This window comes from Hypomesus transpacificus, chromosome 3, assembly GCF_021917145.1.
Source record: "Hypomesus transpacificus isolate Combined female chromosome 3, fHypTra1, whole genome shotgun sequence".
Lineage (NCBI taxonomy): Eukaryota > Metazoa > Chordata > Actinopteri > Osmeriformes > Osmeridae > Hypomesus > Hypomesus transpacificus.
In genome coordinates this window covers 8897988-9042166 of record NC_061062.1, presented here as the reverse complement: position 1 = coordinate 9042166, position 144179 = coordinate 8897988, and the positions used below count along the sequence as shown (strand labels likewise).

At 42.1% G+C, this 144179-nt stretch overlaps 4 protein-coding genes across 7 annotated transcripts; 3 read left to right on the top strand and 1 right to left on the bottom strand.

The window, feature by feature from the left end:
• Positions 1–45091: 45091 nt before the first annotated feature.
• alk (ALK receptor tyrosine kinase) lies at positions 45092–100858 on the top strand. The gene is made up of 25 exons (XM_047044776.1): positions 45092–45836; positions 56639–56770; positions 60004–60138; positions 60484–60575; positions 61971–62143; positions 63254–63345; positions 70551–70670; positions 75909–76074; positions 77299–77446; positions 79534–79644; positions 80224–80365; positions 81606–81776; positions 83385–83483; positions 83758–83913; positions 84666–84779; positions 86311–86497; positions 86798–86888; positions 87016–87080; positions 87262–87391; positions 88128–88225; positions 90383–90475; positions 95588–95689; positions 95765–95899; positions 96865–96955; positions 97306–100858. The coding sequence occupies exons 1-25, from the start codon at positions 45449–45451 to the stop codon at positions 98410–98412; spliced, it is 4338 nt and encodes a 1445-aa protein (XP_046900732.1). The 5' UTR covers positions 45092–45448; the 3' UTR covers positions 98413–100858.
• A 396-nt stretch (positions 100859–101254) lies between these two features.
• LOC124484091 (CAP-Gly domain-containing linker protein 4-like) lies at positions 101255–128327 on the bottom strand. 4 transcript variants are annotated; one of them, XM_047044836.1, is made up of 16 exons: positions 128216–128327; positions 127057–127081; positions 126126–126269; positions 124831–124970; positions 124047–124140; positions 123750–123911; positions 123244–123362; positions 117633–117881; positions 116209–116344; positions 115383–115508; positions 110635–110817; positions 110112–110246; positions 107519–107642; positions 104738–104802; positions 104491–104566; positions 101255–103965 (listed from the first exon to the last, which is right to left on the bottom strand). In XM_047044836.1, exons 3-16 carry the CDS (start codon positions 126253–126255, stop codon positions 103575–103577), a joined length of 2130 nt encoding a protein of 709 aa, XP_046900792.1. In that variant the 5' UTR covers positions 126256–126269; positions 127057–127081; positions 128216–128327; the 3' UTR covers positions 101255–103574. The 4 variants fall into 4 exon arrangements, with proteins under 4 accessions (XP_046900792.1, XP_046900783.1, XP_046900774.1 ...); XM_047044827.1 differs by lacking the exon at positions 127057–127081; XM_047044818.1 differs by lacking the exon at positions 128216–128327 and having other exon boundaries at positions 123244–123359; positions 127057–127197.
• A 639-nt stretch (positions 128328–128966) lies between these two features.
• Positions 128967–133727, top strand: LOC124489183 (G-protein coupled receptor family C group 6 member A). The gene is made up of 7 exons (XM_047051872.1): positions 128967–128993; positions 129151–129260; positions 129698–129986; positions 130142–131005; positions 131100–131312; positions 132259–132352; positions 132507–133727. Exons 1-7 carry the CDS (start codon positions 128967–128969, stop codon positions 133640–133642), a joined length of 2733 nt encoding a protein of 910 aa, XP_046907828.1. The 3' UTR covers positions 133643–133727.
• Positions 133728–137457: 3730 nt separating this feature from the next.
• Positions 137458–142303, top strand: pcare1 (photoreceptor cilium actin regulator 1). Its single transcript, XM_047051861.1, has 2 exons — positions 137458–140843; positions 142180–142303. The coding sequence occupies exons 1-2, from the start codon at positions 137458–137460 to the stop codon at positions 142301–142303; spliced, it is 3510 nt and encodes a 1169-aa protein (XP_046907817.1).
• The last annotated feature ends 1876 nt before the right edge of the window (positions 142304–144179 follow it).

Sequence of the window (144179 nt, the reverse complement as noted above, 5' to 3'; positions counted from 1 at the left end):
AAATGTAGTCCAAACTCCAGCTCAGATTAAATATGATCTGCAGAGATAGATTTCCCATCCTCTTCTTGGGATGATCACAGATATCTGACCCAACAGATGGAGAGTCAGACGGGATGACTCTTCTGTTTTGGCTGGGCCCTCGCCTCGACGCAGCCCCGATGCCCTCACTCCAGCTCTGTAGTACTTTGTTGTTGTAGACGTGGCTTTTGTCTCAGCTCCACAAGGATTGAGGCTGATCAAAGCACCCAGCTGTCAGTCATAGAAACTCAAATACAGACCAAATCAAACAAACAGGTGCTCCTCATTCGGCTGAGTGACTCTGAATAACAGGATGTGCTACACCATTGCCAAATTAGCATGACTGGCAGGGGGCTTTTCAGTTAATGTAATATCGTTGCCAAATGAGGAGAGCAACAGGAGGAAAGATAGACAAATTAATATGGCGTTATATAGGTAAACTCCCTGGGACATTCACTTGTGGCTCTTCCGATACATTGCCTCCACATTTGGTGTAAACTGATGGTTTATTCCTTAGCAGCTTCCAGCAGGCATGGCAGTTCTTTAAAAGATGGTTTTGTAAGGTTCTATAATGCTTCCCAGACTAAAATAAGTGATCCAGGGCCTCTGTCTCTGGTGCTGGCCCTGCAGTCTCACAAACAAATTGAAGCTTTTCGATACTACAGATGGATTGTCATTGTCTTATGTACAATGCAAGGACACGATTAACACAACAGAAAACCAGCAAACTACTGTATGTCACAGCCTCGAGTCCATAAAATGTCACCGAGATTTGGAGTCATCATCTTTGCTTTCAGGGTTCATAAAGCTTTTGGAGGTCTCGTACATAGATTTACTGCACGCTGATGATATACAATAATCTGCAACTTCAGAAATGTCTGAAGTCATGAATAAAACCCTGCTCATTCTTTGGGAAAAAGCATTGTCTCTTGTAAGAGGATTGGGGAGAATACATTTAGGCCAAGATTGTTTCTTCTTCCCCAGGAGCCTTGAAGTGGGATTATGCATTGCTATAATGCCATAGACTCCAACAGTTGGACTGATTTGGTATGCTGTCAATGAGAGCTTTAGTCGATTTGAATCTGTTGAATCTGTGTTGATAAAACTGTGGAAATGTTTACACAGTATCTTGTTGTGATAGTTTGGGAATGTGACAACACAAATGCACTTTTTTGGAGGGGCTGATTCCCTATCACTATTACGCTAACTACCTCTGATTACGCTTCCGAGCTAACTGGGAAATTGCTCTCAACAAAGTTTGTTGTATTAAATGTGTCAACACATAGACTTACAAGTGTTTGTATGTTAAACAAGTATTAGATTCAGTAATACGGTCTAAAGCCAACAGGTACATGTTTGACGGTAAGTGTTGTGTGACTAAATCTGTCATTTTTTATCTGAGAAAAATATAGCAGCTAGAAAAGAAACGTTTCAACATGGTGTAAAAACTATGTTTTTAAAGATAATTTGCCCTGCCTATGATTGAATCTGACATCTGTTAGAAGCAAATCTGTACACGGTGTGTTACGGAACAAAGCTGCATTAGAGTAACACAAAAGCATGCGAGTGAAAGCTTTTTTTTGAGCCACAGAAATACTTTCCAACTACTTAATAAAAAAATACTTTCATGAAAAAGATAAGTTGTCCTTATACCCTGTGCACAATCAAATCTGTTCAACCAATGCAGTTAGTTTGAAATGAACGGAAACATATTTTCTGATGTAAGGCTTAGGGGTGGAATACTATTATCCAAAATAGCTGATTGTATGCCAATGTCAAGTTCTTTGCCACGAGGATCAAGGGAGAAATTCACAAATGGAATTCTGGTGTAGACTTTGTTGTTCTACTGTCAAATCTGTGACCTGCCGATAATTGTAGAGTGCAGGTATTTCTGCAGCTCTGCACAAAGGAGAATACAGAACAATAAGTTTTCTCTTTGGTTTTAGATCTTTTTTGGGGGTTGCGTTTGAAAGCTTTGTATCAAATCCCTTCTGCTTGTAGAGAAAGGGGGTGGGCAAGCAAAGCCTTGAAACCTTTTAGAAGCCTTTTGAGGCTCTCTTTGCCAAATTGTCTGGAGTTTCAGTGCATTATGGACCACACGAGATGGGAAGGAGTACCTAAATGAGGCTTAACTGGAATGTTGCGCTTCCTACAAAGAAGACCTCCAAATTCAGTGTCATCTCGTGGCCTTCTGCGAGCTAGACACACCTCGGGGAAAGATTAATGGAAGTTTTCTTAAAAAGTTGCAGGAAAGGGCTTGTGTGTTCCATTTGCAGAGGATTATAATTGAATGTGTGGAAGAAATTGCGATTTCCTGTGTGCTTTCATTATTCACTAATCAATAGAACTAGTCATTGGATACTAGTTAGTATGTTCTCATGTAAGCTTGCTATTAATAAGAGTAGATTGTGTCTGTGTGTCAGGGTTAATGGATGTTCATGATCAGGAAGTACTGGCTAAACGTCCTTGTCATGACTACAAGGAGAGCTCCAACTATGATCTCTCTAGTCTGAGTGGTCATGTGTTGGGAGCTGTGAATCTCTTTCTCTGAGACTGTTGCAACGTCATTACTGCCTGACTGTCACTATCTGTGTTTACATTCTTGTGCCCTATAAAAGATGGTCCTCCGGCCTTCAGAGCGGAGAGAGACATGATTGAGACCTAAGCCTGGTGTTGTGTTGTCATTTTATTGTCAGAGGTCTGGTTTTCTCTCCCAATCTGCAGATTGATAAATATTTATTAAAATCCAGAACTCAACTAAACTTAGTCACTCCATTTATGAAGAGATGGAAAAAACACTTTTTTCATCAACTGCCTCTGATGCTAATAGCTAAGAAGGAACATCATATATTGTTCTCAGTTAGACTGTTCATAGTAAGTAGTCAGGCGAGAAGTCGGAGAGACTGGAGAAATACAATTTTGTGTGCTTGATCTAATTGTATTTGTCAAAAGCACTTGTCAAAATGCTTGTCACCCTTGGTTTGTGACCAAGCTGCCACTGTTGGGTTACGTAGCCGTCTAATGGGTAACACGCCGGGCATTTCACATTTTTTGGAGCCCCCTCTGGTGTGTTTAGGTGGATTCCGCAGTCTGCCACAGAGTAGAACGCACAGGTTATGGGAGAGCGGTGCATTAGAATAGTGCTGCTCTTCTTCCCAAATGGCCTTTTCATCAACTATTTTTTTCCTTAAACCACAATTCGAATAAAGATCATCAATCAAGTAGTTTGAATCGTCAATTGAGTATTCAAATATGTAGTATATTCATATATAGAGCACAATTACAATGTATATTGTAAGGGTCAGAATTGTGCAAATGCTCAGATTGTTGGCAGTGTCGCCAACTCTCTCTTGGAAGTCGCTTTGGATAAAAGCGTCTGCTAAATGCATAAATGTAAATGTCGCTCATGTCTGCTGTACTAATGTACTCGGGCTCAGCACATGATACTTTTATTTGATAGAATTCTCAGCTTTCTGTCTTTGGACGGACGGGTGGTGGGACAGAGAACTACAATACAGTTATCAATAATCCTGTGCTTCTTTTGTGGAATGCATTGTATTGCCATGAGCAGTGAATGCCACTTGGCTTGTACAAAGGAGTACAAAAGAGACATTGCAGAACTGTATGCAATGTGATGGACAGTTAGATGAGGTGGTGGCAAATGACTGTGTCATTTCACCCACAACACAGGAAAATGAGAACCATTTTGGCCAAAATGCTGTTTCCAATGTGTTAAATGAATGCTAATAGAAGTCATTTGCAGAATAGCTGTTATGCAAATGACGTGAAAAAAAATCTTAGCATAAAAAGTCAATCGTAAAATGGATTTTAAGATTCATTCCTCCCCGGATGCATCACAGGAGATATTAGTGCTGGCCAGAGGCTGTGTATATGGCACATATGGCATGGGTCAAACCCAGCTGGCTGAACTACTCCAGCCGAGACCGTAGAGCCTATGGGACATTACTATCTATTATTAAATACATCTCATTTGATCTAAAGTATATTACTTATTCAGGCAAATTAATTGCATCTAACTATAATCCAGGAATATCTTGTGTCTGTCTGTGGGTCTGAAGATCAAGCCTGTTATATCTACATTCATAGATTTTTCCCACAGGTGCTCTGGAAGCTTGTTTTACCCCCTGTTCCACTCTTTTTTAGGTTAGCATTAACCTAGTCTGGTAGCTGGTTGTGAAGTACAGTACCATAGTTTTGGAGTGACGTTTTGCTTGTTAGAGAAGTAGTTTGATACATTATGAGAACAAAGAAGCTGTAAGAAGTTTAAATGTTCCCTAGGAAAGAAAAAAAGAAAAAGAATAGGCAACTCTTATTGTAAAAACAAAAGTCAAATATCATGACAGCTTTATCAGATCTATGAAACCAGGAGCAGAGGAAGTTCCTTGCTTCATCATCACCTCAGCGGCACATAAACAAACAATAATGTCATATTAAATCCTTGTTGGATATCCTCACACAATAATGAAAAACACCACAACAGGATTATATCTTCCCTGGAGCTTGTTCTCTTCTTTTTTTTCTCACAGTTTTCTTTCTTTAGCCTGTTTCAGTGCATTGAAATAAGTTTTCTCATTGAACACAGTCTTTGTAGATTTTACAAATCCCAATGAGTCTGTGTAAGATATGAGGACACATCTTAAAACTTAAAGATTATGTTATGTGACAGGAATATATGCGGGGGTGTAGTACTTATGTAGGAGTTAGGTGTAGGTCGAATGAAACTCCACCTCCTTGGGCTAACCAGGATTCAAACCCACAATGTAGTGTGCACAATGAGCAGGAACAATGCCTAATCACAGTGAAACACCCAAAACGGATGCATGATGCACCTCGGTTTTAAGCAAGTGACAATTGAAAAAACGAGAAAGCGGATAACATTGACTTCCTCGCTTTTTTCTCTCTCTCACAGGTCAATTCCTGTGGGTGAATGGCTCTGCGTTCGGGGGCCCCTGGGTGCTGAGTCCCTGGCTGTGGGGGGATGGCCGGGGCCCCTGTGGCCTGGACATGGCTGTGTTCCTCCACCCTCGTCAGAGTGGCCGCTATACTGTGTGGCTCATTGAGAGGGACAAACCCCCACTGGCCCTCCTCTCCACTGATACCCTTCCACGTATCACCGGGTGAGTAATCTTCCTGTTCTGAACTGTTACTGGGCTTTCAAGTGATGCTGCATTGGCTGCGTGTGGCAATGGTGTGACTACTTGTTGACAAAATCCTGTCAAGTTGAATGCGTTTTGCAACAGCTACCAAGATGACCTCATGCAATCCAAGATGTCCCGAAAGGTGGAATAAACATGGGAAAGCACAGCGAGACAAATAACAAGGTCAATAGAGACAGTCATATGCTACACAGTGCTACTCAAACCTTTCTTGAATGCTACATTTCTGACTTCTTTACTTCTTTATGCATCACTACAGATTGTTGAGGTGAAGCAGTGTGTGTGTGTGTCTGTGTGTGTGTTCAGCCTTGTATGCTGGCAGGCCAGGAAGGCACATCATAACATTGACTGAACAAACTGAATATATTTCACTTTCCTGTGCATTGTTGACAACTAAGGCAAATGTTGGGTCAGGCTTGTCTAGCTGCACGACCCAATTAAGGCTAGGATTAAACTAGGAGAACTTCTCATAGCAGGTCTCATAGCACTCCAAATCTATCATAACGAGAAATCACTGGATAAAAGACAAATGTTGTGATGATCATTGTGAGTTTCTCCAAACTCTGAACGCAGATCCCATCATAATTGTGTGAATGACAGAGACATACAATATGTGGACTATTTAATTGTTTAGGAGTATGTTATGCGTTTCACTGCTGTGTCTGCATCAATTTTGAACTGTATTATGGTATACTGTATTATATGTACTCATTATCTTTGCTGTAGGTCGCAGACTTGTGTTCAAGGTCATAAATAAAGGGAGAAGCGTTCCTTTGTGTACAATGCAGACATGTTTCATCTTGCTTTTATGCATAGTCTCCTAAGACCCTGGCAACCTGTGAATGTCAAGCTTTGTGCAGCTTATTTTTTCTGTCTTTGTGTGCGCGTGCAGGCGTGTGCGCAGGCATGCAGGTCTGTGTGTGTGTGCCGCTGTGTAAGATTCACTACTCACTGTTTTGTGTGTCCAGATGCACCCCAGAGACAAGGCTGTAACATGTGTGACGGATTAGAGTGCACATTCACACTCTCATTTCTAGTCCGTGGTAGCCATCCGCCCACACAATATCACTCCTCCGAGCCAGCACCAACCCAGCCATTTCCAGTCTTCTTCTCTCTGGGTAAAACTGATCATGAAAATATTGGAGAAATAAAAGTAATCTACCTATGGACATCAGACAGTCAAAACCAGACGGGCAACTGATTATTTTTCCTGTGTCCTCTTTTGTTGGGATACCGAAACCAAACACTGAAATTCTGAAAATCTTTTAGAACTGGTTATTGATATACTAGTGTCTTGAACACTTCATAGGCAATCATGCCACGTGTATGTGTATGCTTGTATATAAATATTTTAGAAGTAATCCATCCATTAGATTGATGGATTACTTCTTTGTAGATTGATTGATATGGGGTTGAGCTGATATTAAATTACTTTCATATAAGCTCCACAGCCTGAATTTAGTTGACTCTTTCCTTGATATTTTGAATCAAACACCCCATAAATCAGCCCTTGAGATCAGTGTGCAAGTTAATGGGGGTTTGACCCCCCTAATAAAGACTTGGACCCCCCAAAAGAAGTAAAAACAACAGGCCGGGGGGTCAAAGTAATATTTATGATTACAGGTAAGCACGATATATAAATGTATCGTGCTTATCTGTAATCGTAAATATTACTTTGCGCCCTGGAGAAGAAGGTGACCCCCCGATTGTCATTGTATAATTCGCACTCTGCTTGAGATCAAATCTCTAGTCCTGTTATTGGAAATCCATTCATCACATTAGGGAATATGGAGAGATTTCTTTCAAAACCATCTTTTTCCAGCACCCTAATGCTCTGGCGGTAGTTTTTGGTGCCAAGCTGATAGCTGGCATTGAGGAGCTAGGTGTGAAAGAAGTTTTGGGCCTATATGTACAATGAATGTGTTTCAGGAAGAAGCTTGATACAATGTATGTTATTTCAACTCCATTTGGTAGAGATACCACCTGTAGTTTTATAACACCTAACTAGGAGACATGAAGTCTAAGAGACATGAAGTCTGGGTGACCTGATGGGGTTCTTGTCACCTGGGGGGAAGAGACAGTTGGTCTGAAGAAAATGTGGATTCAACTGTATTGTTCTAAGGATTTAACCAATGACAGAAGAGAATTGGTATAGCTTCAGGTCTGTAGGATGGACCAATGGCTTTTGAGAACTGTTGTATCTATAAAATGGTCTGTTGAAGAATGTTCTGGGGGGGTTCAGGGCCATCAGCTGAGTAGTGCTGGTGGGCTGGATTCTCCCGGTTCCATTCTAGAATGCTAGATGGAGCTGTATGGAATTGTCTTTGTGTTATTGTCTTATGTTTGTGTGCTGATGATGTTATGTTGGTAACGTTATTATGCTTAAACGGACGTCAAATAAACATTAACTCTATACTTCACCCAACTTCAGCTTGAACAATTGATTGTCTGCAAAAACTACCACGACATAGGGTAGTCCTGTCTTTCAAAGCACTTCCAGGTCATACTGTGCATGTCGGCATGATAAGAGTCACAGTCAGGGTTGAGAAAGGTAGAGGGAAAGGAGGAAAGAGCAGGGAGAAGACATTGAAAGAGACATAGAGAAACAAGGATACCAAGTCTTCTGGGAGATGGCACTGCAGTGGTTCTGTAATGGTAATAAAAAGGTCTGTGTGTGATTGTGTGTGTGTGTGTGTGTGTGTGTGTGTGTGATTTTACAATACCTAACTGCTGGAGGAAATTGTACCATTGTAGTGGTTTTAAATAGATGGGAAAGTGTGTGTGTGTGCCCAGGATGTGTGTTATCCAACTACAGTACACCATTCTTTGCATATGTGTGCAATGGGAATCTCACAGTACACCACAGGGTGTGTCAACAGGACTGAACGGAATGAGTTATGCCTTGTAATGGTGGAAGCAAAAATCCCAGACATGACCCAGGTAATGCATCCTTGCTTAATAAAAGGACTCTTTTCTCAATTGTTCTTTCCCTTTTTTCCACCTATTTTATGTATCTCAAAAGGGACTAAATTACCCAATTTAAGGGTCAAAGGTAGGACCGCAATTTATTATATCCTAACATGTCTCGGGCAATAGGGCTTTTAAAGATTTGAAGAAGCGTTTAAACTCTTTTAGATCTGGAGCCAAGATCAAACCAAAACAACTAACTTTTTCAGCTCAAGTCAAATGTATTTCTCTCTATATTTCACTCTCTTACTCTGTCTTTCTTTGTCTCAATTTCTTTCTCTCGCATCTTGTCTTGACATGGCCTACGCCCACACAGATTCTTAATCAGTGGACACCTTCAGTAAAGCAGGGACACAGGATTCTTTCTCTCTCTCATACTATCTCAATTGTTCTCAGATAATTTTTGAATCAGAATCAGAATGGGTTTTAATCACCATGAAAGTTAGCGGAAAGGTGCATACATTCAACATATAGGAGTAAATCTTAAATAAATAAACAAGTCTAACTCTATTATGCAAGGTGCAGAGTCCAATTACTTAACTAATACTAACTAACACTAAGGGGACAGGTATGTAAAATAAACTAAATATAAAGTATAAAATAGCTATAATGTACACTGTAAATACAAAAATACTAATACAAATAGGGTACTTAGTGCAAAAATGACATGGGTGCAAAGATGGCATGAGTGCAATATATGGCAAATATTTAAAGTCTTAAAGTCTGTGGTTTTAAAGACTGTGTGAGCCCTTGGCCTTGTTGAAGGCCAAGGGCCTAAACTCTCTGACACACACCCACACAAACACAAGCACACACAACATACACAAGTTCAATCTGTCAAACTAGTGGAAAAGCAATGGGAGTCAGTTAACATCACATACATTGCCGTATTGCAATTTTCCATAGCATACAAAATAAATGCATTTCACAGTAAAAGAGAGAAAAAAAGTGCTCTGAAGGAAACCAAATAGCTTCATTTATTTCATTAAAGATGGTCATAAACCTTCAAGGAAGGTTTGCAGTAGTGCAAAACATTGTAGTGTCATAAAATGCTGATGAATGCTTGATGCTGCCTCAACATGAAATCAACAGCATAGTGTTGCAGTAGATCAGTACATTATAGCACGCTGTGGCCACTCAGCCTCGGACGGGATCAGAAGAATGACAGATTTGTACATTTGGTTTTGTATATTTGTATACTCAAATATAATAAACACAAAACTACAAGTGTTAATAATGTCCTAATAGCTCTAAATTAAGTATTTCCAACCAAGAATGTGTTCCCCATTCTAAAGTAAGATATGCATTAGTTATCAGGCCTTATCAAGGTCTAATAACTATTCTTGTTGTCTTGTTGTCCTTATAAAGCCCATACCGTGAAATGCATATTCATTATATATCATATTAATTCATGTTTAACAATGTCTTTACTTATTATCAATAACCAGTAATAATGAGGTTAGTGTGGAAAAACCTGTAGTTAGTACGTTTACATTTAGTCATTTAGCAGACGCTCTTATCCAGAGGGACTTACAGTAAGTACAGGGACATTCTTCCTGAGGCAAGTAAGGTGAAGTGCCTTTCCCAAGGACACAACATAATTTGGGACGGCTGGGAATCGAACTGGCAACTTTCAGAGTAATAGCCCGATTCCCTAACCGCTATGGTCATGCATAATGTCATTAATAAGTGGTAACTATTGACTAATAAAGTGTCAAGTTGATACTAATATGCATGCTAATAAGCAATTAGTAAAGGGTGAATATGTGTACCTTCATAGAAAGTGTTACCTAAATATTAATAAACATTAAACAGATCATATTTAACCATTATCTCTTTTGTACTCAAATAATAATGTTTTATGTCATCTGGGAGTACATAAATTCATGTAACTGCATTTGTAGCAAGGTTGTACTATAGGATCAAATCCACTATGCAATTGTGGATTTCCCGATGTTTCACTATTATGCTAGTGTCATGATATCATGACGCCCATGTGGAAAAGTTAGACAGAGAGACAAACAGAATACATTGGCTAGTTATTCATGAGGCATCTTGTACTTCGTCCCACTTTCAGAGCTTTCCTTTCAGTTCAGCTCCTGAATGAAAATGTCACTGTTGGATACAATTTATGGAAGTTTGCATTTCCTTCAATTTGGTTCTAGTTACGTGTGCTGTGGTTTACAGTAGGTATTATATTTGACTTTTTGTGTGCAATCATAGCCTCTACATTAAGCTACAGAAGGCTACTCCTCTTAGCCTGGTCCCCCTTTCTTTGTATGAAAGCTAGCGGCTCCAAAGGAGTGTCAGAGCAGGTCATTCATCCTTGGCCTGCCCACAAGTATCCTCCATTTCCCCATTTAGTTGGTGCCAGAGCTGACCTCCAGGACCAACGAAGTGAGACTGATGCGGTGTCCGGAGCCCTGGACGGCAGGATCTGGGATGTCGGCCAGGAACCATCAGCTCTCTTTGCCTGGCATATTTGGAAGGGAGGAAGGAAGGAGACTTTCAGAAATATCCATTTTGCTTTGCCTTTGGCCACACATTCTACTCAGAGGACAGTGCTTGTTTGCCACAATTTAAATGGTCTCAGTGTGCCAGTGCACAACTGAATTAATGCCAAGTTGTTTTTGCCTATAAAAAACTAAGGTTTAAGTCAGTTGTCATGTCCATCCCAAAATTCTGATAGCATCCCATCAGACCTGCTGATCCAGCAAACGGAGAATGCAAGGAGTCAAGGAAGCTGGAAAAGTCTTGAAGTTTAATTCCCATATTTGATGAACTCATCAACAATAAGCTGTGTATGCAGTTTACGTTCAAACTGCAGGGGGGGGGGGAGAGAGTCAGCCCCGTCAAACAAAGAAATATTGCATTTTGGGTGTTTTGTCAGGCCTCTTGCATTTATTATGTGAAATGTGTTTGAAGTTTTACATCGCCAACCGCCATGACAACTCTACCCCCGGCTGCCAAGACTGGCTCCCTATTTTGTTTAGTTGTTTCATATGGAAATTGGATTTCCATACCATCCCCCATAGCGAACGCTGCAGCCATCATTTGCTTTCGGGGGTAGGCTACATTACACAATGCAGCATGGACATACCTTTCTTCTCTGCTCATCTGCCTCTATCATACATGTGTGTTTGCCATGAAGCAGAAATGTTGTGATTGTGTACACAATAAATTATATATTACAAATATATAATAATCAAAGCAACAATACCAGCTATTGGGTTTTCAGTAGCAGTTTATGTATTTTGCTGGGTAATTTGTAAAATGTAGAAGTGTTACAATTTATACACTGGTGGACCTAATCTCAGGGCACAGCAGATTGGAAGATGAATACAGGGGATTTTCTGAGCGGTAGTGGAGATTATTATGGTTGCAAGCGTTGAGAGGTAGGCAAGGAAATTCAGGGTGGCATTGGCAAATGGCAGTAGCCAGGATAGGCGAGTTTAACGGGTGTGGAGCTGTATCTTTTGTTACATTTTATTTATATTGGGCAACCACAAAGACTGTGGCTCGAGATACCGCAAAGACTGTGGCTTGAATTCAAAAGGCTTGAGCAACATAGGTTCTGGACTGCTCTGCAAAAGGTCTGAGATTGTTCTGGAAAGGCCTCAAAGACTGCGGCCTGTGTTAAGAAGAGTTTTATTACTTATAATATTGTTTTTATAGATGTTATGTAAAACAATTTGAGCTGCATTTCTTGTGTGAAATTTGCGAAATAAAGTCTCATTATTATTATTATCTTAGCCAGAGCCATGGTTACGGTGCGGCAGGGCCATGGTTGCGGTGTGGCAGGTCCATGGTTATGGTGTGGCAGGACTATGGTTACGGTGTGGCAGGACTATGGTGACGGTGTGGCAGGGCCATGGTTACGGTGTGGCAGGTCCATGGTTACGGTGTGGCAGGGCTATGGTTACGGAGTAGGTGGGCCATGGTTACGGTGTGGCAGGACATGGTTAAGGTGTGGCAGAAACACTGGAGCAATGAAAGATGATCCAGCAGATAGGCATAGTAATCCTGAGACAAAGGAAACAACAATAAGAATAAACAGACATGAGGGAAATTCTGGAAAGTACATGGAACACTAGACACTTACGCAATCTACACAATATTGTTGGTTATGGTTGATAACTTCTGCTAAAGTAGAAGCAACAATCTGGCTTGTATTCTTCTGCTGTTGGGTAGATGACGGAAGGCAGGTGAGCTGGTTGGAGACAAGGAGCAGGTGTGTTTGGGGAGCCGGGAACCAAGCGAGAGAGAGGAACAGACACGACCCATGCCTCAAAAACACAAACACACGTACACACCTACACACACAAACATGAAAAAAAAACTCGTTGACTGCATATCTCTCGGCAACTTCACAGCATAGCATACAACAGTCTGCCTTTTTCCTCTAAGCCAGACTGAATAATAAAGAAGGTCTGCTAGATGGACTTCCTTCTTGTTCTCACACTGTTATGAAACCACCCCCCTCCCTTCCTTATATATTTGTCAGTTTTATCTCTCTCATCTTACCATCTTTATGTTAGTTTTTCAATCGTTCCCCCTTTTTTATCTGATGTTAAGATGAGATTTCCATGGTCAGCTATGTTTGGCAAATGTCTTGTTTGTGTGTGACAGCATCAAGCGGCAAGCAATCAAGACACAGAACGCCTTTAACCTCTCTAGTGTTACATTCAGTTTTCTTTTCAGAGGTTTTCTGTTGTGCTTTATTGTCACAACACTGGGTTAGTCAGAAGCAGTACTTCTTAGTGTTGAGTAAAGGAGTTGCCAATATGCCAAAGGAAAATGATGTTTGTTCACATATCAGATAATGTGCAAACATTAATGTGCATCCACTCCTCAATTGTTGGAGTTGTTGGTTTCCCTCCACTTTTACTCTCCACCATGAAGTACACATCTGAGATGTATTGTCAATGAATCAATTGGCCTAATATCACGATCATTTAGGCTACCATTCACACACTGTCTTCAAGTGCACACACATGCAAGTGCACACGCACGCACACACACGCACACACACATAGTCACTTCTGGCGGGTTGCCACTGCACAGATGTCCCAAGCACCATCCTGCGAATATGTAAGCCCCTCAGCCTGATCAAACATATTGCACACTACAACCTGTGACGAGGATGGGGACATTTCTGCTGTTTTCTCTCCCTCCCCACCCCCCCACGCCCCAATTCCCCATACCTCTTGACTTTTCAAATTACATTAATCCACTTCAAGCAAGTCTGGTGCTCCAATCCTAGAGTTCTCCTCGGTTAAGAGGAAAGGAGGAGAGAGGCTCCAGGGGATGTTTGACTGACCAGACCCCCCCCCCTTTCCCTCCACTGCTGCTTGGCAAACACCTCCTTCTTGCAGCTGTTTAGGTGGACTACTCGTCCCATGTTTGTTGGCGTACTCCAGATCTGTAATTAACTTCTCTCAGCTGCTCTCTAATCGACGTTACCATCTGGTGGAATGGCACCTGGATCACTTGGGGCCCACCGAGGGCTGTCGTTACGGGTCGTACTTCTGGGTCTTCCTGAGGCAAGAGGCCACTCTTCAAATCATGAGTTATCTATAGGCAAATCCCCATCCTTTGGACATCCCTGTCATCACACTGTTCATTATGTACGGTTGGTGACGTCTGCCCAGGCAAATATAGTTGTGCTCATGAAACGTTCTGTCACGCTGTTGGTTCTTGGAAGCTTACGGTTGAGTCTTATTTAGCAGATTAAGAAAATAGTTAATCCATGTTGGTGTGTTTATTGCTAATGTCCTATTGTGTGTGTTTGCACTTCAGTAATACTACTATTACTGCTACTACTACAACCAATACTTCTACTATTACTAGCCTAATAATAGGGGGGAAAAGACAGTTTTAATACTACTGATGACCTTTCATCACAAAATCAGTTTGTTTTGTTTTTTTGGCTATGTAATTCTTAATTATAGTTAATCTCAAGTAATGTATATTCCTTAATAAGTGAGCCTTGCAATAAAGGCAGAATTTGTGAACTTTGGAATTTTGAGTTTGAAAGAATTCAAACCAAAATATCCCACCCCTCCCTTCAAAGCCACTCCCTCAAAACACATGAATGCGCTGTCTGACTATTAGGTAGGTAAACAGGCAAGTAGGTCTTGTTTATTACACTCCTGCGACGCCGACAGATATCGGAATTCTTCTGTCAAACCTTAGATTTATTGGTTGCTATCAGGATGTGATGTTTTTCAGAAAACTTTACAAAAAGTACATCTCAACAATACTGACCCTGACTTTAACTGCACTTAAACTTTCACAAATTAATGTGTTAATTAGTGTTCAAATATTACCAGAAGACGATTGAGTAAGTCTCTTCTTGCAAGCAATATTGTCCAATGTTTTTCTTTATCTGAGTTTTACAGATTTACTGCCAAGACAGCAAAGTCATTTTATAAATACATGCCAGAAGTTTGTTTGATACAGTCTAGAAAAATAGCCCATTTGTAGTTTGTCTTCATATCCTCAGTCTTCCAACAGCGTCCTTAATGATTCCCTGCGGAGATCAATTGATACAATGTGCTCTGTCTTGTTTGCCAACTGTGTTCGTGTAAAAAAAAAAAAAGAAAAAAAAAAATGAAAGAATGAGAATTGGCAACATTTTCATTGTTATTCTCTAGGTCTACTTTTTTGCTGGAAGGGAAACAGATGGCGGGTTGGACTTTTTCCTTCAAGGCTTACTTTTCCATACGTTTCTGCTACTCGATGCACTCACACATGTTCCCCAGGCCTCAGGTAGTGTCTTCCTCTACATCACTGACATTTCAGTGACAATTGACTTAATAATGTGCTTTTCTTTGAGTGCAAAGTTGTTTAGACATTTTCCAAACGGACTCGTGGCAAAGGTGGCATCCTATGACGGTTCCACATTTAAAGTCACTGAGCTCTCCAGTGCGACCTACGGTACTGACAATATTTGTCCATGGTGATTTCATGGCTTTGTGCTGGATGTTATGGACTTGTGAGCAATGTGGCTGAACTCAATAAGCATTTCAAACTCACAAAAAAGAACTGGCACTGATGGTCATCTTTCAGCAAGAGTGTACTGTAGATGTTTTGGTGTATATGTAGGTGGCTCGGAAAATGCTTCATGGACAAACTGATCCTGATGTTTTTAAAGTCTGTATGGTCGTAAACAGTGTTTGTCAATGTAACTTTTAAATGCCTTTCTTGCCCAAGTCTCCCTTCAAAAATAGGCGATAACAGTGGGATTTTATCTGGTTAGATGAAAGTTAAACACATTAAATCGGTGTATCTCCACCCCTTGTACCATGATGCTTCAGATGTTACTGTTTGGTGCAGAGATGATGAGCTGCTTTTGTTGGATGGTGTGACAGCCAACTCTGTATTAGCTGCTCCCCTTCTGCGCCAGTGTCTTCGCAGGCACACAAAGAGAGCACATATGGGCCTGACAGAACTCCCTCAAGTATGTCACGAGGCTAAAAACTCTCACTAATGAAAAGGCCCCAGTAACCAAAGCCTTGAAGTGTGGGAATCCCTCTGAGGTTATTATGGTCCGCTATCTGTCTGAGCAAGAAGAAGGAGGAGGAGAGAGGAAAAGACTTGAGCGAGAGAGAGGAAAAATAGGGGCAGATTGCATTAAAACTAATTTGGTTACAGTGTCTTCTGCCTCAGATAGGAGTTGGAAAGCTGCCGAGAACTGTCAAATGTCGTTATCTTCAGTGGAGCTTTTGCTCCCACCCTTTCACCAGGCTTCCTTCTTAACGAAGCATTGTTTTTTACTGCTCCGTCATCTCAAGAGGCTTGCCGGGCAAATTACATCAGATCCCACATCATCTCCGATCGAGAAGATGCATCGAGACAATGGAACCATGCCGGTCTGTAGGCAGCTGCAGTCCTGATCAAAAGCGACAGGTTCATGTCCTTTTGGGAGCGACCGTCTTTATCGGACGTGCCTGGCTCACGTGGTGCGTGGCTTGGTTGCGTAAAAATAGGTCTTTTTGAAGGAGAGGACTAAACCTCAGACTCGTAAACTGATATGTTGCTGTGCATGAAAAATGCTAATTCACTATTACAGCTACAGCTGGTTTCTCCTCAGTCACATCTGACTAAACATCATGGTCTTGCCAATAGTACTGAACGGCCCATACTCCATTCAGATTGGGTTATTTTATTGAAACCAAATGTCTTTCCAAGTATTAGCAGTGAACATGGATCAATTAAGATACTTTTAGCAACCTTCCACCACCAGGAAACATCTATATGATGACAATGATTATCATCTCAGCCTGACAATTTTGTATTTTAGAGTAAAAAAATGTATATGCCAGTTTTGTAATAGTCGGTAATAACATGGAAGATCCTTCTCTGCCCTTCATTGTTTGTCTCAACTGATCAAGTTATCGAGGGACTATTTTCGGGGAGTTATTGATTAAATCTATAAGGCCTCTATACATTCAAAGTTTGTTTTCTCCTAAAGATTAATACCTACACATAATACTAAAGATGCAGCAGCCCACTGAGTTGTTATTGTCTTAAGAATATATATTTGTATATTTGCGTTGCTTTCAAAGACACTTTTTTCCTCAAACCTGATTTGAGATATATGTATATTGATTAATCACACTGTAGAATACCCCTCTTGGAATGATGTGCATGGCTCAATTTCAGTAGTTTGGCACATCCTTACAGTTTAGGTCTCTTTTGTTAAAGATACCATCTGATACATTTGTTTTTGGACTGGTTTTGACCCAACCCATAATCGACCCATGATTCCTTGACATTAAAGCTTTGCTGTGACCAGTTTACCCGTTAAACGCTATAGAAACATAAATACAACCTTGTGAGACTGTTTCTCAAGCTTTTTACTATACGTTTACATAGTTATGTATCCTTCAAGGAAGTTATGTGAGTTATTCAGTAAGACAATTTGACCACAGTGTTTATTTATTTATTTATTAAATGTAACTGCACTGGGCGGCCTATCAGTCTGCTGTGAGTGTGCAGATGAATGTGAGCGAATATTATTAAATATATTTGAACCCCACAGCCGCTGACAGATGAACTCATGGAAATGATGCAAATTATGTGGGAGATCAGAGGACGAAAAGAAGTCTGTTCCCCATTCCCCTTTTTTGGAGTAAATAATTCTATTTGATTAAGAACTGCTTTAAAAAGAACCTTCAAAGTTCAGCATCTTGTTTCTGATGGCTTAGACCGAATATTTCATGTCTTCCTTGAGTAGTTTAGCAGTCTTCTGCACCGTTTCGGTTTCTTATTTGAACATGTCTTGACAATTGCTTTCTTGATGCTTCGGGAACACACACAATGCACACATACATACGCACTCACAAATGCTCCCAAATGCACACAAACCTTCACTGATGCATACGCACACTGATTGTTACACACATGCACACTGTCGCTCTCTTGGACCTTTTCCTGTGCTTCTTAGAAAACAGATTACTGAGTCGTACTTATAGAAACATTCCTCTTTTATGTTTCACGCTGAAAAGTCAAAGGGAATTATAATCATAAAACACTGCAGTAGAAATGATGGGATAAAAAAAATCAAAGGAAGAAAAAAGAATTGTGGACAATGCCCTGCTCGTGTACAATCCCTTTTTTGCTGTATTTTAACTTTCATGAAATGGGGAAACAAGATGCTCTAAAGTAACATGGCATTGCTATGGAGCTTGTGTTTAGCCCTTATTAGTAACACACTGTGATTTGTTAATCTTTATTTGACAAAATCTTAACTAGATTTTTTTTCACACAGTTAACAAAAAGTTTTTGTTGTAGACTAATTGTTGTCTTGTTACCATCGATTTATTGCACCAACTGGTTTGTAAAACACACTCAATACTGTAGTATTTTGAGTTGCTTCCCTCTCACCATCTTTTGTCCTGCCTCTGACTATGAGTCACACTTGGAATATTGATTGCATTCCAACCTGTATGCTGCAGTGCTGGCAGACCTTCTTTGCATGGCTGTACAGTATCAGCATTGAAGCTATCCTTCAAAAACTAGGCCAAAAGAAACCTATCGCTCCACATGTATTTTCCTCAGTCTCTTTTTCTGACAGCCATTATCTAAAATTTCTTCCTTCACTTGTTTTTATCTCTCCACCTCTTGTCATCATCCAGGCATTTGTGCATACATTTTTGAATTCTTGATACAGCATTTTGCTTCACTCTTGAAATAATTTTACATAATAATAACACTTTCTTTTTTTTCTCTCTCTCTCTGATCAAGTGTCACAACCCCTGGGCTCCCTACTTTTCTTCTTTCTTCTTCTCTGTCTCTGTCTCTGTCTCTCACTCTCTCTCTCTCTCTCTCTCTCTCTCTCTCTCTCTCTCTCTCTCTCTCTCTCTCTCTCTCTCTCTCTCTCTCTCTCTCTCTCTCTTTCTCTCTCTCTCTTTCTCTCTTTACCTTTCTCTCTCTACCTCTCTCTCTCTACCTCTCTCTACCTCTCTCTCTATGTCTCTCTGTCTCTCTCTCTCTCCACCTCTCTTTCTCCCTCTCCACCTCTCTTTCTTTTTTCTCTGGTTTCTATCAGCCATGCCACCTTAGCAGGCGAATAAGGTCGCTCTTTGGTTAATGTGGTGCATGCTTACTTTAATTTGTTTTACTGTTTGCCATCACCGGAAGGATGCAATAGGACACAAATTACTCGAGGAGTCCAATTTAAATGAATTATTCTCTCTCGATATACTACATGTGTTTAATTAGAAATGGTTATTGATAGGAACTCCTTGTTTTGAAAGCTTTCCAGGAAGTATGTTATGCTTTTATAAGAACCGTAGGCTAGAATGTGATGCTTGAATATTTTATTACCGTAAATGAAACAGGTTGAAATTACTACGAAAAGATACGTATTTTTCTGTTTGTTACTTATTACAGCAAGTGGATTCTGTTTTGCAATGAACCCCCCCGGGCAAATCAGGATGTTTCTAGTTAAATAATATTGGATGGCATGGGGAAAGAGGAATGCAGTATTACAAATGCTGTCACACTGGCATTGTGGTCTTTGAATTAGCAGGATTTTGTGTTGAATCTGCAGTTTCATAAGCAAATATGGCACAGTTTTCTCCAGCCCTCCTTCATCTAACACAAGTATCAACTACAATATATACTTAGTTGCACATGAACACATCCTCACCTGTATATGTTCAGGAATATGTACACTTTGTGTTCAAACAGTGCAGTACACACTCTACACACAGAGCAGTACCTACATTAATGTACCGTTACATACATACATCTTATATATTTCATAGATATTTTATATGTTATACTCATTGCTAAATTCATGACCACTTGCTGCAGTACAAGCAGTGCAAGCTGAAGGTATGCCATTGCCTCCACTTTTAAATACTTCAGTGCAGCCCTGACATATATGACATCACATTATACCAGTCGCTACATGCCAGAACTGTCACCTGTCAGCGAAATTCCTTGAGAAGCTGTATTCAACATTTCACTTTCGAGTCACACACACATTCAGTACAACCCTGCTGTCCCCCAGCCCCAGTGTGGGTGTCAGTGCTGATAATGGACTAAAGGGGTTGTGAGGAGACACAAGTCTGTTTGGCGGGTGAAGCCGTTCAAAGGAAGTACCAAAGGACGTGATGCAACCTAGTGCCATACCATCACATCATATGGGCTTTGATGACTCCACTGCTTCAATATAACAAATAATATGGTGCTCGTATGATTGTTCGTTTTAGCGAATGTCTGCTATCAAGGTGATAGCTGTGTACACATGTGTTGAATTGCATCAGAAGGACCACAGGGTGAACCTGAAGATCAAGCTCTTCTGTAATGGAAACATACATTTAATCATTTAAAACAACAGGGAGGGTCTGCCCATTGGTGTTGACGGCATGTTTGGGGGGCCTCTCACGCGGTTCCTTGATGACAACCTGGATTTCGAGAAACATATTGCTCATGTGTTGCAGAACTGGTGTTCTGTACGTAACATAGAGGATCTGTCCATTTGTGACAGAGTGCTCCACCCCGCTGCTCGTCCAGGTCACAGTACTCTCCCATATTTATCACTGCAACTCCCTCTTTGCTGGCCCACTGGCACATACGCCCAGTGCAGATTGTCTGGAATGCAGCCGCTCATCTAATCTACACGCTACCCAAGGACTCACACACAACTACCCTGCTGAGATCGCTTCACTGGGTGCTGGGTGCCACAAGGACCAGACACAAAGCTCTGTCACTTGTTTTTTTCCTGCCGCCAACAGGACGGCCCCTCATGCTTCCAGGACATCATCCAGCTCTATGTACTGACTTTGGCACTTCCCTCTGCAGCATTGGGCCGTCTTACAAAGCCCGGCACAAAGAAAGAACAGTGGTTTGATTAAGGTTGAATTAGTCAAATCTGCTTATGGCATTATACAGTACAATGCCATCGTATATTTTAGAAAAATAACCTTATACTTTGTACCAACTCTTGTAGAAAAAGTAAGCGTGCAAAATCAGAAGTTGGAAATACTGGGACATCAAAGTGTACAACCTCTCAATGATACGTACAGATGGCAAAATCTTTATTTGTTGCTCTTGTCCAGTAGCAAATCTTAACATGGAATCTTCCATGTCCACAGCGATCTTTTAATAGATTGTCCTTCGACAAAAGTTTGATTTTCTTTCTCCAAAAGTGTTAATGCCAGGAGGCTGTGTTACCTTGCACACCATTATGCCATTATGTCAGTACAAGATTATGTCCCTCAAATGTGATCTCATACTGCATGTTAGAAGTTTTCAATGTTATTACCTGGTGACAATTATTATAAACTTTGAGATTCAAAGACAGAGTCCACTGGGGTGCATCATAGAAGAATCATGCAGAAATGGGATACACTCACGTGCAGGAAGTGTTGACACTGGGAAAACTCACAGGCATGTGGAAGGGCCCATCGCATTGAAACGGGTACTGAACTGCCAGCTGTTTAGGTGGCCATTTAGATGAAAAAAAGAAAGAAATGTAGGCTCCCCTTGTAGGATGTTTCACCAGTAGTGTGATCACCAGTGGACATATGTGCCAAATTGCATGCTTTTGTGAAGTCCTTTAGGTAACTTAGAGTCAATTGCCAACTGTTTAGGTGGCCATTTTGGTTTTCTGCAATTCCTGTTTAAGGTTTTTTGTGAACCTTTTCCAGGATGTTTTGGGGTTACCGAAGGGACATGTGTGCCTTTTGCCATGCTTTTATGAAGATCTTTTGGTGCCTGAGTCAACAGCCAAATGTTTTGGCGGCTACATTTCTTCAATTCCAGGCTGATATTTTTTGGGACAACTCTTGTAGGATGTTTTAGAATCACCCAAGGGACATATATGTATCACATTTCATGCTTCTATCCCCGCATACATTTTGTTTTTATTTCCAATTATTCAATTCCCTTGACTGCAGTACTTTCCGGAAGTCCGCAATGTTGACATAGGTATAACCATAATTTGTACTATAATTATACTTGCATAACAACAAAGCCAAAAAAGTGTTGTTTTTCTGACTTGGGGGCAGTTAATGTCATCGTCTTTAAATCAAATCAAAATGTATTTGTATAGCCCTTTTTACAAGCAATTTCACAGTGGGCTTCACATATGCCCCTAGAACTGGCCCTCAACCAACCTAAACCCTCAAGGAAGACAAGGAAAGACTCCCAGAAAAATTCACTAGAGGAGAACATTTTTTAGAAACCTTGGGAGGAGCAATTTTACCTATCCCTTGTAATCTAAAATGTTTCAATTGTTGATCTTCAGCTGAATTTGAGTTTATATTCTGACTGCTGTCCTCAACCAATAGGTCCAACTTCATTTTGTAATTACCACAAACAAACGCTGTCCCGTAAGTAACACGGTGAATGGCGAACATCATCATTGACTTCTTATTTCTTGTTCTGCTTTTGAAAATAGTGGAGTGCCTTTTTTCCTTTCACAAAGGGAACAGAGCAACTAAAAGGACATTCAGATTTGCATTTGTACCTTTTTATATTCTCTGCATGCGTTCCTTCTCTGCAAAATTGTTCCCCCCCATGATAATATGGGTAGTGAGGTGGAATCATGTGTCCCTTATTCCTTTGGTTCTCTGTTCTCTTCCAAATCCTACTAACATCTCCTCTCGAAACACCCTGCCGCCCCTCCACCACATCTATATTTCTCTGCGTCTTTCGTCTCATTTCTATTTTTTATTCTATATTCCTTCTGCTTTACCCAACCCACTCTCATTACATCCTGTGCAACACAGTTCAGCTCTTTTTGATGTTTACATTACTTTGTCATTCTCGCTTAATCTTTTTTTTTTCTTTCTGGGAAACAGCTGCTTTTACCAGCTCTGCCAAATTAGATGAATCGCATTATGTAAGGGGAGATGAAACATAAGGAATTTATGAATAAAAGAAAGGGGCTGCAGTAAAAAAAGAAAAAAAGTGGAGGGAAATTTTGATGAAAGTAAATTAAGCCTTCATACGTATGAAAAGGAAGGTGCAGAATAATGATACACGCTTGCGTGTAAGACGTACATTTTGTAAATGTAACGATCCTATATAATGAGTCACCCCCTACAGTAGAACCTAAGAAGATGCTAGAAGGTGAGAATAATTATAGCTCCTGAATGTGTTCTGTGTGTGCGTGTGCTTGGTTTGTGTGGGCACTGTTACGTTGACGGTGATAAGAGAAATACAGAAGATTATTTATTTCTGAAACTCAGAAAGTTAGGTTTATTTAAACAATTATAGATGACAATATTGAAGTTTATTTTACCAGTAACAGTTTTTCTTAATAGAATAACAGTGAAAGTGAATAAATTAGTAAGAGAGAGTTTGAAAGGTTTTATATAGGCCTACTGTTGAAAGATAATACTGGACACAAGTTGAAGTGAGACCACAAGGAGTTTGTAATCTTTCTGATTCAGAACCTCAAAAATGAAATAAGATACACTCCAGCAATGCTTTGGTGTCATAATGTGATTCTGTAGCCAACTATGCCTGACTTTAAATGCTAAATTGGTCAAACTGGAGAAACAAAAAAAACAAATATTCAGAATATGTTGTTTTGTAAGTGTAAAATGGATTGATTGCTAATAAAGTAGGCTAGGCCATGCAAATAATGAAACAATGTGTAGGTCTCATTTAAAATTCCAACTTAATTTCAAGCGCTTTCTACTTTTTCACTGTTGTAATGGTAAAAAATAATGTGACAATTATTTATCACAACTCCACTCATTGTGTTTCAGCAAATTTTGTTCAACAGAGCGCTGTGTGGGTTTGGTGTTTAGTGCTGAGCCAGCTCCTTTGGCAAACTGCATATATTCTTCAACAGAGAGAGTTTCAAAACAAGTACATAACCCCTGTTCTGTTAACACCATCTGGGTATAAATCAACATAGTCTGTCTGGGCCGTTCATGGCGGGCTCCTTTCGCTTTCTGTCTGTCGCACTGGAATAAACAGATCTGAAAATACGGCTTTGTTTCGACCATGGGGTCTGGACAGGATTATGTTGATTGAAAGCAGCAGGAGTTTACAAATCACAGAAAGGTGCCGGCTCTCACATAAGATAAATTAACCTTTCGAAAGCTTCTGACGTGAGATGACTATTGCCGTAAATGCTGTTTTTTGTCAAGCCTATCTTTTTTGGCAGGCCAGATTAGATTAGCTGGCTTGTGTAATTCCTCTGACTGAGACCTTTTTCTAGAGAAGGGGCCCCATCATCAGCAATCTACCAACACACCTGGCACCTTTCTCCTCATTAGGAGTTGGCAGAAGCCAATACGCAAACGCCTCAACCAGAGCTTCTGGCACAAGGACTAACCCCCTCCTCTTGTCCTCCAACATCCCTTTTTAGCACCAACCTGATGAACTGAGTTACCTTTTGCCACTTGTTAAGGTCCAGATGTCGTGTCTGTTTCCCCTCATCAGCTAGAGCCCTGGGATCCCTTGTGGGTGAATCATTCCCTTACCTCTTGTAATCCAATCACAAGCTCCTCCAGCATCCCGGGACTCTGCTGTCTTGACTCATCCTGCGTCTGTGCACGCTTCCTCCTCATCCAGCAACGCTCGCATGTCTACGCTACCGAGACCCTTAAATGTCAGGCCTGATGAAATGACCTCATTGGAAGCCATTAATGGGTGAAATCCTAACGGCCGTTCCCCAACCTGCCTGCCTGCGAGGACCATCCAGGCCCACACGTTCTGTCCATCCTGAAATCAACTCTGACCTCTCCTTTCCTCTCTGTCGTTCTCTAGTCTTAGGAGGTACAGGCTGTGTTTACAGGAGTTGTTGCCTTCTATCCTCCCTCGCTACCCAGAGGTCCCCCGGAGGGCTTCATGTGTTTTCTTCCCCGCCCCCTCTCTTTGTCTTTGCCTTGTGTGTTTATTCAGTGGTACCACCAACCAGCTGCGCCTGTCCTCAGCATGACACCGAGCATCTGGAGGGTTCCCTTGGCGACTGGTATGGGGCACTCGTCAAACACTTTTGTGAAGCTTGCTCAGCATTTAGGCAACACAGCCTTGACGGGTTCCCCCGAGGTGAAGGCAGTTCAAGACTTGGTTAAAATCAAAAAGGTCACTCTGCCAGAAACTGCTACACTTACTAAATACCTTCAAACTAACCCTTACTTCCCGCGTGGCTTCCCTTATCAGATAACGGTTCAGTCAAGCATTATCTGTTCATGGGGTACAAAAAGGAGGACGCTTTCAGTAGAAACCTCCAAGACACATTCCAGGACCAAGTTGATAAATGACTAAACTCCTATGACTTTCGACACAGCTATTTGAGAGTGATGATCAGGAAGTGCCTGCTGCCCTTCCTCATGGAGGCAATCCAAAGCTTTGGGGCTCCAGTCCCCCGGTGCAGACCTAAAAAGAGCTGTCTGTTTGCCCATATTATGCCCCAATCCCCCAGATCCTCACATTGATTGCGTTTTACACATTCCGCAGCAGGTTGGAACGTGTGTGTATGTGCCCACTGGCACTCATCCCTAACTGTCATGTAAACATACAGGTTATAAGCATAAAGCCTAGTGCAAATCGGACTTAAGATCCCCAATCTGTCAGCTGTGAATCAGTACTAAGTCTGATTCAATTGAGCCTTCCGAATATCCAATTTGCATATTCATAAGTGATCAGAGCACTCCTCTTCTTGTCCATAAATGTTTTCGTAATTACCTCACAACTTAGTTAAGGAACAAAAATGTGTGCCCTGCTTCAAATTTGTCATGTTGTTTTACTGTTTTTTTTTGTCATAGGGGTTGCATTTTATCTTTGGCTCCTGTTTTAGAAAAACAAGACATGCGTCTAGACAAGATATTTCATAAACTAGGTCATAATGTAGTCCATATACCAAAGCAAGGACTCATCCTCAGTTGCCATTTAGCTGTTGCTTCAACGTTTTTGTACCATATCTCTTCATCTGATCTCTGTCGCAGAATTTGAATTGCAGAATTGCAGAGTTTCTGGCCTTATTCATGCCAGTTCCTACAAAAAAGAACCCATAATTGGTATGTCAATATGTAAAGCATGTATTAAAATCTTTGAAAACACAAATCCATGCAGTATTAACATGAAGTTAAGAAAAAGCCTGACAAAAATATGTATTTTAATGAATTTACATGAAATTGACTTTGATGTTTTCCACCTTCAAACACGCATGTACATATGTACTGTTGTGGAAAAACACACTGTTGTAATTATGAGGATGGGTAATGATTATGGATTTAATGATTGAAAATGAACCTTTTAATCTCCTTTTTTACTTTAATGTGTTATACTACTGAAAACAAGATGCAAAGCTGTTAACTGATTAGCATTTCCACTAATGTGTAGAAGATATTAAACCCAAAGTGCAAATCTGGGTAATTAGGGGCTGGGTGCGAGAGAAGGCTATGTGTGTAGGCCTCCTCCATAGAAAACTACAAGGTCCAGCTGTAATGAGGCAAATTTACAGCCCTATACCCAGGAACCTATTGCGGTCGGCAGTCAAGGTCGGAGCAGGCCTAAATTTTTTTTGAAGAATCTTCTATGCATCTGTAATCTGAAGCCACTAGGGTGAGAGACCAATAGTGTGGGAAATGCATAATGCATCTGTCACGAACAATATTGTACCAATAGAAATTACAGAAGTGATAAGGTTTGTTGGAATCATTCTGTTGCCTTGGATTCTAAAAAATACTTTGCATCAAACTCTGCTGAAGTTCCAGAGCTGTTTCAATCTTTGAGAATTTGACCAAAAAACTTAGTACACATTCTTCCACTTCAGTACAGCCGTGGCCAAAAGTATTGGGAGCGACATACATTTTGTGTTTGCAAAGCTTGCTGGGCCTTGCCATAAAATGACTGCTAACATAATTTCAGTAAGTCATATCATCAGCACAGGGGAAAGTGTGAACTAGCCAGGTGAAATCACTATCATTCTGATTGGATTTTAAGAGCAGATTGACTGCTGTAAAATACATTAACATTCTGTCATTTAGCAGACGCTCTTATCCAGAGCGACTTACAGTAAGTACAGGGACATTACCCCCGAGGCAAGAAGGGTGAAGTGCCCTGCCCAAGGACACAACGTCATTTGGCATGGCAGGGAATTGATCCACCAACCTTCTGATTACTAGCCCAACTCCCTCACCGCTCAGCTATCTGACTCGCTATAATAGGGGACTATTTGCATAATTGAAAAATGTGGCCACCAAAAAGCTATACAAAATATTAAATGTGCCTTATTATATTCCAGTATTCTATAGAAACATATGAAAACATTTTCCTCAAATACTGAACCAGCAAACTTACACAACATTTGTCATTGCCAAGACTTATGGCCACGACTGTAGTATATACTGTAGCTTTCCAAGTTCTGAGCACACGCTTCATGTTCTGTACCATTGAACTATTGTTTTCAGGTGAAAGGAGAATGCAATCTGAAGCTAGATGCAACTGAAGTGCTGTCCGAGTTTGGATAGTCTGGCGTGGTTTCCAGAGCAGCTTAGTCTTTTTGAAGGAGTTTGCCTCCTTTAAACATGTGGGCAGGAGCAAGAACAAGTACGCATGGAAATTTTACTTTTAAGGGAGACTTTGATCTGTTGACTTATTGACTTTCTTGTCCTCAATCCTCTTTCTGGTCATTTCTATGCTGGTCATGTTTTCCTACACGTACCAGCCAGATTGGGCTCTACGCTTGTAGACGTGTTTTGACCGTAAAATATTATGGCAGACAGTGTGAACGATGTGGAATTGAAGTTCCAGGGATTACCTTTAATTTTCTGCACATTAAGGCGGTATTGGGTCCATGTAATCCAAGCCACTACGGGGTTGAGGTGAGGATCTGCTCTCTCCTCACTCCCTACCATCTGGGTTCTAAGCTGTCTTAGAAGCATACTTTAATTATACCACTAATTAGGTAAATATCCAGTCCCCCATCACAGTTGGAGGTTTAGTAATGTAAAGGACGATGAAAAAACAATATTTGGCCACCGTCCATAAAACACAATTAACTTCCGACCGTCAAATTCTAGCTCGTTGTCATGGACACACTAATTAGCTTATCCCAGAGTTGGTTCAAAATCTTCCTGAATTTACTTTTTAGTTCTTGACTTTGGTCATGCTGTGCAGCTTCCTGAGCCGGTCGCTACTCTGTAAATACAAAACCTAAATCAAACCTGGTTTGTTGCAAATCTGCTTTGTTCATGAACAGTACAACTCTCCACAAACATCTCCACCATCAGTAATGGATTCATTGCAGTATGTAATGGCTGTGTACATGTAATATTTAAATCCAATTACTTCAGCACACGCACATTGGTTATATTAGTTATTTCACAAGGTTATATTAGTTATTTCACAATAGGGAAGAAGAATAGTGTTTCAAAACATTTCATACATTATTTTATTATTATCATTCCTAGAGTATAGATTTAATTCTCTGTCCATTCTGTACTAATCTAAATCATTACTGTTTACTTATGTATTTACTTATTCATGGAGTTGCTTACTTATTAATGAAAACACCTGTGGCAGACTGAGGTAAAAAGATAGATTACTGCCCCTATTATCGCAGGAAACCAATATCAGGTGGATCTGACAGGGATTCTTAAAATATACTTTTGTTCTTCCTTGATGATGTTTTTCTTTGTGATTTAACATGCTGCAGCCCATCTCTATCGAAATGACTGGCCCATTAAAAGGCTCAAAGGGAGGCTAGAACGCAACTCTTGAGAAAGCAATTAACACAATTAGGAAGTTAAGTGCTTAGGCATTGCAAAATTCAGATGACACTGTCCTCCCTTTGATAACTTAGGTCTGGCCCTCATCCAACAACAGTAAGGGATTTCAAACATTGTCTGACCTTGTTTGAAACGAGTGACCCAATCAATGGAAAGGATTCTCACCCCAAATGAAGATGCCATTTTTATATTTAACCTGTTACTAAATTCCATTAAACCTTAGTTGAGTGTTTTGTCTGGTTCCCTTTGAGATCTTTTTAGATACTTTTATCACATTTGCTTGTTTTCCCACCATTTCCAGTCCATTTAATAGTTGCCAAGATAAGCTTTAACATGTCCATGCCCTCTATGATACACACTAAAAGGCAGGTCAGTGGTCCCAAAATGATTACACAACAGTTATGAGCTTTTTGTAAAGTGTGGTGTCATCTGAGGGATTTAATTTACTGCTTTTGTCAACGTGAAATGTGTGTAAATTGAGAAAATACCAGGAACATCATCATCTGAAAAGGATTAAGAGACAAAATGTACTGAAGCTATCATATTGTACTTGCACCCAAATTTAGATTTTTTGGGGAAAAACTAATTTGTGAAATGCTGGGCCTCAATTTAACCAATGTAGTATACAATTGTCTAATGAATGATCAGCGACACATCTGAAGTCTTTTCAAATTCACAAAGATGAAGTTGGCATTTATTAGAAATGGAAAATCCAGACATCCTTTGTTGCCCTATAAAATGTGGATTGGAGGATGCCGTGGTTTGACTTTGATGGAGGCAACTGTCTTTGTATATGTCTGAGTATGGGATCACGGTGTGCGACCGATCGATAATGCTGTAACGAAATTCAGAAATAAGAACTTTGGTTTATTCAGCAATCTGACAATTGTTCATTAACCTGTCAGACCCTATATTGTATGGCTTCTCTGCACAGGGGCTTACTTTCCATAGTAATTAGGCAAACCTGGAGTTATTCGAGATGCAGTAAATGTCAGGCTGCCATTTTGGAACTTAAACATCGATTCATGTCGGTTTACCTACCTCCGTCTGTAGTGAGACCTGCCTGCCATTTGCTGAGATTACACCAATTGCCATTCATAACATTTAAGCTCATCTTGATGTTCCAGGTACCCTCTGCCTAAAGCCTCTTTCTGATATGCCAGGTGAAGTGCAGGCGGGTAATACCTGCCACATCACCTTTCAAGCTCAAATGTCCTCTGTGTGGACGAGTAACGTTTGGTGAGATCAACTCCTTCGTTGACTCACCAACCCTAGCCTGTGCACCTCTCAAGACACCGAGTGACGCGTGGCAAGAAGGGGCTGCCAGCGGGGTGACAGGCTCTCTTGCCAATCTTGGCCCTAGAGAGGAAGGATTGTCATGGGGGATAGGGGGAATGAGGAAGGGGAGTGGAAGTGGTGGGTGTTGATTGATTGCAAGGCTGATGTAGCTGGCGACTGGATTACAACTCCTGCTGCCACCGCATTGAATCCTGGGGAACGTAATAACATCCATAGAGAGATGTAGAGGGAGGGGAGAGGGGAGTAAGAGGGGTGATGCGAGCATAAGATAGAGGACGTAGAAAGGGTGTGTGGGGTTCACAGAAGAAACTAAGGGGAGAGGTGGACTGTTTTACACTGAGTGGAGAACGTGATAGGCATGATTGGTGTGGCTTACAGCACTGTTTAGTGGAAGAGTAAATGTAGATTTATACAAAACCATAAGTATGAGGAGAATTTGGGAGGTAAGGAATGTCCCTAGTCCCATTTGGACAAAAGTGCTAACTTTCACATTTAACTTCGATGAGGTAGTTGTTGTTAGGTGTTACATTTCATGACAGTCATGACATCATAAATGTTAATTTCTGGTTAAGGCTTTATCATCATTCTTACTCCTAAAATTCAGAATGCTGTAAATAAATATTGAGATGAGTACACATGTCTACAAATTTCATGATATTAATCCAATTAAATGAATCTCACCAAGGCTTTATATTTGTAGTGACTCAGATATGTATGACACACAGCAAAGACACAGCTACTATTGAGTGGGACAATTTGGTCCATTGCCAGGGAATGGATTTAGACCCCAAAAAGATTAAGTTTTGTACAGATTATTTTTACTCAATAGTAATCCATACTTGAAGATTGTTGGTTGATGTTTACAGGCATGATTGGAAGAGTGTTTGGACCTTCAAGCAATGTTCCTGGCATCTTACGCTATGTCTTATACCATTAAGTAGAATTGATGATTTAGCTTTGGGTGCTAACCTTTCACTAGCTATTGGCTAGTAATTAAAAAAGGAGGGTGTGCTGTAGGTAATTTCACGCATCATGGATGTGATGTTACATGAAAATTCTTTCATAGAAAAATATCTTTCCCAAAAGCCTGTTCATTTACTTGAACATGTGGCTGGACTAAGCTTTGTGTTACCACACAGTACAGAATTATAGCTGAGCTAAATTTCACACACCAAAAGAGAAAGAAAAGGATATGTTTTGATTGTAAAATGACTAGACTGAGGGTTATTTTCATCAAGTTCCTGTCCAAAATGAAGATTGAATTTATTTTTGAACATGGTTGGATGCGTTTTGTGTGTTCCGTGTACATTTAGGCTGGGTTGATTGATATCTTATAATTGTGGAAAAATGTATGTCAGTGTAGTTTTTTATCATTCATTTAAGCCATACATTAGTGAGCCAGACCTAATGTTAATCCGATTAGGATAATAACAATGTACAATTTGATTATTTTCTTCAAAAAGGAAAAAAACAACATTATTGTCTTCTTTTAAACAAATTAGTGTCAGAAATAATGTATTTAATACTTGAAAAACATTGACCTCAAGTATATGCCGTATGCCAATGAATACATTTAGCAACTAGTATAGACTCGCTTCTAAATAACTGGAGATAATCTGGTTTATGCTGTTGAGGGGGATCCATCATTCACTTGAACAGTAGGGTCAAATGTGACAAGAGCCTTTCTTATTGGCTGGGCCAATATCTAATAGTGTAGACACACGTGCGCATGGAAGTGCACACACTGTGTTTACAGAACTATGCGTGCACACACAAAGGTAGGCACATACATGCATTCACACAGACAGGTGCATGCTGGTTCCCACCACACTAACACCCAGTCTTACTGGCTGAAATATCTGCTCACTGGTCCACTTTTGACATGTAATCTAGAGCCTACAGCAGAGTAGAAAGAGCCCATTATAAATCTTCTCTGGGGCCGAGAGTGTTTTATAGGTTTCAGTTGGACACCAAAGCTATGCCTGGGCGGCTCCTGCTCTGCTTCTACTAGTCTGGTTGAATAGTAAAACCAGATACAATGAAAGCATGGTACTTAAGATGCACGGACATTATCTCTAAGGATAATACATGGAGGCTTTTTTGTGCATCCCCTAACTTCATAATTTCGTCGTAATAATCGTGACATGTGACCTGCACACGAGTTTCTGGCAGTCAAAAGACTCACAGCCGTGTGAATGTTAATGGCTGTGTGCACTGTGCCGTATGATATGGTTATTTTGCAGTATGGTATGTATGGTATGGTAATACAGACAATTCCTTGATTCTGAAGACCAAAACACTGTAAGAACTATGTATTTCTGCTCAATTTTTGTTGTTGTTGCTGTACTTTCTACATGCACTATTTGTATGTTGCTTTCGATAAAAGAGTCTGCTGAATGAATTAAATGAAAAAAGGAGAAAAAACACTTTACATTAAGTTGATGTCAACCGTAAAGTGACTTTCTGCTACACATTTTTTTTATCTCTTATACAAGAACCTTTTCTACAAAACATAAGGAAGCATTGAATCAATTGACTTATCTTCTTCTGGTTGTGGAACAACAGGTTTTGGTCTGCAAAATATTCCTACTACTTGTTAACACTCAGATTGAGGACACGTTCCTCTGCAATGCTACACTTTGTCAGACGTGTCAGTCACTCTGGCCCAGTTTTATTGAGTTAGAATGAAACTGCTGTCATTACATTTCAAAGAGCGATAAAGGCAGAGAGGCACACTGCTTGATGTATCCAGTTGAGGAGTTATACATGTTTGGCTATTTTAGACGCATTTCATGTCATACATGGCTGGAACTGTGCTCCTTAATCTAGCCTAGGCTTGTGTACTTTTTGTTTGTACCCCGCCCCCACACTCAGAATCTTGGAGTTATGATTAGCTTGTTTTATAATCTTCTGTCGATTATTAATGCAAAAAACATTCTGTACTTAAACATATGCCTTTAACTATTTAGCCCAGACAAGCAGCCCGTCCAATCATTTCATTTGGTTTGAATGCCGTCTGATCGTTAAGGTTGGTCTGAATGTAATGATTGATTGTATTTATTATGGTCCTGTGACACTTTATTTAATTTTAATGTCAAACAATTATATTTATTGTTTTATTATCAGGATGTGAAGTTTATGTTAGAAAATATGTCAAAAATGTGTCTCAACAACATTACCTATCCTGCCGTTGGTACCATGAGGGAGATTCCTAAATCGCCTCCAACGCACAATGAATTGTTATTGGCTGGGTTTAGGAGCATTCTAAGAGCGTTCTAGAGCGTTCTTAAAACGCTCCTAAGAAGCTCTGAGCGTTAAGAGCTTCTTAACGAATCTGGGAAACCCGGCCAATTCAGTGGCGGTTCTAGACAGATTTTACTGGGGGGGCCAAGGGGGTGCCATTGTTTAATCAGGGGGGCACATTAAAAACAAACAAATTGTATTTAAACATTAAATACTTTAATTTTGCTTTACATTAAAATCATACAAACGGCTCTGGCTCTCCCTCTTTCAGCTCTCTCAATACCTTGATATGTTTCTCTAACTTTTGTATTTACTGGGGCAAAAAAGGCTGCAATGTCCCTTCCTCATTTCATGATGACTACTAGAAGAAGAAAAACACTTTTTTTTTTCCCCCAGTCAGCTCAGGGGGGCCACAGGGGGGGCCAGGGCTGGTTTCATAAAGGTCTTAACTGCTTATGAAGATGACTCTCAAGTGCTACCAAAATATAAACGTACTCTAGTTCAATCCAAGAAAACACACACACACACACACAGCCTACTAGGTTTTGTGTATGAAGGGCAAGTTGGTAATATAAAAAAATGTATGCCTAAAAACATTGAATCTATCAATTCCTTCTCATAGGCAAATATGGTAAATCTGAGTGGAACCAATTAAGAATTGCTTTTGGGCAAGGTTTTTTGTAAATACCAAATGTGTCTTCTGGGGACATTACAGCCACGCTTGTGTGAGGAAAAGAAGAGATTAAAATCCATGTGGAGGATGATAATATGATAAAACCCAAGGCATTATTTTTGCTTTTTTAGAAATCTGTGAATATAGTACACACAGGGAACTTCAATATGCCCCTGGAAAGTTCAGAAAAGTCAAAGTTTGCCTTTGACCTAATGACATAATGCACAATACAAATATATGGTCAAAAGAAATGCAAATTGTAAGTGGCACATACTGTAACACAGTACTAGCTACGGCATTCATACCTTGTGCATTAGTCCAGGTAGCTTCCAGTACCTCAACCAACATCAACCACTGTGTGAATATATCATCAGATAGCAATGTTGTACATCTTAGCCGTAAACCCTATTGAGCTTCACAGCATCACATTCAGGTATCACCATTCTGTGCCATTATGTATGATTAAATTCAAGCTTTTCTACCAGACATCCAGCTCCCTTGTGTTTAAGTGTTACTATTTACACATGCAAAAATAATTGCTTTCATGAGCTCTCCAAATAAATACTTTATAACTATTTCCTTAATAATTGGGAAATAAATTTCTGGAAACATATTTCTGGCTTCAGATGAAAAAATAAAGCATATCTTGGAGAGCATGGAGTGTTATTGCAAAAGTCAACCTCAACTCCCACTAATCACTAAAGCTGTCATTTGGCTGAACAATTTCCTTTTGGCGGTCTCAAGCATGAGGTTGCAAAGTAATTGAATTTGAAGGGTAATTCAAGTTTTACAAAGTGCAAGCAGTTGTCATGTGAACAGCCCCCCCCCCCACAACTTCCACCCCATCCCCTTTGCCTTTCATCTTTGTAATTTCATTGCACTCTAGGACACAGTAACAAGGTTTTCATCACTGAAATGAGACATCAGAGGTTCTAAGTATCACATTTTCATCATATGCCATGTAAAATAAATCAAAAGCCTTGATTAATTTGTCTTTGCAATAAAATTTGCCGTTGTGAGAGGAGAACACAATGAAGGATGGTTCGTGGTCGGAAGGCATTTGAACTCTGGATGCATAACTCTGTGTGTGTTGTGATAAGCACTGAGTGTACCAGGGTGAACCGCACACAGTTAATGAGATGGAACGCAAACCAGACTAATGATTTATTTTGCGAAAATAGGCTTAACATGAATAAAAAAAAATCACATAAATGTTACGGGAGGGCTTCATCTGTCCCTCCACCAGCTAGTTGTGCCATTTTGTGTTTGTAAAATGTTTTCACATATATTTCAGCTCTGGAAAAAAAATAAGAGCCCACTGCACGTTTTTCTTTCCTTTCCAAATAATTAAATAAGTAATGTTTTGAGTGAGGGTTCAACTTACAGTGGCCTCATTGAACCTTTCTGCTCCTCACTCAAAATGTTCTTTCTCAAAGTTTTTGGAAAGGAAATTAAAAGGTTTATTGGTGTCATCTCAATTGTATAATGACTGCATGATATTGAAACCCTAACCCTCTATATAAACCCTCCCTCCTGCCCAGATTGGGAAGTTGAGCGAACAACCTAATTCAAATTCAGACATCCAAGCTTACTTTCAAATGTTAGCGTCAAATAATCAAATAGAGCAAAATGGTGTGTGAGAAGGACAATTCAAAAAGTACATTTAATAACATTTACAAGGTGTAGTTACTGCTGGGCACCATTATGGTTAAGCTACCAGAAGTGGGCTCGTCTAATTAACTGTGGATGGATATGGATGCCACAAGAAATTAATGTTCAAGTGTCAATGATTGTTAAGGAAACATGCCTTTTTGGATTTCATAAATAACTGTATAGACTCTACCACTCTACCACCTGGGCCTACATATTTGAATCTTTAGATTAGAATTTTGCATCTTCACATATTTTATAAGTATTATTTATCAAAAATATATATTTCAGCAAGGCAATTACAAAGCTAGCTGGCAGTGGTGAATGTCCCTGGTGATCTTCAGTAAATTAATTAAGTACTTTGGACGAGAATCTTGTTCAGACATATTAAATTGTAAGTATAATTTTTTCTGGGTTTCCGTAAAGATAATTCAAAAAAACATAATGGAATTGTTGCTACAACACAAGACACAATATCAGCAGGGAAATAGAAGAATAAACTGACCGTGTCTATCATAGTCCAATCCTCTTTTTTGGAGCTCGGTGAATCATTTTACAAATTTATGAAAGAAAACATATTTAGGAATCTTGGATAAAGTCAGGGCTCAAAACTATAAATTGATGATCTATCTCACTCTATCTCATATTAAAGTTATCAGTACTGTGCCATGGGAATATTGACTGAAGGAGACTGGAGATTCCACATTAATACACAGGTTCAGCGGTTTTGTGAAAACCACGGTATAATTGTAGACAATAGCATCAGTACTCCCTGTTCTGACTCAGTGAATCAGACTCACTGTAATTGTGAGGAACAGTATCTGCTCCAACATCCCCCTGTTGGTTGTTTTGTCAAATTTCACCCACAAAAATACAATTTGGGAAGCAAAGCAGCTATTACGAAAAACTGTTAACGCATTGACCCAAGTCACTGTTTGTCATCAAAAGAATAGACTGCCTATTTGATTTCCTCCTTGCAGACACACACACACATATTCAGATTTCTACAGGCCACATCACATGCATGGTTTATGCCATTTCCCATTGTGATTACAGTGGTTTTTCATCATCACAAAACCATTATGGGATTAAAAGAGTCTGATTGCAGAATGCTAATCACTGAATAATACAAAGGGCCGCACGTAAGCATGGAGGGGGGGGAATTAGATCAAACCCCGTCAAGGGATAACATGAAGGGGAACAGTGATGGAGAAAACAGTGAGTGAGAAATGGAGAGAACCTGTGGAGAACTCACGAGAAAAGAAGAGATCCAGACTGAAATAGTGGGAGATATAAAGACTACCATGGTGAGAGGGAGGAGGGAGTGAAAAAATGAAAGGGTAGACAGAGATAACAGGGTTGGGGGGGATGACTGACCAAACAGGGTGGATGAGAGAGTAACACAGAAATGAGTGTGGAGAGGGAGTGATGTATTAAGGGAGGAATTGAGTCATAGCCATGGACAAACAATGTAAATTACAGGGACCATTAGCATAGTGATTATCTGAAGTAAGCACTGCCTTTCAATTCAGCCTTTACATCACCACAGTTTCACTAACATCAATCATACAACCCTTTATTTGTCAAAGCACTGCTGTGTCTGGTCTGAGTTATGTCCCAAAATATTTTTTTAAGCTACATTTTAGTCATTTAGCTCTCATCCAGAGCGTCTGACAGTAAGTAGGTACAGGGACATTCTCCCTGAGGCAAATAGGGTGAAGTGCCTTGCCCAAGGAAAAACGTAATTTGTCACGGCCAAGAATCGAACCGGCAACCTTCCGATTAATAGGCCGACTTCCTAACCACTCAGCCATCTGAAAATGATATATCTTTTAAGACTATTGATTTTTTTGTGGAGCCAGGCGTGTCCTCCCTGTCAATTCTGCTTTTCAATGTCCCTAGGTTTTTGGGTTAAGAAAAGGCTGCGCAATGCTGTTAGGCTTCAACTTAGCACATCATTATGTAATGTGTTTTGTTACACAACTGTTTGCTGACATTTCAATTGGGAATGTGCTTGTGCTACAAAAGAGACAATTTGGGGGATAGGGGAAGGGTGTAAAAGTGATGTGCTTGTAGTGTAAATATCCTACGTTGATGAGAGCTTAGCAAAGTGCAACCCTTTTTGTTGTTCTACACATAATACTAAAACTTGCCTCAACCACACACGTGAAATGTCAAACCGTAACACTACCAGAAAAATTGCAAAAAAATTGGTTCCATTTTGGCTCTGATCACAACACTTATAGTGGAATAGGATGGCAAATGATCGAGGAGAGGAAATAGACATCCGGTAACAAATTGACAATCGTTCCTGTCTATCTGTGCCCTCTCTTAAGACCCTGGATGGCAGTAAAAATTGTTGGACCGGTTACAGCTTTCCCTTTCAGTCCTCCTATATGTTTCAACAACACGCTCATACACTCGTATTTAATATGTTTATTTACACATTAGGATTATAATGCATGTGATTTAGTTGATGTTTAGTTGATTGGATGCTGTTCAACTGGTCTAATCACTCCAGATCAAAACCCAGGTTGCCGAAAGGCATGTAGCCAGTACTGCCAGGTTACACTGTTCTATTCTGATGCTTAAGATCTGGTGGACCTTTGTCATTGTTACTTCCATGCACTGAGTCAGTGCACTGACAGTGACCAGGTTTATACACCCAATGACATGAACTGTTAGGATGATTGATCTGCTGGCTAGTTCTTTTGTGTGTACAGTATAAAATCAAGTCAATCTGGGAAGCGTTGTAGACAAATTGTGTACCTGATTCAAACAAATGGTGTGTGTTTGTAATCCTTCGCATATCAAGTGTCAGTATGTGTTCATGGTGTATTTTTAATGGTGTGACCTATTGTGTTCTACACCTTGTGGACATGCATATCAGAAGGATGTCCATGGAAATCCCGAGACCCTATAAACAACCAGGGTTCCCTCTTCACCCCACATCCCATTGCAGACTGGCTGTTTGACAATAGGGTTACTGAACTGTCAAACTGCAAAGTAATTACAGCTCTAACGTTATTAGCACTTGCCACTGTAATGCTGGCCAGATTAGCCCAGAGTCGCAGACTCAAAATATCACCACCGTTGTTGCCAGCAAGGTGGCCCGCCGCGTCACCACTGTACCCTGTCAGCTTTCACTTTCCTTAACATTTGGCAGGTGGCCGCAGATCGCCTGCACAAGGAGCTGATGAATTTTATTCACTTAGGAAGCCCAACTGAATAAGACAGGCACACATACAAGGACACACAGATAAAGGCGGAATGACGACGCCCGCACTCTAGAGCCCAGCCTTTACTTATCTTCCTCTGCAGTGAGACATCTCTCCTCATCTGCAGGGAGACACACTCAGTTCATGACAGCTGACGGTTTATTAGTGTCACCAGTGTTTTAGTTTTTCACATCCAACGGCTCCGTTGTCAATGTATGCAGTCATAGATTCAATTTGCGAAAACTTTTTGCATCTTATATTTATCAACTTAGACATCGCTCAATTTGGAATTCTGGGCAGACGCATTGAGAACTGTTGGTTCGAAAGATAATTGTACACAAATAGCACAATCACCACCGTTGTATTAACATACACAGACAGGTGACCTGTGTCAAAATAGTTGGTAACACAGTAATGGTGCATAAATAAACGTTCATTAATGTTTTAACTAATGCATGAATAATCTAGCCTGACATTGTCATACTCATAATTCTAGTCAGAATATGAGTCTGAAAACCCTCCGTTGGGCTGTGACAATGTGGCGTGTGTCAACCGAGCTCGTAAAACAGATGCCTCTTCGCTCAATTGGATAGACCTACAACCAATCAGAGCAACGTAATATGTTGTTTGTTGAAAACAAATTCAACCCAAGCGCTCTTTGGTGACATTGTTGATAACGTTACTGTTGATCATCTGTCCATCATCGTATAAAGCCCGCCCTGACAATTTAATTGGTCCGAACAGCTCCTGTTCGGATATAGTTTTTCCGCAATCGAGCCCCTCCAGACCCAACTTCCCGACCAAATTTTTTTGTGGGCGGGGATAAGTTGGGCTGGCAGCCAGGCTATGAATAATCATAAGTTAATGCATAACTCAGAAGGAACTTAGCCATGCATTGATGTTCAATTGATGTTGTTTCTGCGCATGATGTGTTAAGTTTGTAAAAGGGTTGACTTGTTAGGGCAAGGAGGTAGCTCACAAGAAGCTAGCTCACAGGAAGTTGAGACCCCTTATCTCACCAGGACTTATCTCTCGCTTTCATTTTGAGCCACAGTTTTGTGACAAAGCTTCACCCCCGTGATTGAAATTGAAAAGCAGGTGCTCAAGGTTTGAGAGGGACCAGCACATGGGAGAGTGTTTCTGTCTAACACTGCAGTGGAAGTGAAGTTGTAGGGGTAGCTTTGAATGTTTTAAGGACATGTAAAATTGTCTCACCAACTGGGATTTACTGGTAGCATAGACTTGTGATGAAAATTAAAGTTGCACACATGTCCTGCTTTGCTCTTTCTTTTCTCTCAGTCGATTTCTTCTTTCTTTCCCTCATTTCCACTCTTTCTTTCAGTTAGTTTGATGGTTCTTTGTGGCTCCCTTTCATCTTCTGCTAAATTACACAATGAAATATCTGTGGGGTTATGTTTAGTTTGGTTTCCTCCCTCGTACAGCAATTTGCATAGCACATAAAGGAGGAACACTCTTTTTGTGACTGAAAACATAATTATCCTAAACTTTTGGTCAACACACCCTTCACTATTCACAATTTTTCTTTAGAAAATGAAGGTTCACTGTGTGTTTGAAATCAGCCAATGTCGATATCCTAATAGACCAAAAGGAAAACAATCCCAAACCATTGTACAAAATAACTATCAATTGGTCAGTTTTAACATACAAAATTTTGTTTCAACCAAACAGTATTTTGTAACCTTTATGTATTTGCCAAAATCCAGATTGTGTGGGTATACAGTTATGACAATGTTAAATGTAGTTGTCTCATCGAGATCTAAGATGTACAACTTGTGCCCTTTCTTTGAACCTAACATAATCCCAACAAACACATATCCCTGAGTGTGTTTAAAAAACTGAGATGAGGTGTAGAACAACATACCTCCCCCCACCTCCAACAGATAACATTCAAATGTGCCCCACTTCATTTTGAGGAAGTAGTTTTCATTCGGCTGTTCATGTCACATCAGTCGATCTTATCAACCGATTTCTTCGCATATCGGGCCCCACTTGTTGTGCAGTGCGCAATTTGACTGTCAAAATCAATGTGGCTTAAATAGATACCCTGATCCTGTAATCTCCAAAGCCACAATCTCTCTCTCACCAAACACACATACCACTATCATCCCCACAGCCTCATTTTCAATCGATTTCATCTCCCCCCGTATAAAAAAAGTCCCTTCGATGTTAACCACCTACCAAGTTCTTATGATCGAAGCCCGCTTGCCTTCTCTAAGGGCAAAAATGCCATTACCATGTAAAACTGTTTTTCTAGACCCGTTGGTTCCCTTCCCTATCTTCTGCTTTATTGGTATTCAATTCTACTCATGTGGTGAACTCCTGGTTTGCTTGTAAAGCCTACCCTTAAGTTGATGTTGTTGAGTGAGAGGTTTGCTGTGGTTTTGTTACAGCCATGGGATTTTAAACATGATCTGGACTCAAATACGAATACTGTGACATTTATAAAGCTACCTGCAGTCCATTCAGAAGGGAATGGTATTAAGTGATAGAAAAGCTTATTGACTTGGAAAAGTTAAGTATGCCTGAAGATAAACAAATAAGTTTGTATGTATTCTATTCTCCTGATATGTGATTAAAAGTAACGTCACCAACAATACCTACATATGACAGTTCATCTGTATCGTCTTAGCCAGTACAGTTGCAACTAAAATTAGACATTAGTCGTTCATATTTGGTTCAGATAACCCTGACAAGACACAATAAGAAAATGTTTGTGGAACTGTACATTATTTTCTTGCAAATGCTGATACGATTTGGATGGGGAGCAATTGTTTGTAAATAATGAATCATGCTGTCACTTAATTTGGCCAAGGGAATATGTTTCTCACAGAGGACAAAGTTCACTTATTAACAGTGGCGTATAACTGCAAGGGGACAAACCAGGGAAAAGTGTCATTCACTCCCACACAAGTAAACACACACACACCATAAGCACAAGCACACAAGCATACAAACTTAGTGGAAACAGCTCGATGACAGGTCCATCATTATGGTTTGTTGACTGAATGAAACATGACTATCTTAGTAGTCGCCAAGAGGGCTTCACAGGCTCAGTCTGTCATGCTACACCCTCATGCTGTGTAATTGTGTGTTTGTGTGACTGTGTAGATGTTTATCTGTGAATACATGTATATGTCTGTGCAACCATTCTGTTTGCACACGTTCTCTTGCATGGTCATGCCCCCAGTATCTAGAGCTACGTGCATTTAAGTTGAACATTAATGGAGGCTCCTAAATTACAATAATAAGGATTAATAATATGAATTATTAATACCATTAATAGATAGACCTTAGATGTAAGTGGTGTACAAACCTATTTGGAAACATTTTAATTACACAAAAACAGCATAATCGAGTTATTTAAGCCTTTAACCATCCAATGGATGGGTCATTGGATAATGGAAACCAGAGCCTGCAAAACAAATAAGCCCAATATGGTTATGACCACAACAACCAAATAATGACCAGGAATGGGCCTGCATTTGCCAAGACAGAGCACACATAAGCATCAATTAATAGAATAATGAAAAACTCATGATTAATTGACAGTGACATTAGTTTCAGGCGTGCTGTCAGTTTTTGTTTTGTAGCGGTGAGTGTACAGTACACAGTACAATGTTTTTGTGCTGGTCAGTGTTTGAAAGGTACAATCATATAGTTTTTTTGACATTGATAATCTGTGATGTCTTTTATTATTTATTATTTCATTATCTGAATATACTGAGATATTTTAACTAGATCCAGTGCTCTCTTCTTATTGCTTACTGTTGTTGTTTTGTTTGTCAAATAATGCGATGGTTAAGAAAAATACTACATTGTGGCCCAATTGATTATACCTTTACAGCCAACCAACAACCCATTGACAATTATAGAGCTTATAGGACGGTTTCAATGAGAAATATTATCATCCGTGATCTGATTTTAAGTGTATAAAAAAGCTAATTTAACTTGCTCATTTGTATTTTCTTGTGGTTTATTAATTTATAACAAGGGCCTTGCATGACACAATGATAATAAGATTTAGTTTGATTCATCTACTCCTTCTGTTCTGTTGGCGTTAGTTTAAAGAGGACATTCAAATCATTAAATAATTCCTATGTTGCTAGATGAAGATGTGGCTTGTGAATGGACAATGTGCTTAAAAGCAATTGTATATTGATTGTGTTAATTGCAAAGGATTACATTTATGTACTATTCAATGAACTTGTGCCTGTGCAAGGCCACACAATACTTTTGATAGTGAACATTTTACAAATGTATTTTGACCTTGTCAGACTTTCCTCATATCCAATGAGATATTGTGCAAGATATATGCAATTGTATGGTACTGTACATTACTCACTGTCACACACTACATTCATTACAATGTGCCATTTGGTTGTCTGTTACTTCAAAAACAAATCAAATGAATGAGTTTGGAGGGTGAATCAGTGATAAGAGAAGAACAACAAGGAGAAGAAAAATATGCTCTCAACTTCGGTCACTCACTGTATTGGTTAGGAATACCAATGAATGACAGAAATATATTTGTGTATGCCTCAATACAAGTACCGTGTAAAAATGTGCTCTTGAAAGTTTGTTGAAAGAACTAGGGTGGTCTGTACAAATAAGCCTTCCTAAGCTGCAGTAGCGCTGGTTAGAGAAAAGGACAGTGGAGATACTGGGAACAGTGGAATGAATCAAAAATATAACCACCTGACTTTTCTGGTTGTGTGTGCCTGTGAGAAGGAAAAGGGGCGTGTCCTTCGCAGGTATAGAGGGGGAGATGTGGTGTATGTATAGGGAGCGCACCAGGACTTCATCCACACGGTACGTTGTAGTCCCAACGTGGATGCAGCAGATATTAGCATGTGTGCATTTGTTTCTCTTTTTTTTTCTTTTTTTTACCAAGGAGTTACTTTTGACAGTTATCTTGGGGCCACATCCCAGATAACCATCTAGAAGCCACAGCTCCTTTGTTTTTCCTCTTCCTGATCTTTTAATGGTTCATCAGCACTGCAAAGGTTGCAATAATATCCGTGACGGCCTCTTCAAAAGACCCCACTCACCTTTTCCCCCTATCTGATTTACATCAGATGTTCTTTTAAACTCGATACAAATCAGCACGTGAAACTTAAATGGATCATGTCGGCCGTGTTTCCACCCGCGTGCACACACGCATGCATGACAGCGCACGCACACACACAAGACAAAGAAATATGCATTTATAGCATTTGTGAGAACTAAAAACATTGTCCATAGGATGTTCTTAGAATATATATGTAGCCGGTGTGTGGTGAAACTAACTCCTCAAGTATGTAATAGGCCACCGGCGTCAATGATTTGCTAGCTTTTTGTTGGCGTAGTTGGTAGTGGTGGCGCTTTGAAAGTCAGAGGTGGTAAGTTCGACTCCTGGTCGGAGCGGGCAGTGCCTCTGACGGAATTTGCAAGACCACGTCTGTTACATATACAAATAGCAAGTAGCTGCAAATAGATCTGGTGATATGCTATGGATTACTATACTGAACTCTACTCATGTTCAAATCTTCTCTAGTCTTGAAACTGTGCTTTATGTGAGAGGAAGATTGGCCTTGTTTAAGTTTTTTTTCAAATCTTCTTTTCATGGTATTTCAAGGAATCATAATTTTGCCATGTATATAATGGATATAATATAGAGCTGGGGATGTTGGGATTTTTTCTTCAAATTGTATTGCTATGGAAACAGCTTGGCTACATGTATTAAGGTTCAAATCAATGCATATTCAATTGTTCTCAACTCCAACCAACACCCAATGAATATGTTCCCCATCAAACAGGCTTTGCCAACAAATAGCAAAGTAACAAGACTATCATCACTAGCGTTTGTGACACTGGCTGTTCTTACACAACTGCAAATCAAGTCACCTGCAATATTACAAAGACATGAAATGCTGTATGTGGAGTGGTTCAGTAAAATTGTTAGACCAACTAAAACTCTCTGCCTAAGTTACAATGGCGCTACCGCGTAAGGCTAGACTTAGGTTGGTTCAACTTCAAAAGTACATTTGTTGTAAACAACTTATTTTGTAAAAAAAAAAACTGGGATTAAATACAAGTCACTTGAGAGATGCACTTTAAAATCAGTATTAGTATATCCATATAATTAATTTGATTATACAGGTGGTAAAAATAAGCAAAAACACTGCTGTTAAGCTTGGTTTGATTAACATTTGAATAATTTGGTATGATTATCCATAAGAAGGGTTCAAATGTGTTTGAATTCCAAGAAGTTAATTTGTTGAATAAGAGTGATCACGTTTTATGCTAACGACAGTCTGGTCTTTTAAAACAAGTTTTTGTTGCGCAACAGCAGATGGTTATACTGAGAAATAGCTGTGCTGGCTTAATGGGATGCATCTCGTAGAATATTGGGCAAACATTAAAGTAGCTTGTTGTTCCTATCTGATATACTAGGTTGAGAAAAGACCACACATGTAATATATAATGAAGTAAACAACATTAAGACTTACATGAGTGGATGGGATGAATGGGCGGGGCCTGGAGGGCAAGAGAGGAGGAGGAAGTGAAAGAGAGTGAGAGAGCGAGAGAGAGAGCGAGAGAGAGCGAGAGAGCGAGAGGGAGAGAGAGGGAGAGAGAGAGATAGAGAATCCATTGGTCGGTTGCCAGGAGCCAAACTGAAATCAGCATGATTTGCTTAATAAAATTAGGGATTATGGTCCACAAAGGCAGGAGGTGGTTTAGGGGAAGGCATTCGTCTACGGACTAGCCAGCCAGTCCTTAGTCAGTCACTTCCACATAGGAGCTGGGCCTGATGTGTAGAGGAGGTGCTCACACCTTCCTTGACCACACACACGTACACTGCTGGCTCAATTTGCACCTCTCACGCTAAGCTTAGAGTACAGTCCACACCACCTGTCGGCTAATTCTAGAGAGACACGGCCTGCGAGACCCTATCACGTTCAAGGGGAAGAGCAAATACAAGGAGCGGGAATGCAGCACGAGACAAAGCAAGATGTAGGGAACCAATGTAAAATGCAGGAAGAGGAGTTGGACAGAGGTCCCCATGAGAGCACTGAGGGACCTCCGCTTGCCTCTGCTTCACAAAGCATGGAGCACCAGGAGGAGGAAGAAGGCCTTCCAGCTCGGACCCCCTATCCGTACAGTGAGGGACTGTGCCACTCTGGGCGTCTCATTCTAGCTCTGATCATGCTGCTCCTGTGTCTCCTTGGCAGCTGGGCAGTGGTCCACCTGACCCTGGGGATCCACGGCGGAACGCCGTTCCGAATCTCGGCCAGCTATGACCAGCACAATGACCAGAATGCAGATGCCACTAGGACCGCTACCATTGAACCAAGCTTCACCACGAACTGCACTGTGGGTAAGTGAGCACTCAATCTGATGGTGACTCTTGTGTTGTTTGTCTGTGTGTGTGGGCGTGTGTGAGAGAAAGAGAGTGAGGGTTTGAAGTTGGGATTGTTGTGAATTTCATGTGACTTGGCCAACTGTGTTGATTTCATGGAAAATAATGTATTTCATTTTTGTACACATGTTTTCAGTTGAGTCACATCTAAAAGGCTGATTTTGGAGAAATAACTTTATATATTTGTCCAAGATTTGATAGTGGAACAAATTGTACGTTTTTGAATGTCTAACAGTATCATTGGGTCAAGTATGTTGTTCTTCTAACTTCACACATGAAAAATCTGAGGAAAGTTGGTAGCAGCTGTGGAAACACTTTATTAAAAGGTTAGAGGATTTTGTATGCAGAAATGTTACTAAACTGAAAAATGTACAGCAGCATTTTACGATTTAAACTTGATAACCGTCTGTTGAAATGAAATACTTGGATTGCGTGCCACCAAGATAGTATCCGTCTGAAGCTCAAGATCCGAGCAGAAATTGAATTAATACCTCTGATTCAATTTCCTCTGAGTTTGTGGTAGAAACGTAGGGAATCATTTCCAAGACATGTTGAGGACATGTATAGAAAAAAGAATGTAGATCAAACTTATTTCATGAAGTGATAGACCCAGAGGTTTGATCATTACTCGATAGTCAGATCAGAATAATATTTTGTGCAGAAGCATGAGATCCATTATAGTTAACTTGAGAATATTGTTGTACCACTGATTGGAAAATGTACATTCATGTATTCGTTATACATTAGTTTCCATAATAAGTTTCTAACTTTAAGAACAATGAAACCAAAAATCCTACATTAATCCAATGTCTAAATTTGGAGCCATGACTAGACTTCAGTTCAGTCTATGTCAAAAGGTTTGTTACAAGCAACCTAATAAACAAACAATATTTTAAAAAGCAAGAGTAGTTGTTATTTAATATTCACCCCATAAATAATCAATATAATGTTAATACAGTGTTACACAGCATTTTCGATTGAATGGAGCAGTACGAAATAATTTATTTGTATGATTATCAAGCTTCCGCATCCAAAAGAGTAGCTCAGTACTTTAGCCTTTGTATATCATCCTAACATGGTGAAACATTGAGATATGTATTGAGATGTTATTGTAAGAACAATTATTTTTTCTATACACTGAACCAAGTACCATCAAAATCCCCAAAGAAACTACAAAATGAGGACAAAAAAGTAGTTTGAGTGTCATACAGATGTTAGACTGAGACAACGTTGCCATGGAGACTCTTTGCTTTTGTAAGTCATAGATGAATACCATCACCTTTTATCTAGTTTCACTTTGTTGTTTTGATGCTCAATATGAAATGTCTCTCTTTCCAAAGAATGTAATTGCTCCTGAAGGTTTCTTTTTGAAGCAAAAGAAAGAAAGATAGCACAGTAAAGTACATTATTGAGAACCCCTCCCCCCCACCACACACACACACACACATACACTGCTTTTACAGCAGCCGAATGTTCAAGTACAACGTTCAGTTCAGGTTAACAAGGAACACCCTTTGCCTCTGAAAACTAAAATGTTGAGGCTCTAATTATTCAATTGGATAGCAGAGGTGTTTCTTGTGTTGGTTTGGGTTCAGATCAGAGAATGGTCAAAGTGCCTTGCAATCAGCTACACCTAACTTAATCCATTGGGTTAGCATAATTGAATGACCAGGCATGCAAACATGTAAACACACTCACTGATGTGAGGGAAAGTCAGAGCGGTATCTTCTGTTTCATTTCTTTATTTTGGGTCACAGAATTCTAACTGCAATGGTACAGTGCCTTCAACCTAACAGTACAGACATGCAACTTCAATCACAGACACAACTGCATACACCAGAAATATAAACCACCTCTTGGTCCCTATCTCTCTATTTCTCTCACTCTCTCACATGCATACAATATACACTCACGAATACAAACACACTCTAATACTGATGTGTCTACAAATTGAGACTAAAGTTATACCACTCACACTCACCCCCTGCACTTTATAAACACACGCACACACAAATACACACCCCAACGACTTTATATAACAGTACCTATTATAAGGCTAAGAACAGACCTGACTGCTGTTGCTCATGCAAATACAGGATGAGACAGACTTGAATTGTTCTAATGTCATCTGACTAGATGTTTTTGCCCCCAAGGCCAACCAATCACTTGTTGGTTGAGGAAACGGACACACATGTACTGTTCTATTCTGAAGCACCACCTAGTACACTGAGTACCCACCCTCAGACAAACACACAGATTTAATGCCAACCTGTCTCTACAAACCTCCTCGTTGTACATGCAGATTTTCAGAAAAGGCAATGGTTCACAGTGTCTTTCCTTCGCACATGCATATAAAGATACACACAAACACACGCACACTTCTGTCCCTAGAGCACCTGTCACAAGGAGGGGCTCACATTACCTGCAGCAGAGCTGTGTTGTTCGATAAGGCAGGGACTCTCAAACTCAATCACTCCGAGAGATTGTTTGTTTGCCTTATTTGTTCCAGTCTCTGCTCTGGTAATGAGTTAATTAGTGGCATTAATTATCCTTATTTCCAAACCAAGAGAGGTTTCAGCTCATCGTTGTATTTGTGTTTGATTTGGGTCCAATGTCTTTTTTATTTCATTGGTTACATCACAAAGATACCCCTCACATTACGTTTATTGACTTGATGAAATATTGATGTTTTTGGCAGGGACGTAGGTTTCATTATACATGGGTGGGACATGTCCCATCCACTTTTTGAAAACGGCAAATCTACCCCGTCCCCCCGTCTCACAGACACACACAATTTTATGAAGAAAATAATATTTAAAGGCCAGATCCTCAGTTATTTTAAGAAATCTGCCCCACCCACATTTGAAAATGAACCTATGCCCTGAGAACTTCAACGTTGTATGCATGTGACATTTGTTGTAAGTATTTTGCCTATTGCGTGTATCGTAGGGAATTATTTTGAGCGCAGAACAAATCCACTATAACGAGAGAAAACAAGAGGAAGAACATTTCTCATCTGATCTTATCCACCCAATAGTCTTTTAGGTTTTAGCCAAATAAACTGCTGTGTTGAGTATAACTTAATGATTTTTGAAGCTCTTCCGGCATGTTAACACGCCAATAAGAAAGTGATCATATTTTATTTTTATTCGATCCAAACATTTTGAGGGCCTCTGGCAAAATTCATTCCTGATCAACTATACTCAAAATGAAAAAAAAAATGTTCCCCGCTAGCAATCTGCTGGGCCTGTGTGAGTTTGACTCAGTCCATACTTTGCATGCAACGGTCTTTTCTGTTTTTGTGGTGCTTCCTTGCTTTCCAGAACACTTATTACTTAAGCCAGTGAGTTGAATCAGAATCAGAATGGGATTCATTCGCCTAAAAAGTTTGCACGGACAAGGAATTTACTTTGGCAGGAAGGTGCATACAATAAACATATAAGAACCTACAATTTAAATATGTGGACTATCTATACTAAGGGTACATAGGGTACATAAACTAGCAGTACTAAGTAGAATTAGAATTAAATCAAATGTACAATAAAATAAAATATAAGTTGTCATAAAATAAAATATAAGTTACCACATACAATATAAAAATACAAAAAATAAAAATATTACAAAAAATACTAATGTACAAGATACAATGGAGAGGCATATGGCCCAACTCAGTGACAGGCTGTTGGAACAAATTGAGGAGAATGCCCTTTATATTTTTGACTATACTCTTCCACTAATTTACTTATCTGTCAAGGGGCCAACAAGCAATCTTATTTATTCCCGGAAAAGTTGCAGTGAAGTGTATCTGCCTTCAAATCAATGTGTCTTTGACAACTCTGAATGTTGTGGTTGTCATCTTTCTAATAACCAAAACCAGGTCCTTTTGCCAAAATGTTCCCCAAAAAGTGTTCACATACCACTGTAACAAGAGACTCAAATCTCAATTATCCAACTCAAACTCTACAGTAGAAAAACATCCCTGGAATGTGCAGACCAAGACACAGTATCGCTTAATATCATCAAACATTTTCCCACTTTATTACCACCCTGTTGCATAGTACCTAACTCGAATGAGCTTGTTGACAAATCAGTCACAATCTCAAGGGGAAATTAATTGTATATAAAATATTTAGACTACAATGGGTAGGAGCAGAGTATTCCTACGCCTTTAAGACAGTAGGAATAGAGAATAGAGACAGCTTTTCCACTGTTAGCATGCTCTAATTTCTAACTTTCTTGGAGTTGTATTGTGAGTCCTTCGAGTTTTCCTCATGTTGCTCTGTACTTTTAGCAGCAGGACTCAATACTGACGAGGAAGCAGGAGAGGCCTCTGGTGGGAATTCATTCCATGACTTTCGGTTCCCTGGCCCATTTCCCTAACCATTACGCCATGCTAGCATGAGTCCCTAATGGGGCGTTACTGCAAGTCTATAGTCAGTGATTAGGTACACAGTGGCGTGAGGGTGTCGCTGGGCCCATCAATCATTCCACACTCCAGAGTGCCTGGATGTGAAATGAGTTTGGAGAGAGGGTTGGTGGAGTGGACAGGGAAGCAGTTATATGGGGATGGATGGAAGCGACTGCGGTTAAGAAATCCTGACATACAGTGCATTGTTAATACAGGTACAGGCATATGTTTGGCCATGAAGGTGTGATTTGCCAAACTTTGTTGCCAACTGTATGTTAGTCTGCATTGGCTGAAATTGTAGGAGGTACAATACATCAGCCACTGGATTAGAATGGACACTCACAGACCTCCTTCTACACTCACAGACCCCTGCCTACACATGTTAATGTTGATTTTGTCATGTTATGTTGATGGTAAAAATCATTATTTACTATACTGCCATGAACAGTGAGTACACACACAATTTGTCTTTGTTTATTATTTCACAAGCAGATATTGACTGTCGAAGTGTGTTCATCCGCCAAATAATGGATTGCGACACTGAGATAAAGTGAAGTATAAAATTGTAACTAGGGGTGACAGGCATGGTATTTGTAGAATCTAATGACCAATGAAAGATCTAACTAGGATTTATGGTCAGGAATGTATCACTATTCTCTGTCATGGGCCCTCTGAATGCTACTGTAGATCAATTGGCTATACCCCGACACTTAAAACATACATCAATAAATGAATCACATAACACAAATCAGTACGTCTCACGTCTAAAGTGTTACGTTCTCTCTGTTTAGTCCAAGGACAAGTTTGAGAGAGAAAAACTGGAAGCATGAATCAGCCCTGGCTAAAGTAAGCACTACAATTGTAACCGTATAAAACACTCCCCCCTCATGCAGTATATTCAACTTCCCTTAGCTTCGTTTTCTAATATCTCTTAGATTTTGGCTCTTAGGGGTTCATCCAAACAGCCCAATAAAACAGTTGCCTTCTTTTACCAGTACAAACAAGTTCCCCATTTGAAGGGATGCAAGCAGTCGTTTTATTTTATGATACTGAGGAAATCTTAAATGGCCTTGGGCAGAGATGGGGAGAGTGAGCATTCATACCAGACGGCAAAGCCAAATAGAGCAGATGTGTAGTTTAACACAGTGTTGGGGAGAGGTGTGATTTATGAACTAAATGGAGCGTCGATAGAAGCCTTAACCTTGGGCTCAGTGTTTTTTCAATGAAGTACTACAGGTACTGAAGTACTACATCTGAAACTGTTTCTTTGCATCTACGTGATAATATTTTAGGCTTTTCTTATATTTATCACCACTTTTTAGACTAATTGGATAATAGCAAATTTTGACTTAAGTCTTGCATGTTTAGTTTATAACAGGGGCAACACCAGGAATTTTGTGCCCCATAAAAAAAAAAAAACTATTTTCTATTTTTGGGGGCCCCTGTCACACAAGGATACGAGCACATCATGTCAATGTTATCTAATTTATCTTAAATTAATATAGAAATCCATTACTTTCCAAATACAATCATTACAATAATTTGATATGTGCTTTCATCACCTCCAGCACATGATTTGTATTCATTTTTTATAACAACCCATTTTTTTGTGGGAAATCTTGCAGAATCTTGCAGTCTGATGATTTCATTTGAAACAGAGCTCCTCCGCAACCCAACCAAAGAAGAAGCTACATCAAGGAAGTGGGTTGGGCGGAGGAATCAAAGCAACTCTTTGTAGCGCAAAGGATTTTACAAAGACACACAGCCCGCCCTTCACACTTCCACCACTCTGGGACCACTTTGATGTTGAGCCATTCCGAACAATTTGGTAGCTACCATCTCCCAACTTCATCCTCTTACTACTGTCATCCACACTCAACATTACAGAACAAGGATTGTGTTCAGCCTCTCAAGTCTGTATGCACAGACACACACACACATTATGAAGTTTGAAATATTTGCTGCCCAATAGGCAGTCGTCAGCTACAGCAGGATGTTTTGGGCAATAACACTTTCCAAGGTGAGAAAAGTCTGGTTGTTCACAGAGCCACTGCCCTTGGTATGGTCCCATATCGTTAGATGTGCTTTATATTTCTCTCAACGTGTACACTGTCCAGTGTATGAATCCAGACATGCATTATGCATGTGAGCATTTTGTTTATTTTATGAACAGGACATATGGTGGACACGATGAGAATGAAAAAGTCTGGGCAAAACTGAGATAACAGAAATCTTTTGAGCATACTACGTCATCACTTTGCACTTTTAAACCACAAGTTATTCAATGGTGTAAATTAGCCTTCTTTACTTTTTATTTTTTTTCACACAATTAATTGTTATAACAATCAGCAACGCCTCATTTCATGCAATGTATAACTGTTTTGCAAAAGAGAATTATTTTTTTCCATAACACACCAATCTCGCGCCTGCACCGCCCTCTCCAACGGAAGAGCCTGACAGAGAATGATAGTGATTGGGTGCCACTCTGACCAATCGAGCGTGGCTCAGCACAGTTAATTGAATTCTTGAGTGAACGCCTCCTGTCCTGTTGAGTGTCCTGAGGGAACCAAGGCAGCATCCATTTCAGGGATTTTGCTGTCAGTAAATCTCGCCATTCAGCCGCAGCCTTGCTTGCCAGATAGCGCCTCACACCCTTGTGACTGTGAGATGACCCCTTTCCACCACCCCCAAATTCTCTATGTGGAATAGTCCTGTCCCGTATGATGGAAGCTGAAGACAAACCAGGTGCAAGCAACAAGAATGGAGACACATGCTGTGGGTAACACAAAGATTCTGCATCTGCAATAAGACGGATGGATGGATGAATGGTTCAGTGTAAAAAGATCTACATTAAATGTACAATATATAATCTACATACACCTCTATTTATGTGATCCTTTAATATTATTACAGTCACAATAAAGAATGATCGTTATTTCAGAAAATATATTTTGTTGATATAGGTGATAGATATCTCACTGGCGGTTCACTTATTCTTAGGTCAATTCTGAAAAAATAAATGAGAATTAGAGTGATTGGGGAATACTTCATCAATTAAATTTACAGAGGATTCAGACTCAGTTCATCTGGAACAAGGTTGACGGAAGTTGATACATTTATGCACAGTTTTGGAATATTATTTATGTACAATAAACACAAATCCATTGATTGCCTTAGACTTCAACTGTTACAATCTCATGACACTCAGGTGAATGTTGTGCTAGACGACAAAAAACATTACTCATGAGGTTCCGACATGATTTCTATGGCCTCAGACAGTTTGAAGTGTCAACCTGAACTGCAACAAAGAGCGATCTGTTGCTCTGTATTCAAATCAACAAGTAGGAAGTACAGTTGTATGTAAATTGATCTCATGATGTTTAATCAATGGGTTGCTAGTTCTGTTGTAAACATTGTTTTTTGGTATTATTGTGCAGTGTGGAGAAGCGATAATGGAATCTCCGGAAATAAGAATACATAAGACAAGAGGAAAAGGTTCCAGATCATTGGGGTCAAAGCACATTGTGTTCCCACAACAAGTACATCAAGTAATCTGAGCATCTCTGTCAAACTGAACACACTCATTGTTGTTCTAGCGCTGTATTTGTATAAAACCATATTTTGTTTGATGCATTGGTAAGCGTACTATAATGATTCCAATAGCAAGCTTTTAGGCTTATGTTTTTGGGGAAAAGGGATTTGTGTTTAGTCTGAAAGGGAAAAAATATCTGAGTGGAAACAGGAATCACAATTGGCTTGAATTACCACTTTGTTGTATTTTGACTCATCCCAAAGAACAATAACTGCTGTGTGCTCACACTAACACAATACTAACTGCCTCCGCTGCGTGTCGGACGGTTCACACCTCTGCATCGTCCATTACTTTATGATAATGGAAACTTTGTTGAGCATTAATCCTTAATTTAAAGTGTTTCGTATAACAGTAATAAATAAATACTGCTTAACCAATACATTTACACACACTCAAGAAATGCACCATGAGGTTAAATCAATGCTACAGCAGCCTCTTACCATCCCCTCCATCATCCATCACAACAATCCTTTACAATTATGTTGGCCTGTCCTGGAGGCCATTGTAGGTATTACATTAATTTAGGCAGAATTAGTAACAAGTATTACTGGCCAGGGGGCCACAGCACTGTGGACGTAACATACATCAATCCCTGTTAAACTAAACTTTGCCTGGCCACCGTGGATAACAAACTCTGACTCCATCCATTAACACTTTTGTTTTGTACACAATAACCAGTCTTAATCTCTGCAAATCTGTACAAAGAAAAAGCACTTTGAATGACTCTAACAAATTGTTAGAGATGTATTTTGACTCTATTCTATCAAACAAGGCTGGGAAATGGGGAGCATTGATCACCATGGTGATGGTGTCTTGATCTAATGCGTTTTACTCTATAAAAGCGTGTTCTAATCCTGTCAGTCATTGCATGGGTCTGGTGACTGTGAATGTATGAAAAATGAATGCATCTAAAAAAGATTGATGAAACAATGATGTTAGTCCTCAACATGCAAAGAGTCCCTTGTTAAAATGTTTCACTATATTATGACAAGTGTGGTGGCAAAATGTGCAGGCCAACTGTGAATATACAAATATAAAACAATTACATAATAAATGCTTTTGGCACAAGTCACTCATATGGAGTTGCATTGTGCTGACAAATGGTATACAATAGGCCATGGCCTACTTGTTGATGTGAAACTTAAACTCCTTTTAGCATTAGCATTTCTAATGGGAAGTATGGGGCCTATTTAATCTGCAGATAGAACTTTGCAGTGCAAAGTATATAGCAGTAAATTTGCTATATATTTCCATTCACACTACAAAGCTAATCAGCTGGGTAGTTTTGAATGCAATGGCTATAATCTCCCATACTTTCCTCTAGCAAATCAGCTAATGCTTAGCAATCCAAGCTAAAGTCCAATAATTATTTGCATCCTACACTCCCACGATGTGCAAAAACAAGCTACATGTTTAAACCCTTGGAGTGTACTGTACATGTATGTATACTTTGTTGTATAAGCTATACTAGATACAAGGATAACATGATTGATACATTACAGGCTTCATGAAACATTGTGGGTGGGAGTGACCGGATTCAATTCTGGCCTGGGCCTTTTACCGATTCTCTCTGCCATTCTTGTCACTGTCTCACTATCTTTGTCAAATAAATGAAGGCCAAAATAATATATCTTCTCTACCATCTCTACCATTATAGATGCTGTTGTTGCTCAACATTAATTCAGTCAGGCCGAAGGTAGTTCTTCATGACATAATTTTTTATAGAGCAATGCGATACATATTTTGTTTAGACAGTGATTCTACTCAGGCTAGACTCCAGAAGGAATCGGATGGGAGGGTATTTGGTTTCCACAAGGGGACATTGTGTACATAGAAACTGTTCTATCTAAAAAGCTCAAAACACTACAGAATCAAACTCCCAAAACCAATAACTCAACAGACAAGCCGCCTTATACAAATCAAGTGCAAACAACAGGACACGTACTTCTCAGAGATAGTATCAACTTTTTCGCTCCTCTTGTTTTAGGAAATTGGAAGAATATGATCTCCATCTGTTGGACTGGATTTTTTTCTCTTTCTCACAATCAGCTTTAATGACAAAGTTGCAGCAAGTGTAATTCATATATTTTTTATAACATCCCCTGTCTTTTGTTATTTGCATAGATATTCACATTTCCCTTGGTACATCTCAATGTTCCTCCGAGGCGATGATATCGGGTGACATCATGAGTTTTATCACCAATCTGATCCCACTGTGCCACCTGAATCTAGGCCATTGTTTGCCACCTCATGTTCCTTGTACAACTATTGTGTTATGTGCCATATGCAAAACTAGGCCAATTATGTAGTTGTGGCTCAGTTGATTTATGATGAGTTGGAGTAGACACGATTAGAGATTATTCTTGTGTTATCCTTTGTCACAGGCTGTTTTGAAAAATGTGGACAACTCCTACCATTTATATTAAGATACCAATGTGCTACTGTCTATTTAAATACTCTGCTTGGACATCATATTTGGTGCTCTCTTGTGGTGAGCATTTAGTTATCCATATGTATAACGAAATGGGATGATTTGGTGGCTCTGATTAATATCAATAGTCATGTCTCTAATTTGTGATGACGGGCCATAGTTTTGGATTAGGTTATAGGCTCATGATCAAAATTCATTGTTTTCTTTAGGTGAACGGATCACCATGGGATTTGTGATTTCAGTCACCGCAGTCCTCTAAGTGTCGATCTCTCTTTCTTTTTCTCTCTTTCTCTTTCTTTCTCCATCTCTCTCACCCTTTCCCTCTGCAGATTCCTCCCCAAATGCAACTATCGCACTGCAGGGCCAGTACCAATGCCACCAGGGACAGGAGATCCCCCTGGGCCGACTGTGCGACTTCAGGACGGACTGCCCACATGGCGATGATGAGGGGGACGTGTGTCGTGAGTACACCTTCCCACTGGATTCCAAACTCAAGCTTGGGGCTGGAGCACTGAGTGTAGGGCCTCAGACAGACAGACAGACAGACAGACAGAGTGTAGGGCCTCAGACAGACAGACAGAGTGTAGGGCCTCAGACAGACAGAGTGTAGGACCTCAGACAGACAGACAGACAGACAGACAGACAGACAGACAGACAGACAGACAGACAGACAGACAGACAGACAGACAGACAGACAGACAGACAGACAGACAGACAGAGTGTAGGGCCTCAGACAGACAGAGTGTAGGGCCTCAGACAGACACAGTGTAGGGCCTCAGACAGACAGACAGACAGACAGAGTGTAGGGCCTGAGACAGACAGAGTGTAGGGCCTCAGACAGCAGGCAAACATCAAATAGGTCAACCGTAGTTCTTCCTTAATGAAGCAGTCGTACCGTCGCCCAGTCGTGCGTGACATCATCCCGCCTGAACTTTCTTTACAGAGCCACTCTGGAAGCACCACGGAGCACATCCCACATCCCACGCCACAATGCTCGGCTAACATTTCTCACCCTTGACAAACTCCTGTGGTTGTTATTTTTCTCCCTATTGCACTGCTTTCTGTGTTTATCTCTCTCTCTGTGTCAGTGCACATATATTTTGTAGAGGCTGCAGGAAACAAAAGATGAAGTGTATTACACATCTTATTTTGCAACCCTTAGGTCTGTGTGCCTGTCTGTGTGCCTGTCTGTGTTCCTGTCTCTGTGCCTGTCTGTGTGCCTGTCTGTGTGCCTGTCTGTGTTCCTGTCTGTGTGCCTGTCTGTGTGCCTGTCTCTGTGCCTGTCTGTGTGTCTGTCTGTGTGCCTGACTGTGCGTCTGTCTGTGTGCCTGACTGTCTGTCCTTCTGAGATTTCTGTCTGCCAGCTCAAATTGCTATTTAAATTAATTCCAGACACGATTGTGACATTCATCCATGTGTGCATGTAAAGCAGAGAACAATGACAACAAAAGAGGACAATGTTATACCTGTTATTCAGTTTTTCCTACTGTAGGCCACTTACTAAAATGATGGCTTCTCTATTGTGTTTCTACTTTTGGTTTGTTAACCACAGAGTCCAAGCGAGTAGCTAACAAGAGGGTGAAAATCCCAGCATAATTACTTTTTGCGGGAAATGCTAATTGCCCCCCCCCCTGTAACCCAGGAGAATATCCGCCAGTGGAATGCTAGATGTAAATGCGCAGGTACCTAAGAGAGAAACAATGTCATGGCAGTAATTCTGGATCAGGATTTATAACATGATAGAACACAGGTATATACAGAATCACCTGGGGTTGCTTTGTCTTTTGTTGCACATACTGTGCAAACTGTAACTTTGATTAAAGTTCTAAAGTTGATCTAAAGCATAGGATAAGAAAGTAATCCTGTTGGAATTCCAAAAATAAATCCCTGTAAAGCTTTTTTCCCCCGATAAAGATAGACTCCATCTGAATTGCCTCTGTTACATAGTAACAGATCAATATATTACTGTTACATAGTATCATATCAATATATTTGAGGTTTGTATAACATTTAAAAAAATTCCATCCACTTCATAAACATTGAAAAATGTTGGATTATTAACTCTCTGTCACATTACTTGTATTTTTATACAATTTTTATACGCATCTGAGGGTACATTAAAACATGCGATGTCCCGTTCTTCTACTGAACATTCATTTCATCATCGATTGGATGATGATGATGAGGGGCTCCTCCTCAATCTGTAATCTTAGTTTTAGCACAAATGGATTACTGTTATCCCTTTCAATCACACGTACCATTAATCCATGTTCTTAACATTCCTCCAGACTCTCTTTTCCTACCTCTCTCCCTCTCTCTCTCCTTCTTCACCTCATCCCACTGTTACTTTTCAAGTCGCTACAACCCATGCTTGTTCTGTTCGTTCAATAGTGTCCCAGCCACCCCTACCCTGGGGCGTGTTCAGACTCCCTTCCTCCCAAAACACATTGCTTACTCTCGGTACTACCCCATGCTGTATGATCCCGACACGATTCATCTGTCTCTCAAATCTATTCAGGTACCATGTGAGCCTTGTTAAGCATAAAGGATCACTGTGAACTAAACAGCTGAAAAATCAAGAATCTAGTTCAGCGTGTGTCAATCAAAAGTCTGACAGTAAGTGGGGCGATGGGTTTTCCCACATCCCTCGATTCCTCATTTTCCATCACCCTCAATACCCCCAAATTGAGTGTATTAGTGTAGAGCCTCTGAGATTCCTCATGACATTCCTTTTATACTCCTTACAGCAGGGCTAATGATTGTCAGGATTGCCCCCCCCCCCTTTTAATCTCTACCACACACAAACATATAGTACACACATGCAGCCACATGCAATCACACACAGTACTGTGCTCCATGGTACCAATTTAGAGTCTGGAAAGGCCACATGGATCAATAGAAAGCCAAGTTAAACATCCAATACCATTTGAGACCATTGACCACTAATTGTCAGGGAAAGAGAACACGAAAATATGCATCCTTCTCAGAGCTGCACACAGTCATGCAGCAGCACAAGGCCACAATAATGTGCCCCTAGTGTTGTTGTGAGCTTTCTTAGTGCCCTGTTTGGGTTGCAGTGGACACAGAAAGATGTCTTGGTCAAGATGTATAGGTATGATGCAGCTTTAACTTAGTTAGAGCCCCGATCCACAGCTGTACCTCCCTCTTTTCTCCATTTCTCGTCTCATGTTCCCTCTTTTTTGCTCCTCAGTCTCTTGTCTTTTTCTCTGTCATTTCAGGCCAAAGGTTTTCCCTTTTTCTTCATCTCTCTGAAGAATGAAGCCAGACAAAAACACAGCTGCTTCCATCTTGCCCTCTCTGCCTCATTCTCCCAGTCATTCCTTTCTTCATTCACCTGTGTCCGATACAGAATTTCTCTCCATTTTCCGCTGTCCATTAAATAGTTTGCTTATTCCTCCCGTCATCTGACCGTTCTTTTGCTATGGCTCTCTGCTCATCATGTCATCTTCTTTTGTGGTCCCCCTCTATGTTCAGGTCCCCCGACCACTACCCTCATCTCTCAATGCCTCCCTCCCTCCCTCCCTTCCTCACTGTTCCCCTCAGGCTGTCACCTGTTAAGGTTCTGTCTGGTTTTCACCTCTTCTCCTACACCAAATGCATGCATGCTTGCATGCTTGTACGTTGGCATACATCTTTGTCTCTAACTTGTCTTTTTTTCTTGGCCAATTCTCAGGTCAATTTCTCAATGGCACCCACTGCTCTTTCAAAGACGGCGAGTGTGGCTGGCAGGCGGTGACGGCCAAAGGTCCCTACTGGAGACGGCTCCATAACCTTCCCAAGGCAGCCAGGCCCAGCTGTACATCATCAGGTGGCCCATTCAGTGCTCAGTAGATTGAGACTTTTCGGAGGATATTGGATTTGGATATTGGAGGATTTTTTGTGATAAATCCATTTTACCATCATATGATGTAATCGATATACAGTAGAGTTAGCTTCCCAAAGTGTGATTGTGCAAGCCAAGGGCAAAAAGGGTAGTACCCCTTGACTAATTGCTCTATTAAGGATTGATGAGACTCCATCTGGACAAACTAGCATGGCCATGGAGAGCATTTTCAGACATATTGAAACAATATTTTGTGTAAATCTAAGAATTGACATCATAGAATATGAGTCTGTAACTGAACAGTGGTATATGGGCTTAACCTTGAAACAGGTGCTACGTTTAGTGTTGATGGAGGGCAGCAGGGGGTGGCGTTGCTGCGAAGCCCCCTTTTCCCCCCTCCCCTCAGGAACTCCCCATGTAAGGTGAGAGCATTTAAAACACACGCAAGCATAAACGTATGTATGTACCACAAATGTGTGCATCCACTCACAAACACGGACACACACATACACACACAAACACACATATCCAAGTGATGCCTGCACAAAGATAACACACTTTCAAAAGCATGCATAGAAGTAGATGTGGACATAAATGCTCATATAAGCTCTGACTGTTATGTTCAAGATCCAGGGGTTTGTTTGGAGCAAAGCTTGGAGGATAATAAAGCCCTATCACACAAATGGAACACCATCTTTTCAGTAAAGGGAAATAATGATGGTCTAGACACACTGCATTGGAAGAACGAGTATTGTAACATGAAAGGGGGTACTAAAGAGATTAGGTTTACAGTTTCAGTGTCTTTAAAAAAAGTAATCTTTGAAAACCAAATTATTTCAAAAACTGCCTTTAACCTTGCAAGAACTGGTTAAGGTCTCAGTCTGGTTTAACTCCAACTGGAGCAAAGCTTACAAAACAAAGTGTTCAACTCCTGCTCTCACAGATTATATCTCCTGAAGCAAGAGGCTGGCATCTGTCAAACCAATATTGACAATATGACTGACATATTAATTATTCACGGTTCTCTAGTTGAGGATCTATGTTTGTGGGGTTCGTGTGAATTGAATAAAAACTAGGATGTTAACAGCAATCACTTGATTTGTAAGCTATGGCCAAAGGGCAAGTTTGACAATGTGGCCTCTACATATCACTTGACATTGTGCCCTCCGACCAAGCTGTTCAACTGGCACTTCTGAAATAAAAAAAGCAGGTCTTAGCCAAAGGTGGGGAATGAGAGAAAGAGTGTTGGAGAAAAACAGAGAGACAAGGAGAGGGGGGAAAGGTGAGGACCGCTGTCACTGACTGACAAGCTGAAATAGTCTGAGCAGAGACCCCTTCTAGGTTTAAAATGGAACTTGAAAAGCATTGCTCTGGGCATCGCTGTAGTCCAGAAGTCTAGACCTGGCGGTGTTCTGGCATGGGTCCAAAGATTAACCATGATTCCAGATTAGCACTTCTCCTAACAGCAACCCTGAGTTGTCCAATCAAGCTAATCTGCCTCAGGACAGATTCGGCTTGGGTGTTAGCAGCAGGTCCTGCTCTTTTGGATGTTATTCTTAGCATTCACAGTGGAACATTGTAGCTCTGCAAAATGCCATAATGTGAACATATTTAAAGTCGGTGTTAAAGTACTGTTAATGATAATTTCACGGTTTTGTTTATGTCAGTAATAACAAGACGCATCTGCCATTGGGTGTGTATTGCTTACCAAACTATACTTATGGTAATAATCGATTTGCTTGATCAATTCAAATCAAGTTGAAATCAAGTTTTATCATTTCAAAAATACTTGTAAAACTGTGTGATATCCCCAACAGGTGCAGTTCTCAGTGTGTTTCGGAGGGCCCCCAAAAGGGGCGCTGTCTCTTTGGCTTGTAAAGAACAGCACAGGTCCAGAGGAGCAGTGCAGGCTGTGGCCATTGTTCAGCGAGCCCAAAATGGAAAGAGGCTGGAGACTCGTCACTGTCCCTCTCTATGGACTTGCAGACTGGTAAATGACACGCCAAATCCCATGTTTACCAACTGACAGGCTGTCAATTACACCCAATTTTGACCTTGTTCTGATAAGATCCTGCAACAAGGGCAGGCTGATGCTTAAGGCCACTTTTCTTTTTTTGTAGGCTGCTTCACAGCAAAATAAAATTGAGCGAGCTCATTTGAATTTAAATGTGCTCCTTCAGAAAAACACTAGAATAGTCAGGTCCACAGGTTATGGACATACAACGTTTCTGTTCCCAACTCGTCCAGATATAAACCATTCTAGTATGCTGCATATTCCATTGCAAACTAACTCAGAGCATTCTACGCTGCACTCTTAATGAATCCCGTAGGGGTTTAGGCCATGTTCTATACTGAAAAAATATATAAAATGGCCTTTTCTTGTTTCTTGAGGAAGGGTAGAAAATCAATCCACTCCTCTTTTTCCTAGCAATTAGTTATGGCAGTTGATTTTTCTGTGTTGCCAGATGAAGCTCAAAAAGTTAAGAAAAAATGTAAAAGGATATCTTGTTTGATCTCTGTTTGCCTGATCTGCCTGCTTTATTGTTGAAGCCTTGATAATCAGGCTCCCCTGAGAGCGATTCCATTTTTATTCCCAGGTTTATGGAGTCGGTCCTTCTCCTCACGCTAATTAAAAAGCCACTTCCTTTATGCCTATGATTGACTTGTAATGAAAAGTCTAACCTCAAAGTCTAACCTTCTTCAGGCCTCGGAAATGTAGGCCAAGTCAGAGGGGAAGTGAGCTTCGTGGATAAAGAGGGAACCCAGAGGTGCATTCAGTTAAATGATGTTGCTTCTTCTCACTTGTCGTCATTCACTGTCCTGAATTGTTGAGATTTGAACTAGGAGGAGCCATGCGTGCTAGTTAGACTAATAACAGCGATTGTATAGATATACTGTACACGCTGTCTCTTCTATTTAAGTACTGTAAGTCATTTTAGATACGTAGTAGTTGTAGTAAGGCCGACACAGACGGCCTTACTGCAACTACTATTATATATCATGTACAGAATATCTCCTCATTGACAGTTTGTGTGATAACAATACTGGTCCATAGTTAGATGGAGACTGGTCATGGACATTATGTTCTGTCCATCCACAGGTTCTGGCTCCAGTTCAGCATTGATGGGCCAGGTCAAGGATCATCTATCTCGGTGGACAACATCTCTTTCAGTATGGACTGTTTTCTAGCCTGTAAGTATTGCATCAACACTCCCACCAACAATGCACTTGACTTCACTTGAGGTTGCTATAAATTATTGTAAAACCTTTTTGATAATGTATCATTTCTAGGGGCTTTATTTTTCTCTGTAGGCTTTGTGTTTATTTTTCAGTTCAACATGGATTTGTTGCAATGGTATTGAATATCAAACCAAACAAAATGGTTTGGAAAGACTATATCATTATTGGAGTTTTCTGTTATAATTATATATATGTGTGTCTTCACCACAAACACGGCTCTGATTCAAAGTAAATACTTAATATCTCCTTGTCAGCACTGAGAAGAATCTCTCCATATACAGCATGTGATTTGGTCAAATTGTTAGATTACGCTTCCATACTTTACTGTACAGTTTCTTGTTGTAAAACATGACCTTTGACATTAAATGAGTTTTCCGTCATGGTAAATGATAAATGGTGGTCTAACATCTGTTGTTGACAAAGACATGATAATGGCAGAGGTGCTATTGCTCCCTCTCTGATGTAGCAGCTGTGTGATTGGAATAGCGATGCCTCGAGAGGCCTGTAGCCATTGTTTCTCAAGGATGGACAGGAGTTTTAGTCATTAAAGCAAATTGCTGGGATTGAACAGATTCAAACCTTTTACTGGTGGAACCAAAATGCTCTTTGAAAGCCAAATCTCGTCCTTAAGTACGACTGATTTTCTTTCCCCATTTACTTCCCTCATTTGATTCAGCACTCTGTGAGATTAGCGGTGGGTGAAATATTAAACTGGTCTCTGATGCAGCAGAAATCAGACTTGGATGATCATTCGATGGTGTTGGATTATTACTTTAGTTTTAATGCAGACATGGACCTATAATTCATTTCCCACTCACAATAGAGTATGTTAACATGCCTTCATTCAAATGTACACTCACAGCTCAAGATGCATGTTCTCTACCAATTTAAACATATTTTACAAGCTGGGATGCTTCAAATAATGCACCTTCTATAATGTCAGTGGTATAAATGACTCCATTCACAATTTTCTCTCACCGTAAATCACTTAAAAATGGTTCTAGCCAACTGCAAAATTAATAAAAGCTGTGCATACAGGCTCTGACACCGTTGCAATTATCCTGTGGCAACACAGCTATCTTTTTTTTCAATTTATGTGATTTTCGAGGAAATATTTGTCCTCAAATCTGTATTTCATGTCCCCCGGAGTACTGCATCAATATAGCAGTGTGGTGCAGTCTATCCTGGACATTCCCTCCAGATAGCATGTCTTTTTAATCTGTCTAGCTATTCATTACAAAACCTACACTTGATGCATTCACATGTGACTGGATATCAATCAGGCAGAGGGTTAGCAGGGGAATGCTAATGTGAGCACTTGGTAACACTTTCAAGAGTGATCAGCATGTGTGATTAGCATGATGGGTCCCTCAAAATTATGATGCGACCCATAAGATGTTTAAGCGGGGCAACATAGCCTACCCCAAGCACATTACATAGCGTATCATGCCCCCCCCCCACCCCGCTTTATCATCGTAAATGTCTTTCCCCTTTTCCAACTGCGTCTCCATTCTGCTTGTTGTACTGTTCAACGAGGGGATGGTCTTTTTGTACTGGGTCCATGACACTCACATCGTCCTTCTACTGGAGCTGTGTTCTTGGAGATGACTGGCTGTGTATATGCTATACCTCCTTTTACTCTTAGCCAGTGTTGTGAGAGCATGAAATCATGTGGGTGACTTTATAGGATCTTAGTGAGCGTTTTCTCTTCCTGTCCAGCCTATTCAGGGAACTGCGATGCGAGTGATGCCTCGAACAGCCACATTTTATGGCAGTACAGTACCAGCTGCCACAGGCCTCTGTAGAGGACCCCCGATAAAACACTCAGATCATGGCTCCACTGTAGCCACTGCATAACATGACTTGATCATCGGTGCAATGTCTCTCGGAAGGATAGCTAGTGCCAAAGATACCATTTGGAGGGGAATAATTGGATTTGGCAGGCTGAAAGGCAATATAAAAAGCTGATTGCTCCAAAGAGCACAACCAAAGGTGTTTCTTTGCATTTGTTTTGATACATGCCATCCTCTCACCTCTGTAAAATCCACTGTGTCTCTATGTTATATAGACAGGAGGTGGGTCATCAAAAGTTTGCTGGTTCGACCTTTATTTTCAACCTGAATGAATTAAGCTTGAACAAGTCCCTTGAGACTAAGCCCTCCCTGGTGCATAACTGTGTCAAAGTATTAATGACTGGATGTTAGCTTGCTCACAGCATGATCGGCATCTTCTCATGCAACAGAGTTTAACTCGACACAACGGAATCTTTGTGTACCTAACCTGTACACATTCAAGCTTCCAGATACAAAAAAGGACTACATTGGGACTTACAGCTGTTTCAATGCAGACAGAGTACGGTACCTTTCGTTACATTGAAGTACGGTATGTTATGGGACTCTACGTTGGTCTGCTGTAATGTTTAAAAATATATATTTTCCTTTCACCTGCAATTTGGTTATTGGCTGTGTTGTAACAGTATTAAACAATGGTAGCCAGTTTGAATATTCAGATTATTAGATAAGTGTGTGCTCTAAAATCCAAACTGGTCAAACATTAAGGAAGAATCAGTATATTAAATAAAACACTTGATGCAATGTTATAACATTCTTCAGAGTTTTGTACACACACGTGTTTGCATGATGAGTGAGAGGTTGTTAGGCCAAGAGGGTTATGATAGGGACTCAGAGTGTTGGGAAACAAGCCTAAGCCCAAGCAGCCTCTGGTGGGTTTGATCCAGGTCGACCGGCCACTAACTAACACTGACAACAGAGCTGGCCATTGTCCTAGACTGCTGCTCCCTCTACTCCAGAGTAAGCCAACTGAGATCCTCACTTGCAGCTGTGGAATACCAATGTCTCTGTCCAAGTTCACCTTTCTAATGCCCCTGTGCAGGGATTCAGTAGCTCATCAGTGAGTTTGTTTGTGTTTTTGAAAGTCACTACTTTTTTTCTGTGAATGTTGCACTAATTGGCAATAATTGCATAGAACTGGATGTACTGGTGTTGGGCCAAGTGAATACAATACTATATGATTGTTATTATTATGCAAATACTATTATATTATAATGTGTACATAGTATATTATATATTATAGAATATATAAGATATCTAACCATCTAGCTGTACAAATCTACAATATGATGGTTCAACATCAGGGGCAGAGCTACACTCTCACCACAGAGGGGGCATTCTCAATGGGCTCTTATGGTCGGGTCATCCTAAAATCCAAAACTTTTAATTGTGCATATGCCTACACAAGAATTGTCAGTAAACGCTTTGACTAATCAACATGTAGATACAATTCATCCATCCATCCATCTACTTCCGCTTATCTGGGGCCAGGTTGCGGAGGCAGCAGGCTAAGCAGGGTATTCCAGACCTTCCCTCTCCCCAGCAACGCATTCCAGTTCCTCCTGGGGGATCCCAAGGCATACCAAGGCCAGATGAGTAAAACTTCCCGTAAAACCTCCCGGAGGAAGGTGCCTGTTACGCACGCCTCCCGAAAGAGGGAACGCAACGCCCCGCTGCGCACAAGAACCCTAGGACTGGACAAATTGAGATATGGGGTCGTGGTGCGAAACAAGGGAAAACAAGGCCAATAGTTTAACAGTATTTTTTATCACTGTGAAATAAACATGAAGGGTAAAAGGGGCTGGGCACGACCAAAACAAAAAAAGCTAAACAATAATCTCTATCCCGACCTTATCACAGTAATCCCCTAACTAGCACCGTCATTCTGGCAATTTACCCAAAATACAGGGGTTGGTCGGCCCAGGTCTTACCTAGTGTATATAGACAATAAGGTTATGCTGCGGGTAGTGTAAGCCCCGGGGCCTCTTGCCTAAAGCACATGGCTTTCCCCTTTCCCCCTGGGAACAAAAGCAGAAGGTCGTTATCCCAAATAATAATGAACAATGTTACCACAGATACAAGAGGCATCCTTGTCAGATGCCTGAACCCCCTCAACTCGCTCCTTTCGATGCAAAGGAGCAGAGACTCTCCTCCAAGCTCCCTCCACATGTCTGAGCTCCTCACCCTGTCTCTAGGCCTGAACCGAACCAACCTACGACGGAATCTCATTTTGGCTGTTTTTATCCACTACCTCGCTCTTTCGGTTAGTCCCAGAAGCTCTTGACCATAGGGGAGGGTGGTAACGTAGATCGACTGGTAATCGAAAGCTTCGTCTTTCGGCTCTGCTCCCTCTCCGGACCACAACGGTCCGGAGTCATCACAATTGTCTGAGTATTTTTCACAAATTATTAAAAGTTGCTCGGCGGGCCCTTGCTTAGCGTGGGGCCTGGGGCGGTTTGCCCCTGCGGTAGCTCCGCTGCTATTCAACATGCCTTCACTTTTAGGTACTGATTCATGCAGTACCTTCAAATCAATTATTCATTTGACACCCTTTTCATACAATACATATTAAAGCAACTACCCCCAAAAAATCATATAAATGAATACAAACTGCCTTCTGTAAATCTTCATTTTGGGGGACACACTATATCAAGGATCTCGAGATGTGGGGAGGTTTATCATATTTTTGGGAAGAGTTTTAGGCTAGAGGATGATCTACATATTTTCCTTTCCATCAGCGTTTAGACAAACAAACTCTAATGCCGATATATTCTGTGGCCTGACCTTTGCCTCAGTTAAAAGTAAAACTTTTTTTTTTTTTTTTAAGTACAACAGGTAAGAAAAATTTGGTTTTGTCTCCCAAAAGGTTTACTCTTGCCCACTCATGCATGCCCACATTTTAAGTAGAACAATAACTCATTCTTTCTTGACTCAGGGTCCAAATCATGCTCCAGCAATTGCTTTTTACGAGACCTTTCCCAAAAGGCATTGAGAACACTTTCAAAAGTGATGTTTGCACTGTTAAGCTGGCAGTAAGTCAGCTAGACAGACAAAATGGATGCCACAACTCGACACACGTACATTTCTCAGGCCTAAAAGAGCTTGAAGCTTTACACCGTTCATAGTCCTAGAAATCCACTGCCATTTTGTTGTAATGGACGGCAACACTTCAGCCTTGGGGATAGGGGAAGGAGAGTGTGTGTTTTTAGGAAAATGATTAAATAGATGAAGATGAAAGGTAGCCTTTTTGTCAGCGTCCCACAATCACTTTGGAATGAGGCACGAGGGGGACTGGATGATCTGTCTCTTCAGCGAGCTGGCAAGTGACACAAGGCAGGTCCTCATGTGGCCTGTCATCATAATTAAGAAACATGTAGTCAGCGCACAACTTGATTTTTAGGATGCGCAATTCCAGAGAACAGGCCCCATTGCTCTTCGGAATGAATAGTTAGGTATCTGGAGAAATGGACGTTCAGAAATTGTTCTGTATTGTATTTTCAAAAGACTTTGGATGCATCTAGTGGCACTGTGATTTTTCATTTGGTTTCTCTACTTTAGCCTTTAGAACTGTGGCTACTTTAGCCACAGTTCACTGTGAAATAATAAACTTTGCTACCTCTTGAGCTATGCTAAATTGTTTCCATAAGCACATTTGAAATTATGGACAATGTGGCATTTGGAGGTTTTGATGACATTAGACGGAATATGATCACATCGACAAATCATACAGCTGCCTTTATGCATATCTGCTAAACGTTTACGAGATGCGGAGAGGCTGATTATTAGTGACATTTAACCTACAATTTTTTATATTTATTTGAACATGCTTTATTTGAATATGGCAACACAAAACCTTGTTCTACCATATTTCTATGATGGAATCAGTGACTCCTGCCCTAACAACCAATCACTCTGGGCATAGTTAGTAAGCTTTTTGACATAATCCATAGCAACAAGGTCAACCTTTCTCTTAGCTTAAGATTTCTCCCCATGCTTTAGTAAAAGTTGGTCTCAGCAGCTTTGTGAATTGACTTTAGGAAAAAACTCTTAGCAAAGAACTTTAACTGATATTTGGAAGCACTCTTAAGTGGTAAGAAAACATGTTTTAGCACTTAAACACTTTGTGAAATACTCAGAGCACTAGGACTGACATGCTCATTATTTTAAAGTTTTTCCTAAATCAGCAACTTAGGAGCTACTATTAGCCTTAAAACGTTTTTTGAATACGGCCCCTGATGCCTTTTGAGTTTTTGTAAACCTGGAACCAGTAAAGCAGTGTCTTGAAGACCAAATCAGCATTTTTCTTCAATCCACGGTTTCCTGGTGTGACTTTCCAGGTTCTTCCACAAGCCATAATCAGCTCTAGTGATTATGACAGTTTCAACTTTGCTCTGGCCAGACTTGTCACTGTTGATTGCCTAACACTGGCCAATCAGAGGCTGTGATTTATTTTTCAACCAAAAAGAAGGACAACCAATTCTGGACAGCAAATACGTTGAACCCATGTTCTACACTTTGTCCTCAAATGTTGTTGATGTTGTGATGACTGGCATAAGAAATAAGATGCAAACAAATAAACACTGACACCAATTATTGGATTAGTAGTACGCACTTTGGGGATGGAAGGTAATGTTTTGGTATGCAGAATATATTTTACTTTATAAAGCGCATGTGAAAACCATCAATTCACTCATGCTCTGTTGGATGGTGTTTAATGACTTATTTTTCATCTTCTTTAATTTATTTGTTCCTTCCAGACTTTGTTTCATAAATCAATGTGTGCTTGCACATGCTTCTAAATGGCTCTTAAACAACTGTCTAATAGTTCCTTATCATCATAGACAGACTCTTCTAAATCATATTGCACAATCTGTGCCAAGCTTCCTACAATTCAGTTCAGTAATACCCAATCAACCGTACTTTTACCTGGGAGATTTAATTTGGACTTGGAAGTTGATAGTGAAAAGATCAAGGGACTTGCAAGCTTATGATCTTAGACCTCGGGGTAGGGTGAGGTGATTTGTCCAAAGGCGTGATTGGGCTGAGCTATGGCCTAAAAGCCCCAGATCCAATGTGCTTACCTACCTAGGGATGGGGATGTAGTGGAGGTGGTGGATTTTCCTTCATCTAACTCAATTGGTCTTGAGGAAAGAGTGCCCCCAACTGGGCAACTGTAATGCGTCCTCAGAAGGGGTCGATGCAAACCTTCAATAAGCTCATCCCAGATAACCTTCAACTGCATGAAAGGGCTGAGGGTAAGAACTGATTATCTCTGAATGTCTCCGTTTTCTCTTTTTCTTCCCTCAGCAAATGGTGAATCTCCACCGACTGTAACCAGCAGCACCACATTACAACACAAGCCAACCAATCAGAACATCAAGACGACCACCCCATCCAATAGAAATTCACGTCTCCCAAAAGACGACTGTAAGTTGAATCCAACCTTGTCTGTGTCAATAATGAATTGATTGCCATTGGTTTGCTAAAAAATGACTTTTGTCTGTGTTCTTCTTGAGTATATCTCTCTTTCCTGCTCTTTCACAGTATGTACACACACACACACACATACACACACATGATCTTACCTATCTCTTCCATATTCTCAAACATACCGTACACTCAAAGCATACCCACAGACACAAACACGGGTCTCTGCCTCTCTTACCCACAAAAATACACATTCACACTGGTTGCTCTCCCATCCATACTTTATAGGCATACACATGCACCCCAAGGCACACTGTACAGCGACACATTCATGATTCACACTTTGTCCACGCATGCTTTGAGAAACGTGCTTGTGTAGCCTCCACTAACAAAGTCAGTGTGCCCCCTACTGGTGATTTCCATCCACCGAAGGCTGATCTGATTCTGAGGTAAATGAAGCAGCACAGGCAGTTTTGAAGTCCTATACACTTGAATTTGTCTCGAGAGAATGTCACTGAAGCCAGTTTAACAAAGTTGACATTTTCCACCTTGAAAATCTTAGAGCTGAGGTGGAAACCGAGGAGGATAGCTCTGAGCCTGTGCTCTGTGATCAAATCACAAGCTTGGACTGTCGAAATATAAAATCACAGTGTCTCTTATTCATGGTTGGGTGTATGCTAGTCTGAATTGGCATACCTTTGTGAAGTAACTATCTTTTTGCCTTAAGAAATGCTAACACCCATCACCTTTAGTTCGGGGTCCAATTTATCTCAAATCAAATACATCTTTGAATACAAATGTGAAATTTGGCACAATGTTACAGCTATAAGTGTAGAAAACAACCAAATAGTCATAAACAACATCTGTTTAGTTTTTTTTTTTTTACTCTTGAGCGTCCCCCAAAGATAAGCCATAAACCTATGAATGCCAATGAGCCTATTTGATAACTAAGTACTAAGGAGGTAGTGGTTCTGTAATATTACCATGAACACATCTACACTGCCCAATGGAAATGTGTGAATATATACTATTATTTCATTCAACAAATACAAATATGTGTCAAGTCTTCTCTTTTCAACATCCATACAATCCAAACTTACCGGTAGACTGATTCGAAAGAAAATTTGACAAAAAGGAGCTGGTCTTAGTCCAACCTCTACTCACATGTATTGATGCAGCCCTAAACATTATCTTGGGTCATAAGACCATAGGTGTTTGTGACAGCTATAGTGAAATCCTCAAACAAAAATGTTTGGGGGTTTGGGCATTTTAGGAACCCATGTACTTAGACTAATGTTTTATATATTTTTCTTAGGTTTGAATATGATTTAAGATGCTTTTGACCCTAGGACATTAAGAGGGTTATATTATATACTATACTTTGTGCAAACATCATTTTTGGTGCCGATATTAGGGATTTTAAGGCATTAAAGGACACACCAGGTAGGCGCAAGCAAACACTAAACATACTTGAAAATGTTTCAATTGCTATGTGCAGATAAATAATATATTTACAAGACGCATCTTTTCAACCATCGACCAGTGTTCCCGCACTCTGAATTGCTGAGTAATTCCATCAGTATGTTATTTAGTCTCCGACCTGCCAGCCAGCAGCATTTATGACACTCGTCCTCTATTATGGCAGAGCAAATCCATTTAGAAAGATGTGGGGTGTGCCTTTCAATTGTGGCTGGTTAGCCACAACTCCTTCATTCTGAGATGTAATCTTACCGTTGTTTTCATCCCCACACTGGGTTGTCTCTGTGTCAGAGACTGGATTTTTAAATACATGTTTTAGATTTTTTAGATCAACCCAGGAATTCCAACATTTCCCAGAACACCATGACTACTCAAGCGAGATCAAGCACCTCAGAGTGTAACCCACGAGGGGTCCCTTATGGATATTTCTCTACCAGCTAGCTCTTTTCTGTGCCGATTTGTCTCCCCCTGCCATTTTTTAAACCCACAGTTACTCCATAGACAAAGCTTCACTACACACAAAGTGAAATTAAACGGAACCCTCCGAGGGAAAGTCCACAGTAGTTGACATTTGCTCTGCGTCATCCCCTCCACCCCCACCACGACCCCAAACCCCAACACTACCACCACCCCCAACACTACCCTCACCCCCAACACTACCACCACCCCCAACACTACCCTCACCCCCACCATTACCCTCACCCCCACCACTACTCTCACTCTCACCTTCACCCCCACCACCAGCTTTACCTTCACCACTACCCTCATCACCACCTCACCCCCACTGCACCCCTGGCTCCTGTGTCAAAGTGATGGTTTGACTGCAGGGCCGGGCCGAGAGTTTGATTGGATAAGGGTTTCAGTTCAGTGGGTTTGTCACTCTGAGGCCGGTCTTCCTATTTTTCAACATGCTCAATGGTTGGCTTCTCGGAACATCAGCTCTCTTGCCCTTTCCCCATCCTTGTCTTCACCCCCAATGACAGAGCTACCTCCACCACACACACTCACCGCCCCCCACCATCTACCCTTCTACTGCCCAGGAATCCGTCAATTCTAGCTTTCGCCTTTCTCTTCTCTTCCACTTGGAATAGTGTCCGTCACACTCGACTCTCTCACCTTTTAATTCTATCACATCCTTCCATTTGGTCCACTTTCCTCTCTCACCCCGATACTGTCACACCTTGTCCACCTCTCTCTTTTTCTGTCCTTCCAACTCTCTTTCTCTCTGCTCTACTTCCCAATCCTTTTCCCCTGTTTCTCCCCCAGATTCGACAGCCCATCTATAATGGGGTTGGTGGAGGGAGTGGGGGGGCATTCTTTCCGCTTGGTGCTAAGTCATCTTTTCTTTGAGGAGGGAATCAGTGGCACTTTGTTGAAAGTCATCTTCACTTTCATGCCATCATTACTTCTCCTGGGAAAAGGACTCGTCGCTAACCTCAAAATGAGCCAAGTTTATCGGAGAAGTGAGGAAGAGGACATTGTAGGAAGTAGTGAGGACCAAGATTTGTATTTTCTTCCTTCGCTTTCCTTTCCTTCCTTTGCTTTCCTTTCCTTCCTTTGCTTTCCTTTCCTTGGCTTAGACTTCCTAGTAGCATTTCTCAAACATGCCTTCTTGTAATGGTTGCTGGAAGTTTGTTTGCCTTGGCACACAATTCTCAGCATGTTTTACTCTAACCCAGAGTGAGGACAATTTTACCTATCTTCAGTATCTACTGAAAGGGAAATATGCATTTGATTACTATAGTAATTGGACTGTGGGAGTTTTTATTAAATATGTAAAATAATAATTAAAAAACAATGTATACATTGATTTATTGCCATAGGCAATATATTGTAATTGGGACAGCCATCCCTTGGCAGATATGCAGACTCCCCACAGTAAACAAATTGTATCAACTCAACTCACCTTGTCTATTTAAATGAAATGTGTTTTTGTTGTGAATTTTGAAATCCCCAAACTACTTAGCCATAACAAAGTAACAGTTCGTAATTAAATAATGTATTCTTAATGGCATTGATAGGATAGGTTTTCATTCAAATGTGACACATTTCAGAGCTACTTAAGTATCATCTCAAAGCTTTGGGGCTTAATTAGCTGTCAAACATAATTGTATAAAAAAAAAAAGGAAGTCAGGAAACACAATTAGTTTTTGGTATCTCAATTGACTTCTAAAGGGATGTATTTTATATTTCAAGGTGTGTTTATGTGTGCATGTTCAACTAAAGGATGCTGATTTGTGTGTCTGCTCCGTCCAATAACGCCACAACTGTACCCACGGAAAGCACTTTTTAAGAAGAAAACAGATTGCTAGTGCCTTGCCGGACCAACATTGTTTGGTCTGTTTTGTGCCAGCAACAAAGTTGAGGCCCATTAAACAAGGCGGACTGTTGTGTGTTTTTAGAGAAACTATTGCAGTGCCCATGTGCAGCTCATGAGCTCCATCGTGAGTGCAGCATCACATGGCCCAAAAGTGTCCGTCTCTTCAGGAACAGTGTGACTATTGAGTCATACTACATTATAGACCTGTGACTGTCATCAGAACATAATATATGTCACAGTAGGAAAGCATACTATTATGTGAATGGATAAAAAGATGGAATACATGAACAGATAATAAGGCAATAACAGATTTGCTAATTGTGGTAAACAGAAGGGTTAACGCGTTGAACACTTTTTCATGTATTTGTTGCAAATGGCATGCAAACAACTTCACAGGCAGCACTGCATGTCCCTGGGTCTTGGAATACACATGGTACATTTCAATGCACTCAAGACAATAGTGCCAGACACATACACACACTGATTCCTGCCTTTATAGTTAGATGACAGAGGAAGAGAGAGGGTTGGTTGTTGTCTATTGTCCAACAAAAGTCCAAACAGATCAATACAGAACTCTCTTCCCTGCTCTACTTTATAGAGATCCATTTGACTGTATATTCCCAACAACCTTTACAGGGTCTGCCATCGACAAGTCTGCCCCCGACAGTATATCATTAAAGTTACGTTGGGTTTACATTTATGACTTGACTCTAAGTCAGATTGGTACACAGAAAATAAACAGGTTTGGAACCCGAAATACGACCAGGGAATAGAAAATCATTCCAACGATGCTTAGAGTTTTATAACTGACAGAAGGATAGAGGCATGTGACACCTTGTCTTCTCTCTGGTTCCCCTGGATCTCGAAATCAAGAGCCCTTTGGGTTGACAGGAGTCAGGTGGCTGAGCGGTAAGGGATTCGGGCTAATAATCAGAAGGTTGCTGGTTCGATTCCTGGCTGTGCCAAATGACGTTGTGTCCTTGGGCAAAGCACTTCACCCTACTTGCCTCGGGGGAATGTCCCTATACTTACTGCAAGTTGCTCTGGATAAGAGCGTTTGCTAAATGACTAAATGTAAGTCCAGCCAAGTTCTTCTGACACAACCAATCATGCTAATCACACCTCAAATAACTCGTATTAGCACTCACATGGGATCACATGTCAAATGAGGAGACGTGTTTGTCACCTGGATATCCGTTGCTGATGCAGGTGCTTGTTTCGAGCCTACTAGCTCACATTCTAGATAATAGTCCCTGTGCTTAACAATGAACATACTTTGAGGAGTGTATTTTAGTGGTTCATGAGACAGAAAATGACATGTATATTTTCATCGTTTAGATAGAGTTTACTTTATAACAAGGTATGTGAAATGAATTGGAATGGGATACACGTGTTATTTGCTTTGTCAATTTGTCTTGTTTTTTGCTTTGTTGTTACAGCCACCAAATGGACATTCCACACTTGCGGCGCAGCAGGACCAGAGGGGCCAACGCCAACCCAGTGCAATAGCTCATATAGAAACAGCAACGTCAATGTCAGCGTGGGAACCAGGGGGCCATTCAAAGGCATCCAGGTTTGGAGGGTACCAGAAACAAGCACATACAGGTAAAGACCACAAGATCAAGAACTATATTACTCTTGTAAAATTCAGGTGTTGATGGATGGTTGTCTCGGAGTAAAATCATCAAATATCTATTTGCTACTGGACTGTGGCAACATCAACATCCTTTGATCATTTTGAATTGTAGTCTGAAACTCAGTGCTTCGAAATATGGTGCACATGCAGATGCACCTTGACATCTTTTTTGTTGTTGAAATGGATTGTCAATCATAGGATCTTTAATCAAGCCATCTGCAAATTAACTTCATATGAAACTGCACAACACCAGCTGTCTCGTTGCTGGAAATAGTGTTGCCTAGCAAGATTCACATCAAGGATTATTGATTTGTATTTATTTAGACTCGTTTGGCATGGGGAAAGAAAGTCATACATATTCATCTGGTAATTGTATATTATATATTCAGATTGTACACATGTACATACACATTACTTGATCCTGTGTGTGCATGCACATCTCCCTTACCAATCCTTCATCTGAAGTGAAAAGTGCTAACAACACTCTCATACAGCAACACAGTAATTACAAGGAGTCTGCCAGTAGATAGTCCATGGACGGATGCACATGCACAGTGTGGAGTCGTAAGCTATTGAAATGGCGATTGAGTAAGTGAGTGAATAAAGTGGTGAGTGAGTGAGTTAGTGAGTAATTTCAAAGCACAGAACCCCTAGTCCAGCAGTCGGCTAATGGATGGACCCAAACAGACAGGAAGGTGCGCCAATGCATCCTGACCAGACACACAGTTGAATAAGTTCATAAAGCTAAACAAGGAAATATCTTTTATTATCCAATTTATTTGTTCAAATTATTTTTATTTCAAATATAATTTAAATTTTTCTTAGGTGTCTATAATGTGACTAATACTGCTAATGTAAAAACGTGACCAATTATGTAATACAATTGCCTCACTTATATTGTAATAATGTTGTAACCAATAATATAATACCTTATTTAATGATTACATTTTCAGGTGGGTAATCTTTTGGAAATGTAAATTGTGAAGGTATACAAAATTAATAATACTGTTAGCGTCATGTTAGTCTACTGAAAATAAAAACCTTTGACACAGATTGAACGGATCATCCATTTGACTTGAGTGCTCTCATGAGTTTAGCTGCACGATGTGTGTGTGTAAATGTCAACTTCTGTATTTAAATGTGTAGTATTTGTTTCTGTGTGTGTTTGTATGCATTTTTACATTTACTAATAGGATCACAGCCTATGGTGCCGCAGGCGGGCGCAGTGTGATGGCTGTGACCAGGTCACATGGTGTGTACATCATAGGGGACTTCCTGTTTCAGAAGGGTGAGCTGCTTCATATCCTGGTCGGCCAACACGGGGAAGACGCATGTCCCAACGTGAGTTGATGCCTATTGGTTATTTTCCCTTTAAAGTGCACAGATCTGGGTCATTTACTATTTGACAACACTGTCAAATACTTAGGTACACTTGATTTATCTCACCCATTGCAAAAACACTAGATCAATACCAAATGTGCCAACTGTTTGGCTCATCAAACACACCTCCATTACTTTTCAATACATTCAAGTAATTGATGTGTCATTAACCCAGTTCTCTGAATAACATTTTGTTACCTTGTGGTTCTGTGTAGAATTACTAGAATACATGTAGAATTAGCCTACTTAGTCTTTTGTATGTGTCACTTTGCCTTATCTCATTAAATCTTGTCTTTTCGAGTCCTTTTATCTAATAAATAGACCATCAAGAACATTATGCAAAATTGACTTTTGGATAACTTTATGGGCCTAAAGGACGCACTGTTGCTTTTTCACTACTTTTTCCTTTGGTATTAGCACAAATCAAAGCTAACATTCAGTATGGTATGGCAATGCAGGCATTCAGAGTAACAGGTTCATGCTGAGAACATGCACGGATTCCAGTTGCATCTCTGACTCATTCAAAGCACCGGAGGAGACAACGTTTGTTTTAAATATCGGATCACCTAAAAACTTTTATTTTACATTGGAATGTATAAATAGCTTTTTGCCCTTTGTCTGAGAAGACCAAAACATTACATTGTAGCTATCTCAGCTCACATCTTCTGCACAAAAGATGTATGTGTGAATGTCTTATTCTTGTTGTCTTGAACAGACTGACTTGGGCATCGAATAACAATTCGACCTTGAGGGTATATTATCCAGGAGACTAAATGCAAAAGGTTTTTCTGGCCTTGGCAGCATTTCAAATCATGTCCTGTGATAGAAGTCTTGTTCTAAACGAAAGTGTGAGCCATCAAGAATACACAGTAAGGATGGCAGGGAGAGGAGAGAGACATGTTTCAAGAGGAACTGAGGTCATTTAGGGTCTCACCTCATTTCACATCAGCGTGGATAATAGTGGACCACAAACTCTTCAAAGGCTTGGAAAGTGATTTGTTCTGGAGGGGGCTGTGTTTCTCGCCTGTTCTTTTGTAATGAGAAATAATAGCTTCTTAAATGTGTGCGGGCAAACACAAGAGTGCATGCCCTTTCGCACTGACACACACACCCGCAAAGACATTCAATCTCCCTTTCACTCACCCACACACTTACACAATATCCTGTATATCTACTGTGTGTGTGGACTAGAGGAGAAATCAAGGATCGCTTATGTGCTCATGTCAAAATCACAAGCAGCTACCGCATTATTATTTGGTCATGTATGCTATGCTATTAATCTTTCACATATTGTATTCTTACTGTAATTATCTCCTTCTCTGCCAGCCTATAATAACGAACACCTGTTGGCTGTATGTTATGTTTGTTTATGTGTATTCACTGCATACACCATCCTCTGACCATGCCTTAGAGACTTTGTGAAGACCACTGTGTATCTGAATTGGTCCTTTTCACTTCGAGGTGTTTGTTAAACTCTTTCTCTCCAATCAGCTGGTTGTCTATACTTATTAACCCAGAATATCGAAGAATTTAAACTAAGTCACACTGTTCTAGTGGCAAAGGCCCAAACCTGCTCCCACAGCACTTCCACACACAGTGTAGCATATTGTCTTCACTGTGTACCCGTGAGCGACACCCCAGTGAGATGACAGGGAAAAGAGAGGGAGGGAGTGAAGGCCGCGTAATTCTGTGTGAAATTGAGCTTGGGCAATTCAAATTCCCCCCGGGGTCCATGCCAAGGTTAAAGTCCACTGCCCTCTCTTCACCATCTGTCAATCAAATTACCATAGTGCCTCCCCCTCTTCCAGCTGGCTGCTGTAGTGCAGGGCCAACTGATTTAAAAAGAGGAGACACTTGAGGGAGCGGACTTGACTCATGACAGCTTACCTGTCATCCTCCGAGTTGTGTCCTCAGCTCTTAGTTTCAATATCTCAAAGTCAATAATGACCCCGCCGCCGAAAGGTATGGACGAAATGCACAGTCTGAATGGTTCAGGTCTTTGGGTGTGGTCAGCTTGACTCGGTGACTCTCATTGTTTCCATTGGCAGTCTAACGGGATGCTCAACAAGATCTGCACGGAGCAGAGTGGCCCGACGGACAACAAGACTCAAGTGAAAGGGGGCGGAGGAGGAGGAGGCGGAGCCACCTACGTCTTCAAGGTAAAGAACGGAGGGGTTGGCTGGGTCTTCTCATTGTGAACCGCTCGTGTTTGGATTGTTTTCATTTGTTGGAATGAAAGAAAAAATATATACATACGCTAATTAGAAATGTATGATGAGATAAGGAAGCTTTGTTATTTGGCACTGGTAGACTCTTTGCCTCAGTCTCATCTTCTATCACACAATCCGGAAAATCAACGCCACACAAAAATGTGCCTTAGAAGAGACATCAGTACCAGTCTTTATCATCTGTGTAATTGCGATTGGTTCACATCAATGTACGTCTTTCGTTCTGTGTAACAATAGGCTCAGGTAGCAGACGTAGCACTGGTATTCTCAAAAGGACTCTAATTAAAACGACTTCATGCAGCCAAGTGATTAGCCAAAAGGTAGAAACAAAGTTAAATCCCAATTTTAACAGGATAGTAGAATGTTGTTGTTTGTATTCCTGCTAAGAGAGTCATCGTGGGCAGTCAAAACTGGGCAGTTCTGAGGAGAAGAAACAGTCTCAACGCGTGAGACCCAACAATGTATTCAAGGGCACATCTCACTCAAAACAAAACATCACCATTATTACAGGTGGAGAAGGGAGTCCATATCCCTCTGATCATTGCAGCAGGAGGTGGGGGCCGCGGGTACAGTAGCCAATCGGGTAGCCAGGAGGAGCTCATAGACACTGACCCCGCTGTGCAAGGGCGGAATGGAAAGTCTGGTGCATCAGGTTTGTTTGGTTTTCATACTGAATGAATAAATACTGTTTACCAGCATGTTTGGCATTAACGGGTATTCGTTTAGTGTGTGCGAGTGAGTATATGTCTTTTGGGCATTGCATGTCTACATACACACAAATACATGTGTTCCTAGTGCTTTCTGGTTGAAATCTAAGATCCTTCTGGCTGAAAGGGCGAGCTCTCCCACTCTCTGCTATCACTGCAACAGGAAAGTTAATAATGACTCCTCTCAGGGTTGCAACCCTGAACCATCTTGTAATTACAGACTAGATATGCATTGATGGAGATAACTATGGACAAAATATGCTTTGGTGAAGATACAGTATATGGGGTAGAAGGTGCTGACTCTGCACCCAGTAAGTATTGCATCAACTTTCTACGTCAAGAAGGGTACATGAATATCTTGAGGAAGTAGGTGCTCCAATAATATTTTTTTAATAAGTAAACCCGATAATGGAGTTCCATGCAAATCCAGGCTCTTTAGCATTCAGCTGGTGTTCCAAGGGAGACGACTCTTCTTACTTGTAAACATTTCATGTGTCCTTGAGGTTTTGAGTAAGAGCCAGAGCTCGCTATGCATGTGTTTATCCTCCTTTTACCAGCTGAAGATCATTGTGTATCAATATGAACAGATGCACAACTATTTGCACTACATACAGGATATCTGTTTGACTCTGTTGACTAAACAAGGAGTTGTCTGATGTGTAGGGTGTGTTGTTATTTATTTCTGCCAGAGAACAGCATTTATTATTCAATTGTTTGGAGATGATGCAGTCCTGCTGAACATGAACTAGCTTTAGAGTGCCCTACATTTACTCAGAGGGGAACCTGGCAAGTATGAAAAATGAAGTATGTCTGGTGTGATTGGAACCAGAGTGGATTTACTTGTTTGTGTGTGTCTGGGGTGTGTGGCTTTGGGAGACAACAAAGGGCATGAGTGGTAAGGAAGGTACAACTTGGAGTCTCTTTTTAACTGGTGTAAACAGTGAAGCATGGAGCAGTTGCGCAACACTGTCTCACTCCGTTTTGTCCTCTTTGGTGATTTGTACGTGTGTGTGACTGCATCTGTTGTTTTGGTCCTTGTTTTGTTATTGCAGTCAGTAGACTTTCCATTTATTATGGATCACGTATAGTGAAGCATATTCAATCTCCCACGTAAGGATGTCTGCCATGTGCCCGCAATGTGGAATGAGAAGAGCCTAAGTAAGTGTGTGTGTGTCTCTCTCTTAGGTGGAGGTGGAGGCTGGAACGACAGCACCCCTGGGAGCCCGGGCGGGAGGCCCCTGGTGCTGGGCGGCCAGGGAGGGCAGCCGTGTCAGACGTTCAGCTGGCAAACCAGGGGTGGTTTTGGAGGTGGCGGGGGGGCCTGCATGTCTGGTGGAGGCGGGGGTGGATACAGAGGTGCGTCAAGGATTCATTATGATCCATAACATGACTACCAACTAATTAGTGGAAATGATCACAATTTTTAAAAGTACTACTAATTACTATGAGCTAATTAGCTTATTAGCTCATTTGTGGATTCATGCTCAATACATGGCCGAAAATATGTGGACTGTTTAATTTACAGGTCATTTTTTTGCCCTTTTGCTGCTTTATTGTCTTCCACTTTTCTTCCGGGAAGGATGTTGTTACACTCGAGATTTGTTTCGATTCAGTCAAGAGCGTTTGTCATGTCAAGCTATTAAGCCAGACTCACAGTGGGTGTCCAAATTCATGAGATTAGGGCTTGAAGTTGTTTGAAAGCTCGAAATAATTCTAAATTGATCTCCACAAACCATGTCTGTAGGGAAGGACCTTATTGGGGGAATCATCATGGGGAAACAGTAAAGAACCGTCTGCAAAACTGTTGACTCAAAGTTAGAAGCATGGAACCTTCCACAATTGCTTTCAGAGGCTGTGCCTTTGAGATTACATATTATTGGGAAAAGTAAACCCTACCTGCACAAATAATTACTCTTCCATCAAACTTTGGCATCTGCACAATTCAGTCAGGTAGGTAGGATTCCATTGACATCAGTCAAACCCAGATTTCTTCACAGTCTGATCGTCACTCCAAAAGAAAATGTTCTGTCTGCTGCAAAGTCTAACAATGTGATGCTCGACAGCCGACGCTTGGCTTGGGTGCGTCTGCTTGGCCATGGAAACCCGTTCTGCCAAAGAGCATTTAATTTTTCTGACCTCGCTTTCAGAGGCATATTGGAACTTGGTGTTTGCAACTGAGGACAGACTGTGTTTACATGCTGAGCTTTTTTTGCTCTTAAGACTTTTCCCCTGCACAAAAGCAAACATACCGGTGACTTGTGTACAAGGGTAGAAACCGTCTTGATGGAAAAGTGTCACCCAATTTGACGTACCACATTGAAAGTCACTGAGCATTTCAGTATAGTACACTGTTGGCAGAGTTTATTTCAGAATAAGCATGTCTGGGTGCTTGATTGATCTAATGGCCAGCAGTGGATGTTTAAAAGGCAGTCAACGAAGCCATGTATTTCTTCCATCTCCATTCAGACATACAGAATAAGACGACTTGGCAACACTTTACATCAATGTTACATACAACTACCATTTAACTGCATTGTAATACCTTTAGAAAAAGCATTGTAGGTACATAGGAATTAATATGCAAACTGTGCAGTGTTAAGCCTTATTAGCAATTACAAATACATTCCAATACTCAGTATGGGAATTCAAGATTGTTCAATCAAAACAAAATCAACGTTAAAATACACTTACTCCTGGAAATCCCAACCTCCCCCAAGCCAAGTTTCACTTGTGTAATGTTAATTACGCAAGCAGTTCCTATGTCACAACAGTATAATGTTGTCACTATGGGTATTGCTATGTAGTTACATGGTGGTTAATGTGACCTTATTGTGAAGTTTTGCAGACTACTTCTTTGTATCTCTACTATGTGGCCAATGGTATCCAGTACCAATCATTCCTGGGGAGCTTTTCAAAAAATCTTCTTAATTTAATGACGTTTAATCTATTGGTTCTTGTGTCCAGGGGGCAACAGCAGTGAAGCCAATAATCCAAAACAGGATGGGGAGGACGGCTCGTCCTTCATCAGTCCAGACGGGGAGATGTTTATGGATCCCCTTAAAGGTAGTTGAGTCACACAGTGGAGAAAGCTAGGGAGTGTTCCTGTTTGCTGGCATTACCCCAGACACATTTAATAGTTTTAATGCTTTACTTTAGTAGTTCAGTCTGTACTGTGGATTTCTGATACCATCCTCACAGAAAGACAGAAGGCAGTCATTCCGTCAATAATAATGCAGATGCCTCTTTGCTACTCTCTCATCTTTCACTCATTCATTCACACTCACTTACTCACCCACTCCTGATTGTGTGAGCATGTATGTGCGTGTGTTGATTCCAGGTATGGAAGGTAATGGTGAAGTGATCATCAGCCAGGTGCAGAACTGCAGCCACTGTGAGATGAACGAGTGTCATCGCACAGAGGAGGGGACCGTGTGCTACTGTGACGAGGACCTCGTCTTGGACTCCGACGGAGTGTCGTGCATCAACCACACCGGTTAGAGGAAACCTCGTACACGCATACACCCATTCACACTTATACAAACTTACACACGCAGATAGATACACTCACACACGGAGACGGACAGGCATTCGCAGAAACACACAAACAATGACAAAGAAAATGACCGCACGAACATGTAACACGCACAGAAACACACCTATCCACCAATGTTTGCATTTGACCTTACACAATGGAAGCTCAATTTATAGGCTTTAGCTCATCAGATATGTATATTAATTTGGATGAATTAGCCAGTGCCTGTAATATATTTGAATTGTTAATGAAGTGGTAATTAATCATTTCTCAAGTAATTAAGCTGTATAGCCGATGTAATATATTGAATTATCTTGTTTCAATGAGATTGTTAATGAAGTGCAATTATGATCCATCTTCAGGAAAACCGGTAACAATGGGTGTGAGGGCAAATAAGCTGAGGGCAAATAATATACGAGTATGTCTTAATAGTTCAAATGGTCTGATCGTCCCTTTCCTGCAACTACAGTTTTGTCACACATAGGGGACATTATTAAGACTGTTTGACTCAATCATCCAACATCTTTAGATCAGGTGAGAGAGGGGAACAGAAAAGGAAGCCTGCAGAAGTCTATCAAGATGCAACCGCTGTCTCCATCTCTCTGTTGTCCTGGTGTCGAATCAATCGCATTGATTAAAACAAAGGTCACTGCCACAAGGAATTTCTGGTACTCTGGGTTGCCAGGTTGTGTAATCAACCCCCTCTTTTACAGAGGTGTCTGTCCTGTCACCACAGCCCTCGCTGTCCCACCTGGCTCTGGGGTTGTCCATCGGTACCTCAGCCCTCATCGCCGCCCTGCTGCTGGCTGTGTCCGGGGTGATGATTAGTGAGTTGCGATACACAGAATGCACACGCAGACACAAACACAAACACTCTTACTACAATGACTTTGATCCACATCCCAGGCATCAAACGCAGGCTGACAGGATGTCTGCACACAGCCATAACAAGCTCCAAAACACACTTTTCAAATGATGAAGCACAACTGTGTATACGGTAATGAAACACTCGGGAGGTTGATGATACTGTGGCTAAAGACAGACTGATGCTTGATTGTAATTGGCCTGCGGATGTCTGGCTTCTGTTTGAGACAGTGCCGGACTGAGAGCCATCATGCCCAGACACATGCACTTCTAACACACACACAAACACACACACCCAAATGTGAACACAGATGGCAGCCTCCCTCAGTGGAATGTTTGTGCGTAATGTACCACAGATTGTGTGACTAAGGGCAACCATACCTCAACACACATCCGTGCATATGCCCAGGCATACAAAATCAGCATGCACACATGCTGTACAACACAGCCTCAAAACCATTCGCCAGCGGATGTTTGTGATGTGTGTGCGTGTACGCATGAGAGGGCATGACTGAACGCTATCACCACCAGACGGATGCACTCATTGAGCCATCAAGCCGCCCGCTCCATCATCACATGATTTACTAGCGATGGAATCTATACCAGTGTCGCCGTGATGAACAAACAGTGCTAATGATGGATAGCTGGTTAAGCTTAGGGTGACAGAGCTCATCAATTAGCTGGCACATTCAGCAATGAATTGCTGCTTAGACGCAAACACGCACTGTACACATAAACATTCCCCTCCTCAAGTAGTGTGTGTACAGAATGAGCCAGGGCCTCTCTTATGTGAGTGCGTGTGTGCTTATTGCGTTTTGTGTGCATCATGTTTGTGTCAGATATGGAGATGAAGAGAGTGTGCTTATGTTCAGTACAGACACAGCAACAAGCCTGAGACATGGACTCAAGATAAGTTGCAAGCCAACATGGACTCATGACTACTTGACTTCTAACTCTTGATAAAAAGACTTATGAACAATTCAAGTACTAGTATAACATGTTTTTATTGGACTATCATTAAATATAATAGAAACTTCGAACTTTTTTGATTTTTCATGGCGTTTGGTCAGTTACCTACCAACATAAAAGAAAGCTTTGAAATGTATGTGTTTGTTGCACCATTTGTTTTAATGCAAATCACTCTTCAGAGCAGCTCTGCAACACAACAGTGGGCCAGCCTTACATTATTACTGCATATAAGGTTGCATAATATGGCAGTAGCAGCAAATGGTTCTGTATGCTGTTTATAACACTTGCATCCAACAATAAGAAAATTCTGACAGAACTTAATCTAAATTCATCCAAAAATTGAAAACATACTCTCACCGGTCAGTTACCCTATATAGTTTGCAAACAAATGGTGTTAATTGAGAGTTATTCATGTTTGTTTGAAAGATAAAACAATCTTAGGTAAGGTTTCAATTCTGCAACTACTGAACGTCTCTCTGGGTAGAAAAATAAATAAAGGTATCTATTTTCTACTCGTCTTTTCAGTGTACAGACGCAAACACACGGAGTTGCAGTCTATTCAGCTGGAGCTGCAAAGCCCAGACTGTAAACTGAGCAAGCTAAGGGCCTCAACCATCATGACCGACTACAACCCCAACTACTGCTTTGCTGGCAAGACTGCCTCAGTCAATGACCTGAAGGAGGTGCCACGGCGCAATATCTCTCTCACCAGGTAATGGGAAATGTGTGTGTTTGCGTGTGTGTCTGAAAGGGAAAAGTGCGTTGGTGTCTGGCTTCGGTAGTGTTTGTTTTGGGGTACAAAAGCCTAAAGGTGGTTGAATCCCTGAGTAGAGTTGTAGAAAAGAAGTGGGCGATAACTAAAGGTGTGATGTATGCTGCAGGCAAGAATACAGCAGAAACATTGAAGAAACCTCCAAAAATGGAGGCCATATTCCCCCCCAAAAGTGGTTTAATGCTGTTTCCGTGCTGTGTAAAAGTGTTAAAAGTGTGTGTGTGCGCTTACATTGCACAGGGGCCTGGGGCATGGGGCATTTGGAGAGGTATACGAAGGGTTGGCAGTTGGGATTCCTGGAGAGCCCAGTCCCATGCAAGTAGCCGTCAAGGTGAATGGGACAAATATACTGTGTTGTACAGGCCGATTAGGCATCTGTCAGACTGATCAGATGGAAGTCAATGTACTTGGGATCTCTTACATGTGGCTATGTTCTCTCCTGCTCATCCATGTTATAGACTCTTCCTGAAGTGTGCTCAGAGCAGGATGAACTAGACTTCCTAATGGAGGCTCTCATCATTAGGTAAGAGCCACACAAACTTGATTAGACGTCCACGGGCAGTGGAAACTTACTAATTTCCACACTAACACACATAATGAACAAGCTCATGCATTTAGAGGGAAATGAAAAAGATACATCTTCTCATTCTTCTTTTCCATTTTGTCCTCTTCTCTTCATCCATACTTCATCTAACACTCTCTAGTAAGTTCAGCCACCAGAACATAGTATGCTGCATAGGTGTGAGTCTGCAGGCCCTGCCTCGCTTCATCCTCCTGGAGCTCATGGCTGGAGGAGATCTCAAAAGTTTCCTGAGAGAGACCAGGCCCAGACTGGTAAGCACCAAAAGAAGCTCTTTCTCGGGGTGGGCAGTCAGAGGAATCTTTAGGTTGTTTGAAGCTAATTGAGTTGAGCTGCCTACAGTTAGGCCAATGTGGAATGTCTTTTTGCAGTCCTGCCTTTCTGTGCGTCTGGCTTCCAAGTCAGGCTATGCTTCACACTGGAGGGTGTCTGTGAGGGTGCGCTGCGACGCGGATGTCGGAGCTGATCGCGGCTGATTGCGGCCCCTTTAGTCAATGGTGCAGTGCACACCAGACGCACAGCGGCGCTTTCCAAACTAATGTCCCAGACTAACGCTAAGATTCTGAATGGTTATTATACGTTTAGTGTATGCACCTGCCTACCACAGTCAATTCCTTGCTTGTGTACATTTACTTGGTGATTCAATTCAATTCAGAATCTGATTAAAACACTGAGTGCAGACTCCCGATTGTATTTCGGTTGTATTAAGATTTCACATCATGGACCATGAGAGGTTCATCCTAGAAGTTGTATGACACCACAAATAGCACACACATTTGTATTTTGCGAACTTGCCAATATAGCTGCCTTGCAGAGGTGCTCTTCTGAAATGCTGTGAAGACAGCTAAACCTGGTTGCGTCGCAGCCGTAACACGTCCGGTGTGAATAGGGTGTTACTGTCTTCCATTCAACTGCATGCCCACTAACATGTTGGTTTGTCTTGGACACTCACTTTTTCCTGTCTTTCCTTTTTATTTCTCTCTCTCTCAGGAGCACCCATCCAGTCTCTCCATGGTGGACCTTCTCAATGTGACCAGAGACATAGCTAGGGGCTGCCAGTACCTGGAGGAAAACCAGTTCATACACAGGTACCCCACACACACACACACACACACACAGCTCTGTACATTGTGTACACACACAGGCATGTGCAGAGACAGCATCCAAAATCAACAGATGGGGGTCCAAATCTCTTAACCAGAGGACTGAAAAAAGGAGAGCAAATAAGGAGCAGATGGAACCGACGGCTTACCTGTTCTCCTCTGCCAGTTACTTTGGCATTTGCCGTCTTCACTTCACCTGAGATAGAAAGTTTGTCCATACCTCCCTAATCATGTCTGCCCAAACCTCCAGCCATGGGAATAGTACAGTGACAAACTAGCCCAATTAAAACATTTACCCAACATCTGCAAAAAAAATCATCAATCTTCCAAATTGTGTTTAAGTAAAAACACACATATACCTGCACTGTCACAGACACACACATGCACAACTCGCACCAAACCTCACAGACTTGGAAGAAGAAACCTTTATTAATCATGTGAGGGTGTGGCAAAACACACACACATGCTCAAGTGTTCACCGGTTATAATTTTTTTCTGCATTTTCAATGAAAGCATTGAAAATAAATATTTTTCCAAAAATATTTGAATTCAAAATGCAGAGGGAAAATGTCATGGGTGGATTCTGTTACCCCCCCTCCTAGGGGCAGCCAGGAGCAGTAATCGGCCGTATCAAGGCAGCTGGGGGCCAAGTCCACGTGCTCACCACATGCATGGCCAGGGACTTGGGGGCAGGAGAGCAATCTTTTCTGCATATTTTCATATCAAAATGACTAAATAAAATGACTAAATAAAATTATATATATCGGGGTTCATTGTGGAGGAAATCCTTTTGGGCACTGGAAGAACATGCAAACTCCACACCGAAAGGCCAGATAGATAGCCCACCTGATCACCAAACACTGCCCCAAGTGAGAACTCCACCCTGGACCTTCCTGTCGTGAAGTGACAGTGCTAAGCACTGTGCCACCTTTACCAGTGTTCTGTACATTCCTGTTACTGTATGTCACCCCTGTCCCCCACCACCACTTGAGACATTTTCAGGGGGGCACCATTCTGTTACAGTAATGTAATTATTCCGCTGTATTTGACAGTGATTAGCAAGTATAATATTGCTGTGACTTTTGGAGTTGAAATCCAGCCAGCACCCCAAACAGGCAATTTTCAGCTCACCCTCACATTCTTTTGGAGTGTAAGGATGCATACAGCACACATATTTATGGCACACCACAGTGAACATACCACTAGAGGCATTGTTGGTGTTCTTATATTTTCATAAGAAGTGATTAAGACGCTGGAAAGACCATTTATTGTTTGCCTGCACTTATAACAGTAAGCCTTTAATCCTTAGCGGTGTGCTCAATTTCGTAAAAGTGGGTGACAAATGCACTCATGCTGGGATGCGTAGAAGCTATCAGCTGTTTGTTTTTCTCTGTTGAGATATTTAGTGACTTTGCAGCTTTTTTGTTGACAACAATTATTAAACCTTTCAGAAAATAGCAATACCCATACATATGTCATGATATATAGTGTGATTAAGGGAACATGGCCTCTGTGTCACCTCATATTTATACCCCTGTGAAACAGGAAGTCGTGTATTACTGCTTGACGGTTCCTAAACACTCTGATCAACTTTGAAAAAGTAATTTGTTCATAATAATTTGTTAGGGTGCCAATAATTCTTGATGAGCAATAATGCATTTACTTTATTTAAAGATAGGATTGTTCTTGTGAACTATGAACATGAAATTAAGCTACTTCCCAAAAAGGTGAATTATTTTACAACTCTTTTTACTGATCTTTTAAATGGAGATCTTCATTAAGTTGTTCTCTTACCTTAAAACTAGACTCAATCCCTGTCTGGGAAACTGGCCCATAGAGTCTATGAGACTAACAGAGGATTCAATCTAGTAGCTAACCCTAACCCTATATAGATCAACAATAAACAAATTGAACTTTAAAATAATGCTACTGAAACAAAAGGATAGGGAGTTAACTGTATGGAAAATTGTTTGCTAAAGGACACTGTACACTATAAAGAAAACTATGGCCTGATTTATTGAGTACTAGCCAGAGTGTAATTTATCTTTGGTTTATGAAAAATATTTACTGTATGCTCAGGGATGTGGATAATCCACTCTACTACTACTGAATCAACAGCATAATGGCTCTGCTTCTCTCCAGGGACATTGCAGCTCGAAACTGCCTCTTGACCTGCAAAGGACCTGGGAGAGTGGCCAAGATTGGAGACTTTGGGATGGCCAGGGACATTTACAGGTAAGGTCTCAACACAACAACAAATCTGCAAGTGCATAACTTGTAGTACTTACAGTACTAGTGTAGAGTCAGGCTCACTTTGTGTCAGTTAACCACCCAACCCGTTTCCATTCTAAATGTCTCCTAACCCAAGTTTCTGAAGGGCCTCCATTTTAGTTGCATGCACCATACAGTAAAGGATTGGGCAAGTATCCATCATGCCAAGCTCCAAGTTATCCATGTGTGCACGAAACAGTGCTTTGGACCAATCAGCACCCTCTGAGGAACTATTGGCAGCTACAGGCATTGTTGAAGTTAGACCTTGATAGACAGATGGTTCATCCAATCACCCCCCAATTTCTTTTAAAAGACCCTGCCCTTTTTCAATCAGTTTCTATGAACGATTTCCCAGATGATTATGTGTAACAAACCGTTTTGCGAGTCAGATTACCATACAATATCAGATATTCTTTCTTGTATGTTTTGAGACGTGCACTCCTTTTTATATCATCTCCTGTTGCACATCATGCTTTTTTCTAAGAGAGGAAGATAGAGTTTGAGTGAGTTAGAGAAGCATGGGTGATGAGGACAGAAAGGAACATTATTCAAATGGCCAGGCCCAACAGCGAAACGTCTAAAACATTTAAAAACAAGACTGTTACAAAAGTCTCAGACAACTTTCAGTCATATTAACATGGTGGCAGATAATCCTGGCAATATATTCACTGGTGAGAGGAAAAGGAAGTTGTTTGCCATGCAACTCCTTAGGGATGACTTTTAGGATAGCTGGCTCTAATTGCAGCTGAAGATTTATCAGGTGCCCCGCTGAGTGTTCTTGGTGCCTAAAATTTGTTTATTAGGGGAATCTTGTAATCTGACGTGCACTAGCCGGAATGTCAGTTCTTTTTTTCCTGGGAGATGTCGGTTTGAGTTTGGTCACTGGGGAGTTGAGTGACAAGGTAGGGAGATGACAAGCTCAGTGTCTGAATCTTACCCCTAGAAGCAAGGGACTACACACATACACTCACACAATAATGTATGCTGGAAAACAAGCAGGCGAATGTATGATAAACGTACACTTGTCATCCAGACACACACTAATACACAAGCCCAATAACCGGGGCAGCTGAGGCTCAGGGGGTAGAGAGGGTAGAGAGGGTCGTCTGTTAATCGCAAGGTTGGCGGTTCGATCCCCGACTCCTCCCAGGCCATGTGCCGAAGTATCCTTGAGCAAGACTCTGAACCCCAAGTTGTCCCGATGGGCAGGCCGGCACCTTGTATGGCAGCTCCGCTGCCGTTGGTATGTGTGAGAGTGAGTATGAATGGGTGAATGAGAGGCAAACATTGTAAAGCGCTTTGAGTGCCGCTAAAGTAGAAAACGCGCTGTATAAATGCAGTCCATTTACAAGCAGATTCTTGACTGTAAGAAAGCCCCTGACACCCTTTGAGGTCACTGTCACCGATATGTGAGCGATGACACACACACAGTACTTGACTCACGTACTTTCTGTCTTCATGGGTTATTTTACGTCACCTTCGACCTCTTTATTTCCATCTCCTGTTGTCGGCCTCGTATTCCTCCTCCTATCTCTTTCATTTCTGTCCTCATCACCCATGCCTCTCTAACTCACTACCTCAAACTCCAACTTAATCTCTTGGTCTCACCCACACACTTTCACACATCAGAATGAATGATTTGGCATTCCTGTACCCACCTTAAACCAACTTCATCTCTTGCACATGAGCTACTGCAAGTTAGCATACCAAGGTGCATTACCTTAAAAAACCTTGCGAATGGTACGAGTGGCTGTAGTAACGACGCCTGGTACTTCATTCTCCTGCAGTGTCCAGTGGGATACCATGATAAGCCTCCTACAAGTACATACAATTTGCCATTGCCGCTGTAGCCCTTCTGGCCTGACGGTACATGTCTGCTGCTTCAGGAGACCTCCTGGGCCAACCAAGTCCGGAAGGCCTCCTTCAGCTTGACAGCTTCCTTCACTGCTAGTATCCACCGGCGGGTCCTTAGGTTGCCGTGGCGACAGGCATCAGTAACCGTCTGACCACAGCTCCTGCCAGCTGCCATTACCACAAAATTAGTTCTTATGTTATGAACACATGAACTGTAAGGACAATATTACCACATGCTTCAGTATATAAGCAGAGTCTCCAAAGGCCGTGTCTCGAAATATCTCACAGCCACGTCGAATCAAAAATTTGTCGTAAAAATTCTGGGCTCGCCAGCAAAAGCTGTAATGTAAAATATGTCCTTTTTATAGGCCTTTTGTCTTCAAACAGATCTCATCACACAGTCTGTTAAACAGTTTATGTGTGCTGTGTGATTGTCTGATTATGTATGTGCCAATCCAGAGGCTCACCTTTGTGTCTTCAGAGTGGCTCATAGAGGGATGTGTGTGTGTGTTTGTGTATTGTACGTGCATGTCTTGCTGATCCATGGGGCTCATCAGGTCAGGTCAGTTCAGTTCAGTCACCTTTATTTTCATTCAATTTCACTTAACAGTAAGATGAAACCGAAATGTGGTTTTGGTAGCCTCAGGGTAGTGCAGGGATGTGCTTACATAAATAGGTATATACACTATGTCTCAAAACTATGTCTAAAATATATATTACATATATTACAGCCAGTTATACAGTACCAGTCAAACGTTTGACTGATACTGTATGTATTAAGCTATGTATACAAACGCTAGTAAAATTATGTCTAAAAATGCAAACTAATTATATTTATATTACACAGTCCAGTGAAGTAGTCCTGTAAGGGTGTGTGAGGGGGGATTATTATTTTAAGTTCAGCATTCGTATGGCTTGTGGGATAAAGCTGTTGAAGAACCTAGATGTTCTGCATCAAAGGCTGCGGAACCTCTTTCCAGAGTTGGTATTGTGAGCCCTGGTCAGACAGCGTTTCTTTGCAATATCCTGGATGGGAGGAAGCGAGGACCAGATGATTTTCTCCGCTGTCCTCACCACCCTCTGCAGGGACTTCCAGTCAGAGGCACAGAAAACTCCATACCAAAAAGAAATGCAGTTGGTTAGTATGCTCTCTAGCACCTCTGTAGAAGATGGTGAGAACTGGAGAGGGGAGGAGTGCTCCCTTCATTGGTCGCTGAAAGTGCATGCGCTGCTGAGCTTTCTTTACAAGAGCTCCGGTGTGATGGGACCAGGTCAGAGTGTCTGTTATCTGTACCCACAGGAACTTGCTGCTTCTGACTCTCTCTACTGCTGTGTCGTTGACGAGGAGTGGTGTATGACTGGGCTGGCTCCTCCTGAAGGCAACGATGATCTCTTTAGTTTTGTCAACGTTCAGAGACTAGATTGTTGGTTTCACACCAGACCATCTGATGTCTCACCTCCTCTCTGTAGGCCGTGTCGTTGTCATCACGGACTCAGGACACGGCCCTGAGGAGAGCCAGTGCTCAGGGAGATGACATTGCAGAAGTTATTAACCACCCGCACAGACTGGGGTCTGTTGGTGAGGAAGTCAATCAGCCAGTTACATAGAGGGGTGCTGAAACCAAGGGGGGCCGGTTTGCTCACCAGATGCTGTGGGATGATGGTATTGAACGCTGAGCTGAAGTCCAGGAGCAACATACACACATGTGAGTTCCTCCCTTTCAGGTGTTCTAAGCTCAGGTGGAGTGCAGAGGCAATGGCATCCTCTGTAGAGCGGTTAGGCTGGTAAGGAAACTGGTATGGGTCAAATGTGTGTGTGTGTGTGGGGGGGGGGTCTGGAGACAATGTGGTCCTTTACCAGCCTCTCAAAGCACTTCATCATAATGGGGGTGCTACTGGGCGGTAATCATTGAGGGAGGAGATTTTCGTTTTTTTTAGGCACTGGTATGATTGTAGCAGTCTTAAAACATGATGGTACCACAGCCTGGATCAGCGAGGTGTTGAAGATGTCCATGAGAACCCCGGACAGTTGGTCGGCACATTCCTTGAGCAACCGTCCTGGTATGTCGTCGGGGCCCGCTGCTTTCCGAACGTTCACTCTCCTCAAGGTTCTTCGGACAGTGGCTGCTCATCGGGCCGAGGGATAGATTTTCGTGGTGGTGTTGAGTGCTTTAAACCTTCCAAAGTGGTTATTTAGTTTGTTGAGGAAGTTGATGTTGTTGTCATAGGGTAGCTTTATAGTCTGTGATGACTTGGATACCCTGCCACATTTGTCTGGTGTTCGTGGGGTCATGGAAGAGGCCCTGCACTTTCTGACCATGGACACGCTTTGCAACTCTAATGGAACGCTTCAGGTTGGCTCTACCACTACCTTGTCACCAGACTAAAAAGTGCCATTCCGTGCTTTGAGCGTTACATGTACCTCCCTGGTCATCCAGGGTTGTCTGTCTCCACGGTTGTCTCCTTGGTGTGGATTGACCAGGGGAAAGATGATGAATCAGGCAGAGGCAGTTATCAGCAGGCTGTCCGACAGCGCGTCGCACATCAGATTACAACCTATTACAGATTACAGCCTAGCATGAGAGTATGACTAGTTTAAACCCATTCTTTCCAGAGAGGAATCTCGTTCTTCTCTCTTCAAGATAAGGATATTTTTTTAAATATTTTTTTCAGAAAGCCGCTTGTTTTGGTCTACTTTGACAGGATCAGCGTTCTAATCGTCCAACAACAGTTTTAGATCGACCCGCAGTTTAAATTGATAAATAGGACTGATGGAGCCATGGGTTTGAGGGCTGTTTCCATGGCAATGCTGCTGTGAACTCCGGCCTTGCATTCATTCATATTTGTTGGTATGTGCGTGTGTGGAGGGCTTGAGGTGGGGGTATCCTCAATTATTTGTGCTGTCTCTCTCCTCATTTCATTCTCTTTGCCATTTTATCAACTCATCGCCTCGTCTCTGCTCGCTGCATCTCTTAATCTTCCATTCTCTTTCGCTCACGGTGCCTCATAAAAAGGAATATATACTGCAGTTGCAATCTGCCATGATATCAGTATACTGTCTTCAAGCGTTAACTTGCCACCTGTCGGAGCTTTGCACTGAGCTAATACTGTACAATGGTGAGAGAGTTTGGTCTACACACTATGCAAACCTGATTAATAAAAAAAAGCCAAAAAGTACATAACACACAATATGTGTGTGTGTGGGTGTGTGTGTGTCTGCAGAGCCAGCTACTACAGGAAGGGTGGACGTGCCATGCTGCCTGTGAAGTGGATGCCACCTGAAGCTTTTATGGAAGGCATTTTCACATCCAAAACGGACACGTGGTGAGTGGTTTGCTGCGTAGTGAGCTCCCCCCCCTCATACATCTCTGGAAACTAAAGTCCCTCTCTTTCTCCCAGGTCATTTGGTGTTCTGCTGTGGGAGATATTCTCGCTGGGTTATATGCCCTACCCCAGCCGCAGCAACCAGGAAGTGTTGGAGTTTGTCACCAATGGTGGTAGGATGGATCCTCCCAAAAACTGCCCTGGACCTGTGTAAGTTAAATATAATATTTGCTTATAGCCAAGTGTGTCTAGACATTAGACTGTATAATGCATTCTATATTCTACATTCTTCAGACACGTTTGTCTGTTTAATAATGTATTAAATTATGTGTAATTTATTAATTCATTAAGCTTTTTTTAAGCTTTGTTTTTTAGCTTAAACAAGACTGGTAAGGCATGACATCGCCACTGTCTGTTTTTAAGCTTGTGAATGAAATCCCTGTACAGTACTATGCGCTCCATCAAAGAGGAAAACCCATGCATTGCCCCTATAGATTGGGTAAATGTGTTGTTTGTATGCAGAACACATTGCTGTTGTTATGCAGAAAAAAATAATGAAGCATATAGGATGCTATCATGCATACACAAACACACTCACACCCTATAGCTTCAACCCATGAATAGTACACACATTTAACTCTGTGCTCTAATAATCTACTAGTCCCTATGTCTTCTAACGTAGCCAGGTCATTCTTAAATATCACCCCCTCAAATCCCAGGTCAGTTTTCCTTTTTGTGATCAAATGTTCATATGAAAGGAATAAAAACAACAAATACAGCCCCCATGCAGTTCCATCAAGCTGAACAACAGCTTCGCAACAGGAGTGTTGTATTAGCCAAGCAGAAAGCTACAAGCCCAACAATTCAGCCAAGCAATTAAGAACAAGCTTGATTTGATAACGTCTCAATGGGTTGTCTCCAGATTTAATACTATAGCAAAGCAACCTCTCAAAGGTAATCACTCAAACTGGCGGTTCATGTGGCATTTAAATCAGTCACCGATGTATGTAGAATAAATATGAAAAGACGTAGACAGCTTTTTGATGAAGTGCTTGAGTGGGTCTGTGTCTGGCAAGGCCTTACGAGAAATATCCTTTTGATTGGCTGTTTGCATTTGTGCAAGGGGTAAAGGGAGGGATATTTTCATTAGTTGTCCTTGTATGTTTGTCTCCCAGATACCGAATAATGACTCAGAGTTGGCAGCATCAACCTGAAGACAGGCCCAACTTCTCCACCATCTTGGAGAGGATTGACTACTGCTTACAGGTAGAGTGCTCAGTGTGGCATGTTTGTATATACCTCGCCATGTTTTTACTCACAAATTGCGAAACAAATACGCCTGAAGTGGACGCAAAAGCATTAGTACATGAGGCCCTCTGTGTCTATATTCACTCACTGGGTGTAATAGCCATTGTCAGTATACACATTATCTAGAAACATATAATTTACACTTGCTATATGGGTCAGATATGAAATAAAAACTACTTTCAAAAAGAACATATTGTTATTATATTATAAATTAATTTATATTAGGAATAAATATTCATATTTATGTGTTAAGCATATCTTGGAAATTTAAAGTTGAAATGACCAGAGATATATTACGTTCTGAACAGGATCCTGATGTGGTAAATGTCCCATTGCCTGTGGAGTATGGCCCTGTACCTGAGGAGGAGGAGCGTGTGCCCATGCGGCCTGAGGACCCCAAAGCCCCCTCACTTTTAGTGTCCGCGCAAATGCCCGATAGGGATGGACCCACGCCTCTCCCCTCTTACCCCTCCGAGGACACCCGGAGACCTGGCGAACCTCTCCCCCAGCCCAGCCAGCTCGCAGAACCCAAGCCCCCAGCCCTGGCCCAACCCCAGTCCTACTCTCACCCACACCCACACCCACAAACATCCACCACTGCCACAGTAACCTCCACGGCAGCTTCGAAGATCCCCAGCCAACCTGGCCCAGAGGGAGGCCACGTCAACCTGGCCTTCAGCACCCAGGGTCAACCCCCAGAGAAGGAGAGCCACAACGGGAAGCCCACCAACCTGTGGAACCCCACCTACGGCTCATGGTTCATCCAGCAGCAGCAGAGGAAGCAGCAGCAGCAGAAGCAGGGCGGGGTTGGTGGAGGAGGAGTACCAGCGGTGGGAGGGCTCAGCGGTGGCAGGGTTCCCGGAGAGGGGCAGGAGTACGTGGGGAGGACGGTGGCAGAGGCAGCGGGGGCCCTGGGGCTCCAGCACCAGCACAAGCAGTTCCAGCACCAATTCCAGCTGCAGCACCATCAGCTTCAGCAGCAGTTGCTCCACCAGCAGCAGCAGCAGCAGCAGCAGCAGGGTCTCTGCCGTCCGCTCTTACCTCCACCCCCGCCCCCTTCAGTCGCCTCCAACGCTGACCCCTCCCCGCTGGTTCTCGATTCAGCCGCCCTACCACCGGTCCCTCTCTACAGACTACGCCGATTCCCATGTGGGAACATAGGCTATGGATACCAGGAGCAAGGCCTGCCCCTGGAGCCTTCCCACAGTGGCCCCAACCCCCCTCCTCCCCCTCCCCCGCCAGCCCCTGCCACCTCCTCCTCCTTAGGCTCTGCCCAGAGAGGGGTGCTGCCCACCTCTGTTTCTTTAAGCCGATCGGTTGTTTCTGAGGACAGCCGCCCGCTGCTGGTTACCATGGGAACGGTGCAGGATTCCAGGCTACCAAGAATGGAAGGGCACAACGCCACTGTGCTTTAGCCATTCCGGATCCATACGTATCCACTCTGAGACTGTGTTGAGAAACACTTGAGGAAAAATATGTTAAACACTGTGTCAGGAGAGTTCTAAACATTTGGACTCCCCTACTATCTACAGTACCAAGTTGCATTGTTTCTTCCACAGATGGAAGCAAACCATTTGTTACCTGGCCAAAGGGATATTGTAAGTCCTGTAGAACCCAATGAAAAGCTTGGCAAAAAAAACTGTAATCTACTAAAGGATACTGGAAGCAAGTTTATAATACATCGGCTGGCTAATTGTTGTTTAACGGAAGATATGTATTTTTTTCTACGCTCGATGTAACCAACAGACTGAAATATGGGGCTTGGGAATTTCTTCAAGTAGTTCAGAACGACTGGTTGAAAACATTCCATTTAGTAGCAGCAGTGTTTATTTGCGGATTAGCTATTGTGTGGCTTTACTTGTCAAAGCGGTCATTTATTTGGGAGGCACGTGTGGAACATAGTTGATTTTGCATAAAACAGCAGTTTTCAGACACTCTTTGGACAGCAGTATGACTATAGCTTTGTTGACGTTTTACTGACTTTGTTTCCATATTTTGCATCACAAAATGCTTCTGTTCTTTTTTTGTGAATCAAAACCTTGGTAAAGGACTATCAGAATCAATTTTGTAAGTAAACTTTTAAATCGGAAATGTGATTAAAGGAAAAAAAAAGTGTTTATTGATGTTTGCTTGCCTGCTTGTTCATTTATTTATTCATTTGTTTATTTATTATTTGAAAGAGGCTTTGTAAATTAATAATAGATGTGCTTTTAAAACCAACCAAATGTTCATTTTGCAAATATGTGAGCATTTTTTGTCTCTGAAACTGTTCCCCCCGTCTTGTCAACCTAAATTAAACTTGATGAACAATCAACAATATAGGCTAGACTGGGTGGTGAACCTGATGGCTGAAATTGTTTTAATAGTTTATGCTGAAGTTGAGCGGTTAGGGAATTGAGCTATTAATCAGAAGGTTGCCGGTTCGATTCGCGGCCGCGTCAAAATTAAGTTGTGTCCTTGGGCAAGGCACTTCAGCCTTCTTGCCTCGGGGGGAGTCCCTGTACTTACTGTAAGTTGCTCTGGATAAGAGTGTCTGCTAAATGACTAAATGTACATGTAAGTTTGGCAATGTATTTGTCATTATGGTTGGGCAAACTGTGCAGATCAGTCACACAGAAACATGCCTATTTACATCTATTTTATTGTGACAAAATAACTCAAACTTAAAAAAAAGAATATATATATATAGTAACACTGCACTTCAGTCAAGAAGCAACGCCCTGTCGATACATGAAACATCAACTGTTAACCGTTATGATAATGAACTGCACAAATGTGAAGCCTACGGGCTTGGGAGTTGAGATTTGTACCTTCTGAAAGAGGTACAGTAGCCAGTAGTGTTAGAAGGAGGCGCTACTGTGTGTTTTTCATGAATGGATAGATGGGGAGTTACTGTGAGGCACATTTGGAGAATACTGCAAACTAAACATATACTGTAATTCAATGCCCTTTTTAGAAATGATTAGTTCATGGACTCTTAGGTAATTGAAAGCGCTCTTTTACATTAAGAAGTTTGGGCATTTCGGCTGTGGGGCTTTTTTCAGTAACTCTTTCTTAATTCCTTACTTGTAAAAATGTAATCCAATTTCATGTCCCTCCTCCTGATCCATCTCCTTTATTGGACATCGGTGAATAGGTCTTTACCCCAAACTGCTATTTTAAAATACTCAATGTTAATACATTTGAAAATTTTATATTTTCTATTTGAGAGACTGTTGTAGAATATTAAGTATTCTTGAGTGAAACATTTGAATACAAATTGCTTGTGGTCTACAAATGAAACTAAGAACTATTTTGTGAGGTTCTTAATCCAGCTGTCATGAACCATTTTCACACATTTATGTGCAGAGCATCTATACATGTATGTGGTAAATGTCTGCTTTTATTTAAGGACATTTGTGGTTTTGAGTAAATTAAGTTGCAAACTTAAAAAGTTGTTCACAATGGCCTAAAACTGACCAGACAAAAAAGACAAAAAGTGTTTCTAGTAAATGTATTTGTCAATTTTCTCTACTCAACTTGAACCTAAAGCAGTAATAGGCGATAAGTTATGAAGTAAAATTTTTATTCTTAAGATCTGATATGAGATTGTAGTTTCAGTATCACGCCTGATGCAATAGGAAGATATACTCTCACTTCAACTGTGGGTTCGAGAGAGTGACATGCTACTGTCCTTGCCTGCATCGTTGTGTTGGCATATTCTGTGTTTTTTTTTGCTCACTGTCCTTGAGTAAAGAATTTAAAAGAAATACCTGCACCTGTAAAATGTTGTAATTATGAAGTATTGTACTATGACTCTGGTAAAAGCTGTAAATTTGCCCTTCAGATGACATTTGCCAAAATGAATAAATTGCTATATAATAACGTTTGCGTGTTTATCACACTGGAAGGCATTGGGCTACATATGGCCCTCCTTTAGAATGAACATGTGTTGCATTGGACAGGCCGTGACATTTTGATACTTTACTCTGAAATCTGGGCTTCCAGTTTCCGTTCAAAATAAGACATAAGTAGTGGCGCAAACAAAGCTTGCCACTACTTAACGTTGCTCAATATTCCTCAACATTGCTAATACCCTTTGGATTGAATTTGGCCCCAAGGCGTCATTTGTATTTGTACAGTGAAGTGCAACAATTTCAAACAACTCTATACTAGCTTGTTTTTGTCCCCTAAGAAATCTCCCTCTGAACAACTATAATACTGAACAATAGTAAAGGGATGTTGAACACCCACAAAAACGAAGAGAAAAACATGAAAGAAATTAGAATAGAGTCTTTATTCATTATGTAGTTTATAAATACTCTTTTGAACTACGCGCAAGTATTCCATACTGACACCCTCTCATTTTACACACAATTCCATATGAACATATCAAAACTCAACACTGAAATGTACACAGGGTTCCTGCAGGTTTCAGTAAGTCATAAGGGCAATTACACTGTCTTGTAGAAAATAACGTTGCAGGAAACCTCTGTGGCTCAGTGGGTAAGCATGTGTACCATTGAGTCTACTGCCAAACCTGTGGTGTAGTGGGTTGAGAACAAGGGCCTACACCACAACAACCTAGGTTCAAAACCAGCACAGAGCATAGTGCCAAACACATCCGTGGGCCCAGATCCCTGTAACTGCAGCACACTCCCCGACTGTTCAGATCCCCTCTCCCAACTGTCTTTCCAGGTATTTAGTATCAACCTGCAGTTGGAGTGTCAGAAAACCAGAAGAAAGCAGGGCTCCCCTGTTAGCTCACTGGGTTAGTCTGCATGCTCTTTCAGACATGCTGGGGCAGTACCGCAACAGCCTGGGTTTAAATCCAAATTTTAAATAGTTTATTTTAACTTAAAAGTTACATTGTGGTCCTGTGAGATGTGGGACTTCACCTTCACATAATTTTATACATATCGTCTCTCTCCTTTCCACCAAACGCTTGTTAATCTCAGGAAGATTCTCTTTAGTTTAGTTTGGTTAAAAACAGAGTGGGAATTATGCAATGATAATCGGGGGTTCAGAATCGGGGGTAAAGTTCAGACTTTTTAAGTCCCCGCGGGAATCCTGGTACAGTACCAGGGGCAAATAACTTGTCCTACCCAGCTTTCCAGTGCAACTTGAGATCACTTGTACTGCACAAGAGATCAGCTATTGGATGTGTATCATATCGAATATGGAGACTGCTCATGATGACATCACAGGTATGGCCATCTTAGAAATACCTGTCACAGGAGTGACCATAAATAATGTCACGGCACTGACTGCTACAGAAATTGGTTTCTGAGATGGTCCACAGAAAGTGATCGATTTTACGTTTAGAACCTTCGGTTTTTCATCTCAACACCTCTGGCCGGATAATTCAAACAACCTTGGGCCTGGCTACCTGCCTTTCAATTGCAGTATTGATCAATGGTACATGGGATTGGCTATTCAGCTTGAGTTTCTGGACGACTGTTGTGGTCTATCCCCTCTGATTGGCTGGCATATGCAGGTTTTGTTGAATAGGGTGTTACACATACCCCCCCACACATATCTGATCAACTCCTTGTTTTTCAGTGACTTACCCAGACAGAAGTTAAAAGAAAATGTGTGGTGTTTAGGCGGGCTGCCATGCGCTTTCTTAAGTAAACACACTTTCATCGTTTTTAATAGACCGTTGTAAACGATAGTAAATAGACAATGTGGTTAGCCAGTATTGCTAGCAGATTTAAACGATAATTGATGTTTTGATATAACTAATCGCTATCATGTTGTATTACATCTCGGGTACCATGGCACAGCAGGCATCATGGTACAGCAGCTCAATCTACCTACGCCCCGGTAAAAGATTCTGACAAACATGCATCAGGGCACAATTTTACAGTATAGCACCAGCATGTTTATTTATTTATTTTTGGAAGTCACTAAATGTACAAGTATGATGAGCCAAAGCATGTATTTTTGCTGAGGGACCAAAGTGCTTCATCAGTGACCAAAAACTCGCCTCATAAAAGCAAATCGACTTCAATCATCTGAACTAAAGTGCTCACTGGGTAAGTAATCTTGGTTCAGTGAGAAAGTAAGACCTAATAAGCTCAGGGAACTGTGAGAATAGTAGATGTGTATCATCTCCTCCACTTCTCCATCTCTAGGAAAATACAGTGCATCTGACCGACATCAGAGCACACTTTGTACAGTAGTGCAGTTTATTTAGTGTCTTACAAAGACTTGATAAAAATAGTTTCGTTCCTGCCCTGCCAAAACAAGATATTGTCAGCGAACAATCAAAGTGCTTCTTCTGCTTCAAAACTATGATCGAAGCCAAATCTAGAGGCCTAAATGATTAATTCAAGTGCACACGTCAATGAGAACAGTTAAAACTAGAACAAAAGGAGTGAAAAAGAGTCGATGTGTAGTTAGTGTAGGCTGTAAGCACATCAACTTAACTGAATCGTATTGTAAAGTCACAACTCTCAAGTCTATCAAGTCTCTAGATGGGAAAGTATCTATTAGGACATTACAGAAATGCAAAAAAACAAAAAAAGACAAAAAACCTGCTTTCCAACAACCTTCCATCCACCCTGTATCCGATCTGCCTGAAGGGCCGTGGCTTTCAGCTGTTCTCGTCCACCAGACGCGCCCCGTTGATGCCGCGGTAGGTCACCCGGCTGGGCCGCACGAGGACCCCGTGCCCGGGCCGGCAGCTGAAGTAGCGTCGCCCTCCCACCGAGCCGTCGTTCTTCCCCTTGGAGCTCCTCAGCTCCAGGCCCAGCCACAGGCCCGGGGCAAAGTCGGCTGCGCCCAGGTAACGGATGAGTGCCATCTCGTTGGCGCTGGTCAGCAGGACCTGCATACCGAGGTGGAGGCGGACGCCGCTATCGGAGCCCGTGGAGGAGCCGGTGGTGGAGAAGGCGGCACTGCCGGAGCCCTTGATGCTCCCCACAGCGCCCCAGCTGCCACCACTCAGGGGGCTCCAACGCCGACGGTGGGGTTTGGACAATGTCCTGGGAGGGGGGAGAACACACGGTGAGCTCGAGAATGAGAGAGACAAGAAAAATCTGTGTACAAGATACAGAGACTGGAATGGAAAAGTACAATTGAAACTGAGTAGAAATGTGAACAAAATGGCAGTGGGCAGGAGAAGACACGAAGAAAAAAAAGTCACGAGAATGTATGTGGGGTTTGTGAAGCAAGAGAGAGCGAGGACCGAGAGATAGGGTGGCAGAAAATGTTTTGAATGAGAGAGAAAATGAGACTGAACAAGCACAGGAAAAGAGTATGGGGGGGGGGGTCTTGGGGAAGGGGGGTACCTATCTTGGACTCCTTTCATCATCATTAAACCACTATCATGTGTTGGCAACTCTCCAAAATGATTATTTTGCTGACTAATACCGCTGGTTCTTATCAGTATTGATTTTACCTCCAGCCTAGGGATTAGGACAAAGCTGAAAAGTATTGGGTAGGAGATGTGCGAGGAGGGATGTGAAGAATAATAATGAGGGGGAAAAAGTGAAAGGAGCGGAGGGCACCTGTTTACAGGGTTCTTCCTGTGCGGCTCCTTCTGTGTGGCAATTGCTGACGACGTGCTGAAACTGCGACGGATCCCTGAGAGACAGGAAGACAAATGTTGAGGTAAAATCCAAAATAAACCCACCAATGAGGGGTGTTGACACGCAAGAAACAGATAACAGACACCTAGAACTGAGCCCTTTCACACAGTTTCAGGCAACGACATACCCTATCCCATGGATTGTTTTTTTTTCAACTTCAACTCACCGGTGAAGGGCTTGTTGAGCCGAGAAGAAGACAGCTCAGACAGGCAGTCAACAGAACCATGGATTCTGTGTGTGAGACATGAGAAAAGAAACGTTACAGCGCATCAAAGTCTTTTAGCCTACAAGACACGGTGTGTGCAGCAACACTCTCTCACAAAAATATGAAAATGGCCCGTGGAAAAGCCCAAAGACTTGGTCAAGAGTCAAAAGTTGGGGTTAATCCAATTTCACCTGCAGATTGTTCATCATTCCGAATGAATACAAATGTCGCTTTGGAAATAGAGAGGAGGGTCTCATTTAAGAAGGCATTTTCTCCTCCAATTAACTGACTGATTGGCAACGTATTTCCAGAACTTCTCAGGCAAAGTGAATTGAAATGGAGTTGAACCTGACCCAGAACTGAAAGGCACTCCTTCCTTTCCCGTGAACTTACTGTGGGTGAAAAAGGGTATTACATTTATAAATAAAAATGTATAAAAAAAATAAAAAAGGGAAAGAGTGAAGTAAAAAAACACTGCAACGGCCCTGCTTAAAGTACCTGTCCAGCATGGATGTTTGTCTAAGCTGCTGTGTGCCTGTGATAATGGTTTGAGCTTCGGAAGCCATTACGATGGAGGCAGACGAGTTTAGAAAAATTAGGACCAAAAACCCATATCCTTGTTTGCAAGAAGGGGGGTAGCATTGGGGGGAGTAAAACAACAAGTGGTGGGTGGGTGCTAGAGGAGGCAGCAGAGGGAGAAAAAACCCAAACTGAAAAGTATAATACAATGTGCCAAGCTGTTTGTTTTCTTGATGGGTCCTGATAGCTGTTGACAACTGCAGAGAAGAGGGAGAGTATATGGCTGGAAAAAGCCTCTCTGCTTCGTAGAAAGTGGTGTGTGTGTGTGAGGGAGAGAGATAGAGAGAGAGAGCATTCATTCATTAGGGAGAGGATTGCTTGGCACAGCCTACTTCTTGGCCCCTGGGTTAATTAGAAAAAAGCAAGAGGGATGGGAGAGAGAAAAATGAAGGCCAGTCCTTCATCCGTCTCCTCTTATCACAGAGCAAATGGGGTGGAGGGGGGAGACAAGATGGAAGGACAGGGCAGTTTGGCGAGCCTACGTTGTTCTTGGATGTTCGACATTATCATAAATAAATATGCTACTGGCTTGTCACTGGCCCTACTCTTACCAGGAGGCAAGCATGCTTATGAAGTTTCTCAGGTGGAGGGTTGTGTTATAGACCCTCGCTGCTCCCAGTACTCCCAGCCTCTGCTTGTTGTAAATGGTGAAAAACATCACAACAACAAAACTCTCTCCCCAGTCCGCCTTGACTCCTGTTCTTCCTCGCTAGCTGGTGAATATTAATGCTACCATCTACTTTCCCATATCTCAAGGATTAAGAGATATCTACTAATAAGCCTTTCCGCAGCTTTGCACCACTGTCGAGTCAACACTTTGTTCACGTGATGCCATGAGGAATGAACCCCTCTGATCTATCGGAATTAGAAAATATGTTTTGTAGAATAGACCGATAACAGCACGTGGGCAGGCTGGAAACGCATCCAACCATTGTATCTTTTCAGTTTAAAAGACACTGTTTATGATGCACAGGTGCATCACAAAACCAACTCCCTTCTCTGACACGGGGAAAGTGACATAATGCAACACGTGAATGGGTGCACATTTAAGTAACCTTGGAACTCTCTTTGACTGTTTAACAAAGTTTAGAATGAGTCTGTAGGGGCTGCGGTATCCCAGTGTAGGAGGAAGGGCCCAGACAGGAGGTGGTGGAGGAAGGGCCCAGAGCAGGAGGTGGTGGAGGAAGGGCCCAGAGCAGGGGGTGGTGGAGGAAGGGCCCAGACAGGAGGTGGTGGAGGAAGGACCCGGAGCAGGAGGTGGTGGAGCAAGGGCCCAGACAGGAGGTGGTGGAGGAAGGGCCCAGAGCAGGGGGTGGTGGAGGAAGGGCCCAGACAGGAGGTGGTGGAGGAAGGGCCCAGACAGGAGGTGGTGGAGGAAGGACCCAGACAGGAGGTGGTGGAGGAAGGGCCCAGACAGGAGGTGGTGGAGGAAGGGCCCAGACAGGAGGTGGTGGAGCAAGGGCCCAGAGCAGGAGGTGGTGGAGGAAGGGCCCAGAGCAGGAGGTGGTGGAGGAGGAGCCTGGGTGAGGTAATCAACAGCGAGTATTTCCACCTGCTGACCCTTGCCACATGGTCACTGCCCAGCTACAGCCAATCAGATGGTAATGGAACTCCCCATAAGGATCAACAGCTCATTCTTCTGGGGAGAGGGAACTAGGAGGTTGGAAGATTGGATGGCAGAGGTTGTTGAAAAGGAGGAAACCTGCACTATAGAGAAAGCCAGAGAAAGCCAGCTTCCAGAACGGAGGTACTGGAGCACACAGACCATGTTTAATCCTCTCTCCGTCTGTCTCTCTCCCCTATCTCTCCCCCCTACCACCACCCCCTCAGATCTGGAAAGCTTTTTTCTTAATTACATTCTCTTTTTTTGTCCCGCTTTTCAAAATAAAAGGTTTGGTTTCATTTTGTGTCCCTGCAAGGCTGCCTTTCCGGTGGTCTGTTCCATCTGGCACTCCTTCCCCCTCCTACCCCAGGCGTGACACAGGGAAAAGTGGTGGAAACCACCATGTGCACTTCATTTCCAAACATGGCTCCATCCTGTCTGCATATTCTCTCTCCATTGGCAAGTGACATACAATGCAAGTTTTTGTATTTTTTCATTTTATATTGCTAGTTCAAATGAAAAATCAGCATGCTAGCTCCCCTTGGGAAGCCTATACCCACCTCTGTACACGTGAGGGAGGAGCGAAGACGCCGTGCTTGGGCGGGCAGGTGAAGTAGCACACACCTCCAACCGAGCCGTCATTCTTCCCGCTGGGCTTGTCCAGCTCGACCCCCAGCCAGAACCCTGAGGGTCGGGAGGATGGACAGATGGACAGATGGGAGGATGGACAGACAGTCAAAATCTGTCCGGAGTGCAAAAAATATATATCTGGCCGGGAGTGCAGTGTGGATGGGAGGCCATGGGTCGCCTCAAATCTGCTAAATCTGTTTTCAGTTGCTCTTCTACATTTCTACGGAAGCCCTGAAGGGCAAATTGAATATTGAAGAGCGAAAACAAAAGTGATCTGTATGTCGTTCAAATGTGTCGTTCTGATGATGTTTCACATTTGGACTGAGGGTTTGAACGTTTCGTTTGAACAAGATAATAAGTTGTCCTAGCGACTTTGTTAATTATTGAAAAAAAAGAAATGTACCCATGCAAACTAGTTTTTAATTGTAAGTGTCAAATGTTCAAACAAGCTGTTCAATACATTTCAAGTTTGCCTCACTCCGTCCAATTAATTTCAGCATTGTGGTTTACAAGTGCATGCGTGTGTGAACAGAGCGAGGCAAAACATTGATAATGTAATCGGAGCGCATTTTAGGACATTTAAACAATACTGCCTCATTCTGCTCCAGCCTACTTTAATTGGCTCACATGCAACCCAGCCTCTCCCATGTAGACAGTTGTAAGTCTAACTGACAAGTAGCTGAAAAGTAGCTTGTATGAGGGAATTTCTTTGGGTTATTTTCAGCAAACAAAGTAATTAAAACCACTTTCAACACGGTGAAGCTAAATAAGTGCTTGTTCAAATTATATATTCAGTCGCCCGAATATGATGATGAATTGTCCAAACGTATACACTCCTAACACGTTTGAACAACTTACAAGTCACTTCATATTTTTTGTTATTAAAATGTTTTTCCCCCAAATTACCGCTTACCAAATAAGAGTAACAACATTGCATGGAACATGCTACAGCGTACACCATCTCCTTGGCGCTTTGGAACTGTCACATACAACAATTCCATTCAGTTTCACTTCATAGACCATCTTACCATCCGTCTGTATGGAACTGTATGGCTGCTATGCAACTACAGCCAGTTATGTAGACAACATAAATATACAAAATAAAGAAATCCATGCCTTCCCCTGAATATAAGATGTGATATTCTCAAAGACACAGTTACTGGAAAGACGGAACGTTTACAATGAAAGCGATTATTTTTTACTATGGTTTTCACCTTGAAAATGACAACATGTTTGAGATTTTTTTTTCCCCTGCGGTTATTCAATGGCTTTTCAGAGGACAGCTGGGCTTGAGGATCCTAACAGAAGAGCCACAATGTGAAGCTGAAGCAAGCTTAGCTTAGAAGACGCGTGTGAAATGCACGGTCTCTCTCTCTCTCTCCCATGGTGAGCAAAGTGCACGCACTGAATATTAAGAATGATGTATTCGTTTAGCAGATGCTTCCATCCAAAGTGACATACACCACAGGGAATATTTGACCCTGAGACCTCTTGACCTGCAGTCCAAATGCTCTAATCACAAATGCAATACCCTCCCCCCCTGACTGGAAGACACACACAACTCAAAGGGCACACAAGAAGTCCAGAATGCGTTAGTACTCAAATCACTCGAGTCCTGCTTTGACTGGGATTACTCATTGATAGTGCCCAGAGTATAACAAGGGGACAAAGCTCATTGAAAGCATGGGAAAAAGTGGTGAATGATTCCCAATGGGTTGCTCATTTATGAACACTAACACTATACACACGTTCATGGGTCTGTGCTTCAGATGAAGGAGCATATTGAGCATGCACATCGAACCGAAAGTCTCAGGGTCAATGGAGCTTTCAAGTCCAACCTTTAATCTCTCAAACCCTGCTGCCAAGTTTGCTTAACCTTAAGTGGCCATAATGTACTTCTGTTGGACCTTTGTTCAGTTAAACACATTGAACGTGACTCGCGAACTGATAATACCCCATGCCTTTTAAGTGCAACATCATCGGGTAAAGCCTTTAACTTCAATGAAGTGTTTACATTTACATTACATTTAGTCATTTAGCAGACGCTCTTATCCAGAGCGACTTACAGTAAGTACAGGGACATTCCCCCCGAGGCAAGTAGGGTGAAGTGCCTTGCCCAAGGACACAACGTCATCTGGCACGGTGGGGAATCGATCCGGCAACCTTCTGATTACTAGCCCGATTCCCTAACCGCTCAGCCACCTGACTCCCCTGTTTGGTGTTTAGATGTGAACTCTTTGATTTTGACTATACATGCGAGCGTGCAAGCTCAGTCTGACGCGCCGAACGTATATACGCCACACTTGATAACAATTGTTAGTATTTTGTGTCTATATGAAAAATAACTTAACACACATAAAAAGAAACATTGTACCTTTCGTAACATTGCACCATCTGTCCCCACACTCAGTACTAACAATTACACACTGAACACGGCACGTTATAATGAATGAGGCCTTGGACATGCCCTAAGAAGGGTTAGGGTTCCTGTTTAGGTCCCTTTGTGCCAGGGGCTTCACTCACCAGGAGCGAAGCTGGTCTTGCCGTAGAATCGGACCACGCCGGTCCTCTGGCCCACCACCAGCACACGCTCCCCCAGACGCACCTCGGGACCCTCGCACACAGAGCTGCCGGCTGAGGGGGTCCGGCTCCGCGACACTGGGACAGGGAAGAGGCAAGCAGGGGTTTTACTCTTTTAAGCTCCATAAAACTTTCATCTAACCGAACGTGCCATTCAATCAGATTACTTTTTCCACCTACACTGGTTCCTTATTATCTACAGTGTATCGTTTAGAATGTAAATGTCACTGGTCGATATTGCTGCGGTTTAATGTGGCTTGTTGAAGTTAATTACTTTCTATTCCAACAGTGTTAGCAACTTCAGACTACGTAGGTGGTCTTGCCTTCAGATTATGACAGTTGCTGTGCAGCGGAGGCAGAAGAGAAAGCGGAATAGATGAGCTGATTGCCGACTAATTTAAGATGCTTACCATGAAGCACGCGTGTGACTGAAAGCAGCTAAGTGATTGGGACGGAGCCGTCGTACCTAGGAAGGTGGTGCCAGGGGCCAGGGGAAGCGGAGGAGGGGTGACCGTGGAGCTGGGTGGGAGCCGTTCCCTCCGCTGCCTTGCGGGGGGTCTTTGCCGCGGCGCCGGACAAGGACGCGTGCCGTGGCCGTGCCGCGAGTCAAGCGAGGAGGAGGAGGAGGACAGGGAGCGGGAGAGAGCACCTGAAGGGAAAACATTTTTGTTGGGGGGAGTCAGCCAATACATTGCTACACAATCGGAGGGAAAAATGCAATAAAATCTCTAAGTATGGATCAAGACCTCGAGGGGTTGTGTCTGAAATCCGTCAGACACTAACTATGGATCACACACTGCAGCCACTTTTGGAAGTAGAGACAGAGGGGGGGGGGGGATTTTCTGTTTTCTACAGCAGTGGACCTCTCAGGCCCAGACACAGGAGCAGACTGCAGCATGCGCTCGCCATCGTGACACTCCTCCAAACACCCCCATGAGCTCAGTCCTTCAGCAGACTCGTGCTGACACTCATGGTGGCTGGTGCGCACTCAGGAGAGGGAGTGGACTGCTACAGCACACTGCTGTCCCCAACGTGGCTCGTCTGAACCCCTGACTTGAAGGAACGAGCTGGGGAGACGGGGGGACGTGCTGTGTTATCGGTTTGGATCTTAAAGAGTCTATTTGAAGACAAGACCTCATTAGGCTTTGACTTTCAGACCTTCAAAGTCCAGAAGTTCCATAATTGCTTGACTAAGAGAGGGTAATTGATTAAAATTCGAGGCAAAATGATTTCATGAGTGGTGAATGATTTTTTGAGTTAAACACACATACAGTATATGGATGTAGACACATCCTTAATAAGTATCATAATTATAATGGGAGACCAGCAGATGTTTTGGGTGTATTGGGTGGCAGCTGCTGATTCTGATTCTAAATAAAGTGAAATGGATCCGATTTTATTAAAGTGCTAACTGAAATGCTGCGGTGAAACTTACTGTGGTGCCACTAGGAAGTTACTTTGCTAGCTTTCCTCTCAAAACTTAGATAACTTAGGTAACCAACATAGGCAAACCAGTATACCAAATCCCATTGTCCAAACATGCCTTTAAATGGAACATATCAACATTATAAGATGCAGGTAGCTCAGACAAGCTTAGTCCAGACATTGGTTCCTTGAGCACCTCATCCCATCACCATTGTCAGCATTCAAATTGGATTGAAACCCAGTTAGCCATAACTGCAGTTCCTGTCGCGGCCTCAGGGGGGTTGTGAGTGCCGTCCACCAAAACTGCACAGCAATTATTATTTTTTATGGAAATGAACTAATATATAACATTGAAAGAAAGGACGTCAATGCAGACAAGAGAAAAGCCAAAACCAAAACTCAAATGAAATAAACGCCAAAATGTGGGAGGCGATGGGGGAGAATGACGTGGGAGAAAACCATTCAGAGATGGAGAGGAGGTCAAACGAAAGGGTGCCGTGACATCGCAGCACAATTGGGGGGGAGGTGGGGAGGGAGTAAGAGCAGTGTACTGTCTGGACTGTCGGTGCGAGTCTGCTCTGAGTCACAATGCCCTTGTGGAGGTCCAATCAAGGTGCAGACAAAAAAGCTGCTCCCACGCTGGAACCCGAGAGCCTCCCAGGGCTGATGGCGGATCGTTATTAACCGACACACAGAAACAAATAAACCGCATAGCCTCGCTGGTCTCAACTGGCTTCACAGGCCTAGCAATCAAAGGGAGGCAGAAAAGCGTATGTTTTTCTGGAAAACTAATTGATTAAATAAATTAATTGGTCTTGGTCCGCAATTCTCACAGCAAAAGAGGCCTCTGTGACCAGGTAACTATTCATGCGGAACTTTTGTCATTATTCTGGCACACAGGCAATCGCTAAATCAATACCTTTCAAAGTAAACGACTGAATCATTCAACGTACTGGCCTCAACAAGATTTGACAAATAATGCACCATTTATTTCATTGCATTTTAAACTTTGTTTATGCAACTTAATCAAACGTTTAGAATCATGATTGTGTCACTTTATTTGACTGAACACATTTGGAGTTTATGACGTGAACGTAAAGCATTACGACCCCCAATCTTATGTCACTATCTTTGAATTACCAAAATTGAGTCAATGACTTTGTGTCACTACATTATTGCACATTGTGAGACAGAAAATATTTAGGTAATCGGAAGAAAATATTTTGGTCATGAGCATGTCATGACACCTGCCATTGACACGTTTTAACATGCACTGACCCTTTTTGTCAAGGACAAAGTGCTTTAAATGTGCTTGTAACGTGTTATGAAGACCTTTTTCAACTAAAGTGTTACCAGCATTTATTTTTTGCAAAGGATATTCAAATTTTATACAATATTAACATTACCATAAATAATTTAAATATATAATTTACTTTTTATCACAAAAAAGGTGTAATGTAAACAAGAAAACACTGTTCAATTTTATTTATTTATTTTCATCCCCAGAATTTCTCAAATATTCAAGGGACAACAGATGAATACTTGCAATGTTTGACATATCAGTGTTAATCAGCATTGGGTTCTACCAAGATAAGTTTTATGAGCAATGTGGCAGAGCCTACTGTGTCTGCCCAAAGCTCAGACAGTCAGACAATAAATTCGAAACAGCAGTAAAACTAATCTGCCAGACAAGCAGCAAGAAAATTACAGTAGCCTCATTTGTATGCCATTAAGAACATTATCATATAACACCCCAAAGAAGAGCTGACCCATTTAAAATCCTGAAGTCAAATTGGGTTGATTATTGATTGCCGTTTTATTTCCCCTTTCGATGACTCAGGGGTAAATACTTTTCCTTGCTTTTGAACTCGGAGGAAAAAAAGAACAGCAGCTTTGGAGAACCCTGAATGCCAACTGTTTCTTGTTGCCTGACCTTTCGCTTTTTGTTGGACCTCCCGGCCCTATCTACCTGCTGCACCAGCTGAAGAGGACTCAAAGTGACAGGCTCCGGTAAAGACCGTGGCCTTCGGGATCGAGCGCCGTCGCTTTGTGACTGCCTTCGTTGCGACCACCTGCCCTTTGAGGCCTGAGCTGGGGGAGACATGACTCTAATAGGGGCCAGCCTTTGCGGTCTCTGGAATCTGTCTCTCCTGGTTTAGAGAGACAGGTGATTTTTGCAGCAAAAAAAAAAGAAAAAAAGCCAGCGCAACTTGCAGATGAACCTGAGGTAAGACTGTGTCCAAATCAGGGAAGACCAAAGGAGACGGCGCTGGAAAGCAGAGGTCTGTGGTCGTCTCGATTCCATCCCCGCCCAAAATGAATTGCTCCTAGCAGACACGCAACATGCACGGAGGCCACATCACACTTTGTGATGAATGGCTGCCGAGCTACGCAGGTCGTCCACGGGACGGTTATTAAACCTGCTTAATTGTACGATCAATCAAGGTAGCTGGCGGTATTCGACGGGGCACTCCGGGGGTCAACTATTCTTGTCACGTCTGAATCAAGTGGCCTCCCAAGGGCACAGAATGATAGCCCTACTTCTAGACTTAAAAGGAAAGCTTTTGCCCTGGTAGCGAGAAGTCAATTTCACTTCCTTCACCAAACAATGAGCCCAGAAGGTGGGGTGTTAATTCATGTCTGTGTTTATCTCGTGAGATTTGTGCTTAGTCACCCAAACCACCAACACCACTTGATTGGTCACGTCCGGGTTGGCATTAGTGTGTCGATGACTCATGTTACAAGTCGGAGGACTGGAAAAGTTTCAAAGTAGTCCTCATCCGTTGGGATTTTCCCTAGGATATTATGGCTGACGGAAAGGAATTGGAACAACACTGTGTGTGTGTGTGTGTGTGTAATGGGGGCTGCCGACACCTGCAGCAGAGTCATCGCTCTGTGGAGCCTCGTCACCATCATCACCATCAGCTGCTCTCACTAACCATGTTTCAGCATTCGTAAATGTGCGCCGTCTCCCATTTTGATAACAAACGGGTTAAATCATTTCCTGGCAGTTCCCTCAGGAGTCCAAACAGAAGGGGGAGCACAGTGTGACGTGCGGGGCGGGGTATTAATACGGCTGGTCCCCTCTTACCTACGGTCCGCCCGCCCTGGCAGGCCTAGAGCAGTGGGGAAATGGAGAAGCAGGGCTTCGTCATTAACGATACCGTCGGTCGTGTCCCCCGGACACCTCTGAGTGAACACATAACGGTACTGTGTCTCCCCTGGCAGAGGCCCCCCATTAAGGAGTTTCAGACATAGCATCAAAACCTAATGTCATTACTACTGTGTGTTTGCGCAAGGATGGGGGGGGGAGGGGTTTATATGCTGTTGTTCTACTCTTCCGAAGTGATATGTGGTCTCTAATAATGCATTAATGTGCGCTGGTCTCCGGAAAACAGGTCCTTGAGGGGTGTGCGTAATGAGATAAGCTATGACACGTGGAAAATGGGTCCCCCCTCTGTTCCTTGTCTCCCTCAAAGCCGCTCTCCATCTTTTTTTCGGCACTAACTCACTTCCTCTCTCCACCTTCTAGGCCCCGAGGCATGAGGGTCTACTTCGTGAACTCAAAGACGGACGTTTTTCATCCCTACCAGATATGTAACAGGGACAGGTTCATTCTTTTCTGTTCCCTTGGGGGGGGGGGGGGGGGGGGCTTGTGAAAATCCATTATCCCAATAAGCTAGCCATACATATTAATGCTCCCTCCACACCAATGAATGCAAAGCCATTTTGCTCATTGCCACCGCAACGCATATGTTTGGTCTTTTGTTGCGGGGGGTGAAGTCTTACCTGTGTTCATCTTGGAGGGGAGACGCGACAGGTCGACGCGGCGAGGGGCCGGCACGGGGTTCTTCGGGGGGTTGGTTTTGCGTCGCTCCAGGGGTTTGCTGATCTTGGACAGGGGAGCGAAAATCCCTGCGGAGGCGAAACAACGTGTGCAAGGAGAAAAAAGAGAGAATCGAGGAGGTCAAATGAGGTAGCGAGCCAGCAACAAAGAAGGAGAGATAGATATAAGAGACAGAATAAAGTGAGATAGACCGTTAGAGTGTGGGAGAGAAAGATAAACAAAAAGAAAAAAAAACACGAAAGAAAAAGGATGAAAATAGAGAATGTAGGGCCATAGAGGGAGGAGAGTGCTAACAGTCGTTTAGGCTCTAAAGGCCGGGGAGCGTAGGGGTCAATGAGGGCCAAGCACTAGATTTGGCCACCATTAGAAACGTCGAACCCACTCACAACTCTCGCAAGGTGAACAGAGGTTGCCAGCAGCTCGTCATACACCACTGAGCACCTCGCCTTATTCAATAATGTCCTAATCAAGTTGGATGGGAGAGACGGGGTGGGGCTAGGGTGGATCGAGTCTGTGGTGGTTGGAGTGTTTGGATTGAATTAAGTTAAGTGGGACTGATTTTGGATGAGCGGGCTTTGCTGGTGGAAGGAGGGGGGGGGGGAGGGGATTCTGGGACATACCATGCTTGAGGGAGGGGGGGGGGGGGGGGGTGATTCTGGGACATACCATGCTTGAGGGAGAGGGTGATTCTGGGACATACCATGCTTGAGAGAGGGGGTGATTCTGGGACATACCATGCTTGAGGGAGGGGGTGATTCTGGGACATACCATGCTTGAGGCGGCAGGTAAAGTACTGGACTCCTGCGACGGAGCCGTCGTTCTTCCCGTCTGCCTGGTCGAGTTCCACGCCGGCCCAGAGGCCGCCGGAGAACTCAGTGCTGCCGCAGAACCGTAACGTACCCACCTGGGATGCACACAAAAGCTGTTACGCACGTCGTTGATTAGCAGGGGAACTCAGTTGCAACAGCACAAACTGAAACCTGAGAGTGAAACAGAAGCAAAACAAGACAGCAGAAAGCAGCCTGGAGGCTGAGGATAGACTCATGGTCCTGGGGCTCTCCTAAGGAGACAGCATGCCCTCGACATGCACGCCTCATCGTTTCCTTATCTCCCCGTTCGCTGCCAAAGTGATTATGCCTTCATTAGAGATAACATGTGCGGTGTTGCCCATTTACGACAACAAAGACCATCCCCCCACCCCGCCAATCAGAACCACGACCAAAAAACCCTCTTGTTGAATCTTAAAATAATTTCACAAACAAGCGAAAAAGGAAGAAGCAAGTAACCAATATAAAATATTTGAATTTAACAGGACTATGACGAGATTAAGGCTCAGACCTGAGCCAGAACCCTGGAGGAGATTATCAGGGTTTTGATTTGTTTGTCTGCGGCGTTCCACGCCTCGGTTATTTCGGGCCCAGAGAGGACCAATCATTTATTTAAGACTTATTTTGGCCACCCCTGTCCCCGTGCATGTGTGTGTGTGCGCGCATGTAGGCTGGTGGGTTAGGTCTGTATCTGCATCGACGTTAGTATGTGTGAAGGTAACTAGTAAACTGGGAGCCTTTACAGAGCACAAATGCCACATTTGCACACATCTGTTCCTGACTGTGTACCCTCCCTGATATCTGAGCACCAGACATCTCAGTCAGCCGAAGACTGGACAGAAATTCACAATTATGAGAGCAGGGCGGCTTGATCCTCAGGGGACATATCTCGAAGAATGTCAACCTCTAATTATACTTCCTGGGATATGATCTATTTGCAACTTAATATCTGCCCTTTTGACTACACACTCATAAAACAGAAGCCCAATTGAATGGTTATGTCGAAGCATCATGTTCCACTTGACTCACTCTGTGCACTTCAAGCTGTATGAGATCCACGAAAGAAAGATCAGTTGAGTTAATTCACAATGTAATGTAATGGGGTTACTTTCTTGAAAAAGAGTGAAATGCTACTGAGCCAGTATTTCTTTTGTAAAATGGAACACAGAAGTTAAGAGAGGAGTAGACTAGGAAGGATTGACCTTTTGAAAATGTGTCTGTGGGGTTGTACTTGAACCAGACGGGGGGGGGGGCTGCTGTGGACCTGCATCCAAAGTGCACATATTCTGCACCCGGTTAAATCCCGTCACAAATATTTTGCCTATACAAAGCGCGTTGCTCCCGTTTCCCCAACACATACAGTACCTTCTGGCCAGCGATGACCACGCGGTCCCCCAGCCGGAGGCCCATCGTGGCCAGCTGGGCCTTGGCCTTGTCCGAGATGCTGCCGGGGCCTGGTGCCGGCAGGGTGAGGGGCAGGGGGGCACAGGGCCTGGGCAGCGCTTCTCTCAGCAGGGTGCGGAGCTCCTTGGCGAGGGCGGCGGCGTCGGCCATCTCCAGGGGCATATCGAGGGGCTCGGGGACGGCGTCGGCCGGGCACTGCCCCCTCTCGTTCTGGGAAGAGAACAAGGAAAAAACGGTTCGGAAGTCGAGATCAACTGCCAATTGTCTCCACTCGCTCTTTACAATATGCCGTGCAAAAAAATAAACTAAACTTGATTGCTGTCGCTTTAGAGGAAGGCCGTTGTTTCTCGACCCGCTGAGCTGGTCTGATCCGCTCTCCCCCCCCCCCTCGAGACCAAACCCCATCAATGTTATCCCGAGCAGCATCATCAGTGAAAGGCACACTGGGAGTGTGGTGGAGTAGCTCACAGTCGATGCTGTCTGGGAGAGACGAGAGCAGTCAGAGGGATGGAAGTGTCAGGGGAGGGGGGGGAGAGAGAGAGAGAGAGAAGGAGGAGAGAGAGTGGAAGTGAGAGAGGGAAAGAGCGAGACAAGAGGGGGAGATGGCTGCGGAGGCGTGATGGACGAGTGGAACTCGTTTAGGGGGGGCGCTGGGAGTAATTGGGGCCCACTCCCGGCTGCAGGGGGGCGAACTAGCGGCTCTCGATGAATCGTCAAAAGGGCTGTCTTGCCAGACTGGCTCTGCCCTAATGCACACGTATCGCAGCACTAATGGACACACTGCCATTCTGCTGACAGGAGGCAGTGTGACTTTGCTTCAGAGACTGCGTGTGTGTGTGTGAGCATTTGTCAATAGAACGGCAATACATTTGCTATCCCTATTCAGTGTGGTAAGTCCCTTCCAGATGATAACAGAACATGAGCGTGTGTGATAATACAGATCCCTTCTAGGAGCAGGGTATTAGCGCCATGGCAATCCAAGCTATGTGAAAGCAAGCCTTTTCCGAGACCATGTTTATTGGCTCTAGGAACACCTGGGTGACCAGGAATCTATTCCAAACGTTGATTTATCACCCTTAAAATTTCCACTGGACCACTTTTAAAGTTCTAGCATTTTCCCAGACACCCAGTAGCATTACTGTTATTCACAGCCGACAGGTGTTTTTTAGAGCAGTCCTTGAGAAGCAAGATTTGGTTTCAGCCACATAAACAGCCCTTGATCACTGCCAGGCACCGTATTCTGGGCAAGAAACCTCATTAAAGCATGTTTATACCACCTGCAGAGGGACAGTCAAAGGTGCAGCATCGGCTGTGCCAGCAGCAAGCTCCGCCAGACGCTGAGAGAATGCCCGACGACCGGCGCGTGCAAGTGTCTTCGACGAGCTGAATGATCAAGAGCGGCGTCGAGGGGCAGGGGAGGTGATGAAGTCAGTTGCCGGAGAACTTCCATTTGAAAGCACAGGGATGATTTCACATCATACGATTTGCAGAAGGCTCAAGGCCGCAGTGTAGGTGGGCAGCAGATTGCATTAGCTGGGGCGGCGAATCGCACAACCAAACGCAAACCTTTCATAGCAGGAACTTGCCAATGGCGGGCAACCTCGTGTCAACAGCAAATAGTGATGAGTCATGGTATTGCAATTATGTTGTCTCCATCTATCCTACAATGGTAAGAGCTAACTTGGCCCTGTTTCATTCAAACACTGACTGCTTGGCAAATACCACAGTAGCTTCTGTACTTGATTGGAAATAGAAGTGAATTTTTTTTTTTGCTCCGGTTAGGTTTGAGAAGTTTTGGATGTTATTGCACTGCTAAAGCGAGCCGACATCGACTTTGAATTGCCACCTGTGCAAAAGAAACCCGTCTGTCGTCGCTAAGCAGACTTGCCAGCACATGTATCTATGCCCAATGTGTTGACATTTAGAAAACTTAGAAAAGCATATCAACCCCAAAATAAATAATAGAAGAAATATGTAGATTGGAAATACAATTTTCTTTTTCCTATCAAAGCATTTGACTCATTATGAGCTGAGAAGCTAGCGACCGCCTGCATGAAGCTGTTCATCCATCTCATCACAAGCCACACGAAAAGGGTAAACCTACGCCGTAAAGAACGCAAAGAGACACTGAAGTCACAAGTGAGACCGTGGAGCCAAATGAATCAGGCGGAAAGAGGAGAGACCTGCTCTGGAGCGAGCCTCGTCAAGAGGGGCTTGAGAGAGATCTCATCATTTTTCACGGCGTGGATGATGTCGACGGAGGACGGAGAGGGACGCCACGGTCGTCCTACGGAAGCTTCCGGATGATGGAAGGCCCTGGCCCCACGATGACAGAGGGAAGTGCTGACCAAGGAGGCTGATGTGGATGCCCTTTGACGCAGAGTCCCTAAACAACACTGTAAAAACGGTGAGGCGGCAGCCTTTTGTCAAAAGAGTTGCCAAAAGCCCCCTGTTGGATACTTTCCTGAAGCATCGTTGAAAAAATATATATTTGTGTGCATTTCTTTTATAGCATGCTTTTTTTTCCTCCTTCGAACGCTGAGCATTTGATGGAAAGTGCAAACTGATATTTGCGTGCACGCACACACACACGCGCACGCACACCCACACACACACACAGAGGTTACCTTACATGTCCTCATCCTGTGAGCCAGCCAAACCCTCAATCGCTCCTGCGTTGCTGGCTTATGTTTGGAGCCTAGAGGGATCTTTTGAGAAAAAGGTTCTCTCAACTTGATTACTGACAGTGCAAAACTGTAGCAATTACCCCGCAAAACAACACTACACAGGCTGTTGGAACAGGAAGATTATAGCAGTGTTTGCTCAGAAAGAAGGGGAAAATAATTTACATGCATTGCATGTGCTTTCCGAATCTTGGTCTCAAATCACAGCCTTGGTGATGGATAGACCATCTACTACAGAGTAAGATTCTAGGTCCTTGAATACAGGTGTCTCTAAAGAGGCAGCAAAATAACATCTCTGTTGTCTTGGAGATTAGGTGTGACAGTTGCTCAGTCCATATAGTGATAGAGCAATGCTGCCCTCAAGTGGTTGGTTAATTAAAGAATGTACACAGAGGAGGGAGGAGTTGTTGAACAGATGCAAATATTGTATAAGAAAAGAGAACTCTGGCACTTTCACCAAGTGAAAATTACTAATTTTCAAGGTAAAAGTCAAGAAACTAAATGAGAGAGCGGTTTTGCATTGGGTGTGATGTGTATGTGGGAGGAAGAAAACTCCCAAGGCCACAGTGTGAAGCGAAGACTACAGCTGACACCGGAAGGCCATTCAACTCACGTCGGAGTTATTGGTATTCCAGACAAATGCCCGTTTATGGTGTTCTGTGCCAACTGAGTCGGAAAATACACAAATGGGAAATGTGATGTGCAGGAGAAAAAAAAAGAGATAAAGTGAATCTAAAAAGACTTCAGACAAGTCTAAAATGCTTGAACGATGCAATTTCTTTTAGTTTCAAGTGCTGCTGTTCACACAGGTCTCAGCCAAATCAATGTAATGTCACCTCATTCAATTTTTTTTATGTTATTGCGTCAAGTAAAGTACTTCATAACAGGGTTAGTCTGAGGTTATTCAAACCCCCAAGGAAAAACAAAACCACTGAAATCGGGTAACCTTGGGTGTGCTGCAGCTGAGAATCTGTTCTGAATTCGCTTTTAGGGAAAATCTATATTTAAAATTACAAAACCCACAAACCCCTTGCAAATCAGTTGTGCAATGTCTGACTCTCCTACACAGTGCTGCTGAAGTTCTTATAGGCTATTGGCTGTCACATCAAGATATCCTCCAACATCAAGGACAGCTGTCAATCATTATGGAGTCACCGCAGCATCATAACATTGCTCAGCCAACCCGAGGCTTATGATGATCACCATCAACGTTCACTTAGAGTGTTCTAGAGAAAAGTCGGGCAACACTTGACATGAAGGTTACATTACTACCATGTACCTCATAAGAAATCGTTTTTTTTTTTTAGGTACATAGAAACTGCAATACACTTAAATGGTACCATATTAAGTGTTAGTGGTAAAGGTTATTTTAAAAGTATAAGAAAGCACAGTATGGGGGAGGGGTGTAATAGGTAGGTTGCGTTACCAAAACAAGATAAATGTTAGTTTTATTTGGGTAATAACTTGTATCGCTAAGCTCTAACAAGGTGTACAACTACACTGTGACTGAATATTGACTACAGGTACTGCATTGTGGTAGCTAATGTAACCGTAATGTAGTGTCGCTGAATAGTCATTTGTGAAGGTCTATGCACCCATTCTATACTATATCAAGCACATTCATGGAGATATGATGTGATAAATCTTGATAGCTATAAGCTGTGAGGGTCCAGGAGTCATTGCGGTTGCCCGTAACAAGTCTGGAACACGTAAACGGCCGTCAACATCGTGGTCAATACCCAACCGACTTAAGAGGGCTAACAACGTCAATAAGCCCAGTACTCAGCACCATCTGCCCGCTTGCTCATTTTACAACCTCTAGGCATCCAATTCTTCTTTGTGCGCTCTGTGGGGGTGTGAAATTTAAAGTGTTAGTGTGAGTTTAAAGAGATAAATGAGCACGGTTCATTTGCTGAGAGACAGAGAGAGAGAGAGAGAGACAGAGAGGTCCATGGGACGGAGGGAATACAAAAGCGTGGCAGTCGTGTTAGGGGCGTGTGACTCCATCGCTGAAGAACGAGCTTTGACTCGACAGAGGGTCCCTTTACATCATACTTGTACAAAGCCCCAGGGCGTAGATCTAGTGAGATGCATGCACTGTGGGGGGGAAAGATCTTTCAGAGGGGAGAGGCGGTGGGAGTGTCGCATTGTGTCACGCATACTTTCATCTGCAAGTATGAACAGAGAGAAAGTAAAGGGGGGTGTGTAGACCCCTTTATGAGGATTGAACTGACTGTGTGTGTGTGTGTGTGTGTACGTGCGAGCATGCGTCTGTGCATGCGTGCGTGCGCGCACAGAAGTAAATCCAGTGGAGGAGCGTGTGGGTTGTGTTGAGCATGCTCAACAGAACGCAACTATAAATCAGATTGCGGCGGCACGTTCTTGCCCGGCCTACTTTGTCAATGTCCTGCTTTCTCCTCCCCTTGCCCTCGCGGTGTTTCATTCGGCACGACCGGGCGATGACGGACCACCTCACAGGCGGCACATTCCGGACATTTCCGGGACGCACGGGTGCTTTACGGCTTCATGCCCATCAAAGTACGACACGTACAACGACATACTCGACACGTCGCATGTCACACGTCACAGTGAAGACCTTTAGGACAAGGTTGGCTCTACACTTGGGGGGGGGGGGGGGGGGGGGGGGGGGGAATAAGTTAACAGGATTTATTTCAGGGTATAGCCGCGCTGTGTAATACTACTACTGTGTGGTACACTCTTTGCGCCTAGATATGCAATGAGGATAATAACTTGGCTATGGTCTGACAATGACAATGCTTCTGCAGCATGGTTCCACAAGGTTTCTGATTTGAGTGATTTTCTTTGCAGCTTTGCAGAGGAGTGAGGGTCGTGGGAGGAGGGTGTTGGAGGCATGCGGGGACACGTACCCTGAAAGCAGGGTTGGCTCCCGACTCTAGGAGGCACTTGACGGCGGAGACGCAGAGGTTGGACGCGGCGATATGCAGGGCGGTGCCAAAGTCAAAGTCACTGCAGGTTGCATCCACTTCTGAAAAGATTCCAGGCAACAACCAAAAAAAAGGAGAGAAAGTTGGACAAAGATAGTTGGACAATTCCATGGGTATTATATATATAGTTGATTTAAAGTCCAGGTGACAGGCTAAAATTAGTGGGGGGAGGGGGGGGGGGGGTTCTGTTCCCTTATCTCAGTCCTTGTCTACTCCCAATGTCACTACTTTCTCTGGGGTCCTATCTACCCATCGTTGCTCCCATATCTGCCTTCCCCAGAATGCATTTCTCTTCCCACACAAATCACTTCAACCTGCTCCCTCTCCATCTTTACTCCCCCAATCTCTTCACCTTCCCCCTCCTCCCCTTTCTTAAAAAAAAAAAGAAGCTCGTAGCTCTCCCTCAATCCAACACTCCCTCTCCTCACCACCCGGTTGTGAGGCCTGCAGCACCACCCTGATGAGCTGGGGGACGTCAAAATAGGCGGCGTAGTGTAGGGCGCTCATGTTGGTCCAGCGCGACCGCAGCCCTGGCTCAGCGCCCCGGGACAGCAGCTGGCGAGCGAAGGAGGCCGCCGTGTGCGCGTCGCCTGCAGCAGAGGCAACCGGAATGATTTCAATGATCAAAAGACGAGCAAAATGTGTAAAGCGATGTGTTACATTCTCTCTTTCTCTCTCTCTTTCTCTGTGCGCACACACACACACACACACAGCCCTCTACTCACCAATCCCGGGTGCCCCAGCCTTGCAGCAGTAGTGCAGCAGGCTCATGTCTGTCAGGCCATCGCGGTCGTTCACGCCACACCCTCTCTTCAGAATCTACACGGGGGAACAATTGTATTAGAAAAGTTCACAAGATGTAAGTTATAACAGTAATTTACAGTATGTTAGTTGTTAATGAGTCTTTAAAAGTGTTTCAAAGTTCAAAACAATTCAAAACGATCGGTCATGATGCAGATTGTACACAATAATAAGCAAGATCAATTGCAAGCAGGGGACCAGACAGAGGTCTGCTATTATATTGAATGAATCTCCACGAGAAAATAGCTCAAGCCCAATTGTATTCAGTGATGCAACTGTATCAGTGCAAATAACTGGAAGTGCATGTTACAGTATATGCCAAAAAGATATGTTAACAGCATATGCCAAAAAGATATGTTAACAGATACTCTATGGAAGTTCTAAACCAGTCTGTTTGCTGAGTTCTCCTGTGAGGAACTTAAAGCCGTTTTACAAAGTTTGGGGGATTACCCATTTGTCTCTAATGATATTAACTGTCGTTTTGTGTTGACAGCATGTGAGCAGTTAAAACCTGGGATTAAAAGCCCCCACAAATGTGTTTGCGTGTGTGTTAAATGTAGGCCTTAAACACAGGCTGTTCCAAAAGGTTCCATCCAGCTGTTTTGTGAGTTTCTTACAAACAGCTCTGATGGGCAAAATGTTACATGTTTGTTTTAAACTAGAGAGCTAGAGAGCCAACTCAAACATAATTGGATATGGAGGGGTCACCTCATTTCCGATGAGGTCGATGTTTTTCTGGACCTGAGGCACCCACTGCCTGAGCACAGCAAACAGCTCCGGCACAGAGGTGCTTGGGTCCAACAGAACCTCTCTGCACTGGGGTTCGCTGGGGTCAAAGAATGAGAACTCTGAAACAAGGAATATAACCTAAGTTGTGCAGAATCTCAAACAATTTCAATAGAGCGTGTCGCTAATGTCCACATTTATTTATCATGGCAAATACAGTACAACACTCAATGTAGTTGCCTGTTCAAAATGTGGCATGTCATGGGGCTTTGTTGGAGAATAATTGGGGATTTTGATCACAATAGTAGTCTGATCAACATGAATCGAGATCAATTTATGCCCAGCAGCAACATAACTTTTTGGGGGAAATTAGGCGAATCTGAAGCACAAAGGTGTCTGGAGCTAAGATTAGGACAAATCGATGCAGAGAAAATGAGCTGAATTTTCAACAGAGCGTGTCTTCCATAGCTCACTTTAATTACAATTTTTTTTTGTAGCTATCCAATTACAGCCCAAAAGGACACTGTGTTTGCATATGGCTTCTTTCTTGACTTAGATGAGTGCCATTCATCACAAGGGTTACAATGACAACTTAAGGTCAGCTTGTGGAAAAGAGTGTCGTTTTCACAGAAGTTCTAGTGAGCTGTTTGAAGGCGCATACAAATCGTGTCTGAGAGCGTGTGTGTGAGAGACAGAGAGAGCAGACGGATGACATGACGTGTGAGCCATGCGGTGTTGATCTATCATTCCCCATATGCTTCTGTGAATCAACCGCCCTGCTAATCCAGTGTGTGTGTGTGTGTATCGGGGGGGGACGCATGACGCCTTGCGTGGCGACCGTGCACACGCTCCACCCCGTGAGCCACCGGGGGGCACCCCGAGTCCAACAAATATTTTAAGGTTCATTATGAAAACTGTGGCAGGTCAACATATAACGTGGCTGAACGAAAACACCAAGCGCTGAAGGAGAGAATAAAAAGGGCAGCGCATTCTGTCAGAGGGCGAATCAAACCGCCACACACGCTGCGATCGGGAGAAACTGGACTTTAGGCTCGGAGGTGACGCACCTGCCCCTTTTTCTTTTAGGAGTCCCTAACGGCAGGAGAGAACGTGAGGAAGCTAGGTGCTGCTCTGACCCCTATCTAACCTCCTTCTGCTTATCCGACAGCTGATCAGGCTATCACAATCAGGTGTGCTGAATCAGGGCCAGAGCGAAAAGAAACGACAGTCCTGTTAAATACTGTGGAGACGGCCCCCTTTGATGTGTTTATCCTTACCACAGTCGGAGGGCATAGGGGCTGATGCCACCTGGTGGATGACAGGACGTTCTACACCATGCGAGAGCCCATGGAGCCTGCTCAGGTGTGTGTGGCCCTCCGAATACTCTGGGACATCCTCTTTGGTCATCTCCCTGACCGGGCCTGCACAGATTAGGAAAACAATGTCACAGTTAGACGAAACATAGTAGGTACTTCATTAGGCATGACAGGGGAACAAAAATGCAGGGCAACAGAAATGCGATGTGAAATTAGAATGAGAAACAACAAATAAGTAAACTGCTAGGTGTCTTACTCCAAGGAGAGGGGAAACAGTTCAACAATCGCCCCCGCCCACCCCGCCCACCCCTCAAGCTTGTAAAGTCCACAGTAAAATTTCTGATGCTGTATCTGGACATGTTTACTCTGGAGCTTTAAGAGAGTGTGTAAACAAACATACTGAAAAATTACTTCAAACCCTGACAAGAGTTACAAGGAAATGGGCCACACAAAAACTGCTTAAAATTCAAGTTTGACAACAACACACTACTCCCCTTTCAGTCTTATTTTTCCTAATTGCTCTGGAAACACATGGTGAACTCATTCAAAACTAGCTAAGTCACATGAAATCTCGTACTTGGGTTTCTTCTCAGAAGGTTTCAGCAAGCTATGGACTTAGGCTAATGCCTATGAATTCTACAGATGCAGTTGGCCAAATCTAATCTCAGAAACTCTTAACCACAACACAAATTGATACATGCCATTGGCAAAACAAATGTAAGAGATCTCTTTAGTGTAAAAGACTGAGAGCTGAGGGTAAAGGACAGAAGGCAAAAGAAAAATATGTTGAGAGGGGGAAGGTTAAAGGATTTTAAAAAACTCAAGTTTTCCAACGACCGAACACATCAAACTCATAAACAGACTTACAAAACTCTCTACATTAAACACTTACTCTCATCTTTTCCCTTCTGATCTTCCTTGTTGCAATACATGAAAATACAAATACAAACTTTAAGTCCAAGCAAAGCTGAAGGAGAGAATGTTGGGTCCACCGTCTCTCAGTTGCAGTTGAGTGTTGACCACAGTCTATGGTGTTGACTTACAAACTAAACGGGTCAATGGTACCCCACCCTTCCACCCTGTTGATCTTCTAACTGTTGCTATTTATAATTGGTATGAAATTCCTTCCTGACCACCCCATGCCCACCCCACTGCTAGCTCTGGTATCATTTCAAGCATGTCTATCACCTTGGGGGGCCACTGCCCCCTCTCACCCGGCAACTATACAGCATTAAGCTTGGAAATGTTTTCTAGCTATTGAGTGGCAATCCTCAGACTGTAAGGCAACAGTGGCACTGATACAAGTGCAATTTCAGAAAGGCTGAAAGGCTTAGGCTTAGGGTTTGTCAACAAATATAGTTGGTCAAACATTTGCAAGCAATTCAAGAGAGGGTGGTTAGCTTGTGTGTAGTTTAGTATTCTTTATTTGTCCTGCTAAAGTACAAGGTGCTACTACGGTAGAGCTGGCTATATTCTGCATTTATTAAACCCTTAGGCCTACACTTGAGCATCAAACACGAAACCTGAGCTCATAGACATACGATATGGTATTCTGTGTGGAAAAGAAACCTTCAAATACACAAGTTTGTCAGTAGGTTAATCTGATCCTTCATGCTGTAGGCATCCAAACTATGGCACTAATTCCAAAATGACAAGACAATAACAAGTTACTGATCAAGCACTTAAATGTTGGTGTCAAAGGTATGTTGACTTGGGAATGCATGCAGTCAGAAATGAAAACTGTGAGGGAGCTAGAGCTAGCAAAAGGCTTACTACCTACCTATCTATGAATATCTATGAATGGAAAAATATGTTTATCGTGTATATTTGCTAATCAAAACATGTTCTCATCAATAGTTTTTCGACTATGTCAGTGAGCTGTTCTAGAAATATAACAGCCAGAAATATAATTGTCTAGACACTTGTGAACTGTGTACAGACAGTATTGCGACCGAAGGATGAGGCCAAGTTGTATCACAAAGCTAGTTGACGTTTAGTCCGAAATTAGAATAAATATTAACGACTTTATTGGAAAGTGTGATCTTAATTACCTGCTCTGCCTATGGAAAATGTATCCTTGCCCGTATCATCATTTTGTGATACATGTTTAGAAAAATGAAAATGCTTGCTCCGAGGACAATCCGGTTCCGCAGATTACGTCACTCGTACACACGCGTACACGTCTTCACGTCCACGAATTGGGTAGGATTAATATTGCGCACCACTGCGCAGTTTAGTGCATGCATTTCAATACCACAGCCATGCAATAGTACTTCTTACGTACAGAAAAAACAACGCCACGTAATGTCCCTTTCCTCCACCGTTGTTTGTTGTACCTACATAACATTGTGTACATAATTAAGGCACTATAGACTTTGGTCAAGCAGTGGTCAAGTGTATGATTTCAATGAAATGGACATAATCATCAAAAAAATAGATAGATGAAAAGATAAAACAACAGAATCCCATTTCAGTTATGCTTTTTAAAATGCATCTCCTTACTTGGTACAGTAGTCCCATCCAAAAGAAAACGTTATTTAGTGAGTTTACCTTATACAGTACAAGAGTCTCAGAACCTGACTATGATCAATGGCTATGATACAGTTTTAATTCCAAGGAATTCCATTATTCTTCCTACCATGCCTTCTTTCTTCGAATTATATTAAATTAAACAGAAATACATTATACACATACATTGAAATTTAGTATCTTAAATGACAAGCACGCATGCATAAGTGACATTTATTCTCTGGCATATTTGAAATATCAAAGTTGCAAGCAAGCCAACTCCCCATTGGGGGCATGGCTGTTTCTATAAAAGCCGTGACTGTACCTGGAAAGCTCAGAATTTCTTTCACTATTGTGTTTACAGGAACAATACACACATCCTGCTAAACTCATTATGTTTCTCTGCATGTCATGGATTCCCCTGGTGCTATGTATTTTCCTGGGTCTGGTAAGGTGCTGTGACCACTCTGATTTCCAGTGTGGAGCTCTGGCTCCAGGCGATGTTCTTATTGGGGTGCTGAAACCCTGTCATGAAAAGGTGGTGGACCTGGAAAAAAGACTTGGGCCTCAGAGGTACAACTGCACAGAGTAAGTTTTTGTTGTTGTTGACACATTTTTGATGGCTTTGGGAAAAATATAGTAGAATGTATCATAAAAATGTATAATTTTGTATTCATATATTACAGTAGGCTGCTTTTCTGATAAATGTATAGTATAATACCTACCATCTTTAAAAAATAATATTTGTTTCAATCTACACCATGTATATTTCAAATGGTTTCACTCCTCATTATCATTGTCTCTTATCTGCCTAGAGGGGACATTTATAATCTATATCCAGTAATCTGAACTCGCTTTAATGGATTCAGTAATTACCAAGTCCTTAGAAACAATAAGACGAAGAAAAGGACACAAAATGCTATAGCAAAAAAAAAAAAAAAAAAAAGACAAGTGAAATTCTGATTGCGTATAGCTTAGAAAATGTGCTGACATTGTGCTAAAAACGATTTTATTATTCTATACAGTTTTCATTTGCTCTCCTTTGTTGAAACCTTGGCCATCATCAACACCATTGAAACAATCAACAACTCTGGCTTTTTGCCGGGAATTCGTCTTGGCTATGTTATCTGTGACTCTTGTGCATATTCCAGTACTGCCTTAAAGAAGGTGCAGGAAATGCTAACTATTAATGACACCCTTCCAGTCCAATGTGACATTGTTAATCAACCACTGGTAAAGGTCATCATCGGGGAACGCTATTCTGAGGTTTCCATCTCAGTAGCCAGGCTTTTGAGTATAAACATGATACCTCAAGTGAGTACAAGCTTTATATTGCACTTTGTGTTGAAATTGGGTTTGTGAAATAGTTTAAAATATACATAAACATCTATTGAAAACTGAAAAATACGTTGAAATTGTACTATTTCGTACCATGTATATATACAGTCTGTTGTATATTTCCATTACAGATCAGTACCACTTCATCTGCAGCAACTCTGGATGACAAACTACGTTTCCCAACCTTTTTGCGTACAATCCCTAGTGACACACACCAGACCCAGGCCTTGGCCCAGCTCATGGCCCACTACAGCTGGAACTGGGTGGGTGTTGTGTCAGGGGATGATGACTATGGCAAAGCCGCTCTGCAAAGTTTCCTGAAAGATGCTGATGACTTAAAGATTTGCCTCGAATTTGAGGAGGTTCTCCCCCAATACCTTAACAATGCCAATATCCAGAGCAGAATTCTCAAAGTAGCGGACAAAATTCAATCTTCCAAAGCCAAAGTTGTTTTGCTAATCCTCAAAGAACAGGTTGTGGAGCAGCTGTTTAAAGAGATAATCAGGAGGGGGATCACTCGCATCTGGATTGCCAGTGATGGCTGGTCAATGTCACAGCATTTGACCAACATAAATGACATCAACATGGTAGGGGGTATTTTGGGGTTTGGCTTCATCACATCAAGTCCGACCCCAGGGTTCAAGGACTACCTGAAAAATCTCACATCAGGCCCAGGAGTTGTCAACCGCTTAATTGAGGAATACAAGGATTTAAGGTTTAAATGTACTTCTGAGGCTCAAGAGCAGAGGGATTGTCTGGCTAAAGTACCTCCATCCACATGTCCCATTCCAAAATCCTTAGAGTTCAAGTCAGATTTGGCTTGCACACTACCCAACGCACAAGAGGCCAATGATGACTTCTTGGTAGATCATGTTAATTTGAACTTGACTTATCGTGAAACACTGGCCACATGGTCTATCGCTCATGCTTTACGGTCCCTCCTCAAATGCAATCAGTCCGACTGTCCAGGAGATACACATTTCCCACCTTGGAAGGTAAAGCTAAAATTACAACAAAGCTGTTTGTCTTACTGTGTACTTGTGCAAAACCTAATTTTCAATTTGACCTCATCATTGAATTTTCTTATAGCTTCTCCAGGAACTGAAGAGGATTAATTTCACTAAGGATGGGCGTAGTTTTTTTTTTGACGAGTCAGGGAACTTTGTAAATGGCTATGACTTGATCAACTGGGTGAGAGATGAAAATGGGAGAAAATTAGAAATTGTTGGCGGGTACAATGTGATGAAAAGAATTGTGGAAGTCGAACAAGACAATATAGACTGGGGAGCGTCAAATAAGACGGTAAGTTACCTCAAACACAAAAAATAGGGAAGACAATAGGTTATATTTGTTGCACAAGGAACAATACTTTATTTTTAGTTTTTAACACCCTTTATGTGCCTGGGATGCAGTGCTTGAGCCGTAAGGCTATGGCCACCAGTTGGAGACACCATCATTCTATTTATCATGAACATTGTGCAAGTTCTTGTGTAATAGATTGCTACTCTACCCCAGGTTTTCTATTGTTGTATGGACCTTTGAACATCTTTCTTACCTGATCCTGTCACACCCACGGCCATGCCCCAGTCTTAGTTTGTCTGCCCTAGTGTTTCCCTGTGTTCTGTGTTTATTAGTTCCACCTGTGTCTTGTTGATTGTCTTTTGTGGTGTCGTTAGGGTTGTTGCGTTCACCTACATTTACATTTAGTCATTTATCTGACACTCTTATCCAGAGCGACTTACAGTAAGTACAGGGACATTCCCCCCGAGGCCAGTAGGGTGAAGAGCCTTGCCCAAGGACACAAGTCATTTGGCACGGCCAGCACAAATTGAACCGGTAACCTTCTGATTGATAGTCCTATTCCCTAACCGCTCAGCCATCTGACTCCTCTGTGTCTTGTTCGGTGTATTAAGTACCTCTAATTTGTTGTTGGTTTCATGTAGCATGTTTCCTGTTGTTTATCCTGGCTGGGTCTACGTTCCTCATTAAAAGCCCTTTTATTTGATAATCCTGCATCGTTGGTCTCCTTGCACCTGGGTCTTCCCTGCACACCCGTTACAGATCCCTTCGAAGTTTACCTGCTTTTGCTTCATCAAACATGTTTCCTAAATGAACCATCCGTTTGTTGAGATCTTGTATGTTTAATTTTTTTTTTTGGACATAGTATCATCAGGTAGCCATAGTTAATTAGCAGAAACCTAAAGGAAGTTATCATTTTTTGCAGACCCCTGAATCCATTTGTTCAAAGCCATGCCCCCCTGGAACAGCAAAGAAAATTGTTCGGATACACTGTTGCTATGACTGCACAGATTGCGAACCAGGAACTTATTCTAATATTACGAGTGAGTATACAAAGACATCCTCATTCCTGGCCTTGTCATTTTGTGTGTGATTTTATGCTTTAATCTTTATTGTGTGAAGGTACATAGGTTTTAGAATGATCTCTTCATTCAAAATGTACATAATACATTATGTTTTATCACATTTCCTTTACAGACCAGGAAAACTGCCAGCCATGTCCAAACAACACCTGGTCGATGAAGGGATGGGACCATTGTGAAAATAGGACTGAAGACTATTTTAAATGGAATGATCCTTCCGCTGTTGCACTGCTCACTATTTCAGGGATAGGCTTTTTGCTACTTTCCTCAGTTCTTATTATTCTAGTTGTTGGTCGGCACAGTACTGTTTTCAAAGTGGCCGGTGGGAAGCTTTGCTTTGTCATGATTGCTGGACTCGCTGTTAGCTTTGGAGCTGTGGTATTGTTTGTTGGCAAGCCTACCAATGACATCTGCAAATCTCGTCAGACAATGTACGGCCTTGGCTTCACATTGTCTGTCTCTTGTATCTTAGTAAAGGCTTTTCGTACCTTTCTTGCTTTTCTTACTGACCCGGTACAACATCATAAGATGAAAAAACTGTACAAGCCCCCTATCATCATTATCTGTGGAACAGCCATTCAAGGATTAATATGTGTCCTTTGGCTCATTTTTGACTCACCTAAAGTTGTTCAACATACCTCGGATCAGACCATGTACATTGAGCTACAGTGCAATGAAGGATCCAATTGGGGCTTTGGAATCATGCTAAGCTACATCTCTTTGCTAGCCTTCATATGTTTTATCCTGGCCCTCAAAGGCAGGAAGGTGCCGCATCGCTACAATGAAACTGGCTACATAATATTCAGCATGGTCATCTACTTGTTTGTCTGGATCTGTTTCATCCCAATATACGTCACCAAAAACCAACAACGTTCTGCCATCCAGGCATTCGCCATTATTGTCTCCAATTCAGGCATCATATTCTGCCACTTCCTGCCAAAGTGCTACATGATTCTCTGCAAGAATAAGGAAGACATATCCAAACAGACTTACCTTGAACGAGTACGGATCTTTTCCATCACCTCAACTGACTCCACGTTTGAGCATATGTCAATAGATTCAGGAGCAGGCTCCATGGAGCTAGTACCTGAAGCAAGACTAAGAAATTCCACCGCCAATTTAACGGAAACAGGGGCAAACTCTGTCAAGAAGGTGTTTTCCACAATTACCACAATCCAAAAATTTGATGATTTAAAGACGATAGACTCATCTTGCAACATAAGAAGAAGGTTACGGACAAAATCAATTTAATAAATGTTCTCACCAAGTGTAAATATCTATTTATTTGTCAGGATCTGCATGTTATTACATGCACACATGGCAATAATGTGAGGACAGGTGCAAGACCAAGGTCTAATGGCATGAAACAGTTTTTTGTTAACTCAACAATGAGTATGTGGGTCTAAGGGAATGTTAATTTTATAATGAAATATCGTAGTGGTGTTTGTTGTGTAGCTGTAGCCATGACCTGGGTTTATTCATTACAGTGTTTTCTATTCACATACATGCTGGGTTTTCTTGGTCATACAAAATGGTGAAATGAGTCCATGTTTAAAATGAAAGGACATGTACTGGTAGAAGCAAAACAGATGAGTAAGGCAATTCCATTGTTAGTAAATACAACGAATCCCTTGACATCACATGTACATTTTAAAAAGCTTTAGGCTCACAAGGATATTGGACAGCAATTACAAATAGAGATGTGAATGCTAAAGGATTTTTTTTATGCTCACCAATAAGGAAAGGTTTTGGATCCCCAAATGAATATCCTCTCACAATTTTTTTTTTTTTATCACTTGCAGAAACAGCTACTGATGAATCAGTTGTTTCATAGTACAAATCAACACATTATACTAAAGGAGAAATTATGCCTGCTATTCATTACTTTATTACATTTTAATTAACCTCCAGGTTGGAAGTTATAGGAGTGTGTCCTAATGTCTATTTAAAAAGAACAGTATGTGTACTATTTAGCCTTACAATCATGTACCATAAGCTAAAGGGTACACATATAGTGTACGTGTATATGTATTATATATATATATAAGTGTGTATATGTAGTGTATTGTGATGTCACAGCAAATGTTACTTCTCAATAGGAGGTATATACTTACCATAACTGGGATGTACAGTTGATTAAATCTCTTTGGGTAAAATCATCTTCTAAATAACTAAATTGTACATGTACTGAAATTGTTGTTATTTCTTTAATGGAAAATAAATCAAAATCCAGTCAAATACAGGTTTTTACTATTGCAAAAATGCTGATCTATTTCTTTCTTTTTCATGTACCAAAATCAGTAAATTGCCACATTTCTAACCTCAAGGGCCTCGGCCCCATTTCCATGGTTCTACCTATGGTATCATATATCGATTTCAAGCTCTTGAATTTAAGCTCTTTGTCCAAATCAGGTTTAAAAAAAGACTTGAGAGACACATTAGAATAATGTGCTCTATTTGAAACTCGTGAAGGGTTACCATTGCATAATGAAGGACAAGACACAAGGTAGCTTCAAGTCAAATGATAAGTATTTATTTACACCAACAACGATACGCAACAAAATAGGGGTATGAAAAAGGTAATGTTCGATGTTGTGCATGAGTGGGTGAATGAATGCACAAAAGTGTGAGTGTGAGGGAGAATATCAAACCATAGTGCCTAATGAGAGAGCGAGTGAGAGAAAAAAAAAACCCTTTTATAGCCCCACCCTAAATACAGGTGCAGACAATAAAACGCTCAGGCTCCGCCTCTGCCCGTGCACTGGCATGGTGAAGCCTGAAGGGGCACAGGTGGGCGTCACAGGCCCCACTAATATTAGAGCTCTCTTGAGACTAAAAAGAGGACGGATATATTAAAGCCATGATTATACTTTTGTAGCAACAGTTATTCAAAACATTATCTACAAAAAAAAGAATACATTGGAGGTTTGATAGTATGTGTATGACATGCATATTTGAGTATTCAAGTTTACTCTTGACATACCCAACCGGAAAAATAATACACTTGAATGTAATAAATGAGCGTTTGATAGCGTTTTCATTATAATTTATTTACCTTAAAATGTACTGAGTTTGTATATGGGGGCCAAATGGCTGAGCGGTTAGGGAATCGGGCTATTAATCGGAAGGTTACTGGTTCGATTCCCAATCTTGCCAAATTACATTGTGTCCTTGGGGAAGGCACTTCACCCTACTTGCCTCAGGGGAATGTCCCTGTACTTACTGTAAGTCGCTCTGGGTAAGAGCGTCTGAAAAATTACTACATGCACATAGTCATTGACAACTTTAATATACTGTATATACTCTGAAAGCATGTGTGTAACTGAATACACTTTAAGTATAATATGTTTTTTCTTGGGTTGCTACATATGATTACAGAATTTGATGAGAGTTTCAAATATGTAATATTTGTGACAAAAATGTTTTTTTTACATAGATGTTCATGAGATCCTCAAATCCAAGGAAAGTGCTAGTAATGTGTGAGCAACACTGATTGAGCATCAGTGACACAGTGAACTGCAACCCTAACCCAAACCTTATAAATCTTTTACTTTTCATATTAGACTTGCATTCTACAGGACCTTGATAGTTTGCTTGGTCAATATTTTGCAGTATGTATACTTACACTTAATAAGATTTTGAACAATACTGAAGTGTTATTCAAAAACCTAGCACTGGAGTTTTTCAAGAATAGGGAAAGGTCTTGCTATTCCCCTGCCCTGTCATGATTTTGCTAAATAAGCAAGCTTGTTTTCCTACTGCATGTTTATCATAGCCCATGCACAAGATGAAAGTTAAAGCTACGTGAATCAAATAAACAATTTGATTACGTATTATTATGTATTCTCTACAAAATCCCATCATATAATATGTTTAGCTTTGTATATATACGGAATATTAACTGCAAACCTCACTACAGTAACTTATTGCAGCACTGGCCTTAATTATAGAAGTTGCATTCATTTAGCTGGTTTTATGAAGCTGTGTTAATGCAAATAATTGTACACATTTACTGGTAATAAAAACCTCATGCTTTGCTACTAAAGTGTGAGATTTAAATATTCTCCCAAGACTAAAAGATTGGAAGTCGGACAACACTCCCAATGCCTCAGAGTACTGCTCCCATAACCTGCTCCACCTCCTCTGTCAAACTTAGAGGCTAAGCAAAACAGACGGCACTGAGATGCCATGAAATTGATCAAATGACAGGTGCGGATGTATGGAGCGCCAGCAATCGAAGCACCAAACATTAGGATTGTGTATTGTTTTGAGACACTGTGCTGAAACAATTAAGTTGGAAAATAATTAAATATTCTAATTCTTATTTTAACCTTAAATGTGTAATATTACTGTTGAACATCAGATTGAATGTGCACTGCAGGCTACATATTTTGTATAAAAAGTATTTATTCATTACAGTATTGTGTATGGTTGAGGAACAATCCTTTTTCAGGATTTGTAATGCTGAGATTATGTTATCTACTTTTGAGAAAGCATTTTAATATGATCTATGAATAATTGTTTCTCTTATCATTCGTTTTCCCCTGTCTGGCACTGAAGTGTGCAGCTGGGCTCACAGAGCAATATTGTTGTGCATGCTATTAAAAGACATCTTAAAGTAGCCCTCATTACCTTAATGAGCTTAAGGTCTTACGTGTGTGAGTTTTATTTGCTGTAACATGACATGTGCACACTGAAGAGTTCACCCAAAGCCTTTGTAATCCTTTCAGCTCTTGTCCTCTACACGGTAGAGTGGGATGTTTCTCTAATCATGAAAGGGACAACAGAATTGACAGGGGAACATAAAAGCTATTTTTTCAACCTATCATGGAGAGGTAAGAAAAGGGAAGCATTTGAAATGACTTCATTTTTTTTACAAGGACATTTTTACATGGATAAATGTTTGCCTGACTCAACCACGACGGCCATCTGAAAATGACAGGCACACCAGGTGGCTAAGGACCTTGGCTATTCTTTGCAACAACTTCCTACCAGTCTTTGCTAGAACGGCAGAGTTGGGTCAGGTTTGTGCTACTGAGGATACAAAGATCTTTTGAAGAGCCAAAATGGGTTGCTCCCCATCAAAAGGAAATAATTTTGGTACTCAAGGCCCCTTTAAGAAGGGTAGAACCTTATTGCCCGGGCACCAAGAAATCCCAGGTGAGTCCCAGTCTGATGATGGAAGTTGTGGAGGCTCTTCAGGAACAGGAGACACAGATGGTGAAACATTGGAAAGGAGTAGCAGTGAATGGAAAACAGTAGGACAGACCGGCTTTACTCAGAAAGAAGCAACTTCGACCCTACAGAAAAAAAACGCCTCCCTTTCTGAGGTGGTCCCAGAGTGTGTGGTTTTGGATAAACTCTGTGCTCAAGAAATTGAGACCAACAAACTGTTGCAGGGAAAAGCAAAACATGGAGACAAGCAGGACATGGCTGACAAAAAGTCTGGAAGGAAGCCAAAGAAAAATAGCAAAGCCGTCAAGCTAATCAAAAAAAAAGAAAAAGAACAGAAAGCTTCTATTGTAGACCAGAAAGTAGACTTTCCTGAACCGTTAGTGAAAGCTCACCAGGCTGCGTATGGCTTTTTAAACCCTAGCATAAGTAAATATGAGATTTTGTTGAGCCTTCTTGACCAGGCAACCCAAACACAGGTCTCTGTGCAGCCTATGGTAGCCTTTATGGCAATGCGCTATGAGGAAATCAACCAGGGACTCAGAGAAATGGCAGAGGAAGGGGAGAAGCTTTTGAAGGAGAATGGGGAACATCTCGCCTGGCCAAGTTTAATGAAAAACCTGTCCTCTAACCTTTCCACGTCTGGCTCAATCAATTCTGAACCTCCCCCAGATCTCCTGCAGCAGCTTCTCCAGTACACCACTCAGAGGATGCAGAATGTGGGCCAATCTGTTGGCGGAATTGGGGATTCTGCTCTTGAAGAGGCAGCTGAGTACTTTGCGTCGGTCTCTGTGCTTTTGGAAGAGAAACTGAAAGCCAAGCATGCAATAGAGGCTAGGCTAATGCAGCTGCTGACTCGCATTGAAGCCGCCTCAATACGTAAGCCCGGGCCAGATGACTCTGCACTGTTCAGTGAGGACAGTGGTATAGGGGCTGAAAATGAGTCACTGACAGGATCTGAACGACGGCTCAGACGAGAAAGTTGTGAGTCCACTGGGACCATTAGAACCTGTCCTTGTAGTCCAACTGTTGTCAATAGCAACCTTACAAGTGGACAAGCAGCACGTTGGAGGACGTTTACCAACCAAAGCCCCAGAGTGGCCCTGGGGGGGATAGATTCAAGCTGTTCCGTTAAGGACAAATTCCAGAAAGACACAGAATCCCTGCTTGGATCAGCCTCTTTAGATGATGGTGAAGATGATGAGGGAGCTGGAGGTGAGGAAGATGCTGATGACGTTGAGGGTGGTTGTAGGAAACGATCAAATTCCTCACCTCCCGACCCCAAACATATACCTCGCCGTCTTCCACCCAAACGCATTGAGAATCCTCAAAATGTAGAGATGACCTTGAAAATGAAAGATGCTTTGAGTGGTCGCATACGTTTTGCTCCATCACAACATGCCACAAGCAAAGCTAAGCCTATAGAAAGCCCGAAGACCAGTAGACGTAAGTGGACAGAGGATGAGGGAAGATCCCCCAAAAGACCACAGACTGCAGCCCCTGTCCGAAAGGCACTGAAGAAGACCCCTGTCGCTAAAGAGCGTCGATCTCAGTCCGAAGAATCCCTCCGAAGCAAAGCAGAAGATCCTACTCTCCTTGAACTAGAGAGGACCCAGAGGGATTTGAATCAAAGGCTTGCGAGGATGAACAAAGGGAAAACCGCAGGGAACAACAAGACAAATCTCACTAAACAAAACCAAGGAACTACTGCACAGTCTCCAACATCTAATCGTCTCCGTCCCTCAGTGGAGAAAAACAGCAACAATCTTCCAAAACAGAACAAGTCAGGGCTTATGAAATGCAATACTGGAGAACAGGAGTTCAGCAAAGACACCGAAGACAAGACAAAGAACAAGAAAACAGCTAAGGGTCCCTTGAAAGCCACCCCACCTCCCAGCCCTCCACCAAGTCGGCCACCTTCAGGACTGTACAGGGGCAGGAATTCTGTCAAAAAGCTGATTGATACCTTCAGCCAAGGCATGGAAGAGCCCAAACCAGAGTCTTCTAAAGTGCTGGGGCCTTTGAAAGGGGTGCGGAAGTGTGGGGTTCCCATATTGCCTGGCCTGGGAAATGTAGAGGCTGCACTTAGTGCTGGACTTACAAGCTGTCGGGTAGAACGTTCAGATAAAAATGAAGACTTGGATTTGGACAATCTTCCACCTCCTCCACTGGAGGTTTTAATGGACAATTCCTTTGAAGGCGCCCAAAGTCTCTTGGTTAATGACTTAGATGATGGTGTATTGAGCAGAGGTCGATCACCTGTGGCCAAGAGGGCAACTGTATCGCAGCGGCTACGGGCCTCCATGCAGTCTGCTACAGTGCTGCCAAGTAGAGGCAATATGCCCAGAGGGTCCAGGAGCATGTCCCCTGCCAGAACTATACGGAAGCCACACATTTCTACTAATATTAGCCAAATGGAGGGGATTCAGACAGGTGAAGACCTTGAGACAGAAGAGGCTGCTTCACTATACAAGCAGTCCCGAAAAGTCATCCACCTACGTCACTCCTTTGACTCTGCTGAGAAGAAAGCTTTGTCACTTTCTCTGCCTGTAAAGCCACCTCTCCATCAATCCGAATCAGGAGACAAACAGGATGAAGGTGGACCGGATGGCAGCAGCCAATCTGAAATAGTGCCTACATTTACAGTCATCAATAGTCGACCACCTGCAACACCACCTGTGTTGAGAGCTCGGGTGTTGCCCACTACCCCTTCAGTCACTGGTAGCTTGCACCGCAGGCTTCCCAGTCCCTCTGTGTTCAAAAGGCAGCCTACTCCTCCATCGTCAACCAGCCCTCCTGTCGTCCGCGACCTTCCCACCCCACCACCCGTTCAGAGGAGACTACCAAGCCCACCTGCAGTGCGGCGTGAGATGACCCCAAACTCACACTCTGTGTCTGCATTCCCTTTCAAGGCCCCGTCTCCACCGGCCTCTCCTAGATTCCACAGATTCTCCCGAGGTAACAGCAGTGAGGACCCAGGCGCGTCCCCGGCCTCCCGACTGATCAGCAACGCTCGCTCTGTTTTCTGCCCGGCGTCCGCATCACTGTTTGAGGCCCATTCTTGTCCGGTGCCACAGCCCCCCCAAGCTTGGACAGCCACAGGAGTCAGTGTTCTTACACGTGCTTGGGGGGACCGTGGCAGGTTCCCCATGTCAGCACGAGGGCCAAAACCTTTTGTGAAACGAAGCCATTCGGACCGGAGGCCCAGCATGCCACCCCGGGCACCAACCATTTCCGTGGCACAGACCTGTGGAAGCGAACCGGCTCTAAGTTTACAGGGGTGAGTTTTGTTTGTTGTGTCTCCTGGAATAGAGCTTTTCCTTTTAACAGTATAGTTCATACTATACAATCAATGTAAAATCTAAAGTTGACTTCACTGTCATGTAACATGAATTGACACCATTGCAAAGTAATTTTGTTATGCTGGTAAACTGTGTCTAAAAGGATTACTTTAGTCATTTGCAAAACATTTACGTGTACAAATTCTTCAATACCTGTATGTAAGGTGTTGAAAACTCTTGTTCAAGATGTTATTTTAGCTATTAAATGTAGCAATACAATGCATGACAAATATGTTTAAAAAATGTTTTTATTAGAAATTGATTTGGATATTTGTTTTAAAATCTGATTCAAAGAACAACAGGCCATATGCTTAATTGAAATGAATAGTTTTACAAGATTTCATTAAACTACAGGATCATCAAAAGGAAAGTTCGTTCAACCACAGTACAATCAATCAAATAATTGTAGTGCCTTGGCATGTAGGGTCGTGTTCTCTAAAATTGACAGAAAAACTAAAGAAAAAAGGGAATACTGACTGATTACCTGAGACCTTCAGTGAAAACACAAAGCTACGGTATGTAGCTGGACAAATCCCTAGTATGTAATTGGATGTCTGTAGATCCTCAGAAACATCTTGCCTTGGCAGGTGTAATAGACATGTAAACAACATCATCTCCTGAAATAGCACTGAATTACCTCATATTGGTTGTCTTGGGAGTAAAGTAGTGAGGGACGATGGGGAATGAAATTAGGAGGGAGAAGAGATATACAACAATGAAGCTTTGTATTGGATAATGACAGTACCATTAAGTGAATACCTGATTATAACATATGAGACTGAACAATGGACAGTGTTTTTTATAACTGGTATAGTTCTTATTTAGATTTTTTTAAGTACTTGGATTTTGAAACATCATAACATCAATAACATTTTGAAAAATTATGTGTGTAACATTCTTGGAATTAATTTAAATTGTTACATTATTGCTTTGGTTTTGCAATTATGACAGCATACATGCAGAAAAACATTAGGAACACAACATAATAACAACATTAATTGTATTCTGAAAATGTTCTGACTACTGTCACACCACACATATGAGAAACTTATATTCTAAATACTTTAAATTATTTATTGAAATGCATCACCAGTTTTTGTCTTTTACTGATCTAATCTGGACAGCATTGACAAATTTAACATGAGCTTGGCCAACTCTAATCCTCATGCACAAACTGTACAATCTTTATGACTCACACCTGCTTATGTAGCTATCTTGTGCACCTGGCCCACTTCTCTAATCCAATGTAACCACCTCTCCCACTCATTCCCATAGGCTGGACGATGAGCCAACCAAAGATTTTGAGCTGTGGCACAGCCAATCAGATCTGAGGGGAACCACACGCTCTGCCTCGCACCCTGACTTGTGCATTGTAGGTCAAGCCTTACACCGTGAATGACAGGGCCGATGAAGACTAGGTGGGATTGTGGATTAGCAGGCCTCCCAAGGGATTTAACACAATTTTCCACTGGGAAAAGAGAAGGTGCTTATAAGAAAGCTTCTTTGCGTATGTTAACCAAACCTACTCCAATGTGATCTGCTGCATGCATATAGTACATATCGATAACAATACAGAGTTCACATGTTTACAGATACAAGTTTACATAATCACATATTGTTGACTTTTTAAAATTGTTAAATTTTTATGTAGAAAACAAAGCATTGAAAAACAATTTGCCTTTCATCACAATACTTCATTACAGTAAATATCTGTGTGAGACATCATTTTACAAAATACGTTTTTTAATTCACTGTTATAAAAAGGTTCACAAGCCACATATGAATCAGTGTACTCAAAGTATGAAATACTTTTTTGTGTATACAATACAATTATGTATAAAAACACTATTTCCTCTTTTTGTACTTTTTTTTCCCAATAAAGTTGTTTATGATTTTAGCATGCACTTCAATTCTGTACAGTCCAACCCATGTACTCTCTCAAGACTCTTTAGTGTGTTTCCCTGTTTCTCAACGGACAAAGCTGTGACATTTTCTGCACTTGTTTGTCCTATAATATGCCAAGATGGCCTGTAATTTGTCAAGCTCCACTGGTCTCAGGGCCTGTCTGAGTAGCATGCTGCAGATTCTGAGCTGTATCCCAAATTCTCTTTTGCTGACCAATCAGCTTTCAGAGAACAGGGAAGACTTGGATTTCCACAACAGCTGACTGGGGCCAGTGACTTGGTGGGAGCATAAAGTGAGTCAGAGAGAGACAGAAAGTTACTTTTTGCACGTTTTTTTTTATACACTTTATAATATCAGAAGCATTCTGATTTATTATTCAATAGTAAGTTTCAGCACACTAACATATAAGATTAAATTTACCTACCAGAGTCCTGGAGACAAAATGTATGGTTTTGCCAATGGTACAAGGAACCCTTGATGAGAAGGTCAGCAACAAACAGGGTCTGAAAGTTTCTATGAAATTGCTGTGGCATTTCCCTAAAATAATCATTTCAAACATTACTGAGCATGGACGGAACAGAACACGAAGTGCTGGTGTGATCATAGTGACTTTGCAGTGGTGCAAAGATTATTGTGACAAAAGCTTGATTGCCATTCAGAACGTAGCGGCCTATAACTGAAGCACTGACTTACTTTGCTTCTCAGTGACATTATGAAGCGCTGGTCATGAGAGCTCAAATACATCCGTGCTATTATGCCCTATTTTGGATGCAATAACAGGATGAACGGCGTTCCATTGAATCTCCGTAGAAGATAAACACCCTTAAAAGGGGCTGTGAGCCAGTCAGGAATACTTAACGAGAAGCGCACAACCATTTCTCTACAGGGTGTTAAGGAGCATGAGAAGTAATGGAAATAGCGTGAGAAGCTGTGTTTATGATTAAGATCAGGCAGGCAGGATAACAAAAAACAGTCCACTTCCCGGGTGACACCTGAGTGCAAACAAAGGACCAGAGGGAGAGGCGTCCAGGGACATGGAGAGAATGGGTAACAAAATAAGTACACAGGCACGTGAGAAATGTGATCATTGGAAGGACAGACTGTACTCCCACCTTCTGAGTAACCATCTCAGTGGCTTGGTAGATGTGTTAGAATGACATTGGGGTCATGCCCTGAACTGATGTACCCAAATGAATGAGTAGGAATGAAAAGTGTCTATTTTGATCTCTTAATAGACTTTATATTAATATATATATAGTAATGATAGTAGTGATAAATAATATTTTAGAGGGATATATTGTGGCACCAGATGTTTTGAACAATACATTGCCATATTTCCTATGAAAATGCAAACAAAATGGCCAAAATTG

What these genes read in the sequence shown, in the direction of transcription:
- alk (XM_047044776.1), top strand. Translation starts at nt 45,449, where the DNA reads ATGCAGCACGAGACAAAGCAAGATGTAGGGAACCAATGTAAAATGCAG. An exon ending in GGGAAGACGCATGTCCCAAC is followed by an intron (nt 77,447 to 79,533) that starts GTGAGTTGATGC and finishes TTCCATTGGCAG; the next exon opens with TCTAACGGGATGCTCAACAA. An exon ending in ATGGAGGCTCTCATCATTAG is followed by an intron (nt 87,081 to 87,261) that starts GTAAGAGCCACA and finishes AACACTCTCTAG; the next exon opens with TAAGTTCAGCCACCAGAACA.
- LOC124484091 (XM_047044811.1), bottom strand. Translation starts at nt 127,096, where the DNA reads ATGTATTGCAACAAGGAAGATCAGAAGGGAAAAGATGAGA. An exon ending in CCCTATGCCCTCCGACTGTG is followed by an intron (nt 124,971 to 126,125) that starts GTAAGGATAAAC and finishes TCCTTGTTTCAG; the next exon opens with AGTTCTCATTCTTTGACCCC. An exon ending in CCTCCCTCACGTGTACAGAG is followed by an intron (nt 104,803 to 107,518) that starts GTGGGTATAGGC and finishes TCTCACACACAG; the next exon opens with AATCCATGGTTCTGTTGACT.
- LOC124489183 (XM_047051872.1), top strand. Translation starts at nt 128,967, where the DNA reads ATGGCTGTTTCTATAAAAGCCGTGACT. An exon ending in TTTCTATAAAAGCCGTGACT is followed by an intron (nt 128,994 to 129,150) that starts GTACCTGGAAAG and finishes TCTGATTTCCAG; the next exon opens with TGTGGAGCTCTGGCTCCAGG. An exon ending in CAGAGGTACAACTGCACAGA is followed by an intron (nt 129,261 to 129,697) that starts GTAAGTTTTTGT and finishes TATTCTATACAG; the next exon opens with TTTTCATTTGCTCTCCTTTG.
- pcare1 (XM_047051861.1), top strand. Translation starts at nt 137,458, where the DNA reads ATGGGTTGCTCCCCATCAAAAGGAAATAATTTTGGTACTCAAGGCCCC. An exon ending in CCGGCTCTAAGTTTACAGGG is followed by an intron (nt 140,844 to 142,179) that starts GTGAGTTTTGTT and finishes TCATTCCCATAG; the next exon opens with GCTGGACGATGAGCCAACCA.